The sequence below is a fragment of the Xiphophorus maculatus genome, chromosome 15 (genome assembly GCF_002775205.1).
Source record: "Xiphophorus maculatus strain JP 163 A chromosome 15, X_maculatus-5.0-male, whole genome shotgun sequence".
Lineage (NCBI taxonomy): Eukaryota > Metazoa > Chordata > Actinopteri > Cyprinodontiformes > Poeciliidae > Xiphophorus > Xiphophorus maculatus.
The window spans coordinates 20,931,034-21,075,028 of NC_036457.1; the positions used below are offsets into that span (position 1 = coordinate 20,931,034).

General features: G+C 37.5%; 9 protein-coding genes across 10 annotated transcripts; 5 read left to right on the forward strand and 4 right to left on the reverse strand.

Moving 5' to 3' along the window:
• Window positions 1-10,659: 10,659 nt before the first annotated feature.
• LOC111611399 (adhesion G protein-coupled receptor F5-like) lies at window positions 10,660-18,280 on the reverse strand. The gene is made up of 10 exons (XM_023348050.1): window positions 18,144-18,280; window positions 16,036-16,180; window positions 15,356-15,413; window positions 15,222-15,234; window positions 15,005-15,091; window positions 13,596-13,774; window positions 12,753-12,929; window positions 11,287-12,660; window positions 11,154-11,195; window positions 10,660-11,031 (listed from the first exon to the last, which is right to left on the reverse strand). Exons 2-10 carry the CDS (start codon window positions 16,074-16,076, stop codon window positions 10,975-10,977), a joined length of 2,028 nt encoding a protein of 675 aa, XP_023203818.1. The 5' UTR covers window positions 16,077-16,180; window positions 18,144-18,280; the 3' UTR covers window positions 10,660-10,974.
• A 3,503-nt stretch (window positions 18,281-21,783) lies between these two features.
• LOC111611448 (trace amine-associated receptor 1-like) lies at window positions 21,784-22,857 on the forward strand. The gene has a single exon (XM_023348254.1). The coding sequence runs from the start codon at window positions 21,901-21,903 to the stop codon at window positions 22,855-22,857; it is 957 nt and encodes a 318-aa protein (XP_023204022.1). The 5' UTR covers window positions 21,784-21,900.
• A 3,937-nt stretch (window positions 22,858-26,794) lies between these two features.
• On the forward strand, window positions 26,795-27,872 carry LOC111611441 (trace amine-associated receptor 1-like). The gene has a single exon (XM_023348242.1). The coding sequence runs from the start codon at window positions 26,795-26,797 to the stop codon at window positions 27,749-27,751; it is 957 nt and encodes a 318-aa protein (XP_023204010.1). The 3' UTR covers window positions 27,752-27,872.
• Window positions 27,873-30,150: 2,278 nt separating this feature from the next.
• Window positions 30,151-62,541, reverse strand: LOC102220130 (adhesion G protein-coupled receptor F5-like). Its single transcript, XM_023348243.1, has 31 exons — window positions 62,506-62,541; window positions 61,365-61,467; window positions 61,176-61,227; window positions 60,922-61,065; window positions 60,440-60,613; window positions 49,085-49,240; window positions 47,491-47,658; window positions 46,753-46,782; window positions 46,355-46,417; window positions 44,852-44,896; window positions 44,612-44,659; window positions 44,111-44,266; window positions 43,853-44,020; window positions 43,691-43,720; window positions 42,944-43,045; window positions 42,431-42,580; window positions 42,176-42,194; window positions 41,789-41,987; window positions 37,015-37,596; window positions 36,845-36,906; window positions 36,161-36,282; window positions 35,838-36,044; window positions 35,533-35,724; window positions 35,275-35,406; window positions 34,542-34,720; window positions 33,903-34,079; window positions 32,371-33,723; window positions 32,235-32,276; window positions 31,982-32,035; window positions 31,846-31,900; window positions 30,151-30,771 (listed from the first exon to the last, which is right to left on the reverse strand). The coding sequence occupies exons 2-31, from the start codon at window positions 61,464-61,466 to the stop codon at window positions 30,725-30,727; spliced, it is 5,010 nt and encodes a 1,669-aa protein (XP_023204011.1). The 5' UTR covers window position 61,467; window positions 62,506-62,541; the 3' UTR covers window positions 30,151-30,724.
• A 3,141-nt stretch (window positions 62,542-65,682) lies between these two features.
• Window positions 65,683-76,286, reverse strand: LOC102233292 (adhesion G protein-coupled receptor F5-like). The gene is given in 12 exon segments (XM_023348244.1): window positions 65,683-65,792; window positions 65,896-65,932; window positions 66,059-66,100; window positions 66,190-67,554; window positions 67,638-67,814; window positions 68,086-68,264; window positions 73,464-73,502; window positions 74,263-74,307; window positions 75,527-75,700; window positions 75,792-75,959; window positions 76,034-76,125; window positions 76,216-76,286. Coding segments are annotated over 12 exon segments (2,499 nt in total).
• A 2,573-nt stretch (window positions 76,287-78,859) lies between these two features.
• LOC102233031 (trace amine-associated receptor 1-like) lies at window positions 78,860-81,270 on the forward strand. Its single transcript, XM_005815214.2, has 3 exons — window positions 78,860-78,939; window positions 80,055-80,070; window positions 80,371-81,270. Exons 1-3 carry the CDS (start codon window positions 78,860-78,862, stop codon window positions 81,268-81,270), a joined length of 996 nt encoding a protein of 331 aa, XP_005815271.2.
• Window positions 81,271-83,006: 1,736 nt separating this feature from the next.
• LOC102232769 lies at window positions 83,007-120,745 on the reverse strand. Of its 2 annotated transcripts, none has more exons than XM_023348087.1 (56): window positions 120,676-120,745; window positions 113,054-113,160; window positions 112,870-112,918; window positions 112,619-112,771; window positions 112,324-112,497; window positions 110,395-110,433; window positions 109,440-109,595; window positions 109,160-109,327; window positions 108,946-108,981; window positions 107,134-107,169; window positions 106,837-106,983; window positions 106,561-106,719; window positions 106,394-106,423; window positions 106,251-106,280; window positions 105,250-105,393; window positions 105,004-105,162; window positions 104,838-104,867; window positions 104,695-104,724; window positions 103,694-103,837; window positions 103,448-103,606; window positions 103,282-103,311; window positions 103,139-103,168; window positions 102,138-102,281; window positions 101,892-102,050; window positions 101,743-101,766; window positions 101,007-101,156; window positions 100,734-100,892; window positions 100,515-100,553; window positions 99,368-99,517; window positions 99,093-99,251; window positions 98,875-98,913; window positions 97,729-97,878; window positions 97,455-97,613; window positions 97,237-97,275; window positions 96,090-96,239; window positions 95,815-95,973; window positions 95,597-95,635; window positions 94,450-94,599; window positions 94,176-94,334; window positions 93,958-93,996; window positions 92,812-92,961; window positions 92,538-92,696; window positions 92,320-92,358; window positions 91,351-91,661; window positions 91,184-91,242; window positions 90,064-90,194; window positions 89,771-89,962; window positions 88,357-88,545; window positions 88,129-88,257; window positions 87,841-88,022; window positions 87,280-87,456; window positions 85,080-86,459; window positions 84,927-84,968; window positions 84,778-84,828; window positions 84,613-84,679; window positions 83,007-84,222 (listed from the first exon to the last, which is right to left on the reverse strand). In XM_023348087.1, the coding sequence occupies exons 2-56, from the start codon at window positions 113,153-113,155 to the stop codon at window positions 84,155-84,157; spliced, it is 7,398 nt and encodes a 2,465-aa protein (XP_023203855.1). In that variant the 5' UTR covers window positions 113,156-113,160; window positions 120,676-120,745; the 3' UTR covers window positions 83,007-84,154. The 2 variants fall into 2 exon arrangements, with proteins under 2 accessions (XP_023203855.1, XP_023203854.1); XM_023348086.1 differs by having other exon boundaries at window positions 120,680-120,726.
• Window positions 120,746-126,951: 6,206 nt separating this feature from the next.
• Window positions 126,952-127,938, forward strand: LOC106700268 (trace amine-associated receptor 1-like). The gene has a single exon (XM_014475412.2). It carries the CDS (start codon window positions 126,952-126,954, stop codon window positions 127,936-127,938), a length of 987 nt encoding a protein of 328 aa, XP_014330898.2.
• A 7,994-nt stretch (window positions 127,939-135,932) lies between these two features.
• LOC106700453 (trace amine-associated receptor 1-like) lies at window positions 135,933-136,904 on the forward strand. Its single transcript, XM_014475889.2, has one exon. It carries the CDS (start codon window positions 135,933-135,935, stop codon window positions 136,902-136,904), a length of 972 nt encoding a protein of 323 aa, XP_014331375.2.
• Window positions 136,905-143,995: the final 7,091 nt, after the last annotated feature.

Sequence of the window (143,995 nt, forward strand, 5' to 3'; positions counted from 1 at the left end):
ATGATACTCCTTGCTTTTTGTGTGGCCATCATCAGGGCAGCACAATGACGAAGCTGCCCTGGAGGCAAAATATAGGAGGTTGTGTCTCCTATATTTTCTTAGGAGAATCAAGATCCTAAGAAAATATACCTGCGGGCTCGTCACATATGTAGACTATGATTTTGTGGGAGAATCCGCTGCCATTAAATATTTGGAAGTTTTTTCCGTTTTCAGAGAGGAGTATGTCTGGGCAAAGTGAGCATGAGAATCTGTAACTCTGAGAATGCTGACAAGTAATTTTTAAAACTGTAAACCTCATTCAGCTCAACCTTTTGGTTTGATATACAAAGTAGCCATAGACATTGGAGTTTCACAGTTAACACATTATTACAGAATGTGTAGAGATTATTTAAGAAATTGTCAACTAACCTGGGGTAACACTGGTGGTTATTTTCTGCGTGGGTTCAGATTCTGTCATTATGTATATAGAGGGCCTTTCTGTGAGGATGAAATTTCACAGATAACATATTGCAGATATGTAGAGCTAGATCAAGAAATTGTCAACTCACCTGTGGTCGTCATGGCAGCAGATTGGCGGTAATTTATTGTACTCTGCGTAGGATTAGATTCTGTCATGGGGTATGCATTATCTGCTCCTGTAAAAGTAAAAAACTGTTGTCCTGTATTCTCTAGTACAAACAAGCTGTATGTATCACAGTCACAATAAGCAGAGTTTGTAGAACTATTGGCTTATGGACAGTATGCATAAAACTCTTTTTGCCACTGGCAACTGCAGAGAGTATCAGCTATTAAGAATAAAATCTTAACAGCTGAAGAGTCTTATTAAATACTTTTCTTTATTTTAACTTGTGTCAAAGAATTGTTTCCAAGTAGAGATTTTGAATCTGCATCAATCTGTCAATGTTGATTTCGATTTGTTACCAACCAGTCTCATTTTAATATGCATAAAATCCTGGAAGTATGAAATAAACTAACGAACCAGAACCCTTCACCATAAATCTATGTGTTCAGACAAAAAGTGCTTGTTCAAAATGTATACCTGCAAACTGTACACATTTGTGGATTATGACAAATTGGAAAAACCTGCTGCCATTGGACTTTTCAAAGAACAGGGGTCTCCACATGATAGTCCTCGCTTTTTGTGTGGCCATCATCAGGGCAGCAAATTGGATGTTTCCCAGAAACACAGAGGATGCAGTCGAATTAGATGACAATACAGGAAATGACAGAGACACAACCTCTTAAGAAAATATACCTGCCAGCTCGTCACATGTGTAGACTATGATGTTGTGGGAGAATCCGCTGCCATTAAATATTTGGAAGTTTTTGTTTCCGTTTTTAGAGTGGAGTACGCCTGGACAAAGTGAGCATGAGAATCTGTAACTCTGAGAATGCTGATAAGTCATTTTTAAAACTGTAAACCTCATTCAGCTCAACCTTTTGATGTACAAACCTTTGACATTTAAACTAAAATATCCATAGACATTGGAGTTTAACTGTGAATCTCCAATGTCTATAGACATTGGAGTTTCACCATGAATGTCCATAGACATTCATTATCTTTTTAGGTTCAGATTTGTTGTTTTGTTTATAGAAGGTCTTTCTGTGGGGATGAAATTTCACAGATAACATATTACAGATGTGTAAAGCTACATCAAGAAATTGTAAACTCACCTGTGGTCATCATGGCAGCAGATTGGCGGTAATCTACTGCCATGCATGTGTCAATGTTGATTTCAATTTGTTACCAACCAGTCTCATTTTAATATGCATAACATCCTGGAAGTATGAAATAAACTAGGGAACCAGAACCCTTCATCACAAATCTATGTGTGTTTTGACTTTAGTGAAAAGTAGTTGTTCAAAAAGTATACCTGCAAACTGTACACATTTGTGGATTATGACAAATTGGAAAAAACTGCTGCCATTGGACTTTTCAAAGAACAGGGGTCTCCACATGATAGTCCTTGCTTTTTGTGTGGCCATCGTCAGGGCAGCAAATTGGATGTTTCCCAGAAACACAGAGGATGCAGTCAAATTAGTTGACAATACAGGAAATGACAGAGACACAATCTCTTAAGAAAGTATACCTGCCAGCTCGTCACATGTGTAGACTATGATTTTGTGGGAGAATCCGCTGCCATTAAATATTTGGAAGTTTTTTCCGTTTTCAGAGAGGAGTATGTCTGGGCAAAGTGAGCATGAGAATCTGTAACTCTGAGAATGCTGACAAGTAATTTTTAAAACTGTAAACCTCATTCAGCTCAACCTTTTGGTTTGATATACAAAGTAGCCATAGACATTGGAGTTTCACAGTTAACACATTATTACAGAATGTGTAGAGATTATTTAAGAGATTGTCAACTAACCTGGGGTAACACTGGTGGTTATTTTCTGCGTGGGTTCAGATTCTGTCATTATGTATATAGAGGGCCTTTCTGTGAGGATGAAATTTCACAGATAACATATTGCAGATGTGTAGAGCTAGATCAAAAAATTGTCAACTCACCTGTGGTCGTCATGGTAGCAGATTGGCGGTAATTTATTGTACTCTGCGTAGGATTAGATTCTGTCATGGGGTATGCATTATCTGCTCCTGTAAAAGTAAAAAACTGTTGTCCTGTGTTCTCTAGTACAAATGAGCTGTATGTATCACAGTCACAGTAAGCAGAGTTTGTAGAACTATTGGCTTATGGACAGTATGCATAAAAAGTCTACTTGTCTACAAACATATGTGCAACTGGCAACTGCAAAGAGTACCAGCTTTAAAGAATAAAATCCATTGAAGAGTCTTATTAAATAGTTTTCTTTATTTTAACTTGTGTCAAAGAATTGTTTCCAAGTAGAGATTTTGAATCTGTATCAATCTGTCAATGTTGATTTCAATTTGTTACCAACCAGTCTCATTTTAATATGCATAAGGTCCTGGAAGTATGAAATAAACTAAGAAACCAGAACCCTTCACCATAAATCTATGTGTGTTCAGATGAAAAGTGCTTGTTGAAAAGGTATAATTGCAAACTGTACATATTTGTGGATTATGACATATTGGAAGAAACTGCTGCCGTTGGACTTTTAGAAGAACAGGGGTCTCCACATGATACTCCTTGCTTTTTGTGTGGCCATCATCAGGGCAGCACAATGACGAAGCTGCCCTGGAGGCAAAATATAGGAGGTTGTGTCTCCTATATTTTCTTAGGAGAAACAACCTCCTAAGAAAATATACCTGCGGGCTCGTCACATGTGTAGACTATGATTTTGTGGGAGAATCCGCTGCCATTAAATATTTGGAAGTTTTTTCCGTTTTCAGAGAGGAGTTATTTAAATCACATTGTAGTCTTACCAGCAGTATTATCCTGCAAGAGTAAAGACAAGTAAATACCAGAATTATTAGTGATGTCAATGGAGTTAGTGTGTTTAATATACCACCATTTTGTCTTGTTCTTTGCAATATAAATAGTTTATTGTTGACTTTGAGAAAGAAGGGTACCTGATACATGCACAGGGCTCCAATAAGGAATAAAGCCACCACAGGCTGCATTTTTAACCTAGAGGGGAAACAATTTCAAATTAACACTAAGTAGGGCAAAAAAAACAAAAAAACATCATTTTTTATTTATGTGAAGAGTAAAAGCCATCCTGCATTCATTAGTGATAGTGATATTTAGAAAAAAAGAACAGTTATCTGAAAGTTTGACAAGTAGGAATATGGACTGCAGGTATGGAGCAGTATGAGAGGGAATATAATAGACAGAGAGCTGACCTAACCCAAAAGTTTGTTTTGCCTTTGAATTTGTTACAGTCATCCTACCAAGTTTATAAAGAAAGCCAACCTAAACTCTGTCAATCCCGCTCCATTCGAAGTCTATGACCAGAACCAGTTTTTACTTCAGCCAAAAAACAAAAGCCCAACTGTATGTGTCAATTATTGTTGCATTTCTCTCATCCATGATTTTCAACACCTAAAGGCAAATCAACAGAATTCAGGATCAGGATGTTGTTACTAAACCATCTGGATTCATCTGTTTCTATTAAAAGCAGACTCACAGATGGGGAGATATTGAGTGATTACATAAAATATTAAATTGAACACAATGTTTGGAGGGCTGCGCAGTAGTGTCGTTTCTAGCATTGCTGCCTTGCAGTAAAAGGTCCTGGCTTTGAATTCCTGATGTCATTCTGTAATTAGTCTGCATGCCTGGGTTCTCTCCAGGTACTTTGGCTTCCTCCAACAGTCCAACAACATGACAGTTAGGTTGAATGGTTGCTCTAAATTGTTCTACCTGTCAGTTGGATTGTGGTTGTTTGTCCTGTCTCTGAGTTGCTCTGTGATCTTTGTATTGCAGATCTTAAATTAATTGTTGTTGCATCAAGAACCCAATCATTTTTTGTTGTCTATACCGTAATACATTTTACGAGCCAGCCAGGAGTTCCAACTAAAAGTGATCAACCCAAAGAAGATGAACCTAGAAAAGCAAGAGGAGAGACTAACTATGTAGCAACTTCATGGTGAAATGAGCAAAATGCTGCAGAAAAGACAGCATTCAAAGTTGGTCAACCTTCAGAAAGGTTTACCAACCAAGCCTGAAGTTCCTTCATCAGACCAGCTGAGACAACACCAGATCATATTAAAAATTAAGAAGAACCTGAATTATTACAACAGTTTCTCCAGAGTTTACTTGCCTTTATGGGATCTTTGACTTTGTAAGATGCTGGACACCAGAACAGACACAAGCTGAGAAAGGTGAATTAAGCTCACTAAAGGCCAAGTACAAGAAATTGTGAGAGGAACATAGAAAAGCCTGACAGCATTTGGAGGGAAAAAATGGGATTTTAGAGGAAAAACTGAGCTTGAGGGCTCAAAGGGAGGAAACTGAACCACCCCCGTGCTTCTCCAGCTAAAATACTACAGGTGACTCTCAGGCGGGAGTTTTGGTTTTGTGGACAGATTGCAGAAGTTGATAAATCAATCAAATTTTATTTGTATAGCACATTTCAGCAGCAAGGCATTTCAAAGTGCTTTACATCATATCAAACACAGAAACACAAAGTCATCAAGCGAGGGTTTTTTGCTTTTGCATCCATAAAAGATTTACGGGTTACACTCCTACTGTGTTACATGGAACGAAATACCTATTGGTATTTTTATTTCCACTCACGCTCACGATCAGTGGTATAAACTATCCTATATGAGCCTGATCAAGCAGACTGAGTTCAGACATTCAGAGACTGAGATCCTGGAAGCAGTCATAGCAGTAAGCCCAGGTCTTCATCTCAGAGAGATCCTGGAAATGAAGAAGACTGACATCATCCACTCTGAAACCTGTCCTAAGAGGCTACTTTAAAAATGACTGTTCCTCTGACCTCCTCCACCAGCTTATGAACATTTCACAAGGTCCAAAAGAACACAGAACTAACTGTTTAGAGCCAAAGACCTATAAGAAAAATTGTGGAAATAAAAAAAGAGGTTGAAAATTTTCAAAAAATCAGTGAAGTCAGAGTTAAAAGACGCTCACATGAGTTTCAACCTCCTTCCAAAGAAGAAGCTGCAGCCAGAGGTGAGATTGTGGGATACAGCAATAACTAATAATGTACTGAGAAGGGAAACATATAACCTGCAAAGAAATGAAAACAAAGTCTAAACGTAGCCCCGAATTCTAATGTTGTTTCTCTGTCACCAAATTTTTAAGTGATCACCATTCAGGTTATTTTCCCAAAGATAGTGGGTCCCCACTTTCCTTCCAGTTTTTAATAATGCGTTGGACAGTTTTCAACTCAATTTTTGCAGTTTCTGGAATCTCCTTAAATGTATCCACTACTTCATGGCAAAGATTTGACCCTTCTTAAACAATCAGATTTTCTACTAGAATGTCTTTCCACATAGTTGTTTAAGAAATACTTAGTTAATGATTGTATCAGCTGTGATTATATAACTTGTCGCAGCTGGAGGAATGTTGTCCATGCATCTGACAGAAAGCTCATCCCCCTTTGCTCAAATAATTCAGATGGCAACCTTTTTGGCCACACAGTGTAATTGTTCGACTTTATTAGAGGAGGGAAATACTAGAAAAAGGAAACATGAAAGTGAGCACATATATGGAAAGTTTAGGGAAATTCCAAATCCACATCCTTGAATAATGAAGTTGAATTTCCAGTCTGATATCAAGTTATGTGGCACCAGGTTCCACAACTTGCTGCTTAGCTGATAAAAACAATGGGCCTCAGTTCTAAAAATACCAAAGCAGATTTGGGTACAGAATGTAACCTGTTCTGGCGAATCCCATCATATCCACAACTGGGTGTTTATGAGTCAACATACCGGTGTTCCCTTGGGAATCAGGTTGCTTTAGACCAGTTAATATAATAATCAGTCCACTGTTATGAAATGTGGTTGTGGTGCTACTTTAAAATACAAGGTAAAACTAATACACCATGGTTTAGGTGCATGGATATGAAGTGGAAGTAGACAGGGATGAAATGGTTAATATGCAAAGATCAAATGGGCAGTATTAAATGGAGGTGAGGCATACTGACCCATAAACTTCATATGTAGGTGTCAGGATTTGGAAGTATAAAGCAGGACCAAAATGCAGACAACAGCTAAAGCAGAAGGAAGTTTTAATGAAAGGGAAAGAACAGTTCATGGAGCACAGGAAAAGTAATGGAACCAGCAATGAACAACCAGAGGCTTAATATAGAGGGTATGTCACTGAAGGGAATTGTACCAGTCCAATCAAGGGAACATAAAACAGATGTAGGGGGGCTGAGGGTAGACGAAACAACACAGATCACACACATGGAAGACTAACTTGGACAGAGGAGGATCTATGAATGAAAGAGGGAGAAAAATCTTAAGCTAACATTAGACAAAAAAATCTAAATGCATAGATGAAATAACATAAAAATAAACATGGAACTCAAAACATTTGCAAGAAAATGTTTGAATCGGGTATTCTGGAACAGAGACACATTTGAAACATTCAGATACAGGGACTGACAAACAATGGTTTAGAAAATACGCCAACAATCACACATTGAAACACACACATGCCCCCCCCCCCCCCACACACACACACACACACAGCGTATGAGCATCCCAGCCTGCTTTAGAATGGTTTCCCATGTGGAGTCCAGGATTATGGGTCCCATGAAGACACAGGGCCCCTCTTTGTTGGGCTCCCTGAGTTCTGACCTTCCATGGTAACAAAAACAAGTACACACACACACACAAAGACTATATATTCATAGTTAAATTTCTAAATTAGTTTTAATATGAAGGATGACATGTGAGAGTGAGCATATACCTAAGGCAGTTAGTTTTATTTTATATTATTATTCACATATTAAACCTACTTAATTTCTTATGAGTCAGAATATTATGTATTATGGGGATTAATATATCGTTAAGTAATTATAAATCTTGTATTTTTGACTGTATTGTTTTATGTAGATTGCAGATAATTTACATAAATTTAAATTCAAGCAATGAATGTAACCATTATTTTTTTGAACAGATAACTATCCAACTGTTCATACAAATATAAATATAAATATAGTTTAGTTCAAAGTCTCTTGATGCACAAAGATCTTTTGGCCAGAATATTTGCCTGATGGGTCAGAATAAAACCTTCTGTTTAGTTTCTGATACATATCAGATCTGATCTGCATTTTTAACCTGAAAAGAAATTACTTTCATTAAACAAAATATGTTGAACAGTGCTTTAATGTTCAACTTTAAAGCAGTTGAACAATCGTCTCCTTCTTCTGAACTTCTATAGAAGTTCAGCACATTTACATTACATTTACTGTGACATTTACTTAGTCTCTGAGGCAAACTAAGTTGCTTTTGGCGCTTTTTGCTGACATTTTAATGTCAGACATTCTATTAACACTAGGAGTTAACACTAGGAGTGTTAAACAGTTCTGTGTACAACAACTCGTCATGACACAAAAAGGCAAATAACTACTTCTAATAAAAAAACCCAAACCTCCTACCTGTTTTTTCCTTTACTGTTCCAGCACAAGTAATGTTAGTTTACATGAAATCCCTTAATGTCAGCAATAAGACATTAAATTGTCCCATAACACAGATCATCAGCAACAGAATTTCAAATGCGAATAATGTTGTGAAACACGGAGTTATGTTGAGCGGGGTGTCACCGGGGGGGTGGAGAGTTTCACTGGGATCGTACGCTGTGGCTTCTGCTGCTACAATCAGTAGAAATAAAAATAAAACAAAAGTACTTCGGTTATCATTACCAAAACACCCAAATAGAGCATGTAAACATATCAATAAATATATATATCCATACAAAATTAAAATCATTCATCAAAAATATAAAATTTGTTACATTAATTAGTACTAAAGCCACTAAAGCTACTGAATATTACCACAATAGATCTATAAAAGTAACTGCTTTTTGCAGGATGATTTTACATCAAGGTATTATGAAAAAGTATATTTTCCATGTAAGGTGAGAACTTATGACTAATGAGAAAAACTGCATCATCATTTGGTGTTGCTAGGAAACATAGAGGACAATGCGCCTCTGTCTGTGGATGAAGTGTTTTACATACATTTAAGGAAATTATTTTATTTTCTACTTTAATTTCAATGGACACCCATGTCAAGAAGAGGTAACAGACAAAAATCAAAAACAAACCAAACTGTGGCTGTAATAACGTGTTGCTATGGCAACTTCTACACCGAGGCTGCTGCCAATGCCAGTGGCATGGAGGAGCTGCAACAACGTATCAGAAGCCATCACCAGATTCGCCACCACAACGTTTGAAAATGACAACGAAATGGAGAAAACCTGACTGTATACTAAAGAAGAAGAGCGAGCTCTCAACTTTGGATGCTTTCATGCAGATGCAAACTTTCTCCACAGTTCATGTGCAACATATTGATGGATTATTTTGCAGCAGAAAGATGACACCAGGACATGAGAGTACTCAACATCTACAGAAGCATCCAGTTCTTACAAAAGAAATATGATAGATTTTATAGGTCTTATTGTCCATCAGCCAAACTGGCTGCTGTATTCGGCCTTCATTGCGTTTGAAGTGGTGCTCTGGGTTCCAAATGTAAATGAAAGTTTCCATAATACACCACTAGCGACACCCAAACTGATTAAAAAATAAATCTCTTGCACAATGTAAGTTACAATTAATTTACTGTGTTAAAGATTTTTTTAACACAGTAATAATAATGAATAACGAGGTAAAAATGAAGCTGTTGGACTTTCAGTAGCACTGTGGCTTTTAATTTTCAGTGTAGCACATGTTAATATGACCACTTATTAATGTAATCTATAATCTGAAAGAAATATTTTTTATTATTTTCAGAATTTACAAAGCCACACTTTTGTCAAGAACTACACTGGAGACCAGCATCATGCTGCTGGGTCGACTCCTGGGCATCACACTATAAAGCCAGTTGAGGAGCGTTGTATGTGTAAAGATTTATTTTTTATAGAAATTATACAAATTATCAACAGTGTTGCAGATAGTAAGCACTCTCTATCATCAATGAAAGTATTTTATCCTGTTCTACTTATACATTACCTTGTGTATTAGTCCAATAACTTCTATATTGAAAAATACGTATGTTTGGAAAAAAGACCTTTTAATTTTTTTATTTATTTGAATATTTATTTGATTTCATTTCTTGATTTAAGTTTTTAAAATAATTTTATACTTCTTGCCTGTCTGCCATCATTTACATTTTTGCAATCTTTTTTGTTGCTGATGTTTTATTCCCAGTGTTATATTGATGCTTTTTACATTAACATTTTTCTAATGAAACTTTTACTGATGCCTTTTACTTACATGTCTAGCAAAATAAAATTATTTTTTTTCAACATTATTTTTGCCTTTGTCTTTAATGTCATTAATACAAGTGAACATCGTCATGACAGACAGAGGAGGTTTTCTGAATGTTCAATGCCACTGCAGACACGAGGATGATGGTATGACAGACATTCTGCTAAAGCGAATTAAAATGAAAATTGTGTTTAATTTTCAAAGAAAATAATACTTGTGGTGTCACCAAAATCACATTACAACCTCTGTTTCTCTCACGACCCCATGAGAAAAGTTCACAAGATTAAAGTTCACATGGACAACAGCTGACAACTTATAAAAAATATATTTTCCCAGTTAGATAAGCCAAACAAATGCTGGCTTATGAAAGCTTTTTTTCTGCGCAGCTTCCCAGGTATTGCCTACCTGTTTATGGTCAGAGCTGGGACTAATGCAAAGTCATGGAAATGAACAGCTAATTTTGAGACTCCCAGGTTGTTCAGCAAGTTTGTGGAAACCTTTGAAAGCCATTTTCTCTAAATGTTAGGATTCACAGTTCCAGTATTCAAATGGCCTTTTCTTCATTTTTTATTTCCACGTGTTTCTACTTTTGCTGTGGCCCATCACAAATGTAAAGAAAACATGTTTTTTAATAGAAGTTACAGAAGCTAACTTTAAAGGCACATGAAAAAACTTAACCATGCAAAAAAAGATATTGAGAAAATCCTTACAATGTTTTATTTTTTACAGCATGTACATAAAAATACATAATAAAAATTAGCACGCAGCCAAAAAAAAATCTGTTTCAGTTTATTGTACAAAAAACCATGAACCATTTTTTTCCAATATGGCTGCACCTCAACCGTGAAAACTTTTTTGCCTAATTTCCTTGTTGTTTTGAAGATGCTGGGGTTGTTTAGAGCTGGTGACGAGTTACAATAGTTGCATAAATCATCATTTGGGTTTTTCAATCAAGATAAAAAACAGAACTTTGTAAAAAAAGAGATTGAAAAGGCTTTATATTCATATGTAGGGCTTAGGTATTACTGTACATTCCCATAGCAACAATGATAAACAAAATGCAAGAAAATGAATGTAGGACAAAGAATAACAGGCTAAAACCAACGTTCTGCCCTCTTCATTATAGGAACTCTTCAGGCAGTTACTTCATCAACCAGCGGTGGACTTATCAGCTGAAGTCAGTGATTTTATAGTTTCTGACCGCACCTGAAAAAAAAGAGTGATTGATTTGTGCACAAAAAATATTTCAAATCAATAGATTTTAGATAAATGATAGCATTTTCAAAAATATTTAAAATGTAGTGTAAAGGGAGCAGAGACATGCACACCTTTTTGTCCAGCAGTGTTCCAAACACCCAAATGAAACAACCCTGCAAAAAAGACACAAGGTTTTCAGAAAAAGTTTTAAAAAGTAAGGAGTTTTAGAATACTACTACATAGTAAATGTGTGATTGTTGTTACCTGCAGTGAATTGCACAGGGTAAAAGCAAAATTTATCTCCCTGTTTTTGGGGGCAATTATGGTTCCGATTCCCAAACTCCAAGTCAGTCCGAAAAACGGTGTGAGCACAGCCAGACTCCTGGCAATCACCACCAAAACATGCTGCTCTTTGCCTTGGCCTGTATTCCTTACTTCTCTTCTCCTCAACATTTTATAAATCACTACTAGCAGGATGAGGAAGTTTATCGCCACAATCACAAGTGCAGGAGCCACAAAGGCCAACAGAGCTTTGGAGTCCTCCCAGTTCAACCAACAGCCATGGTTTTGTCTGATGTATTTATGTGACGGGACAGTCACTGCCATGGTTGTTACGGCGATGACCAGCGGAGCAGCATATCCCAGAACAAATCCAATAACCAGCATGGACGTCTTGGACAATCCGCCCTCGAAGACGAAGACGGTGCGGTAGAGCAGCAGCAGGCCTGAGGCCAACATCCAGAAGAACATGGCGAGGTAGAAGAGGTGGATGAAGAAGGTCACAACTGCACACAGCGCAGGGTGTTCCTTCTTACTATCGTCTCTAAAGTACGCTCCGATGATGAACCAGATGTCTGCGATCAGGAGAGAAACGGCTATGTTGATGATGGAAACGTGACGCAGGAAGGAGGTGGTGTTGGTACTTATTTTTTTCCAAGTGAGAGCTTCTGTGATAAGACATATGACCAAAGAAGCCATGGATATGCCAACTCCAATTATTGTTATGTCATTCATGTTTTCGTCCTCAATAATCTCAGGGGACATCAGCATGGAGAAGGAGGTGAGGTGGTTGCAGCTGCAGCTGATGGTTTCACTATTGTGGGACAGCAGAGAGCAGCCTGAGTCGCTCCATCCTCCAAGACCATCAAAGAGTGTGAAATTCCAAAAAACACACTTTGGGTTTCCCAGGGTGTCATTCAGAATTCCTGATGTTATTGATATATTTCTGATTTTGGCTGCTGTCGTAGCAAGAACAACCTTTCCGTTGATAACAATGGATGAGGAGTTGTCTTCATTTCTTGGAGGGAGAACGTTATCCATGGACGCAAATACAATTGTGGTAATGAATTGACTTCCTCCACTGGCCTCCGCTGGTATGTCTATTTCCACTGAGAAGTTAAAATCATGACGAAAATGGTTTTCGAACATCGCTTTATTCAGTTGAATGAAACTTGTCTCAATGGTGAAGGATTCATTGACAAGATTGTTGGATACTGACTCAAAAAGATTCAGCAAGGCAGAGCTGGTGCTTTGTATTGTGGAGCCGTTGTTTTGGTTTTCTTTGTCTTTGTTATTGAGCGTGTCCCATGACCCCTTTGATTCAATGGACGTGAGAACGCCAGCCGTTTCCAGGATATACTGTTTTTAAAAACACACAATATACGTATATTAGATTTGAACATGTATATTTTGAAATATGGAGAATTTACTTGACACACACCCTCACCTACCGTTGTTGATTTTTTAGTTAGCGGCAAAGTTAACAATGTTGATTTGCTAGCCACATTGTTAAGGATCGTAACAATCGAATTGATCGTGGCTGGAGAAACAGAAACAATCCCAGTGTTGTTGACAGTCACGTTTCTGAGTTCCTCCAAGAAATTTGGCAATGTTGAGTCATTTAGTGTCTGTTGCAGTTAAAGAAACAAATTTTTAGTTTCACAGTTAAAGTCATGGTTTGTATTTGGCTAACTTTAAATTGTTTCTGATGATAAAACCAAATGTAATGCAATACATTAAAAATACAGTCTTGTTTATTTGTGCTACATTCATGTTGTTTCAATTCAAGTATGAAAAGACTTTTGTAGGAATGTTTGAATTCTGAAATTAGATTTTTTTTAAACAATCTGATTTTCAGATCATAACCAAAACATCATATTTTTGGAGGGTTATGTGATCACCATGACCAAAAAGTAAAATTTCCATTGTATTTTTAAATTTGTAATCAGTTTTATGTAAAAATTGTACTGAACACATAAATGATGCTTTCAGATGAATTCGTCGAGAACATATAACATAAATATTTCAGTCATCCAAACTGACCTAGAACAGGAAAAGTTTAATATGATTTAATGTGAGGCAGCGAGAAAAATGGTTCCAAGTATTTTCTTCTAGAAAACTATTTGTAAAGAGGCACAGGCATCAGAAATGCTTATCAAAAACATGACAGGATGTAATATAATTGATTTTTCTTTACTAAAGTTAAAAATAAAAATACAAATGTTGCATTCTACTGATATCAGAGTCTTTTTTATTGTGCTTTGGTGTCATGATAGTAAACATGAGTGAGTTACCTTAGATTTATCGAGCATCTCCTGAATGGGTGCGAGGACACAGTTGTCCTCTTTTCGTTCATATTTTCCATTTTCCATACAAACTGCTGTCATATTTCCCACCATGCCCACGCCACAGGGTGCCCACACTTTGTAACCTACTAATCCGATTCCATATGGAGGCTCTGTACATGTAATATCTAAAGATGGAAGAATATGTTGAGTTGAACCCTCTACCCAAAATTCTGAGAAAATACAAAAGGCTTTTGACGATTTGATTGACGGGCTCCAATTTTTCAAAATGGGCACAAATCATCCTAATGAAGGCATAAGCCCATCACCACACAACGCTTACTAACCTAGAGGGGTGTCACAAGATCTGACGGTTTATTTTATTTGACATTTTGCACATTTCTGATCATAACATTTCCTAAAATAGAGCAAGAAACCATTTCCTTTTACATTTGCTAAATCAGCATTACAGCAAACATTACATGTCTAGCATACAGTTGGACAAAGAATGCTACAGGTGACAGCCACTCTCATCCAGATGCAGTATGGGTTTTAATGCCTGGTGTAAAGTGGCACAGCAGAAAATTAGAGCGGCAATCTAAAGCTCTCCACACCAAAGCAATACAAAACCTGACGGCAATAATAATACCATGGGTAGTTTTACTTAGCAGTACCAAAGGTTTTGGGTTTCTTGATCTACCCCAGCAATGCGAGGATACTGTGTCAATATGGCAACCCAAATAACTTTATAACAGCCTGCTTTTGGCAAGCTGTTTGTGCATTTATCTTATATTCTTAATAGTTTTCCCTACTTGATAGCAGACTTCCATTTTTTCCCAGTACCAACTAGACTTTATTTCTTTCCAATAGATACACCATCACACTGAGGCGTAATTCATTCTGCACTGACTCAGTCTGCTCCACTGTCTGGGTGATGCAAATTTTACTTTGACTTTTTTGGACATTCTAGTGCAGCCCAGACTGTGCTGACTGTCTAGGGACAATAATACTGGAAGTCAGCAGGTGGCGCCAAACGCACACTAAAGAAAGACAATGAAATAGCGAGCAGATTTGCTGTTTTTATCCTTTTAGATCAGGGGTCTCAAACTCCAGTCCTCGAGGGTCCCTGTCCTGCAGTTTTTAGATGTGCCACAGGTACAAAACACTGGAATGAAATGGCTTAATGACCTCCTCTTTGTGTAGATCAGTTCTCCCAGTCTTGCTAATGACCTAATTATTCTATTCAGGTGTGGTGCAGCAGAGGCACATCTAAAAGTTGCAGGACTGCGGCCCTCGAGGACTGGAGTTTGAGACCCCTGTTTTAGATAGTTTATTTCTCAGGAGCCCATTAAACACAAAACCCAGATAGAGTCTGAAAAAACATCATCAGAAACATAAAATTGTTAAAATCAGAATACCATCTGCTTCTTCACATGTATAGATGGACGTGTAGACAACGTTGCTGTCAAACATCTGGAGTAGTTGTCCAATATCGGTGCTTTCCACTACGTAGACAGGATTATTCCATTAAAACACATTAGACACAGATGTGTGAGTTTGGAAGTTAAACACACATTAAAACATTTTTCTAATGAATTAACTACAACAACAAAAAAATCTGTAAGCCATTGTCACCTTTTGAAATAATCTGTAAGAGAAACAAAATATCCAAATTAGTCTTCCTGTAAAAAGTTTTGCAATTTTTTTTCAATGGGTCTCATGCAGGTGCAATATTATAAAATAGAGATAATAAAGAAATGAATGAGTACCTGCCACAAGTAGACAGCTCCAATTAGAAACACAGACGCTCTGGTCCACATTGTCAATCTGATGCAAAAACACAAAACACAGTGGCATTAAGAAAGAACTTAATGCAATCATATTCAATAAATTAGAAAATACGATGAATACAGTGGTGTGGACGTGTTCACCCTCTTTCAGAATTCAGTTTTTGTTTTGTTTGTCACACTTCAGTATCAGAACATCAAACCAATATAACAACACAAATATTATCCGATTATAGCAAAAATAATACACATAAACAACATTTTCTGCTGATACCAACCAAACAATTTTTAATACACCCTTATTAATAAAACTGTAGAATTTAAAGAGGAGGTTCGTTTTACAAGCGCTGTAACTATAGATGTCATTTTCATTTAAAGAAATACATTCTTAAAAAAAGAGAAGGTAGTTGTTTTTTTAACCAAAAATATACAGGTAGATCTATAAAAAATGCGACTATTGCGTAAAAGTCCAATATCTCCTACCAGTCATGTCAGTCATTTTAGAGATCCAGTAGTAAAATGTTTAAAGCTTTTATTTTATGCAGTTTCAGTGATTATAGCTTACAGAAAACACAAAATTACTGTCTTAGAAAATTATAGTATCACATCAGACCAGTTAAAAAATAATGTTTTAACACCAAGCATTTCTGAAAAGTATTTACATTTCTCTGCACTCAGTACTCAGTCGGTTCTCCTGCTGCATGAATTACTGCATCAATGCTCCGTGGCTTGGAGGAGGTCAGCCTGTGGTTCGCTTTGACAGCTGCCTTCAGATCATCTTCATCGTTGGGTCGCTCATCTTCTTCTCTATAGGTTAAAGGTTAGGAGAGTCTGCTGGCCAATCAACAACAGGAAAACCATGGACACTGAAGCAGCTTGTGGTACCGTCAGCAGGATTGACTGTGGACTCCAGAAAAACCCAGTGGACCAGAACCAGCAGATGACATGGCAGCCCAAGACTATCACTGACTCTATAATATATGCGTCACTTTCTGAGATGACTGGCAGGAAATACTGCACGTTTATGTAATATTCTATTTTTTAGATGTACCTGTATGCAAAGTAATTTGCTTGGTTTAGTCAGTACTTTCTTTGTATAACTCAGCTACGTTGGCGGTTTTCTGGTTTGGTTTCACCGGTCAATCAGATATATTGCTGGCTTGGTGTGGGGGCGATGCGTCATTTGTTTCAATATTTTGGTTTTTGACCATGTTCAGGGTGGCAAAGGAACCTGCTGATATCTCTATTAAAAGCTCAAAAACATTCACATCTAGCCACTGTGATCGCTGTATTACTAGTGAAATTTTATTTTATTTTTGTGTTTTTCTAAACAAACTTATTTGCATCACTTTGCATCCAAGTAGGAGCTTTAAAATACGTTAGTTGTACAGTTCATCTCCAGGGAGCCGTGAACTCTTCCAACATGAATAGAAATGTTATAGTTATATATTTTTAAAATACTGTATATTATAAAATATTCTAGAATGGTCAGCTAGTATCCAGTGATCTGAAGATACAGAGGAGGAAAACACCAAACTAACAGATAATTGTAATAGTCTGAAGATGGAAGAATAAAAATCAGTCCCAAGCACAGAGCTGATCAAGTTCTGAGTTGGTTTCAGAAAAAGAAAATAAAAGTGCTAAAAGAAAAGAACTGAAGGCAGAGAGGAATCCTCCAAATTAACTTCAGACAGTCTACAAGAAAACAAATGGTCAGAGTAACAATGAAGTAAATTTTTCTAAACAGGACATCTTGAAGGTGTTATTAAAAAAAAAAAGATTCTTCAAACAGTGTTTGTGACGGTCAGACTTTTCAGTCATAACTCAGACTGTATATTTGCAAGTTATATACAGACAAAACGTCTGCCTACTTTTAGTTTTTCAGACATTTAATTTAAAATTGTGGAATTTTTGTTTTTTTTGACAATCTACATGACCATCATTTTTATTTTTTCAGTCATACATAGGAGATCTCCAATGATTGGCTCGCTGCCATGAAGCACTCTTTCAAGCATTTTGATTGGTTGAGGCACTGGAAGGCTTGTAGATGCTATTTGGCTTTTTCAAACACAAACTCTGCATAATTTTGTCTTGTTTTGTAATATTTTCTGATCTTTTACAATGTCTTATGATTTCACAAATCTCTGGTGGCTTTTGATTGTTTCTGGTAGAGAAAGAAAAACTTTTGATTTTGTTCATTTTGTTGACTTTTGTTCATATTTTTTGGACAAGTTGTGCAATTGTTTATACTTTTTGTCTTTCGAATGGCTGCTACGATATGCAACTATGGCAACAAGTTATTGTTTGTACAACTGGGAGCAGCTAATTAGTATTCGAAAGTTCAAGTAAACAACGTAGAAAGTCATGAGTCTCATACAGAAACCGTCTTCAGTCAAATTCATGGCCTGATCACCATCCACAACGACTCTTGGACAATATGAGACATAACAATATTTGCTTTTCTGCTAATTCAATTTAAGTTCAATATTTCAACTTCAATTTTTATTTCAGTTCAATTTATGCTTTAGATTCTCATCCCACACAGCTTGTTGGCTGTTATTCCACTGTCAGCTTAGAAAAACCTGCCAGCCTCATCAGCCACTTCCAAATACTTTCATTTAAAAACTCATAAATTGGAGAATAAAATACAACTTCCTGTGAAGCCTTCTGATAGTTTAGAACTTCTTGTGCTCAGATTCCTTTGAGCTATTCAGTTACACATCAGTGATCTTGATTAAAAAAAAAACCCAACACGACAGAAATATCCTACCTTTCCTGGGTATCACTGTTGCATTCAAGAAAAGAACATAAATCCTCCGACTTGCCGTAGCTGGACAACAAAATATTCCCAGTGTTAAACAGCAACTTTGTCTGTGTTATGGAGCCAATCAGGAAATGATGGTGGATTTCAAGGATTCTCTTTCATTAGAGCTTTTTATTGGCAGTGTATTTGCATTCCTGGCGTCCGTCAAATAGCCTCGTGCGAAATGTGAATTTGGGAACATTTGCTTAAGTGTTACTTTGTGAGAATTGAATAAAATGTCTCTGTTGGAGGAAATGTGGATGTAACAACACCATTATTTGGTTTACAAAATAATGTTCCACTGGTTGGTTTGGGAGTTTGGTTTTTGCATAAGTAAACATTCACTTCCTGTTTCTCATCCACTCAATTCAACTAGAGAAAGCCAAAGTAATGGAGAAATATCTAACAACCACAGGAAGAATAACTACTGAGAAAACAAGCACATCCGTCCAATAATAATAATAATAATAACAATAATCCGTAAGGTTAAAATATTAATGTTTTAAATAAATACATACTATCTAATATACTAATATGTCTATGTATACTAATATACTTGATACTTTAGGAATATAACTGTAATGTAGAAATGAAAGGAGTTTTATTCCATTTAATTTTTACTTTAAAAAGAAAACAATCTCAAAATTTTATTTCAATATTTCTAATGTGCTTTTTGGTTTTGGATAACTATGCAAAACACATTTGATCAGGCCAGGTTACCGTGGTGATGCAGCTGAATAAACAAGCTTATCCGTTTGCTCAACAGCCTGGTTTTGTTTTAGTTATTTGCATCAGATTTAATAGAACCAGCTGAATAAAAACCAACCTACATCGATTCTAACCTCACATTAACAAGATTCGATAAAAAACAGTCAAACATAAACTTTAAAGAAAAAATCGGGATTGATCAATATTTATCTGGAATTTCTCATATTTATTGTTTTCTTGTGACAACGATTAAACCAACAGATTTTTTTCTTTATTCATTTATCCATCTCATAAAGTAGGACATTGTGAAAAATATTGCAGAAAAAGCATTATTATAGACTTTGGTATTGTATTAAAATGGTTATCAATACTAATAGTTTATTTTTTGCTTTGTTTTGACCAATTGTGTCTTCTATATTACACTGTATGTTGTTTAACAGTTTAAATCAGGTCTGTTTAGAACAAAGACCTGAGGGTTGTCTGTATAAAAGGTTGAAACCAGGATTAGAAAATTGAAGTATTTGAAACTGTGGCATTTATCTTGCAAAAACTGTGGGTCAAGTTTGAGTTTACTCTAAAAAAGGGAAAAAAACAACTTACTAATTAAGTTTATTATTTTCACCCAATGATTGAGTCCTACTGACACAGATTGAGAGATAAGATAAGGTTTATCATTCCTGCAGGATATTATTAGACCCGATGGTTTGAGTTTATTTGTTGATTAGTATGTGACATCATGAGGTTCAAATTTTAAACTTTTTTCACAATTTTCTAAGGCAGTGACTTTAGGGGTTTTGTTCCCTGTAAGCCATAATTGTCAAAAATTACAGCAAAGAAAAGCTTGAAATATTTCACTGTGTGATGAATCAAGATAACATCCGGGTTTCACTTTATGTAATGTGTGTTTTAGAATATTCAGATTTTCTGGACTGTACTTGTAGGTGAAGGAACTGCATGATGAGAATCAGCAAATCAGAACCCAGTGATTCACATAAGCCTCAGTTTCTGCTTCATTTGTCATTCACATCCTGCCAGCCAATCACAGGGTTGTGGTTCTGGGTTAAAGGGTCATGGTGCATAATGTGCATAACATTCATGTTTAACATTCCCAGCTCTGGAAATCTTTTCTATATCTTAAATAAAAGACTCAGATTGTGCTATTTTCCTCATTAGACGCTGAAGGAACATAAAGTTACACAAGTTGCCCTGAGCTGCTGCTTTCCCCTTGGATTATTAAACTACACAACAGTATTAGGATACTGGTGCCTTATGTATACTAATACTGTAGGATACAGTAGTTAAACTTTTCAGATGTTTCGTAGATTATATTATAATTGAGCAGGAAGCAATCTTTGTAAAGGAAAAAAGAAAATGTATTAATTCTCTTGACTACATTGAAAACTTTAATGCTTCCATCTAATAAAGCTCTTTGGGTTTAACTTTGTCCTTGTTTACATCATCATGTGTCCTTGAAGGTTTTGTTGTTTCTTTAAAGCTGTAGGGAGCCAGGTGTGTGCAGGTGTGTGTGAGCAGACTGTGATGCTGCGTTCGTGTGGAGTGTGAGTGTTAGGAGACTCAGGGAGCTCGGGGACTTCGCACCTTTAATTGATCCACCATGAGGCTTCGTTAGGCTTCATTACTTTTATTTTTCATGAAAATGTCAATGTTCAATGAGTGATTGGTAGCTTAACAGTCAACATGCCAGTTTAAATGTTTATTGAGATTTGGACATGGCCACAGAAAGGCGATGGAAAAAAAATAATCATTTGAAAAGGGCCTGGATGAGGGAATGTGGAAGACGTTCCACAAAAAACACAACCCTGAACCTGGTGGGTGAAGTAGATCTACAAAGAAAGAAATGAAATATAAACAAAACCCCATTGCACATACATAACCACAAGGCCATCCTGAAGTGGCACAAAGTTTATGCTCTGGGGCTTTGAGTTGCCAAATCAATGACTCAGTCAATCAAAATACAGGCAGAATAAACTTTCCAGCTAAGCTAACAGCAGTCGATGTGATATTAGCTAAACATACATTATGTTCAGAAAAATTTAATGACTTGTAAACAATTAACAAATACCAAATTAAATTTTAATGATGCTTGGTATTGCGTCCAAAGTCAATCCTATGTAAATTTCCCTTTACATTGTGTAAATGTCCTTCTACTCTGGATTTAATACAAACAGACCTGAGAAAGTGAGTAAATGGTTCTAGTGAAAACAATTTATACACTTTTGACAAACAACTTCGTTGTAGTTCTGAACAACTCTGGTGGAATATCTCCCTACCCTTTCTGCTGCACTACACAACAAATGTTACCAAATATTTCACCTACACAAAGTAACTTCCTCAAATTGTTGCACTCTAAGCTGTTTTCAGTAACATTTATAGTTCCTGCAGTCATATTATGATAATACATTTCTGATATGCCTGCCTTACAGGCTAGGGAAAGGTCCATATCTTGAATATCTTACTGTGTAAATGAGTACAAGTTCCCACATGAGGTGGAATCTATGGGTCAAAAGCTTGGGCGCATTTCAAACAACATGCTAAAATCACAGCACCACATAGTGGCCTGGCATGAAAACTACAGGTCTGTGTGAAACCAAACATCTGAAAACCACATAACCATGTGTCAGCAGTTTGACGTCAGTCCAACCGCGCTGGGCCCTATACGCCCACACACACGTTGCCATGCTATAAGGCAACATGGAGTTTGCCCGTCCTTATTGGATGGAAATTGTAGCATCCAAAGATAGGTTGGCAAGTAAGACATAAAAGCTTGTGCACAGAGACCATCATGCTGCAGAGCAACCTGCACTGACATGTTGTCTCGTTGCACCAAGACTCACATTGCTGTAAGCAGCTAGCACAGCATGTAACGGTTGATCAGCAGTATCAGGTATCAGAAAAGCCACTCTTTGTTTACATGTATGTAATTTAACCTTTTATTAAATGCATTTTAAATGTTTGTCTTACTTTTAATGTAACCTGAATTCAGTTTTAGGTCTTCATGGAAAACAGGACAGGTGTTGTGACTGTCTTACAGCATCCATGCTATGAGATAAATCAGTTTAGCTACAAACTAACCACGACTCCTTCTGTTGTATGTATAATGGTGTATGTGTTTCTGACACTTCTGTCTCTTGTGACTGTATGTGGAAACCTTCTTGTAGTAACATCAATAATTTACTTCAAACAGCTTCACACACCCACCAACACTCTCATTCTGTCTCTGGCTGTGGCCGACCTGCTGGTTGGGATTTTAGTATTTCCTCTCAGCATGGCCTTCTCTCTCAGTTCATGTACCTATAATGAGAGTTTATTTTGTAAGGTACGTGACAGCTTTGATATATTGTTTAGTACATGCTCTATTATGCACCTGTGTTGTATTTCAGTTGACAGGTACTATGCTGTGTGTCAGCCTCTCACATATAGATCTAAAATCAGCCGTCATGTTGTTGCCATCATGATCACAGTGAGTTGGGGTGTTTCTGCTCTCGTTAGCATCGGAGTGATAATTCCCAGACTGTCTCCTTACGCATGTGCTGACATGTGTTTTCTGGATGTAATGACGGCAAACATTATTGGATCTATCATGTCATTTTACTTTCCAGTGGTCATAATGCTTTGCATCTACCTGAAGATTTTCCTTGTTGCACAGAGACAGGCACGAAGAATCCAAAGCATAAAGTTCGGAGCAACAGCCAGTAAGATGGAGAGAAAAGCCACCAAAACTCTGGCGATTGTTCTGGGAGTTTTTCTATTTTGTTGGTCTCCTTTCTTCCTTTGCATTTTATTTTCTCTCCCGGTTTCTGTGATTGAAACCGTTAGCTGGCTTGCTCTGTCAAACTCTACACTGAACCCGTTTATCTACGCTTTCTTTTATACCTGGTTCAGGTCAGCTTTTAAAATGGTTGTTAGTGGCAAAATATTCTTTGGTGACTATTGTAGCTTCAAATTACACTGAGCTGTTTTGTTGAGGTATATAATGATAAAAGGAACCAGCATGAAGACACGTAAATGCTGACACTATCAAATTACATACTACTTAATGTGTGTCACACATCACATGTGTCGTAGGCAGGATAGAACCCAGAAACACGACAGATCAGCGTGTTCTTCTATCCCAGCTCCACCTCATCCCTGCTGAAGATGATCAGGTTGGAGGGAGGATCTGTTTATAATAGAAGCAAATTAGTTGATACCCTTCCAGCTCATTCAAACAAAGCTCTCCTAAAACGAGATTCAGGTAAAAGTAACTGTCCAATAGGTATTCTGCATATCATAAAATTAAATAAATAAATAAATAAATACTTCTAAGGTTGGTTATCTGTTGTTTATGTTGCAAAGATATAGTTTGGATAGATTTCTTGAGATTTACAAAGAAACTTTAAATCTGCGCAATAAAGTTGTGTTTGGAACTAGGAGTTACCTTGGATAGAATCACAGACACTTTCAAGTTTTTCCTCAGTCATTCAGTCTAATTAAAAGAAACAGCTGGGTAACCTGGTGTCGTTATGCCCTCCACACTATGGAGTATGGATTTGAAAAAGCAAACACAGGAGTTGTCTACAGCTACTTATTGTCGACTTTAGGAGGTATAAACCAGACATTCATCCCATCGTTATAAAAGGGGGAAGGATTTGGCACCAGGGGATGGTGCCAAATCTATGGTACCAGGTCACCTACATCAGTGAAGACCTGACCTGGAACTCCAACTCCACTTCAGTCCTGAAGAAGACACAACAGAGACTGTTTTCCCGAGGATTCTCAGGAAGAACAACCTGAGAACTGAGCTTTTGCTGTCCTTCTGTCGCTGCCCTTTTTAGGCCTGTCATGATAAAAAAAATTTGCTGGACAATAAATTGTTCCAAATTACTGAGTTTGTTTTAATTTATCATGCGATTAATTGATTTACTGATTATTGTGACAGGCCTACGGACTCTCACTGGTATATCCCATAGCAGTAGTAACTGTGTCAGTTCTTGGTGACCAACTTTAAATTGCAATTATCTTTTTCTTTTTTTTTGGTCTGTTTGTAGTAGTTCTGACCTAAAAATAAAGAAAAAAACAAAAAACAGAAACAAATTTCAGAACATTTTTGATAACTAAATGAAGCTAATAATTAAAATTATCATTTGTGAATAAATCAAAACATATTTTTAGGGAGAGTTGAGAAACTACAATACAAAAGTACAATACTAGTTTCAATCTTATGCCGCTATCGAACCGGCTTTGATACATAATCAGAATCACAAGGCCTTTTTATTGCTACTGTACAGAAGCTCAATAAGACAAAAAGAATATATGTCAGAATGTGTGTACTAAGCATTAGACATCTGTCCCCACCATTGTCTCTGATTCGTGGTGGAAGCTTATCAGTGGCCTTGGGTAGAGTCCAGCACAGCTCTGCAGATGTCCAGACAAATAATGCTCAGTTGACAATTGCGGCTTTTTGTCACATGAAGATGTGTCACCCTATAGCTGTTAAATCTGATTCCCACAAAAATATGAAAGAAAAAGTTGGATCTCCATTTCACATCAACAGTTGAAATAAAAGCAAAGTTTTTCTTTTACTGTCGGCGTGCGTTTTCCATGTGAGGGTTACAGTGTAGAGAGGTGAGGGTTGGGTGGAGGGGGTGCAGAATTTGTTTTGGTGAAGGAGAGTGGGTTTGGGAGGTTTGGGACCACTGCATTAGAGGACACACTGAGGCCACTCAAGAAACCTATAAGGAAAAATACATCATTATCAGTCAACTCATAATTATTCAATAATTATATAATAAATATATATAATTATGTTCACAATGTACACAATAATAGAATGAACTGTCAGTATTTGCTGTCTTAAATAACAAAGCAAATTTAAACTACAAATACTTGCAATGTTTTAAAGTAATATTTATTTTTCTTCTAAAAAACAATAGCAAGCTGAAAAAAGGAACATTGCTCTCTGCCACTGTGTCTTACAACACTGAAAAAAGTTTCTGATTTGAATCCTCTAAATGTATACATTTCATACATGGTGGTATTTGCGCAGTTTCACTAATTTTAAAGAACATTAGCGATGGTGTCTGTACATCTCTGTTGTTGCACAGTTTTTACTGTCACTCACTGTAAATAATATGTTGTTATTTAATCTTTAAATCCATATTCACATTTTATGCATATCTATTTAAAATAACCTACTCAATTGAACATTCCTTTAGATTGGAGTTCACTGTATTGGTGTTGAATTTCTGCCCTTACATTTATTATGTTAGTTTTTTATATTCTTATCTTTATATGAATCTATATGCATTTGCTGCTGTTGCTCTGGAATTTCCCTACTGAAGGTGAAGGCTATTTCAATTCACACTCTTGAAGAGAATAGGAACTGATAGTGAACAGTTTACTTAATCTTAGGCCAATTTTTGGGTGTCAGTGGTCTAAAGATAACAGGAAAGACTTGCTGCTGTGCAGACCTGGTGGTAGAAGTGGTGGCTACGTCTTGAAATGACCTTTTGGGGATTGTCAAATCCAGGCTTTGAGGGCCAGCATTCTGCAGGTTTTAGAAGTTCTTCTGCTTCACTATACCCCAGTCAAATAGTCAGGTCATTGTAGGACTCTGGAGAACTTGACTGCTTTTTGAGGAATTCAGCTATTTGATTGTTGTGTGTTGAACCAGGGACACATCTAAAACCAGCAGGACACCGACCCTCGAAGACTGAATTTGAGGACCTCTGCTGTGGACGATGAATGATCAACAAGAATGTAAAGATTACAGAAAGAAAACGGGTCCAGACTGATGGATGAAGCTATATTTGATACTAAAGTAGCTGAAGTCTATATTCTTGTATTATGAGTTGGTATGGAACAGGAGGAGTTAGAGGGTGAAGTGAGAAAGTTGACATATTGTATCCAAAGGGAGCACTTGCCAAAACTGTTGCCCTGGAGCAAAACCTTCTTGGGTTCACAATGTGGCCTGAGGTTTCCCTTCTCAGACTTCACATGTGTCTTTGCATTGATGGACACTCACAGTACAAAGATATTAATGTTAAGAATCTTCAGAGGGTTCTGGCCCTGCAGTAAAAGGCCCAAGTTTTCCAGCTGGTTATTTACAAGTTTCTGGTGATCAGAGTCTGTGACACCAGCACGTTTTTAAACCAGGTTTCAAAATAGAAGTAGTCAGTAACACCCAGAAGTGTGAAGTACTCCACGATTTGTGACAGCGCACATGTGCAGAACGCATGACTGCAGGGTTTGTCTTGCTCATGGACGGGCAAATAACAAAAACAATGGCAGATCGTCTTGTGCAACTTAAACTGTTCAGTTTAAGTCAGTTTCTCATAAGAAATGTATATGTGCTACATAAACACTCGGTTCATCGTTGACGAGTACAAGTTCCCACATGAGGTGGAATATATGGGTCAAAAAATTTGGGCTATTTCAAACAACATGCTAAAATCACAGCACCACATAGTGGCCTGGCATGAAAACTACAGGTCTGTGTGAAACCAAACATCTGAAAACCACATAACCATGTGTCAGCAGTTTGACGTCAGTCCAACCGCGCTGGGCCCTATACGCCCACACACAGGTTGCCATGCTATAAGGCAACATGGAGTTTGCCCGTCCTTATTGGATGGAAATTGTAGCATCCAAAGATAGGTTGGCAAGTAAGACATAAAAGCTTGTGCACAGAGACCATCATGCTGCAGAGCAACCTGCACTGACATGTTGCCTTGTTGCACCGAGACTCACATTGCTGTAAGCAGCTAGCACAGCATGTAACGGTTGATCAGCAGTATCAGGTATCAGAAAAGCCACTCTTTGTTTACATGTATGTAATTTAACCTTTTATTAAATGCATTTTAAATGTTTGTCTTACTTTTAATGTAACCTGAATTCAGTTTTAGGTCTTCATGGAAAACAGGACAGGTGTTGTGATTGTCTTACAGCATCCATGCTATGAGATAAATCAGTTTAGCTACAAACTAACCGCGACTCCTTCTGTTGTATGTATAATGGTGTATGTGTTTCTGACACTTCTGTCTCTTGTGACTGTATGTGGAAACCTTCTTGTAGTAACATCAATAATTTACTTCAAGCAGCTTCACACACCCACCAACACTCTCATTCTGTCTCTGGCTGTGGCCGACCTGCTGGTTGGGATTTTAGTATTTCCTCTCAGCATGGCCTTCTCTCTCAGTTCATGTACCTATAATGAGAGTTTATTTTGTAAGGTACGTGACAGCTTTGATATATTGTTTAGTACATGCTCTATTATGCACCTGTGTTGTATTTCAGTTGACAGGTACTATGCTGTGTGTCAGCCTCTCACATATAGATCTAAAATCAGCCGTCATGTTGTTGCCATCATGATCACAGTGAGTTGGGGTGTTTCTGCTCTCGTTAGCATCGGAGTGACAATTCCCAGACTGTCCCCTTACGCATGTGCTGACATGTGTTTTCTGGATGTAATGACGGCAAACATTATTGGACCTATATTATCATTTTACCTTCCAGTGGTCATAATGCTTTGCATCTACCTGAAGATTTTCCTTGTTGCACAGAGACAGGCACGAAGAATCCAAAGCATAAAGTTCGGAGCAACAGCCAGTAAGATGGAGAGAAAAGCCACCAAAACTCTGGCGATTGTTCTGGGAGTTTTTCTATTTTGTTGGTCTCCTTTCTTCCTTTGCATTTTATTTTCTCTCCCGGTTTCTGTGATTGAAACCGTTAGCTGGCTTGCTCTGTCAAACTCTACACTGAACCCGTTTATCTACGCTTTCTTTTATACCTGGTTCAGGTCAGCTTTTAAAATGGTTGTTAGTGGCAAAATATTCTTTGGTGACTATTGTAGCTTCAAGTTACACTGAGCTGTTTTGTTGAGGTATATGATGATAAAACTTATAAAAATATGTTAATGGTGACGTCGCTATGGAAACTGAATCATGTTAAGCTCTTTTAACTTGCAACATCAAAGAAAACCAAAATAAAAGACTACTTTTTTGAACTTGACTAAAACTTTTCCATTTTCTCTTAATTTGGACAATTTCTTCTCCTGAGGTAAAACACTAAAGAAAAAATAAAAAAAAACAGAAGCTTGATAAAATACAATACACTTTAATACAGAAGTGAGTCAGTAAAAATGTCTTTTGTGAAAATGAAATATGTAACAAAGAAATGCAATTTAAAAAAAAACATGGCGTAATTCTAAGATTTGGGACATGCTGTATATGTATTGTGTACTATTTTTCCACAGCTGCAGACATCATATAACAATATGAAATCTGAATTGGGATTTGAAAATTAACATCAGATGAGGAGAATCTCCAACAGTACAGAGAAATGCAGAGAAATAATTTTTGTTAACAGTTCCATTAATGTGTTCAAAAATATATTTTCTTCTGTGTCTGGTACACTTCCGTAAAAAGTTCAGAAGTATGTTGTGTTAATTCTTCCAGCATGTTTCCTACATGATTCAGGAGAAAATAAGGCTCCGTTCTGCTGCATTTGTACAAGGAGTGTGATACTGAATACTTCAAATTGTACTCCAAATTAAGAATTTTGATGCTGATTCAAAGAGGAAAACACATATATCCAGATGGATGTAGACAAATGATGCTGGTAATTACTGCTTTTTGTCACACAAAAGCAAGTCTGTATAGCTGCTTAACTGTTAAATCTGATTCTCACAAGAAAATATGACATATGAAAAGGTTGTGTCATAACAACAATTAAAATAAAAGCAAACTTTCTTTTGCTGTTGTTGTGCGTTTGCATGTGAGGGTCTCAGTCATGAGGGGGTGCAGAATTTGTTCTGGTGAAGGAGGGACATTTGGGACCACTGCATTAGAGGACACACTGAAGCCACTTAAAGAACCTATAAGGGAAAATACATCATTATCAGTCAACTCATGACTATTCAGTATATTATTATGTTCATATTGTGCACACTAACACAATGAACGGTCATTATTTGCTGTATTAAATAAACAGGCAAACTTAAATCACATTTTTTAGAAATATTCCCTTTTCTTCCAAAATACAATAACAAGCTAGAAAAAAAGTAATATTGCTCTATGCCACTAGTTGTGTCTCCTTTGCAAATGTTTGTCTATATTCTGCTAATGTCAAGAAAACACAATGTTGCAATTGCTGTGGTTTCATTAAATAAGAAATAAGTTATTACAAATGATGGCAACGATGGATGTAAACAGTTAAATGAAATATATTCATATTTCAGCCATGATGCTCATCATCTATCAGCCAGTCAGAGGAGACGTCAGCTTCCAGGCATTGGAGCAACAAGCCCCTTATACATGAGAGTGGCTACATATGCAGCATTCCAGGGAAATTGCAGTTGGGGATTTTACAGAAGAGTTAGACGTAGATTCAACACTTGACACACAACGGTTTATGTGTGATGCTGTGATTGTTCTGGTGGAGCCAGCTACACATTGTCCAAAAAGCCCCCCAAATTCTCCCATCATTGAATTTCTTTGGACAATTTGCGCTTTCTACTGTTAGATGCATTGTAAAGTGTGGGTGTGTTATTTTCTTATTGCAATGGGAGAAACTTAAAGTTAAACATGCAAAAGTGCTGGGTCAACAGAGAGCTAAAAGTAAAACTGAAAACTACTCTGCTGTAAACTGATATGTCCAACAGAAATAAAACCTCGTTAATGTTCTGCTCCCACCGCCAATGTGCCTCAGTCTAAAACAAAACCCTTTAACTCATTTCTACAATCACTCTGTGAATAGGAAGCTTTTCTTGTGTTAGCATGAAGTAATAAAATCAGTTCAGACGACATTTTAAATTAACTTTAGGATTACTTTACCTCTTCTTGTCCTCTGATGAGTTACTGCGTTGGAGCTCACTTCCTTAAACATCGTCCATGACTTGCAGAACCTTGTCAGTCTGGTTTAGCAACTTCATTTCTGACAACTTCAACTCACTGCCAACATGAAGGATACCAGATACTGATGCACAACAGCGTTCAGCAGATGGGCTGGAACCATTTTCATTTCCTTCTTTGTCTCAGTTTGAACACCACAGGTATTTCAGTATTCAGCAGCACTGCATGTAACCAGTTGTACGAGTTTACTCTTCGAACTCTGAGTCAGGCCTTTAATATGGAGGAGTTTATTAAAACAAAAAACAAAATAAAAGCAGAATGGCTCAAAAAAACAACATTTCTGTACAAGTCTTTAAAATGACATTTTAGAATATTTAGGTTTGGGAAAACAATGAATAAAATATATAGTACTTTTATAAAAGTAGAACACACACACATACATGCACATTATACAAAACAGGGAAGCGTCAACAGCTACTACGAAATAAAATTCATTACTTCACATTAATAGTAGAAGTGTTATGTTACAGCAACATTAGAGTCATAATTGGATTAAAGTCATTTGGGTAACTTGCTTTGCAAAAATGCAACATCTCCGCATCTACTTTTTGAAATGAAACGTAGTATATTATGTATATTACTTTGTAAATTATGTGTTTATTCAAAATAATCTGATATAAGCTTCTCAAAATTTAACATAATTTGCCCTTTTCCACAAAATAAATCTGAGACCATAAGAAACAAAGGAAACATTTGGTCAAAAGTTGGGATGAAAAATGTTTACAGACATTACTGCTGATTATTATACATTTTAAAAAGACATGCGTACATTATGTGAAGAAAGATTTATTATTACAAGTAGCAGCTGCTGAAAGCAATGGATTCAGTTTCCTTCACTTGTTCACAATCCATTAAAAAGCAAATCAAACTTGATGAGAACAAATTCTGTACAAAAAAAAAAAATATTGATTTGCTTGACTTTGCATTGGATTAAGTGTTGGATCCACGAGAAGACATGTGGTAGCCACCTGTAGGACCTGCAACAAAAATATGTTTTATTTAGTTTGAGGTGTGAATTTTTAAAAACCGTTTTCTGGTGAAAACCTGAAGCCTTTGTATTCAGCTCATGTGTTAATACTTTTCCTGCTGGTGAGGCAGCATGTCTTTTAGGGTTCATCTTTACCAGATTTACACACAAAACATTTTATTTTAGGAGCACAAGACAAAGTACATGAGGTGAACATATTCTACAGCATATCGCCCAGAGTTATCGTGAGGGTTTTCATAATCTCTTTGTCTGGCTCTGAGAGATCTTGAAACAAACTAACCCTGGTCTTCATAAAACTGTTTTTTTCCCCTATAAAAAAACCTATGAAATTAAATACACAAAGATTTACAATGTTTGCTGGATAGGTGTCTTCAGAAGGCAGCTGGTTGGGATAGATTTAGTTTCTAACAATTTCAAAATTTTTATTTGTAAATTTATGTAACTTAAATATATATTTTGTGTGTTTGTATTATATATATATATATATATATATATATATATATATATATATATATATATATATATATATATATATATATATTACTTTTTCTAAATTCAATAAAATATACTGAAATGTGCTGTTATAACCTTGTGATGAATAGAAAAATGTTATAGTGAACATTTGTGAGTATGTTGCATATGTTTTTAAATGCTCGAAAGAAAAATATAGCAAACCACTGTATGTGAATAGACTCATACAGTGGCTTGCAATAATACAAGTAAATTTGAATTACTGTATTTATTCAGACAAATTTTAAATTAACTTAACAGTTTTCAAGTTATTCTCAATAAAACTCAATAAACCTGAAATAAAATGTTGTGAAATAATGATCTGGAATGTGTGAACATGTGACACCATATTTGAAATTGTGACAAAGAGAATAAGCTACAAAGACCTGGACAAAAAAACAACTAAGAAATGATTTTAATGTCTTTTTAACTCATTTACTGGAAGATAAGCTAAGTCTATATACGCCGTGGAACTTGTTGATTTTACAATGTAAGTACTATGACCAAAATAAAACTTTAAAGAAGTGCATCATGAAAAACAAAAATGACATACGTCTTGGTTTTTTCAGCTTGTTAAAGAAGCTGTAAAGAGTTCCAGCACTGGTGCTCTGAAACAAGAATAACAGTAAATGTCAGAAGCTTGAACCGTGGCTATTCAATGGGATGAATGAATTAAGAAAACCTCTTACTGTTGTCTTGCTACGCGAGGAAGATCCCTGAGATTTGGTCATCGCTGATCGCACCTAAAAAGTTATTTCCGTTGGTTAGTATGCTACTGAAAACCTGACAAATTATGTAGGAAAAAGAAATCTCTGTAATACAAACCCTTTGATTCCAAAGTTATAACATAAAAAATGAGATGTTTGCTATGCACTTTCTGTGCTTCAAATCCCCCTTTTTACTGTATTGTCAACAAAATCCTGACAGATCAGACAAACTCACCGTTTTGTCCAACAGTGTTCCAAACACCAGAATGAAGAAACCCTTCAGAGAAACATCAAATAAAATCCTTTTCATTTTTTTCACATTAAGAGGCAGGATAAAAGTATGAAAAGTTATTATGTACATGAAATGTTACCTGGACTGAGTTGAACAATGCAAACGCAATTTGCATCCCTCTGTTTTTTGGGCTGAGCATGACTCCGACTCCCAAACCCCAAGTCAGCCCGAACAACGGCGTGAGCACAGCCAAACTCCTGGCAATCACGTACAGAACATTCTTCCCTTCTGCTTGGGATGCATTTGCTCCACCTCTTCTGCTCAGTATTTTGTACAACACCACAACCAGGATGATTAAGTTTATCACCACTATCATGAGAGCAGGGACCACGAAGGCCAGCAGAGCTTTGGACTGGTTCCAGTTGAGCCAACAGACGACATTTTCCCGGATGTACTCATTCGAGGGAGCAGTTGAAGCAATAGTTATTGTTGCAATGATCAGCGGAGCTCCATATCCCAAAGAGAATCCGATGATCAGCATGGTTAGTTTAGACAGCCCTCCCTCAAAGACACTGAGGGTCCGGTAGAGCAGCAGCAGGGCCGAGGCTAACATCCAGAAGAACAGGGCCAGGTAGAAAAAATGGATGAAGAAGGTAGCGGCTGTGCAGGCCGGCGCACTTTTTGTGTTTGAAACGGCCGCTCCAATAATGAACCAAATGTCTGCAATCAGGAGAGACACTGCGATGTTGACGATGGAGACGTGACGCAAGTACGACGTTGAATGTCTTCTTATTTTTCTCCATGCGATGCCTTCAATGATGAGACATACAATCAGGGAGCCCATGGATATGCCAAGTCCAATGTAGGTTATAAAGTCCAACACAATATCCTGTGGGCTGTCAGGTGACATCAGAATGGAGAAGGAGGTGGTGTGGTTGCAGTTGCACCTGACTGTTCCGTTTTCGTTCAGTACAAAGGCGCAGCCTTCATCACTCCATCCTCCAAGACTGTCAAACAGATCGAAATCCCAGAAAACACACTTAGGCTTTCCCAGGGTCTCATTCAGAACATCAAATGCTATCGATATGTTGTTAATGTCTGATTCTGGATGAATAAGCACCACCCTTCCATTGATGACGCTGGATGACGTGTTCACGCTTTCCCTTGCAGGAAGCACGTTGTCCATGGAAGCAAATAACATTACTGCGATTGACTGCCTGCTTCCCTCAGCTTGTGGTATGTTTATTTCCACGGAGGAATTAAAGTCATCCTTGCAAATGTTTGTGAAATTAACTTTGGTGAAAAGAATATACTGTGTATTTATGCTCAAAGGTTCGTTGACGACGTGGGCTGCTATCCCTTCAAAGGCGCTCAAAAATGAAGAGCTGGCATTTTTGTTTTCTGAGCTTTCACTTTTGTTGTTATTGTTCAGTTCATCCCATGAGCCTTTTGCAGCGTCACTGGTAAGAATGCCTGCACTTTCCAGGAGATTCTGGATTAAAAAACAGGAAAAGAGCAAATATAATAAATAATTGTTTTAAAATCTAACATCTGGATAAGTTGTACTTTTTTTCTGCCGTCCCTGCATCTCCCTTTTCAATGCTGGCCTGGACAACTGCCTATACAGTCCTGCACAACAACCACCTCCGCACACAAATCCGCACTGCCTACCTTTGTAGACTGTTCAGATATTGTGATTTTTAAAGAATTGGCCCTCCTGCCAATATTTGCAAAGATTTTCACCATGGCGCTGATGGTGGCTGGAGAGTCAGTTATGGTCTTAGAGTTGTTCTTAGTTGCACCCTTGAGGTCTTCCAAGAATGCTGGCAGAGTAACAACATCCAATGCCTGCCAAGGTTCACAAACAAAGTTTATTACTTCAAGTTATAGAAATACTTAAATCCAAATCAGTTAGAGCATAAAATGCAGAAGTTGTATCACTACAGTATGTCTATCCAAATTATGGCCTCATGAATGCATCATGAAGTGTGTGTTTAGATTATCTTTTTCTAAATGTGGGCTTTTGATCAATTTGGTCTTGGATTTAAGAGTCTAATGTGATAGTTCAGGTTTTCTCAGCTTTAGAATCTATACAGTAAGGACGGGACACGGTATGATTGGAATAAATGTTATTAGAATTACATAAAATGGTAATTTTATTGTTAAAACATCTATTCTCATATTTCTTGTCAGTCATTGTCATGTATTATGCTTCCCATTTCCCAGATTTTTTTCGTTTTGAGGACCTAACATTTCAGTAAATAAAATGTGTTAGGAAGAAGAGTATAGACATAAGATGAACCAGATTACCTCCGACTCACTGAGCAGATTCTGTACGACTTCTAGAACACAGTTGTCTTGTTTATCTCCATACGTGCCATCCGCCTTACAAACTGCTGTTATGGTTCCCACCTTGCCTTTTTCACAGGATGCAACAGCCTGAAAACCTACCGATCCGGCACTGAATACACCGTCAGCTTTACAAACAACTAAACAAAAAGATAAAATGACTTAGCTGATTTTTAACATATTTTCTAATCACTATCCAGGTCACTGTACAGCCCCAAAATGTGCGCAACCCTGGCAGATTTACAAGTAAAACCTTTCGTTACTTTTACCAACCTCTTCCGATTGAAATAATATTATTGTTTTGGAGAGGCCCACTCAGAGTGCCAGCCAATTAAAACATGCAAAAAGTTGTTCGGAGATTTTGAGTATGATTTGACTGCTGGAATGCCAAAACAGGAATTTGTACAGACTATTAAGATTATATTTTGACAGACAATTTCCTAAATACAATGCATATAAAAACTGAAAAGGTACATATTGTAAAAAAAAATAAATAAATGTTACCCTTCTATATCATCCCAATATATTTTTGGAGAGACCTGTGTCACTTGTAATCACAAACAAACCTATTAGTTGAATAGTTTTAAATCTAAATCAACCAGGGTTTTGAATAATTTTGGGAGCAGTTGTAAACGTGACCTGATTGGTCTTTTATTTAGCTTTTCAGAGTTCTGTTGTCTGGATCAATGCCCACCAGCTTTGATTAATTCCAGAGTTATTATTTTATAATCCTGTGGGTTAGTTGTCACTTGGCAGGTTATCGTCTCTTTCCGTTCGGTACATCCATCAGGGGCTTTATACACATAGTTGATTTCCAAACCAGGAGCTAAACAACAGAATCATAACGCTTTGCTTAGAGTATAGTTCGTAATAAATACTTACAGACTGAAACTTTTACATGCCACAGGGTATTATTATAAAGCATTAAAATATATGCTTGCTGAATATTTACTTGGAAGATTCAGGTCTTTAAATTGAACCTGGTAGCCAGTGTTAACAGAACACGACACAGACACAGAATCACCACATTGCACCGTTCCTCTGACTGGGTTCACGGTAATCTGTGGTGCTGCTTTGGACGTTAAGGTGAGGCTCTGTGTGAAAGTGGCACCATCGTTCCGCTTCATTTTACACACATATGTTCCTGAAAGACAAAACCAAAACCATCATTATCGCTGTAATCTCCTAAAGACGGATGTTAAATTACACGTAACCATCCAAGCTGCTATGTTTCAACACTAAGAAGTGGATTCCTACCATCATGAATTTTCAAAAACCTTGGGATTGTGTATATTGATGTTCTGTCTTGGCTGGGTGTAACTGTGTCCAGGAGAGTTCCAGAACGTGTCCACTCCACCGTCAGGTCTGAACCCAGATTAGTCGGAGGAGGTCCACATGTCAGGGTGACTGAAACCCCAGCAATTATTGTCCCGGGATCAACTGATGTAGTTAATTGTTTAACACCTGTGTGACACAAAGATGGGGAAAAAGCACAAAAAAGCTAAACATTTTCCCCACCATACTATCTATAAATTTGAAGATGGCTGAAACATGGTCCAAATTTGTTGACAGTCACTTACTGACAAAGTCCACAGGATACTTTGCTGCCAGTTGATTTAACACTTTATCTTTTGCTAAATCAAATAGTTTTTCATCCCCAGAAGAACTAATGAGAGTGTAGTCAGCGATGGTACTTCCACTCCTGGAATACAAAATTATATCTGAATTCAAATTCAGCCACAAAGTGAAGTGAGGTTTCACACTCTTAGTAGTTCATTATTTCTAAACCTGATTCTAACAGACAATAACAGCTTACATGCTTATATAAGCAGCTACATATAGCTGTTTATATACTTACTGTATAACTGTATAGTGATTGTCTGGCCCTCTGACCACAAACCAGCAGGCAAGGTTGGTAAAATGCTTTGCCCAAGGAAACGACTAGACAGACGGCGCAGGGATTCAAACCAGCAACCCACTGATTATAAAATAAACTCCTACCAATGTTGACACTGTTGCCCCAAAATACCTTACTATAAACTTTCAATCCTAATGATCTATATGAACCAGCACATTAACTTTACATAGTAAATGGTCTATACTAACTATACTTACAGTATATAGTGCTTTATCAAGTCCAAAAGACCCCAAAGTTCTAAATATTACATTCAGCCATTCACACACACATTCACACTTTAATGCCATGTAGTTCTGAAAAATATATTTCTGAAGTAGCGTATGATAAACTATAAATTGTGACTCACCGAAAGGTTAGACTCTTCACAGTACAATCTTTTGACACAAGCTCCTGACATTTCGTTTTAGTCTGTTTGGGACATTAACATGTTCAAACAGGAAGCAAATATTACAGTTTGTATCATAAGTTCATCCATGTTGTTACAAAACTGAAACATAAAAATTAAATATGACTTACAGCATCATAAATATCTTTATAAACAGAACTGTTTTCATTATTATACAACGCTTTGAAATCCATGTTAAGAGTAAATGTCCCATTTATAACAGAAGCTACAGTTGTTGTGGCTACTGTTGGGATGATTTTTGTTGTCACTGTGGTCATCTTTGATGTTGTATTTGTTACTGTGGTCATTTCTGGTGTTGTTGCAAATATCACTGTTATATTTGTCAATGTTGCATCTGTCACTGTTGTTATTTTTGGGGGAGGTGTTGCATTTGTCACTGTTATTTCTGGTGTTGTTGCCTTAGCCACTGTAATTTCTGGTGTTGCGTTTGTCACTGTTGTTATTTCTAGTGTTGTTTCATTAGCCACTGTTATTTCTGGTGTTGTTGCATTAGTCACTGTTATATCTGCCGTTGTTGCATTTGTCACAGATGTCATTTCTAATGTTGTTGCATTTGTCACTGTTATCTCTGTTGTTGCATTTGTCACTGTTGCTATTTCTGGTATTGTCGCATTAGTAACTGTTATTTCTGGCGCTGTTGCGTTTGTCCCAGTTGTTATTTCTGGTGTTGTTGCGTTTGTCACTGTTGTTATTTCTGGTGTTGTTACATTTGTCACTGTTGTTATTTCTGGTGTTGTTGCGGTAGTCACTGTTATTTCTGGTGTTGTGTTTGTCATGGTTGTTATTTCTGGTGTTGTTGCGTTTTTCACTGTTATTTCTGGTGTTGTTGCATTAGTCATTGTTATTTCTGGTGTTGTTACGTTTGTCACTGTTGTTATTTTTGGTGTTGTCACATTAGTAACTGTTATTTCTGGCACTGTTACGTTTGTCCCAGTTGTTATTTCAGGTGTTGTTACATTTGTCACTGTTGTTATTTCTGTTGTTGTTGGATTTGTCACTGTTATTTCTGGTGTTGTTGCGTTGGTCACAGTTGTTATTTCTGGTGTTGTTGCATTTGTCACTGTTGTTATTTCTGGTGTTGCATTTGTCACTGTTGTTATTTCTGGTGTTGCGTTTGTCACGGTTGTCATTTCTGGTGTTGTTGCGTTTGTCACGGTTGTTATTTCTGGTGTTGTTGCGTTTGTCACTGTGGTTATTTCTGGTGTTGTTGCATTTGTCGCTGTGGTTATTTCTGGTGTTGTTGCATTAGTCACTGTTATTTCTGGTGTTGTTACGTTTGTCCCAGTTGTTATTTCTGGTGTTGTTGCATTTGTCACTGTTGTTATTTCTGGTGTTGTTGCATTTGTCACTGTTGTTATTTCTGGTGTTGTTGCATTTGTCACAGTTGTCATTTCTGGTGTTGTTGCATTTGTCACTGTTGTTATTTCTGGTGTTGCGTTTGTCACGGTTGTCATTTCTGGTGTTGTTGCGTTTGTCACTGTGGTTATTTCTGGTGTTGTTGCATTTGTCACTGTGGTTATTTCTGGTGTTGTTGCATTTGTGACGGTTGTCATTTCTGGTGTTGTTGCGTTTGTCACTGTTGTTTTTTCTGGTGTTGCGTTTGTCACGGTTGTTATTTCTGGTGTTGTTGCATTTGTCACTGTTGTTATTTCTGGTGTTGTTGCGTTTGTCACTGTTATTTCTGGTGTTGTTGCATTAGTCACTGTTATTTCTGGTGTTGTTACGTTTGTCCCAGTTGTTATTTCTGGTGTTGTTGTGTTCGTCACTGTTGTTATTTCTGGTGTTGTTGCATTTGTCACTGTTGTTATTTCTGGTGTTGTTGCATTTGTCACTGTTGTTATTTCTGGTGTTGTTGCATTTGTCACGGTTGTTATTTCTGGTGTTGTTGCATTTGTCACGGTTGTCATTTCTGGTGTTGTTGCATTTGTCACTGTGGTTATTTCTGGTGTTGTTGCATTTGTCACGGTTGTCATTTCTGGTGTTGTTGCGTTTGTCACTGTTGTTTCTTCTGGTGCTGCGTTTGTCACGGTTGTTATTTCTGGTGTTGTTGCATTTGTTACTGTTGTTATTTCTGGTGTTGTTGCGTTTGTCACTGTTATTTCTGGTGTTGTTACGTTTGTCACGGTTGTTTCTTCTGGTGTTCCGTTTGTCACGGTTGTTATTTCTGGTGTTGTTGCATTTGTCACGGTTGTCATTTCTGGTGTTGTTGCGTTTGACACTGTTGTTTCTTCTGGTGTTGCGTTTGTCACGGTTGTTATTTCTGGTGTTGTTGCATTTGTCACTGTTGTTATTTCTGGTGTTGTTGCGTTTGTCACTGTTATTTCTGGTGTTGTTACGTTTGTCACGGTTGTTTCTTCTGGTGTTGCGTTTGTCACGGTTGTTATTTCTGGTGTTGTTGCATTTGTCACTGTTGTTATTTCTGGTGTTGTTGCGTTTGTCACTGTTATTTCTGTTGTTGTTGCATTAGTCACTGTTATTTCTGGTGTTGTTACATTTGTCCCAGTTGTTATTTCTGGTGTTGTTGGATTTGTCACAGTTGTCATTTCTAACGTTGTTGCATTTGTCACTGTTATTTCTGGTGTTGTTGCGTTTGTCATGGTTATTATTTCTGGTGTTGTTGCGTTTGTCACTGTTGTTATTTCTGGTGTTGTTACATTTGTCACTGTTGTTATTTCTGGTGTTGTTGCATTTGTCACTGTTGTTATTTCTGGTGTTGTTGCGTTTGTCACTGTTATTTCTGTTGTTGTTAAGTTTGTCCCAGTTGTTATTTCTGGTGTTGTTGGATTTGTCACTGTTATTTCTGGTGTTGTTGCGTTTGTCATGGTTATTATTTCTGGTGTTGTTGCATTTGTCACTGTGGTTATTTCTGGTGTTGCGTTTGTCACGGTTGTCATTTCTGGTGTTGTTGCATTTGTCACTGTTGTTATTTCTGGTGTTGTTGCATTTGTCACTGTTGTTATTTCTGGTGTTGTTGCATTTGTCACTGTTTTTATTTCTGGTGTTGCATTTGTCACTGTTGTTATTTCTGGTGTTGCGTTTGTCACGGTTGTTATTTCTGGTGTTGTTGCATTTGTCACGGTTGTCATTTCTGGTGTTGTTGCATTTGTCACTGTTGTTATTTCTGGTGTTGCGTTTGTCACGGTTGTCATTTCTGGTGTTGTTGCATTTGTCACTGTTGTTATTTCTGGTGTTGTTGCATTTGTCACTGTTGTTATTTCTGGTGTTGTTGCATTTGTCACTGTTTTTATTTCTGGTGTTGCATTTGTCACTGTTGTTATTTCTGGTGTTGCGTTTGTCACGGTTGTTATTTCTGGTGTTGTTGCATTTGTCACGGTTGTCATTTCTGGTGTTGTTGCGTTTGTCACTGTTGTTATTTCTGGTGTTGCGTTTGACACGGTTGTTATTTCTGGTGTTGTTGCATTTGTCACGGTTGTTATTTCTGGTATTGTTGCATTTGTCACTGTTGTAATTTTTGGTGTTGCATTTGTCACTGTTGTCATTTCTGGCATTGTTACCTTTGTCACTGTTGTTATTTCTGGTATTGTTGCGTTTGTCACGGTTGTTATTTCTGGTATTGTTGCGTTTGTCACGGTTGTTATTTCTGGTGTTGTTGCATTTGTCACTGTGGTTATTTCTGATGTTGTTGCATTTGCCACTGTTGTTATTTCTGGTGTTGCGTTTGTCACTGTTGTTATTTCTGGTGTTGCGTTTGTCACGGTTGTCATTTCTGGTGTTGTTGCACTTGTCACTGTTGTTATATCTGATATTGTTGCATTTGTCACTGTTGTTATTTCTGGCGCTGTTGCGTATGTCACTGTTATTTCTGGTGTTGATGCGTTGGTCACAGTTGTTATTTCTGGCGTTGTGTTTGTCACGGTTGTTATTTCTGGTATTGTTGCATTTGTCACTGTGGTTATTTCTGGTGTTGTTGCATTTGTCACTGTGGTTATTTCTGGTGTTGTTGCATTTGTCACTGTGGTTATTTCTGGTGTTGTTGCATTTGCCACTGTTGTTATTTCTGGTGTTGCGTTTGTCACTGTTGTTATTTCTGGTGTTGCGTTTGTCACGGTTGTCATTTCTGGTGTTGTTGCACTTGTCACTGTTGTTATTTCTGATATTGTTGCATTTGTCACTGTTGTTATTTCTGGCGCTGTTGCGTATGTCACTGTTATTTCTGGTGTTGATGCGTTGGTCACAGTTGTTATTTCTGGCGTTGTGTTTGTCACGGTTGTTATTTCTGGTATTGTTGCATTTGTCACGGGTGTTATTTCTGGTGTTGTTGCGTATGTCACTGTTATTTCTGGTGTTGATGCGTTGGTCACAGTTGTTATTTCTGGCGTTGTGTTTGTCACGGTTGTTATTTCTGGTATTGTTGCATTTGTCACTGTTGTTATTTCTGGTGTTGTGTTCGTCACTGTTGTTATTTCTGGTGTTGCATTTGTCACTGTTGTTATTTCTGGTATTGTTGCATTTGTCACGGTTGTTATTTCTGGTGTTGTTGCATTTGTCACTGTGGTTATTTCTGGTGTTGTTGTGTTTGTCACTGTTGTCATTTCTGGTGTTGTTGCGTTTGTCACGGTTGTTGTTTCTGGTGTTGTTGCATTTGTCACGGTTGTCATTTCTGGTGTTGTTGCATTTGTCACGGTTGTTATTTCTGGTGTTGTTGCATTTGTCACGGTTGTCATTTCTGGTGTTGTTGCATTTGTCACGGTTGTTATTTCTGGTGTTGTTGCATTAGTCACTGTTATTTCTGGTGTTGTTGCATTTGTCACGGTTGTCATTTCTGGTGTTGTTGCATTTGTCACGGTTGTCATTTCTGGTGTTGTTGCATTAGTCACTGTTATTTCTGGTGTTGTTGCATTTGTCACTGTTGTCATTTCTAACGTTGTTGCTTTTGTCACTGTTATCTCTGGCATTGTTGCATTTGTCATTGCTGGTATTGTCGTGTTTGTCACTGTTGGTAATTCTGGCGTTGTTGCGTTTTTCACTGTTGTTATTTCTGGTGTTGCGTTTGTCACTGTTATCTCTGGCATTGTTGCATTTGTCACTGTTGTCATTTCTGGTATTGTTGTTGTGTTTGGCACTGTCAAAAAAGAAAATGAAATGGTGACTTGAAATGTTAATGAAAATAGAGATAATTGAAAATTTTGGTCAATAACATAATCTTCATACCAGGACACTGAGTGATTTCTGTGGAGCAATGAGAGGAATCCAAAATTATTTTTTGAGTAGTTTATGCACATCCCAGAAAGCAATGTTTTAAAACCTTACCTGTAATTGGCTGACAGTACTGGTGTACAAATGACTGTTCATAAATGCATGTACAGGTTTGACTGATGTCACTACTGCATGAATTGTAGCTGTTGCACATTTCACATGGCCAACCAAAGCCATCCTCACATTTGCATTCCAGGCCATAAGTGGAGTTTGGATGACAGACTGTTAAAGATATTTCGCCCAATTTTATCGTACAGTACGTTTATTTATTGGCATAAAATCTTGTTAAATATGTAATGTGTAACTTACCTGTTGTTATATTTAGTTCTATAACTTTTAAAGAAGATGTGAGGGTTACAGGGAAGCTTTCATTTTTGAGTGCTGCTCTGAATAAATCAACTATGTTTGGTGGCACACTGGCGACTGGGATGAACAATTCATGGAGCACATAAAGTTCCACTAGAATGCGAGAGAACGACATGCATTTCAGTGTTGATGCTAAAACATAGAAATGTTTTACAGATTGAATTTATTTATGACTCATTAATACTGAACAGAACATTTCCATCCCAAATATTTTCCAACCTTTCTTAAAAAATACTTTTTAGGACATGCATTAAGGTGTACGGTATGAGACATTTCCCTTACAATCAACGGCCAACGCGTTTAAAAACGAGCTAATGGTGTTAATATTTATCCTTATACCCTTGCTGAGTCATCAGAACTGATGGATATAAGACAAATTCATGAATATCAAACATGTGAGTGATCTTAGTAATAAAGACTTAGTAGCAGTAAATTGAATTGAATTGAATGCTATACCATCAGTTGCTGAAGGAGTTGATGTATTCAGATAGCCTGTTTCCATGGCAGTCATAGTGGTAGGCATGACAGACGTTGTGGTTGGGGTGGCTGTTGTTGTGGCTGCCATTGCAGTTGTAGTGGTTGGAATCGTTGTTGTTATGGTTGATGTAGTGGTTGGCATGACAATTAAAGTGGTTAGAATTAGTGTTGTAGTTGTTGACATCCTTGTCATTACTGGTAAATATTACAGCGGTACAACTAATCCCATTTGTCTTTAAATTTTTGATTTCTTCTTTAAATGATCAAAACAATACCAATTAAAATTATTCTGTCTCACTTTGTCCTCTTATAACTTTCAGAATGCTATCCAAGACAGAGAAAAATGATCATGAATTTTGCATGTGGATATTAATGACACGTCGATTTGATCTACCAAGGTAAGTTTTCCCTAACCAACCAAGCTTTTTAGACCTCATACATTTATATGTACAGTTAGACAAGATGGAAGCAGAAAAAACGGAAAGACGTAAACGTCTGAACATTACTGATAAAATAGAACACTGTCACTTTTACTGTACATGTGACACTTATAAAATGCTTTTATGTTACTTGTGCTAAAGTATTTAAGAAACACATATTTCACTTTGGTGGTTAAATCATTTAAGTCAACTGTAATCTTTTTGTCCTCCCAAAACAAAAAGGTTAAAGTTCAATACTTTCATAAGCAGATCATAAGCTACAACCCAGAGCAATGTGTTTCCATACCTGGAGAAGTCGTGGGACACAAATCAATGTCTGCAAACCAAAACATAAATGCTCCAGTTAAAAATGATATAATTGCATCTATTTTTTTTAAAAAAACGAAGCAGAATCCTCTTATTTTAGTAATGCCTTAAACTTAGCAAGTTAGCAAATTAGCAAGCTTACTTGTGATTGGTTGACAGAACTCTTCATTGGAAAGAAGTCCATATTTGCATGTACAAGTTTGACTGCTGACATCTTTGCATGAATTGTTTCCATTGCACATGTCACACGGCCAAGAATAGCCATCCTCACATTCACACCTCAGTCCATCAGTGGCGTTTGGAGAGCAGGCTGGTGACATTTTAAAGGATAAAATCATCATTGTCATCAGCAGTAATGCTAACTTTACAAATTAGGCTTTGTTTGAACAGACTCTCTTACCTGTGGTCAAGTTTAAGTCTATCACTTCTACAAACTGTGAGAGTGTCACAGGAAATGTTTCATTTTCCAAAGCTGCTCTTATCAAATCAAGGATATCGGGTGGAACGTTGGAGAACGGGATGTGCAAATCAAGAACGATGCCAATGTCCTCTGATTCTGTTGAGGTGAACACAAGACAATTCATCGTAGTTTTCTTGTAATCATGCAAATTGTCATCCAGAGAAACCTTTTAGCACTTGCATAAGAGATACTTGACCATTATTTACATACATTACTAAAAACCTGCTACAGCTCCCGGTCTGTGTCAAAATCAACAGTCTTTTTATCATAGCACATCTTACTCAATGGTGGGACAAAAGCGAGTTCCTAATGGTGCAATGCATAGCGTCTTACGTGGGTAATTATATTAGTGTACACATTGTCAGATTATGTGAGCAAAATGTAAACACTCGTCATTTCTTCTTACTTGACCTGGAAAAAACCTTGTAATCTGTTTCATACCATAAGGTGTTGGAGGAGACGATGTAGTTGACATGACGATTGATGTTTCTGTAATTAAAAAAAAGCAATCATCTCAAATCGGTTTCAAAGGTCTATCTATTATTTAAACAATTGGTTAAATTGCTTGCTTATTCTGAGTTCTCACTTTCCCATGGCTACACATTTGGTCTTTTTGGTGTTTTTTCCTGATATATTCAAAAATGGGAATTTCAGATCCAAGTCAGAGAAATTAATTGTTACCATAAGGTGGAGGAGACGATGTGGTTGTCAGGATGGTTGATGTTTCTGTAAAATAAAAAAAAAAAACATGTTTCATGTGACAAAATGTAAACGTTTTCATATATGTAATTCTAAAATCCAGTTTTGTCAACCTTTTGATTAAATCACTTTGCCGTCAGAATGAAAGATTCCATTTTGTCTGACCATGCAACCTTAACTTTTCTGGTTCCTGGCTTTCTTTTCTTCCAGATTTTTCTTTTGAATCATTGCTTCAAAATATTAAAGTCGGTGTTCAAATCACTTTGTTGGCCACAGGTGTATTAAACTCAACACCTAGGCATGCAGACTTACCTGGTGAACTCCAACATGGTTTTAGTGGCTTTATATCAAAGAGAGAAATTAACGTATCTCCATCACAAAGTGACAGGCTGTGTATAATCACAGACTTGGGTCAGAAGAGGGTGGCATTGTGCACTTAAGTCGCCAGTGTCCTGCATTGTCACTTGATGTAAACCTGGCTTTCAGATTAGATCCAGAAACGTGCATACTGAACTTCATGGACGTCAATGATCAAACCTTCATTGCAATGCCAGGCATTGGGTGCAGTCAGCCACTGAACTCTGGAGCTGAGAGACATGCTTTCTGGTGTGAATCATGTTTTCCGGGTTTCCAATGAAACAAGCTGGGTTTGACAGCTGTAGGGAGAATCACACTTGCCTGACTGCATTGTGTCAAGTGTACACTTTGGTGCAAACGGGATTATGCTACAGGTCTGTTTTATATCCGTAGGGCTTCCTCTTCTCACAATAAAAGGGCAATTAAGGATGTTTATTTTATTTTTTTTTTTTAGGAAAATGGTTTTAAAAAATCTAATGAACATACTGTATATCCTTAGTCCTTGTAAACAGCCGCCCAACAAGAGTTGGACCTGTTTTAGATGCAACATGGGGCTACAGGCCCAAAGTGTTTGGAACAAATATGGGAGGTTATTTAAGTTCTCATGTGTGTAAATACAAATGAGCCAATACTTTTGGCAACATAGTGTAATTTTATATCTACTTTTTGAAGTACAGTGCTTAAGACATAAATAGGAATCTGCACTAAAAAGCCAACCCATCGAATTAAAGTAGGAGAGTGAAACTTTAGACTTGGAATTTAAAAAAAAAGGAATAGAGAAACCTTCACATCTGGAATTAGTTCAGATCAATTAAAATGTCTTGGTTCATGTTTTTAACTCTGGTAGTTTAAGAAAAAACATAACTTATTTCTTCAGTTTTTCCACATCAGTCACTGACATTTAAACACTTTGTTGTGCTTCACTGTTCTGTACACGTCTATGCTTCTTTTTGAACTTACACAAACAATATGATCACATAAAACCACATTCAGAAATGTAAACATAGAACTTTGATCCTTTTCTCTAATTGTTTCTTCATAATGTCCTCCGCTTCGTTCAAAAGCAACAGAGCGCAAGCTCTCAAGCTCACACCCAGAACTTCATTTGTAGCATATTTAGGGTCATACCGTAATTTGTGGGAGGAGACGGTGTTGTTGTACTTGGCATGGCTGTTGTCATCATTGTCAATACTGTAATAAAAGAAAAAAAGAAGAAAAAAATCAAAGCACATTATCGACTTTACATTCTTTCCTACGTGAAAATATAAACAGTGAGACAAAGCAAACTTCAGTCTGAAGTCAGATTGTTTAAAATTACATATAGTCGCTAAAATGCTAATCATTTCAGACCTTTTTCTACTGTTTATGTGACATAATAATAATAATAATAATAATGTATTCCATAACATGTATATATCCTGGTAGCTTAAAAACAAACAAGTCAGTTTCACGTTGATTCAGAGTTTGTTAAAACTGTTTTCAGGAGCAGACTGCAAACTTTGTCGACGTCTTTATTCTTTACATACCTGGAGGTGGAGTTGGGCAGAAGGAGTTATCTGTGGAACAACAGCAGATTAAATGTTTGTGTTTATGTCCCAAAAAATACAAAACCTTAATCAATCAATCAATCAATCAAATTTTATTTGTATAGCACATTTCAGCAGCAAAGCATTTCAAAGTGCTTTACATCATATCAAACACAATGAAAGGTAGAATCAACAATCAAAACATGACATTAAGTCAAGTTCCATCAATAAATTTGTAATTGATTACGTTTCAAATATAATCCTAAACAGGTGGGTTTTTAGTCTAGATTCAAAGGAAGTCAGTGTTTCAGCTGTTTTACAGTTTTCTGGAAGTTTGTTCCAGATTTGTGGTGCATAGATGCTGAAAGCTGCTTCTCCTTGTTTGGTTCTGGTTCTGGGGATGCAGAGCAGAACCAGAACCTGAAGACCTGAGAGGTCTGGAAGGTTGATACAATAACAGCATATCTTTAATGTATTGTGGTGCTAAGCCGTTCAGTGATTTGTAAACTAACAACAATATTTTAAAGTCTATTCTTTGAGCTACAGGGAGCCAGTGGAGGGACTTTAAAACTGGTGTTATGTGCTCTATCTTCCTGGTTTTAGTGAGAACGCCAGCAGCAGCGTTCTGGATCAGCATTCAGCTGATCCAGATGTCATAATTCAAATTATATCACCTAGACACAGTTACACCATTCAAATCAAACTGCATAAATATCAACTCAATAAGATTTCGCTTACTTGTGATTGGCTGGCAGTACTCGTTGTCAGAAGGAAGTCCATATATGCAAGTACAGGTTTGACTGCTGACGTTGCTGCATGAGTTGCTGCCGTTGCACTTGTCACATGGCCAAGCAAAACCATCCTCACAATCACACAGCAGCCTGTCAGTGGAGTTTGGAGAGCAGGCTGTGTGTTTTAGACAATAAGAATTGTTCACTATTAGCATCATAGATTTAAGTGAACCACAACATAGGAGCATAGGAAATACTATCCTGCAATCCCTAATACCTGTCCTACAATCGCTGTTTTAACATAGCATGTTTAACATTTCTAAACCATTTAGAACCTAAATGTGTTGTTAAATCTGTGAATGTAGAACAACTAATAAATCAGTATTGGAAACGACGGACTGCAGGCGGGCCAGTGGCCCAGGAGATGAGGGTTACTGGTTCAAAACCCCACTTGGACAAGATCTTTGCCTGCTATCAGGTAGCTTGTCACCATCGTTGTGCTGGTGAGTGTCTGGTGAAGTGCTTCGGAGACATCAGGGCTTGTAAATAGTACTTGAAAAAGTAACTTGATTTCTGATTATGCTTTGAAAAAGTAACCTAGTTACTTTACTGATTACCTGATTTTAAAAGTAACTAAGTTAAGTCACAAATAACTTTATTAGTTATTTTCACCGGCTGCCAAAGGCAGCCCCTGCTACATCAACATGGTGTCTTCTCCAGGAAAGAAAATAAACCATGTTCTGAGAGGAACAGACAGAAGCTTACTATGACATAAAACTATGGAACGCGTACTGTGTGTAAAGGCAGAATTTCATCTACAACAACCAACTTCTTCAACTCTCCTCCACTTCCTGGTTTTGTATCGAAGTCCTGCTTTTGTCTTTTGTACGGTGGGAGACCTCAGGACTCTAACACCTAGTGGTGTTTGACTGTACCGCGCTGCGACTCCAAATGTTTTGTCAAATTTCATGCTTTTCTTAAGGTAGGTAAAAGTTAATGCGCCGGCACAGTGGAATCTTGATATTGTCTTCTTTAGCTGACACAAACTCAAAACGTTGCCTGTACTTCCAGCTAGAAAACCTTCACTTCTCTCCTCCCTCCACTGTTTATGTTTGAGTCCGGCTGCAGGGTATTACGTGCGAGTTTCCCTCACACTGATAACGTCAGAGAATAGTTCAGACGTCTTTCCATGAGACGCATGAGGAAGGAAACTGAATATCTTTGCACTAGGGAAAATAGATAAAAATAGAAAGGCTTCAATAAGTATCTTTAATCTGATTAATGGATAGCAAATAGTGACTGACATCAATGGATTCCGGTGCATTTATCATTTTACCCACTTCAACCACTGATTTGTGCAACATCTGGTTAAGAAAAAGGTTCAAACGGGTCGCCAGTTTCCTACTACTTTTAGATTTTTCTCTGATCCGAGTGAACAAAATGCTGGATTATTTTTTAAGCATGTAGTCGGGTTCTAGTCCTGGGAATTATCTGACTATTCAGTCATGGTGTGGTGAACCAGACACGGAAAAAAGAATATCAAGAAATTAGCAAGGACGTCGCTCACTCACTCGTAAGACAAAATGTTGAAAAAGTGTTACCGGTGGTTAGTAGCATCTCTGTCACTTCCAAAGACTGTGAGATGGTTGCAGGGAAGGTTTCATTCCCCAGAACGCTTCGGATGAACTCAAGTATGTCGTCTGGAACGCCTGAGAGCGGAATGCGGAGGTCAAGGATCACATCGAAGTCCACCAGCTCTGTGAAGGAAGAAGACACAATTATACAGAACAAAACAGGTTTACAGCACCACACACATCACTGTGTGAGCCACGGTAAGGACAGTGAAGCCCAGGATTATTCATAAAGCTGGTAAATATGAAAAAAAAAGTATTTAAATTCAACTGGAACATTTGTCTTTGAATGAAAATGATAGCGTCCGTCAAAATACAACAAAACATTTAAATTTCCAATCTAAAAAAGAAAAAACGTTATGTCAAAAACAATGTTTACTCTTCTATGGGTATATGGTTAATAATTAATTATTTTTGATTAATCTGTATCTATCTCCATATCTATGTTCTCTGTCATATTCAAGTTGGATGACTTGAAAATGTTGTTTTTACTTCCAGTCAGAAACATGTTGGTAAAAATTTTAAATATATATGGTTTTAAATTTAAATCTACCAGGAATATGAATGATTCAATCTTACCAAAGATATCGCATCACTGGTGTAACTCAGAGGAAATAGCTGATGAGAATTATTTGCAAATAAAAGCAAACGTATAAAAGTAAAGTACTGCACTGGAGTAAACCAGGAAAAAGCATTGAGAGCTACTAATGTGTTCCAGTTCAAATGGAAACCAGTTAGAATTGATATTTCCATAGACCGTGCAAAGGATTTAATGTTTAGAGGGAAACATTAAATCTCTCTAATTTCTAAACAGTGAACCAGCATATTCACTGAAAAAAGCATTATGAAGATTTGATCCCAAAGCCAATCTCAGAAATGCAAATTAAACATTAATCCACGCTCTTTTACTTCAGTAGAACACATTTATTGAGCAGGAGTTCACAACACAAGAGGAATAATTCACCTTGTTTGATTTTCCTTAAAATAGTGTAGTTCACGTTGAAAAAGCTTCTTTTTTTTTCCGTTCAGCCACAAGAGAATACCGTTCTCCAATACTTTTACCGACTATAAAGAAAGCCAAGAAACAAGGCTGGCTCTAGTTCCCCTGTTGCACAACCGTATAAATCCAGCTCAGTTTATGTTTGTCTATTGAGATTAACAGAATACAAAGCAGCACTGCTGTTGGTTTTCCACCTCAAGCTACAGTGGGAAGCTTTACATTGAGGTCCTTCTAATATTTACACCAGAAAAAGACAGCTGGTAGTTGTAAAAATTAACGGTTTGTAAATCTGGACAAATATTTTCAATCAAAACAGCTATATGTGCAATAATCAATATATACGTTAGGGCCGTAGTGATATATTCAACTTAAAACAATGAGATGGCATGAGATTTTTTTTTTTTATCCATTTCAGGATTGAAGTATTTCACATCCTGAGCTACAGAGGACTAGTGTCGATACTAAAATTTAGTTTCTTGCTATTAGGAAGCTACGGAGCAACGTTAACGATTCTCCAGCCAAGTATTGGTTTTTTTCAACAAGGTAGCCCCCAAAATGCATCCACACACACACACACACACACTACTGAATTTAAAATGCTTCCTTGTACATATATATATAATATTGTTTTAAATTTTGTTTTCTCTAATATTCTTAATGGTGTGGCAGGATGAGCATTAGCCAACGCTAATGAACTTTCATGATCAAAGCCGACAGCTAATCATATTCATGATCCACTGTGGCACAGGACCATGGAAAAAAATATCTGAGTCATGATATGTTTAGTCTATGTTTAATTCATTTCAATGATATATGCATTTCTTCCCAGTCTGAATTATGTAGTGAGACATAAGTGAAAATATTTGATGGTATATTTTATTTACAATTTTGCATTTTTGTTTCTCCCGGATGCAGACATTGTATAATAGTTCTCCATCTTTCTGTCAGTAGCAGAACTTTGACTCAGATTTCTCTACCTTGTTTTCTGCTGTCGTGCATTTTGTCACCTGCACTAAATAGGAATAAGAATATTCCTGCACTAAACAGTGAATGAATATTATGTTTAGAAATGCACTGCATGCAGTGCATTTCTAAACTTAGAAATGGTAATGTTTTTGTTCTAGAAGATTTCTAGGACTAATATAAAAAAATATGCATTTTCTCCTAGCATTTCTTTGCTAGGAGAAATGCTAGCAAATCTCCTATATATGGGAGACAACATATCTCCTATCTTTGCTAGGAGATATGCTAGGAAAATATCTCCTAGCAAAGAGATATTCTGAGAAAGTTCAGAACTTTCTACTCTTTTTCTAAAACATTTCTGAGATTAATCTAAAAAGTGTGAAGGTTTTTGGCAGAAATTCACTCCTTTGTCAAAGTAGGATAGAATCCAGACTTCATATCTTTTTTACAAGTTCATCTTCCCTCTTGAGCTTTCATTCGTCTAGTTTTGTCAGAGTCAACCTTTTCTCGTGACATAAATGAAACATAAAACAGAGTTCTTTGTACTTTCTACCCTATCTAGAGATGTATGATTGTGTTCCGTTTCCAGGTCTTTCATGGAGCCAAGCATGTCCTTGTGCCAGAACCGCATCACTCCAGCAAAAGATTACGGGTGAGCGTGTGCGACGCAGTTGAGAACAAAAGAAATTATTTATTGATGGGATGCTCTCAAACCCACTGGCGTCACAGGTATCCATTGTTACCTCAGATGTTGTTTGGAGCTTTTTTGGAGCGAACGGCGACCAGGACTGTGAACCCAGCCTCTTTCCTGCCTCCCATGAAGTGCATCCTGCCAAAACTAATTTTCTCTTCTGTAATCTTCCTCTGCTGAACGGTTCTCTCATCTACCACCAAGTTTTCCACCAAACACAGCGTAGATTAAAAAAAAAAAAAGGGATTACGGAGCAGCTGCTCGGACGAAGTGTGTTGCCCAAACATCATAACTCAAAAGGGTTCTTTCAACCATTTATTCTCGAATGTCTGCACTCGCAGGCGGAACGTGGCAGCTGGGTTGAAACCTGAGGAGGCGGCCGACGGGGGGGAGGGAGGCGGGTATTTTGTTGCGACTACGTTTTTGATCCGGTCGGCTCTAGTGTGCTGATCTGGAAAGAAGAACGGCCAGCTAGGCCCTAACGCCTTCCCTCCCCTGAGGAGGGGTTTCACGGCCAGGGGTGCGAGGGTGCAAGGTTGCTTTGGCCATGCGTGAACTGATGCTGATGACATTCACATGTAGCTGGGATGCCTGAGTGACTCGAGATGTCCTGCAGGTCTTTGCAGAAAGGTTTTAGGATACAGGAAGGACAGAAACACTTGTGCTCCAATATTTTAGGAGTCTTTTCTCATTTTCTTTGTGAGTTATGAGGAGATATTTCACTAAAATATGCAAGTAGGGCCTGAGTCGGATGAAATGTTGATGCAGTACCTTACTAATGAACGCTCAACAAACTCGGTGTACTTTTACTTGTGATAGAGGGATAGATGGTTATAAAAGATTTCTGTCAGTAATCTAGTCAGTAATTTGTAGAATCCCCCCTTTTGTTCCACTTAGAGTTGCAAGTCTTTTGGACTCTACCTGCTTCGTACATCTGAAAAATGTGCACCCATTTTAATTAGCTCCGGCTCAGTCAAGACTGGATGAGTGCCACAGATCGTTAATTGAAGTAAGGTCCAGGTTTTGACTGGGCCGTTTATTCAGAGCAGGAGGCTGTATAGCTGCTCTTGTCCTGTTGGAAGTTGAACCCCTTGTGGGAAAATGGAAATTGTGCTTTTTTTTCTGGCTTTCTTTAACTAATGAGTTTCTGTTTGTCAACCTTCCATTAAGGCCTGATTTATGAAGTGAACAGCCAATAGTTGTTCACTCAATAGACTCCCCTCATCTAAGGCTGTGTATATCGGCTGCTTGTCCAGAGTTACCATGTTTCTTGGCTCCTTCTCTGGTTAGTCCCAAAAATTAGGCAGACGGACACATCTGTGTGTGCAGTAGTGCCATACTCTTCAGTTTTACATGTTGGACTGAGCAGTCTTACATAAAATTTTCAAACCAGGTCATGTTGTTTAGTAACCTAACCCTGATTTTGTCGTCTCCACAATTTTCTGTTACCTTTAGTGACAGGTAGCAGATTTCCTACTCTTTCTTTGGACTATCTCTTTAAATCCGTAAGTCATAGTGACGTCCACTGGCATAAGTGTACATGGACTAATAAAAGTCTAGATATTTTAATAAAGGTGGCAACAAAACAGCTGGATGGGTAAAGTTGCAGGTCATGGTTATAGGAAAACAGTAGTTTTAATATTAAGTACAGAAACAGCTGTTTAGCAAATTAAGGCACACTGCAAGCATTTCTTGGTTTTGATATTTTGTGTCTGCAGTTTTACTTTGGTTTAAAACAAGGTACAATCTTGTTTTTAAGCTACTGCTCTAATCAAATATGGTGAGATGCTTCAGTATGTTGCTTCTAATATATATAATTAGGGATTATAGTTGTTGTTTTCACTGGATGCAAAACATACCGATTTATTTAGAACACGTGTCAACTCAAGGCCCGTGGACCAAATCCGGCCCATCATAACTTTTAATGTGGCCCTCTAGATTCTAGACCAAACACCAAGTGTGCTTAAATATTATGTTGTCAATCAAATCAATGCAGTTTTTATCTGCTTACTGCCAAGTTATATCAATCAAATTAACGCAAAATCAACAAATTGCGCTAAAAAGTTGAGTGTTGTTTACCGTTGGGCATTGCCTTAATTGCTATGTTTCATGGTGCAAACAGTGGTGATAGGGAGGTGTCGGGATCTGTCCCTTATCTGTGTTTATTTTGAGTTTCTGTCTCTCTGAGTCTCCGTGTTGTCCTGTCTCCCCTTGATTGTTCCCAGGTGTTTCTTGTCTCCTTGATTACCCTCTGTGCATTTAACCCCACCAGTGTTCTTTGTTCCTTGTCGGGTCCTCGTCGTGTTTGTCCTGTTGTCACTGTCTGCGAGCTTCTGCATCCGCTCCTTTGTGCTGCCTGGACTTTGTATGTTTTTGGATTTTTGGACTACCTTCATTATTAAACCATCTTATTCATCTTACCCTGGGTCTGCTGCCTCTGCCTCACCACCCAAATCATGACAGGAGGTCTTCTTTGTCTTCTTCATCTTCTTAATTCTCTGGATCTTCTCGGCCCAGACTTCCCTCTCCCCAGCCACTTGTTCCAGCTCCTCCAGGGGAATCCCAAGGCCTTCCCAAGCCAGCTGAGAAACATAGTCTCTCCAGCCTGTCCTGGGTCTTCCCTGGGGCCCCCTCCCAGTGGGACGTGCCCGGAACACCTCACCAGGGAGGCGACCAGGAGGCATCCTGACCAGATGCCCCCGAGCCACCTCAACTGGCTCCTCTCGATGTGAAGGAGCAGCGGCTCTACTCTGAGTCCCTCCCGGATGACTGAGCTTCTCACCCTATGTCTAAGGGAGAGCCCAGACACCCTGCGGAGAAAACCCATTTCAGCCGCTTGTATCCGTGATCTAGTTCTTTTGGTCATGACCCAAAGCCCATGACCATGAGGGTGGGAGCGTAGATCAACCGGTAAATCGAGAGCTTTGCTTTTTGACCATGACAGACAGGTACAGCGCCCGCTTTACTGCAGACGCTGTGCCAATCCATCTGTCGATCTCCTGCTCCCTTCTTCCCTCATTTGTGAACAAGATCCCGAGATACTTAAACTCCTCCACTTGTTGCAGGACACCCCCTCCCACTCCCTCCAACCCAGAGAAGCTTTCCGGCTCAAGACCATGGCCTCGGATTTGGAGGCACTGATACTCATCCCGGCCGCTTCACACTCGGCTGCGAACTGCTCCCATGAGAGCTGTAGATCACGGCCTGATGAAGCCAATAGGACCACATCATCCGCAAAAAGCAGAGATGAGATCCTAAGGCCACCAAAACGGATCCCCTCAACACCTTGGCTGCGCCTAGAAATTTTGTCCATGAAAGTAATGAACAGAATCAAAGGGCAGCCCTGGTGGAGTCCAACTCTCACTGGAAACAAGCCCAACTTACTGCCGGCAATGCGGACCAGACTCCGACACCGGTCATACAGGGACCTGACAGCCCGTATCAAAGGGCCTGGTACCCCATACTCCCGGAGAACAGCCCACAGGGCTCGCTGAGGGACACGGTCGAACGCCTTCTCCAAGTCCACAAAATACATGTAGACTGGTTGGGCAAACTCCCATGCACCCTCCAGGACCCGCTGAGGGGGTAGAGCTGGTCCAGTGTTCCACGACCAGGACGAAAATCACACTGCTCTTCCTGAATCCGAGGTTCGACTATCCGACGGACCCTCCTCTCCAGGACCCCTGAATAGACCTTGCCAGGGAGGCTTAAGAGTGTGACCCCTCTATAATTGGAGCACACACTTCGGTCCCCCTTTTTGAACAGGGGGACCACCACCCCAGTCTGCCAATCCAGGGGAACTGCCCCCGATATCCATGCGATATTGCAGAGTCGCGTCAGCCAACACAACCCTACAACATCCAGAGCCTTAAGGAACTCCGGGCGGATCTCATCCAACCCCGGGGCCTTGCCACCGAGGAGCTTTTTAACCACCTCGGCGACCTCGTCCCCAGAGATTGGAGAACCCAACCCAGAGTCCCCAGGCTCAGCTTCCTCAATGGAAGGCATGTCGGTGGGATTGAGGAGGTCTTCGAAGTGTTCTGCCCACCGGCCCACAACGTCCCGAGTCGAGGTCAGCAGCACACCATCCCCACTATAAACGGTGTTGGTGCTGTACTGCTTTCCCCTCCTGAGACACCAGATGGTGGACCAGAATCGCCTCGAAGCCGTGCGGAAGTCTTTTTCCATGGCCTCTCCATACTCCTCCCATGCCTGAGCCACATGCCACTTGGACTGCTGGTACCCATCAGCTGCTTCAGGGGTCCCACAGGCCAATAAGGCCCAATAGGATTCCTTCAGCCTGACAACATCCCTCACCGAAGGTGTCCACCAATGGGTTTGAGGGTTTCCGCCGCAACAGGCACCAACAACTTTGTGGCCACAGCTTGGATAAACCGCCTCGATAATGGAGGCATGGAACATGGACTCAATGTCCCCTCACCTCCCCCGGACTAGTTAACCAAACATTCATGACTTTAGACCTTGACAGAAAGCCAGAGTGCCTGCAAACAGGATATTAAGTTTTGATATTTTCCTCACAAAATTTAATGTTTCTTGCTCCTTTCCAAAACCTGCTTTGTTGATTTCGAGTAGTGGCAGGAGAAACCGTTGGGTGGGATTTTATGCGGACTGTTGTTTCTTCCCATGCGTTTGCTTCTCATAATGAATCCCAGGATTAGCCATTTATCAATGAAAATGCAACTGTTGAAATCAGTGAAATGAAAAGCTGAGCTGTGCTGTCCTTGTCCGGATCTGAATCATCCAAGTCATTGTCCATATTGGCAAAACAATCTTTCCTAGCCGGCTCACCTTGTTCCAAGTCAGCACGCTGTTTCAAGACAGCAGGCTTGACTGCAGTTCTGTCTAGTGAAGTTCCACAGACAACTGTCTTCTGTTGTTTGCCACAACCTCTGCAAAGAATCTCCCCAGCCGGGTTAGCTTGTCCTTTGGGAACGGGCGAAACTTCGTCCCAAAACAAATCTCTCTCATGAGAGTCTGTATCGTTTCCTGGGAGAAAATGATCAAATATTTTCTGCATCCCTGTCGACACCATGTATCCAAGACCAAAACCTATTGGCATAAAGATGGGGACTAGCGCTGTTGAAATAGTAGACATTCTTAAGAGACACAAAGTCAAACCTGAAAGAACTGTTTCGATACTAACTGATGTATTGAGATTCAAGCATTCAAGCATTAAAAGGCTTAGAACTTCTTTGATCTGTTGTGATGTCATAAATGGCATCATGTACATCAGTGACCTCTCTGTTCTGAGGCATGGCCTTGCTTCTGATCGTTGCTATGGAAACAATCAGATCAATTCTGCATGACTCAAACTGAAATAATGTCTAAATATTTGAATAATAAGTTTTTTATTTATTTAGCATGAAGAGATTAACAATAGATTTCTGTATGACTGAATTGTTGCATTTGTGGTCTTCCGTACCTGCTGCAGTATAAATGTAGGTACCGGCAGTCAATTTTTTTCCTTCGATTTTTAATACTCTAAATGAATTTTTCTACTAAGTGTATTACCAGAAAAGAGCAGAAAAAACTGTTATGTCTAACAGTTTTTGAGATTTTGGTGGGTGGGTGTACCTTGCCACAAACCCACCTTTGAATAGAAAAAGATGGGGTTTTTGAAAGCCAATTACTCAAAAAATAAATCAGTTTGACACTTATTTGTAATGACATTCTTTAAATATGTATAAATCATACTACAAAGCAAGAAAATGCACAGTATAAATAGCTTACTTTTAATGAAGATTCTTTTAAAAATTTCATTTTGAAAAACAAAAAATATGTCAATATTGACCCTAACAGGAGACATGGCATTTTGGGAATTCCATATTAAAAGAGACCCTTAGGAAGCCTTAGAAATTCCCACTTAAAATTAAATTTTTATCCATTTTTTTTGTGGTTATTTTTGCATTTTCACGTTTGGAAAATGTGATTTTGGAATAAAATTGCAATTCATAAATAACACTACATAATCAACTAATAAAGGTGTGTAGATGGTTAAAGTTATTAATTCTGATCAACTATATTACATAATGCTTGTCTTCAGTCGATGCTGACTCAACTTAGAAAACGAAATATTTATCACGGTTAGAAAAAGTTTAAAATCTATCAAATGTAAAAGGAGTGTAAAAAAACCAAAACACATAATCCATTATATTCATACCTGGAGCTGCTGTAGAGGATGGTGTTTGGGTAGTGACTGTGAAAGTTTTACACATTATTATTAGCAGAGACAGACACACTTATCAAAATCTGAAGTAAGACAATTTTCTGTTGCAGCTCAAAGAAAAACATTGTGCATAAATGTTTCTGCTTCATTCATTGTCAGGCTTGAGGAAGTGAGAGCATTTGACATAATAACTTCCTCTAAACCCTGTATAAACTCTGCTACTTCTTACTGCAGTCAAATTAGAAACGTTGTGGTTTCAAGAAAACAAGTCCAACGTGTTTGACACATTATTCTTCTTTTGCCCACACAGGCATGGAAGCGTTTTCCTTTCTGTTTCCTGCTTGTCTAAGTCAAAGCAGAGCGTGTTGAATGCCTCAGGCAACTTCTTTTTGCAAAGAACTACTGAACTGACCAGGGAAACAGCTACAGCTCTCGCCTTGGCACAGCTGATATAACTACATTCCTCGTTAACGAGCATCTGAAGAACGGGATCAAAATCGTTTGGAGGTCCAAAAGAAATTTTAAAAAGTAATTTGAATCAATTGTAACTGGAACAAGAACAGTTGTCCCCATTGAGTGTAAAAAAAAAAAAAGCTTGCTTAAGGACTAACATGAAACGTTCAACTAAAACCATTCACTTCCAGACACTGTATGAAAGGTACCATGACATTTTTTTGCTCACTGAAGTTAATCAATCAGTCAAGTTTATTTGTATAGCACATTTCAGCAACAAGGCAGTTCAATGTGCTTCTCATCATAAAATACAAAAACACAAAGTCATCAATGATAAATGACCCGTTGTCTATGAGCTTATCCTCCCACAATCAGCTGGGTGAGTGCAAACCTTTTCCTATTTTAAGCTACTTGAAATTACAAATTGCTAAATGCCAGAATGAATGATATTTTATAGAGTAGTCAAAAGTCTACATACACTCTCTTAATATTTGTTAGAACAGTAGTTAGAACTACTAACTACCATTGTTAGTAGTTAGGTCATTGAGGTCATTGTTTAACTGCAGTTAAACAATGACTGAGGTTATACATTTTAAGAGTCCTTCCAAATCTACCTACATTAGAACAGAGCTGGTGTAAGAGTCAGGTGGAGCTGCCTCACGCACTTTTTCAGCTCTGCACATACAGTATATGTTTCCTGGGATGGAAATCAGGACTTTGTGATAACCAGCCACACCAAAAATATCTGCTGCGTTATCCTCTAACCATCTTGTAACTAATTTGGTGGAATGCTCATTTGGAGCCAAGAGTCATTCGTGGGAAAGCTTTAACTTCCTGGATGGATGTCCTGAAATGTTGCTGTCGACTATCCACTTCATCTCTCAGAAGCTTACAAAGCAGTAAGATCGCCATCTGGGTTTTCCCAAATTGTTAGAAAGTAAAGTCATCCTGGGTGTGCCGTGGTGGCGTAGGGTTTAGCACGACCCACATTTGGAGGCCTCAAGTCCTCGACGCGGCTGTCGCAGGTTCGACTCCCGGACCCGGCGACGTTTACCGCAAGTCTTCCCCCCTCTCCTCCCCCCTTTCCTGTCAGCCTACTTCATGAAAAGGGACTCTAGAGCCCACAAAAGACCCCCTGGAGGGGTTAAAAAAAGAAAAGAAAGTAAAGTCATCCTAATGTATGTAAAGACTTCATGCAAGTAAGAGAAAAATGTCTCAGTTTATATTTATTAATCGGACATTTAGCAAATATAATGAACTACAAAAACAGAATTTGGTCACATTTAAAGAGACAGGACTGTGTATCTTCCAGGCACATAAACCCATTTTATAACACCCATTTCTAGGCAACTATGAAGTTACCTTCATAGTTAACAACTGAAGATAACCATGTTACCTTCAGTTGTTATAAAAAATACTGTCTATATCAAATATGACTTAAAAGAATTTTGACTTCTTAATTTAGCATCTTGAAATTAGGTCTCTGTCTCTTTAAAATCTCCTCTTTCTGAAAGTCTGTCTTCAGGAAGTCATCACTACATGGCTCCTCTATTAACCCTTTAACAACGTTTTTACCAGCGTTATTCTGAGAAGGAGCTCGTGTGATGAGCTCACCAGCTGTTTGCTAATTGCTGCAGGCTAGTCTGAAGGAGCTGAGAGAGCGGAGGGCCGCTCTGTGAGGCGGAAGCTCGACTCGGAAACGGCAGCTCCAAGGAGGAGCTTCGTCCTCAAAGGCGGAGCTATGTCCACCCAGGTGTTTTGCACAGCTGAATGGTTGCCATGGAGATTAAGGGATTTGTCAAACATGCATGAAAGAATCAAAGCAACACTCCAGGTATGTTTCTGATGAGCAAATAGCATCATAATGTAAAGCTCAAAAAAGTTGATTTTCCATAATACTGCCTCTTTAATGGCAAAATTAAAATTAGTTATATGTCTTTTAAATAGTGAACATAAAATGTTATTTCTATTATATTTTGGATTAAGGACATTTTTGTCCTGACATTCCTGAATATATGAAAGAGCTCCTACCTGTTTGGCTGCTGTTCACCTGGCAGAACTGACCGTCAGCTGGAAGCTCGTTAATGCAGCCACATGTGTCACCAACGATGGCATCACACACTCCATAGGTAATACAGCTGTTATAAGACCAGGCAAAGTTCTCCTCGCACACACACTGGTACCCACTTATATTTCGTGAACACACTGTGGAGGGGAGGGAAAAAAACATCAGCACACAGTGGAAATTGTAAATGTTATATTTGAGACAGGAATAGATATACATAAATATGAAATGACTCATTTGGCCCCCATTTCTTTCACTCAATTAAAATGTTTACCAAGACTGACGTACTTTAACCTACAAATATCAAATCTTTTGTTTTCTACCTGGCCTTGTTGCTCTTGAGACGCTTTACATAGGAGAAGTGAGGGGAACAATTGGAACAGGTGAGGGGAAAAACCTTTCATCGCTTTAGAAAGGTTGGCGACCTCGGTGCAAAACTATACTGTACCTGTCGTGGCGTCAATGTTGGAAATCTCACTGGTGCTGTCGATGAGTATGGGAAAACTGAGGTTGTTGAGAATCGTCTGAAGAATCTCCAGCTCAGAAAGACTTAAAACAACTTGGAACTCGTAATCAGTGAAATTCGTAAAAGCTAAAGTGTACACAGACAAAGAAAAGACCATAACATATCTGAGCCGATCATTCTTCACAAAACTTACACCGATACGTAGACAATAGCCATTGTGCATCAGGGTGACTCACTTTCTCTTTTCTCTCTAACATGAAGGGTTGGTGATTTACCAGCCGTCAGTTCCTGTAAAAACACACTGATCAGCCCAAAACTTATCAACATCTAACTATTTACGGTATCAAAATCATTGGTTTGCACCAAGTTTTAACTTTTCCAGGTGTGTTACCACAACTTGTTACATAACTATTTTTCATGCTGACCTCTAAGAAGACGGACACAGAGTGTCTGAATCCGGACTTGTCCAGGGCGCAACATATAACCAAAAGAACAACGGCCAACCGGATCACCTTTGGTAAAGCCATCCTAGCTGTGGAAAAGTTAAACATCACCATTACTGAAAAAACATATTATACCACTACATCTAATACGTGGAGCACTGTTCATATTTGAAAATAAAGCTGATTCTAGAAAAAGCTACAAGGAAATCATCACCAGATACTGGTGATGATTTCCTTGTTTCCTTCATGTGGTTATTTATCCCGTTTGAGGACATTCCTCTCAGAAGCTTTATCTCAAGCCATATCTGACTGCAGAGACAGCTTTCATCTACAGATTGACGACAAGGTAAAAAGAAAAGAAAAAACAACAATAATGATGAATGCTTGTTTGCTGAACAAGAATTTGTAATTACAGTGCAGGACATTTTACTTGTGAACCAAACTAAGCAGAAGGTTACCACCAAGCACTGATGGAATATACCTTTATACAAAAGAGAAACCTTTTGAAAACTAAGCTTAAATATATCACAATATTAGCATTTCACAATATTAGCCATCTAGCAGTTTAATTCACAAGTAAAATGTCCTGCACTGTAATTACAAATTCTTGTTGAGCAAACAAGCATTCATCATCATTATTGTTGTTTTCTTTTCTTTTTACCTTGTCGTCAATCTGTAGATGAAAGCTGTCTCTGCCATCAGATATGGTTTGAGATAAAGCTTCTAACAATTTGACCACAAACAGTAAGACAGTAAATTAAGAGTTTTCTAAACTCTTAATTTACTGGTGATCTAAGCAGCATTTCACATCATCAGAAACGTTGCATTTTAAACATTTTCCTTTTCGATCTTAGAAAAATGAATAAGTGCTTGACATTTTGTGCATCCCTGTCTGCCAATTGAGAGTGAACATTTTAAAAACACAGATACGGTAGAGTGATTTTAGTTTGCGTTCAGTTAGTGCATAAATGCTTGTGTTTGTACTACAAGCAGGAAATTTATATTAGAAGTTGAGAAGCTGAAAGAAATCAGTCTTTGAATAAAGAGTCCTGCTAAGCCAGGCATTAAGAGATAAAAGTAGAATAGAGTTCTGTAGGATAGGAGTGGAATTGAATTACTTTACCTCTCCAGGCAGCCTGGCTTCCAAAGAGGCTGGTGTCTTGAGTTCATGTTTATTTTGCTGCTCTTCTTTAAAGACAAAGACGAAAAGTCTCCCAAACAGGGAAAACACCTTTTGTGAACTTCCTGGAGCACTTTTCATGAATGCACAATCTCTGCCAAATGCACACTAGATACCTTTTTATTTTTTTGTCCGAAAATAACATTTAGGTACATCTTATTTGCATCAATATTTACACCATTTTCTAGTCAATTTATATTCTTGTAATATACAAACACAAAAAACCTAAACACAAATTTAGGCAAAACAAAGAAAAAAAATCTTCACCCACATGCACAATCACAATGCTCAAAGAATGCTGCACAGTATCTGTCCACCATAGTTACAATACATCAGAACAACCAGAACAAGAAAAAGGTCTGGGGTAATTCTATACCTGAAGAGCAACATTGTGTAAACTGGTTCCATCTAGTAAACATGAACTTCCTGAAGGCGATTTCAGAGAGATCTATGTTTATATGTCTCTCTCTAATGCTTGTTTGAACCAGATTTTATCATTCTGACTTTTAGGGGAGCGATTTTAAAAGAGACACATGAATATATAAAGTTAATAGCTGCATAAACTGTAGCTATATTTTCTTTTAGGTAATTTCTGTAGAGGTTTGGTTGCTAAGACTTTGGTGCAAATATAACTAGTGTCTCTTGTAAGTGGACTCTTGGGACTGGACGAGGAGAGATGGCTCACTTCTGGAGAAACTGGCAGAGCTTTAAGGGAGGGTTGAAGGTGAGGAGTAAGGCATCATGTATAATGGAGGGTTCTGAGTCTTCTATCAGGTTGTGATGTTATTCCCTCATCAAAACCATACCCGGAGTACGTTTTGATTCTTTCTTGCCTGTTTGAGGAATTCTAGAATCTCCCGTGGCAACCATTCAGGGTGCCTAAACGCCTGTTCATTACGTAAGGCGCCGCCTAGTTACCCAAAATGACTGGGCTGGAAGTGACAGCAGAAATTAGCAAACACCTGATGGAACTGCACTGGTGTCTGCTGGTCTCATTATACAAACTATTTCTCACTGCAAAGCTCCTAAGAAATGGAACATTAACCAACATATCTGACGTGTACTGATGATGGTACTTGACAAAATATGTCTATTTTTTGGTTTTCTACACTTCTGACTATACAATGTTTATAATGTTTGTTCTTATGTGTTCACAGTGTAAAGTATTTTGAACTGCTGTGTTGCTGAAATGTGCTATGCAAATAAACTTGACTGGTGGTGGTCAGAGAGCACCAACAGGTATCCAGTAGCTTGCCACCAGTAATGTAATGCGTGGGTGGGGGTGGGCGTGTGTGTGCATGGGGGAATGACTGTGAAGCGCTTTGGGGTCCTCTGGACTTGATAAGGCACTATACAAGTACAAGCCAAGCCATTTTATTGACTGATTGACAAGAACAGTTGTAAACAGCATAATGGAGGAACGTTGTGATGACAAGGGACTGTAGGAAAGAGGAGGAGCTTAAAGAAACAAGCACAATTTCAAGGTGTCACATTTCTTTTTAGTCATATTTGTTATTTTTATAACTACAGCTAACAGTTACTTGATTGTGCTATAACATGGCAACATATTCCTGGGACGTACATAATAAACCTCCCTTTGAAAAATCCTGAACAGGATTATGTAAGTAGAGAGAATAAAAAGATGTACTTTATGGAAACAGATCTTACAGATTAAAACTCCAAAATAGGTTACAAGGTTATTTCAAGAAAGACATTATTGCTCTTGCAGAAATTAGCAGTACTAAAGTAGGATCAGTAGTTTTGGGTGAAACATTTTTATGAGTAAAATGAAATGGTTATAATTTGTAAAAATGAAAACAATGATCAGTTAGAAATTAATGGGTCGAAGCTCCCATGTTCCTAAGTAACACCAGACTACTTCACCAAACGATATCATCAAAAACTCAAGCAGCATTTGCCAAAAAAGAAAAAAAGAAAAAAACAAACTAACAAACAAACAAAAAAAAAACAATAAAAAGCACATAAATATTAAGTACCCGACTTTCAGTTCAGGTTTCCATAATGTTGAGGTAAGAGAATGCAAACGTAGAAATAGTAAAAACAGCAGCATTCACTTCTCAACCCACTTTGTAAAAGCTGAGGGACCCTGACATTTATCAAACATGTATTCATTTACCTGAAACAACTGATTCTGACAGACTGTAACAAACAAGCAAATATAACACTGCTCTGCCATCTTTGGTGTCACCTTCAACATAAACAGCAAGATAAATACATCAGGCTTAACGCTTTAAGAACATATCAAAGATCAAACTGGTACTTCCATCACTGGGACTTTAAAGCCGTTTTGCTCAGTTGGTCAACTTTCCAAATTGGGAGGCATCATCAGCAAATACCAGTTGTTGGAGGATCAATCACAGAATCCTTCAGAAGTCCAATGATAGCCTTTTTGGGAAACTCTAACAACAAAATGTTTGTTTTTTAAAAACAGTTTGCAAAATCAATATGGTGAAGTGACAGAGGAGAAAAATAAACAATAACTGACAGAAACCTGTAACATCATATAAACAGAGATATCTGAATGCTGATTAAAGTCAGCACATAAAATGTTACTTCAAGTACAGTGCAAACAAACAGACATAAGTGCCTTTTAAAGTTACAAAGTATGAATTAAGATGTTTGATGTTCTTGCACCATTTTTAAATGTTCTAATATTCCACAAAAACAAGCTGGTAAGTCTGTTTGCTTTGTTTTTTGTTTTGTTCCTGTAGTGCCACCTAGAGGGCTAAACGGAAAACAGTTTATGTCCTAAATGTTACTCAGTATACATTCAGTATACAAATACAAACCTGTGTGTTTATGTAATATCTACAAGAACACAGAGAGAACCATTGTAACATTTTTCACCAACAAAGGGAGGCCATTGTGGAAAGAGAGGACATTTCCTTGTTCTTCACTTTTTTCAATTGGAATGTACTCTACAAGTTAGGTGTAGAGGTATAGTTAATGTTGTAGTGCAGATGTTGACATGCCTGTCTTGAGATTATCAAGGAAGAATGGATGGGCCTAAAAGTTGTTTCCTATAGACATTTCACTAAAAGCTCAGTTGACCAGAGCTGCTAATATGTGTCACTGGATCTGGTGTCTTTGTAAAAAGGTCTACATGTGAGTAGCAGCAGTCAAGAGGCTTTGCAAACTGATGTACCTGTGGATCTTCTTAACTTCCAGAACAACTTTCCCAGAGTGAACACGGATGCTGGACTGGTGGTCTGAAACCAGAACAAGAAAAAAAAATTAGAGGACACCAGATGAAGTACAAACAATAACAGAAATAAAAGTTGATTGACCAAACTATTCTTACCCTTGTCCTACTCTGGCAGGAGAATTTCTTTGCTAGCTCTGATATTACCTAAAAAGTTAGTCATAAGTTAGTTCAGTGCATGAAATGTTTAATGGAAACATTACATCTTATTCGAGTGCAATAACTTATGCATAATATTTTTGGCTACAAATCTGACAGCCAAGGGACACTAACCTTTTTGTCCGACAGTGTTCCAAACATCAGAATGCAGAAACCCTTTGGAAACACATAGACGAGGCAGTTTCAACACATCAGAATGGTATTACTGACAAATCGCAATTTAAAAATGTTGTAATTATTGTTACCTGAAGTGAATTTAATAATGCAAATGCAACATCGAGTCCAACGTTCTCTGAAACCATAGTTCCGATTCCCAAAACCCAAGTTACACCAAAAATTGGTGTTAGTACAGCCGTACACCTGACAATAGCCAACAGAGCATGCCTCTCTTTTGCTTGGGTTCCAATCATTCCGACTCTTCTCCTCAATATTTTGGATATCACCAGAGTCAGGATTATGATGTTTATAGCCACTATTATAAGGGCAGGGATCACAAACGCCAGTGACGTTTTATGCATATCCCAGGAGAGCCAGAAGACATTTGTTTCTCCAATGTAGTGATTTGAGGGAGCAGTAACAGCTATGGTTATTGTTGCAATGATCAGCGGAGCTCCATATCCCAAAGAGAATCCAATGATCAGCATGGCTTTTTTAGACAGACCTACAGCAAAGACATTGAAAGTCCGGTAGAGCAGCAGCAGGGCCGAGGCTAACATCCAGAAGAACAGGGCCAGGTAGAAAGAGTGGATGAAGAAGGTAGCGGCTGTGCAGGCCGGCACACTTTTTGTGTTTGAAATGGCTGCTCCAATAATGAACCAAATGTCTGCAATCAGTAGGGACAGAGCGATGTTGACGATGGAGACGTGACGAAAGTACAATGTCATGTTGTCCCCAATTGTTTTCCAAATTATGCCTTCAGTGATGAGACATATAATCAAGGAAACAATGGAAATTGCAAGTCCAATGTATGTTATGTAGGTAGATATAAACTGATCAGAACTGTTGGGTGACATGAGAATAGAAAACGAGGTTGTGTGGTTGCAGTGGCAGCTGGTCATTCCGTTTTCATTGAATACTAGCGAGCAGCCATCGTCATTCCATCCTCCAAGACCGCCAAAGAGGTTGAAATCCCAGAAAACACATTCAGGATTTCTCAACCTATCATCTAGAACATGAAATGCTAAAGAAATATTTGTAATTTTGTCTTCGGGCCAAAGAAGTGCAACCTTTCCATTGATTACTTTGGATGATGAATTGCTTTTATCTCTTGGAGGAAGCACATTATCCATGAAAGCAAATATTATGGTAGTTATCGAGTGATTGTGTCCACAAGTGTTGGGTGTGTCTATTTTCACCGAGGAGTTTAAGTCAACACTGCAGTTCACGAATGTGAACTTGTTCAAACAAATATGGGGTGTTTCAATGCTGAAGGATTTGTTAACAAGACGGGATGTGATTCTTTCAATAGAGTACAGTAGTGAAGAGCTGGCATTGTTCACTTTGACGCCCTCTTTTGTTTCATCAGTGTTTCTTGTGTTGTTGTTGTTGAGGGTTTCCCACGACGTCTTTGCCTTGCCAATAGTGAGTGTGCCTACAGTTTCCAGGATGTTCTGGAATGACAGAAAATCAATATATAAAAGCTGAAAAGTACATTTCTCTTCAAAACAAAACAACAAAAAACTCAATTACATACCTTCATGGAATCTTTTTCTATTTTAATTTCTAAAGATGATGCTGAATTTGCTACATTAAAAAGGATCCTCACAATGGCTTCAATGTTGGCTGAAGAGTTAGTTATTTTTTCAGTGAAGTTGACAGTCACATTGCTGAGTTGCTCTAAGAACAGTGGAAGAGTGAGTTCATCCAAAACCTGTAACATATATATAAAAAAATCTGTCTTTTTAAAAAGATATATTTCTAATATGATCTGAAAAGATATTGAAATTTTGGTGTATTATTTTGTACTACATACAAACTGAATAAATCCAAGCTAAAATAAAGTAAAAACGAATTCTCAGCAGCATTTCGGAAAATGATCAGATTATGGTTCATTTAATGAAATGCAGTGTAGCAGAGGTACAATTTTTTTTCAATACAATGACTGAGAGTGAGAAAAGTCCAGAGAACAAGATGAAGATCACCTCAGATTGATCTAGCAGGTTCTTCACAACTTCTAAAACACAGTTGTCTTGGATCTGTCCGTATTTACCGTCCGACTGACAAACTGCTGTTATTTCTCCCACCTTCCCCTTTTCGCAGCCCGACGCAGCCAAAAAACCTATCGGTCCGTTACCAAACATGTCATTTTGACACGTAATATCTTTGGAGAAAGAAAAATGTTTAATTGTGGTTAAAGTTGTCATTTGAAACATGGTTACATGTATTTTTTTTTTATGTATTTGAATGTTATTCGGCATCGATTAAGACTCACTTTTTGATGGACTGAACATCAGTGTGATATTCTTTGAAAATTTTGATGAGTTTTGTGATTCACAGGTGAAGATTTTCTCTTTTACTGAACAATTTTCCACTGTATATTTATGGGTGACATAAGAAGCTCCCCTGACATCTGCAATACAAAGTTATCAACATTACATTAGATACTTCTGAAGGGCGAAAGGGCATATTCATTAAAGAAACGTTTACAGAGTGGGCCTTGAAAAAGTATCGATGCCAATCTAAGTTTCTCATTGTGTCACACAATAAACCACAAACTCCAATGTTTAGTGGGATTTTGTGGCAGACCAAGAGAAAGTAGATCAACATGTAAGGCTGAATGAAAGTCACCCAAGGTTTTATGTTTTGTTAGAAAATACAACAATTTATTGTATTTAACATGTGTACACGTTGCTGTAGTTTCATTTTTAGAGGATGGTTTCTTTGTGTAAATCATCACATCATTGTGACGGCCAGGCAGGTTTTTTCCTTGTTAGATTTTACCTGTGTTTAGAAATGTAACCGTGTAGCCATTGTTGACAGAGCAGTTCAGTAACACAGAGCGCTGTGTGTCACAATCCACTGACATCTTAACTGGATTCACGTAGATTTGAGGGATCGGAATGGCTTTGGCATTTATGCTCTGTTTGAAAGTTGAATTGTCTCCCCGTTTTAATTTACAGACGTAAATCCCTGGTGGAAAAAAACAACAACAACAAAACAGTTCACTGTTAACATAACAAACATTAAATAACTTCATACAGAAAACAGCACGGCAATATGTGAATCCACTTATCCCTTCATTCAAACACAGACTGCATGTACTCGTGGAAGTCGGTACCGTAAAGAGAGACGTAAACTTTAGTTGATGCACTGGACTGCAGGCAACACTAAACAGTTTGTGTTTGAGAGTGTTATCATTGGGACAGCCCAGACTCTGTCTGAAAGTAAGGGTGCATTCACACCAGCCCTGCTTAGTCCACTTCAATCAAACTCTAGTTTGGTTAACAAAGTCGGGTTCGTTTGGGGAGAGGCGAATGTGTTATGAACCCAAAAAAGCAAACTCTGGTCTGCTTACAAACCCAGGGGTCAGTTCAGCTGAGGTGATCTCAAGTGATTGTATGTTGTCTGATATTCTTCATCAGAACAAAGTTCTATCTTCCAGTTTCTAGGTTCTACATGCAACAATTTCCCACCTGATCGTTCTCATTGCTCAATCAAGTTTAAATCGGTTCCAAGCTCCTCTGTTGGTTCTCTGTCTCTTTATATTAACTCCACATGTGCACTTTGCAATGTGCAGAGTCTTAATGTGTGTGACTAGGAAACATTAAATGTGTATAGCTTCTAATATATGAACAGATTATTCAACAAATGTATTTCTATAATCCTGTAACCTATAAAAAAAAATCTTGCAAAACAGACATCAGCAATTTTTGCAGTGTTAAAATTGTATATTTTGCGATGACATCATTAAATCAGTGAATATTTTATGTTAAAAATAAGAAAATATCTTAAGGAACTGGGAATATCATTATTGTCAACACTGGACAAAAAAAAACATTCTTACCATCTTTCAGTGGAAAAAAAGAAGACAGCGTTAGGACCGACTGTCCATTCTTCAAGGAAATCCCTTTCTCAATGACTGTACCCATGTGTGTCCACTCTACGCTTTTGACCACAGTAAAGTTGAGGTCTTCAGGAGGAGGGCCACAGGTTAATGTCATTTCTTCCCCAGCAAATACAGTCGTGTTATTAACTTCTTCGACTATTTGAAGCAGAATATTAGAAAATAATTAGACCTCATTACATACAGGTAATTTATTAGAAGACTACAGAAGAGCACATTCTCCAGTTTACTTACCAGCAAACTCCACCGGGTATGTTTCTGCCAGGCGTTTTAACATTTCATCTTTTGCTAATTTAACTTGTGAAACATCACCAGAGGGTGTAATGAGGGTGTAGTAAGCGATGGTACTTCCACTCCTGCAAACGACAGAGATGTAAAAAGTGGTAGAAACAATTGGGATAAATATTCAATACTAATATTTATATCCTCCAAAAATGAATGGGGGCTATTGTTTTTTAATAAAGACTACAATGTTAATTTTGTATAATCCCTAAAAAATGCTCTTGTATACTAGAAGGAATGGAAAGCTAACTACTTGAATTCTTGCTGAATTCTTTTTACGTTTTACTTGAAGAAATTTCTAATTTGAGTCAAAGATAGTTTATATCAACATTTTTGGTTACAAATTGACCAACGATTACACGTGACGCGAGTACACATGTGAAAAGCTATGGAGGTGCACCATTCCAGTCAGTCCTGTCTGCTCCTACGTTTGACAAACCGTTTTACAAGCCTGTGAACTTGTCCTACTAATTCTTTATATGTAAATTGTGAAGTGCTGTGACTGACAATATTTAGATTACATGTGTTTGGTATGAAACTAATGGCATATCTGGAAATGTTGATCTATATCTTATATATAAACTTATATAGTACCTTACATATTTGAAATATTCTGTTTCCACAGATGACCACTGTGAATGGCTTTATTTGGAAAGTTTTGACAAATTTCAAAACTACTAAGTTTGTGCAATAATACGTGCATGCGTGTGTGTACACCTGTGTCCAAACATGCATATTTCAAATGTATATAAAAACAGACTAACCTGAAGAACAAACTCTGGACTTTACATGTTTTTGACACAAACTTCTGACAGTTGCTTTCAGCCTGTTTAAGACAAAAAAAAGAGTCAAGCCACAAAAAATAATGTCTCTCTTTATCTAGAAATTCTTCAATGGTGTTATAATAAAGATGGATATAAATTAATACTTACCGCACCATAGACATCTTCATAAATGTTACTGGATGGATCATTGTATGAGTTTTCAAAATCCATGTTAATTGTGAGGGTTCCCTTAAACTCTTTTAGGGTTTTGTTTACCATTCCAGATGAGGTTGCATCTACTAATGTTGTATTTGACATGGTTCCTGATGAAAATGCACGTATTGTTGTCGTTTTTTCTAGTATAGCTGCATTTGAAGTTGTCTCAACTGCTGTTTGTTTTGGGGTTACATTTGCCACTGTGGTGTCAAGTATTGTTTCTGGTGAAGTTGCATTTGACATAGTTGTTTTTAGAGTTATCTTCTGTGTGGTTGCATGTGTTACTGTTGCGTTTAGTGTTATTTCTGATGTAACTACATCTACCACTGTTTTATTAACTGCTACTTGTGTTGTGGTTACATCGGTCAGTAGTGTGTTAAGCTTTTCTTGTGAAGTTGCATTTGACATTATTGTGTTTTGACTTTGGTCTGTTGTGGTTTTATTTGTCACTCTTGTGCTCAGGTCCATTCCTGATGACGTTGCATCTAATAATCGACTATTCAGGATTGTTTCTGATGAATATGTACGTGCGTCTGTCGTGCTTGGAGCGGTTTCTGGTGAAGTTGTATGTGTTACTGTTGTGTTTACCATCGTCTGTGGAATATCTGCATTTGAAGGTGTCTTAGCTTCTATTTGTGCTGTGGTTAGATTGGTTGTATCAAATATTATTTCTGGTGAAGTTGCATTTGACATTGTGTTTAGAGTTCCTGGTGCAGTTGCATGTGTTTCTGCTGAACTTGGCATTATTTCTGGTGTAACTGCATATGTGACTGTTTTCTCACTACTTGTATTTCTTGTGGATTCATTTGTCACTCTTGTGCTCAGACCCATTCCTGATGAGGTTGCGTCTATTGATCTTGTTTTCAATGCTGTTTCTGTTGAATATGTGTGTGTGTCTGTTGTGCCTGGGGTTGTTTCTGGTGAGGTTGCATGTGTTAGTGTTGTGTTTACCATTGTCTCTGGTCTCTGTTTACCATGTACAGCTGCATTTGACATCGTCTCCACTGCTATTTGTGTTGTGGTTACATTTGTCACTGTTGTGTCGAGTATTATTTCTGGTGAAGTTGCATTTGCCATTGTTGTGTTTTGTCTTCTGTCTGGTGTGGCTGCATTTGAAACTGATGTGTTTAGGGTTATGCCCAGGATAGTTGCAGCTCCCTCATCTACTATTCCTGCTGTGGTTACTTTTTTCACTGTTGTGTTCAGAGCCAACCTTGGTGAGGTTGCATCTTCTAATCCTGTAGTTTTGGTTGTGATTACTGAATAATCATGTTTTTCTTGTGTGCTTAGAGGCATTTCCGGTATAACAGCACTTGAAGTTGTCTCTACTGCTTCTTTTGCTGTGGTTTCGTTTGTCATTGTTGTGTGAGGATCTGTTTTACTAAACAAGGAAACAATTGTGTTTTGACTTGGTCCTAGTGTGGTTACATTTAATGTTGTGTTTGGTACTAATAATAGTTTGTTAACATCTCCAACTGTTGTGTCTCTTTCTGATGTGGTTGCATTCATCACTGGTGTATCTGGTGTTGAGCTTTTTAGAGTTTTATCTTGCTTTATTTGTGTTATTACTGTTTCCGTGGCTGCAGTAGCTTGCAATTCTTTTAACAATGTTGTGTTTGTAACTTTATTGTCTGGAGTTGAATAATTTATTGGTGGTGTTGATGTCACTGTAAAAAAAAAATCAAAGAACATTAAGTTAAAAAAACAATACATTTAAAAAGCTAACAGAAGCAATTAATTGTTTTTAAGGATTAGAGAGCAAAAATAATTTAATGATAAATCAACAAAATACAATATCTTTCACACACATTCAGAACATTTTGTGAAACTGAAGAGGTGAATTATTTTTTCTGCTGTGCAACTTAAGACACCAAGTTGTCCAAATTATCACCTGTTCACAATTATGTACTTTTTTAATTTCACTTTACATCAACATACACATTTATGTAGGTTTATCACATTATCACATAAAATACTAAGAAAATACACTAACCTTGGTGATTTAATGTGACAAAATAAAAGTTTGCTTTGTAAAAATATGTTTTTATGACATAATCTACACATGAAACATCTGAATTTGTGAAAATGTGAAGGTTTTGACTGATGCAACTAGAAGTTGAACCTGTTTGCTGAAACAAACTCTAAGCTCTGTTCATCTGTTGAACTACAAGTCAGATCTTCATGTTTTTCATACCTGTGGGAGGTGTAGGAGTTAAATCACACTTAGTAGCATCTGAGGAGTAAGAGAAGAAACAAAATTAAATAAAAGCAACATATCTAGGATCATTAGGACTAGAGTCTGAAATACATATTACAAACAAACAAGGTCTCTCCAGCTGCGATTCCATTACGAATGTTTGCAAAACTTTGTTGATATTCTACTAATGTCACCCTCCTACCACTTCCTGTTGTCTTCTTTGTCTTTTCCACCAGTAGAAACATTCAGCTGTTGATCAGTGACTCGTGGGTTGTGAAAAAGTGTTTCCATTGCAGTTTTACAAAATACACAAATTTCAACATGACCGAAAAACTCACTCATCCTAATGCAAACTTTTTATTAAAAAAACATGTTTTTTCCTTTTGCTTTTTTCCCCCAAAATTGCTGTGTTTTCATTAAGCTAATTTATTTTCATAATTCCAATTTGTGTGGATATGGTCAATCGAATGCAACTTTTGATCTTGGACAGATGTCTTTTTGATTGACATTAACATTTATTAAAAAACCCCACAAAAAAACCCCAAACAGAATGCTTACTTGAGACAGGCTGACAGAACTCATCATTGGGAGGAAGTCCATATAAACATGTACAGGTTTGATTGTTGCATGAGTTGCTGCTGTTACACGTGTCACATGGCCAAGCAAAGCCGCTCTCACATTGACACTGGAGCCCATTAGCAGAGTTTGGATCACAGGCTGTTTCAAAAAAAGTTTTTTTTAATTCTCATTTAATCTGATTCACGAGGTAAACCATTTAACTTAAACTGTTACTTACCTGTGGTGAAGGACATCTCTTTCACTCCCACAGACTGAGAGAGGGCTAATGGGAAGGAAATGTTTTGCAGATAACTTCTGAAGGAGCTGAATATGCTTGACGAAACACTAGAGGTTGGGATGAACAAGACAATGCCCACATTGATGTCCGCAGCGTCTGTGTGTGAGAGGTAAGAGAAGAGTTCATGAAGCTTGTTGATGAGAAACACTTTTCACGTTAACAGTTTAACTTCAGGCGAGTCAAACTGCATAAACTTTAAGAGGCTCAGTTACTTTTAGAAACAAGACAAAACTGTGCATGAGTTCAGTATAGAGCTGAACAGATTTATTTCACACCAAATCATCAATTCTTTTGTTCTTAGGACACTTAGTAACCACGCCACCTGTGTGCTTAAGGTCATCATCCATTTGCCACCAAGGGTCATCCAGGTGGAGTCTAGATGTTGCTTCAATTATGTCATGGGAAACTTCTGACATGTTACCTGACCTAACTGAGTTAATTGGAGACACAGCTGTGGATGTATTTTAAGGCCACAGCACCAGTAAACTGCTCTCTGGTTTGACACCATGGGAAAATCAAAAGAAATCAGCCAAAATATCAAAAGCAGAATTGATTGTGGAGCTGAATGATCCTTGGGAACAATTTTCAGATGCTTGAAGGTGCAGCATCAATCTGTTCAAACAATTGCACCCAAATACTGTATATACATGATGGGAATGTCCAATCATCATGCCACTCAAGAAGAAGACTGTGTCCCAGAACCTGTCTCCTGGGAGATTGTGTTTTGGTCTGAAATGTGGAAATTGGCCCAGAACAAAAACCAAAAACCTTGTGAAGCTGGTAAGACCGAGTCAATATTATCGATAGTGAACCTTATCCTGTACCCGCATCAACTGAAAGGCTGCTGAGCAAGAAGGAAGCCATTACTCTAAGAAAACATAAAAAGGATTACAGTTTTCAAATACAGACAGAGAAATGACATGTTTCATTTTTGGAAACATGCCCTGTGGACTGATGAAACTAGAGAGGAACTGTTTGGCCACAAAGACCGTTGCCACAATTGGAGGAAAAAAGGGGAAGCCTTGTAACACCATCCCAACTGTGAGTGGCTGCAGCATCATGTTGTGGGGCTGTTTTGGTGCAGGAGGAACCGGTACGCTGCTTCCCAGCTTCTACTTAACATCTCCACCAGAGGGCATATTTTCTAGAAGTCGTACATATTGAAATGTCAGCATATGCATTGTTAAACCCTCTCTAAACATACCTATTTGTCTGCTGTTTGGCTGGCAGAACTGACCATCAGCTGGCAGGTCATTAATGCAGCCACATGTGTCACCAAGCATGACGTCACACACTCCGTATGCAATGCAGTTGTTGTTAGACCAGGCAAAGTTCTCCTCACACACACACTGGTACCCAGTTACGTTAGGTGAGCACACTGTGGGGATAAACCATCAGCACATAGTGGAAATGTTTCATAGCACACTTGCTGAAAGACTTCAAATGTGGATCTATAAACTGAAAAATACCTGTTGTGGTGACCATACTGGAAATGTGACTTGTGCTGTTGATCAGTATGGGGAAGCTGAGGTTCTTCAGAAACAGTTCAAGAACCTCCAGCTCAGAAAGGCCTAGAACAACTTGGAACTCATAATCATTGGTATTTGTTGGAACTAGAGTGGAAACAGATACAAACATTAAAACCTTTATGTTGATTCTATAGGCATATTTTACAAATAAATAATGAACATTGTGCTCTGCAGTGACTCACCTTCTCTTTTCTCTCTTTCATGAAGACTGGGTGAGTTGATTTCCATCAAGTCCTGTAAAAATCATCAGATTAATCCAACTGTGAAACCAACACTGATCAATAACTGTTTTTGGTATATACCGAATGGGCCATGATGCCTGGTAGTTTAGTTTTCAGTGCTTACCTCATAGAGGGGTGTGAACCCCGGCGGGCTCACAGTGTAGCATAAAACCAGAGGAATAAAACCAAACCACACTGCTTTGGGGAAAACCATTCTGACTAAAGAGAGAATAAAAACCATCATCATAAAAAAAAAAAAAAAAACATTTATCGCCTGCAGCACACTGTTTCATACTTTTTTTAAAGCTACAAGGAAGTAATCAATAAACATGTGCGGAAAGAGAAAAGGGAGAAAAGCAAATGCAAAGTATTCTGCTAATAGAACATTTTCAACTGTTTTTCTTTTAGAGTACAAACTTTGAATAAAGGTGTGAAGAGTAACGGCGGTACTCTTCACACCTTTATGGTCCTGAATCTGTTGCACACCCTGATGCCCCCCATGGATTCCATGGATTTTCAGAAACAGCAAAGAATTTTTCTTTGGCATTGGAGAACATTGAAGAGGAAGTCCCTCGCTGGAAACACTGCGTACTGGAGACCGAAAGAGGATTTGATTCAGTTCTCACACATCTTCTCGGTGAGACGACTGCATGTCGAAAGACAGAAGAAATGACTGAAAACGTCCTTTTTGCCTTCATTTCCAAAATAATGGATCTCAGGTGGAAAGATCAAAAGTCTTTTCAGCGTTTCATTGACGAGGTTTACTCCTCACCTCCGAGACTTTTGTCCTCAAAGGAGATTTCTAATGTTAAGGATCAGATTTAACTTGTCCTTCTGAACGGTTCACTCAAGAAGCCTTTTATATGTCTTTACCTTTCGCTCCTCGATTATTAAAGATGTTATTTCCTGTACACCTTTAACACTGTTTGATTCACAGAAACAAAAATGTGATTTTTAAACAAAGGAGAGAAAAATAAAGCAATCTACAGTCAATTTAGTGGTTCCAACAATGTTTTCATTAACTTGTCCAAACCTCTTGTTGGGGATTTCATATTAGCGACAAAATAACAGAAGATTGGGAAGATTGAATTAAACTAATTCAAATGACTGAAGGGTCAAGACTAAACCATTAACAAGGTTACTCTCAAGAATGAACATCAGCTCCTGGTATAACCTGCATAAGGTCATAGTTGTATGGGGCAGAGAAATAATAATCAGAAAGTTCCCTAAAAGTGATGGCATAGCTGGTTTTGAAAGTCCTATTGGCGAGTAGGTGGTAAGAGGTATCAATTGTAGTGGGGAGTTAAAATGAACAGAACTACTGTCATTCACTGGTTCAACATGTCTGAACAGATTTGTATAAAAACTCCCATAAAAGAGCCGAGCTCTAGTGGGTGACACATGTGTTCATGGAAAATACTCCAGGAAGCTCACAAACGGTTCAACGTCTCGATATTGGAACATGAGCAGGAAATGGAATATTCAATCCTGACACAACTTGTGTGAATGTGTGTGTGAAGGGGTAAATGATTGGATGTAGTGTGAAGCGCTTTGGAGTCCTGTGGCTAGGAAAAGGCTCCATTCAAGTTCAGGTCTTTTGAAGAAAGTCCACCAATCCCCAGGTTACCCAACATTACACACATATCTTGCCTATAAATTCTAGGGCTTAGTAGGTAAATTTGGGTGGACAAAGACTTATTAGGTAGGAGTTCTGTCCATCTAAGGTGGTGATGCTTACAGCGAAAACAAGTTACTCAACGGGATAAGCTAAAGTAAACTTCTGTCTTCACTTCTTACAGATGTCTTCATTTTCATTGGGTTTTTTATTTGTTTTTGTCAATCTGGACAGATAAATTCACTTCATTTTGTTAGACCTGTCTCACTGAACTATTTGGCTGGAGAACAGGAACCGGTGCTGCTTGCTGGAACAACATATTCCCTTTTAGAAGTGCTTCATTCGACCTCGTGTCAGGGCCACCAGCCATCCACCTGCTTGCCTGTACTAGCAACACTCCGCTGCTCATAAATAAAGGATGTTATGTTCATAGGCGTGGAAACCTGGTACACCTGGAGAGTGCTGTTCGCGTGAGAGTTTTGAGGTGAATTTGTTTGAATAATTTGCATCTCATAATTCAATAGGCCACTATACTTAGGGAAATGCAGATTTGTTGTACATGTACATGTGAGTACAATGTCGGTTGAAATCAAAATTGAATTATTAGGAAAAAATGTAACAAGTTAGAACAGTGATCAAAACAAATTTTTCTGTCATCCTTTTGTTATTTTTCAGTAAAGTTTTGCCAGCAGAATGTTTAAATCCCGTTTCTGTGACCATGAAAGCCAGAATTTATATTTATCATATAACTGCTCTCCTCTAACTGCCTTGAAAATGCCCTCACTGAACTCTTACAGTTAGCAAACTCCCCCACACTGACAACATCTTTAATTATTATCAAAACTAAAATATGAAATTAAAGAACTAGTGCTCATTTTAATGCCTGCAAACACTCTGTGAAGTATCTCTCGTATCAACAATCTTATTCTGTGTATTTAGAACTTTTTTCCAGTTCTCTTTTTCAAAGATTTTGATCATTTCTAATTAACTTTTAATCATGATTGATATGTCATACTCTGAAATGTTTTGTAACTGAATGGTCAACTGTCTGATATTCTGTCATGTCTGATAGAATGGGAATGCAATGAGAGAATGGTTTCCACAAGGATTTTCAGATATTTGTGGTAGGAATAAAATTATACATTTTGTTTTCCCATCAGCTGTGTACAGTGATGTATGTCGAACTCACCTGGAGTCCTTTACTAATTGGTAAAGTGGTTGCGACGTCGTCCTCTCCACCAGATGTTGCCGAGTAACCATAGATCTCTGTTTGCTTTCTCAGAAAAAAGAGAAACCAACGATTTATTGAAAGTCATCTCAGAAAGAATACATTTCTGGAATTTTTCCAACCAAAACTGAAAATAAGTCTACATTTTTACCTTCACTGAGTACCAACTGACGTTTTGTCTGCTCTGTAAACAAGAAAAAATTATAGCTGGAGTTCAAATATGTAACCATTTCTTAAACACCAAGCTCCACTAAACATCATAAGGTGCTCGTGTAGATTGTAGTTACATGGTATAAGAAAGCAGTGTGAAATAAGATGATTACCTCTCGCTGGATCCTGGCATCCAAAGAAGCTATGTTAGAACTGAACATCACTTTTCCTGCTCACGTTCAGACACAGACATGAACCGTCTGTGAACTTCCTGGAGTATTTTCCAGCAGTCACATGGGTTATCTAACTCCAGTCAAATGCTCGTTCCGTGCTGAACTATTTCAGTGTCCAGTTTCACTGTCCTGCTTGTTCTTCTGTCTCTATTTCAAGAGTTGAATCATTTCAAATCGAAATTATCATATAAATATATGTTGAAATGTCAACTGCACTGTAAAATACATAATTTTACCATATAAATATGAATCTTACCATATTTCTACGATAAAATTTTGGCAACCGCAGCTATTGTGCCGTGAATTAAAAACTTTTTTTCTTTTTTTTTTTTACAGTGTGGGCCAAGTTTGCAAGGAAGTTTTCAAAGTTTATACAATTAGTTGTGAAATTTTTAAGAATGCTGTAAGTCTTTGGAGGCTTACTTTTTATTTTACTTGCATACATTATTTTTATTGTACAATAATAGACTGAAAATCAGTTGTAAGTAGACTGAAATAAATAAACTTTTCATTTTCATTAGCAGTACCCAAACGGCTCTTGAATCATTATGGGTGGATTTGATTGTTCAAATTCATTCATTTTGCTTTTGTTAAACCTTCTAATATTCAATCTGTCTTCTGCTTTACTTTATGTAAGAATCTGCTTACCAAAACCTGATTCATATCACGAAATAACGGGTATGTTACAACACTAGAAACCGGAAAGAGTAGTCAGGGATGAAAGTCAATGTTTAACATGTTTTGCTCGTTGCCTAGATACAAGGAGGAGGTGGTAAGTGATGCCTAATTATGGTAATGAGATGGAGTCTGACAAGTATGAGATTAAAAGTTCTTGTCCAGACTTCAGAGACACGATGAGAGCTGCAGTAATGCTGTGATGCTAGTCAAAATGATTTTCTGAAGATATATGTAAAAAAAAAAAAAAAAAAACAGCAGTTGAGATTAGACATTTTTATTTGAATAACATTTTCTATTGCTTCTGCTGAGTAATATGGAAACTTTGAACAGAACTGGAGCTGTAGATTATCTTCATCCTTGCAATGAAGTTGGCCGTTTTTCTTCTTCCCTCCAGAATGTCTCCTCCAAGTTGTGTGTTTTACTATATATTTTTCTTGCTGTTGCAGCTGTCGTCACAGTGTGTGGAAACCTCCTGATAATAGTCTCCGTGGGTTACTTCACACAGCTCCACACTCCGACCAACTCTCTCATCGTCTCCCTGGCTGCGACGGACCTTCTGGTCGGAGTGCTGGTCTTTCCTTTCAGCATGGCGTTCTCCCTGAGCTCCTGTCTGCTTCATGAAGGCCTTATATGTCAAGTGCGGGACACCTTCGACATTTCCCTGAGCACCTGTTCTATTCTGAACCTGTGTTGCATTGCTGTTGACAGATATTACGCAGTGTGTCAGCCTCTCGCCTACAGAACCAAGATGACCAACAGTATTGCAGTGGCGATGATTCTGGCGAGTTGGAGTATTTCCGGGTTAATTGGAATCGGTATAACTATTGCTGGATTAAATCATGAACCGTGTGAAGAAAACTGTTCTATGGAGGTTCTGTTATCCAGCACTCTAGGTCCGACGTTTTCCTTTTATCTTCCGGCTCTCATTATGCTTTGCATCTACCTAAAGATTTTCTTAGTTGCACAAAGACAGGCGCGCGTCATCCACATCAATAAAAACTCTGGAGGAACAGCAAGCAAGAGGGAGAGGAAGGCCACAAAAACTCTGGCTATCGTTATGGGCGTTTTTCTCATCTGTTGGACTCCTCTGTTTGTTTGCATAACCCTGGTTCCATTTAGCGCTGACCCGGTGCCAGTTTCTGTGATTGAGACGCTTAACTGGGTTACTCTGACCAATTCCATGCTTAATCCTTTTATCTATGCATTTTTTTACAGCTGGTACAGGACAGCTTTTAGAATGATAGTTTCCGGGAAAATATTTCAGGGGGATTTTGCTAATTCAAAACTGTCTTGATGTCTGTGATGATGAAGAGCCTTTGTCTGGTTGGGGTATGTGTTTGTGATCAAGTATAATTTTTAACCTTTGTGGATACAAGAAAATCTCGTATGTATTTAGCCCTCCTGCAATCTTCAGAGACGGGGTCATTTGTGTGAATTTGCGTGCCTCCATTACTGCTGTCACACCCAAATTTCCCCTCCGTGAAACAATAAAAACTATTCTATTTTTAATTATTTTTTTGAAGAGCTATTTTGAAAACAATATTCTTAACCAAACGTTGAGAATTATCATGTCGATTTGAGCACAGCGAGGATACAGAAGGCTTAGCTTGGAAAACAAAGACTCAATTTTCTTGGAGTCTGACCACAACCTACAGGACTTCTTAAGAAATCAAATTTAGGAGTAAATGTACCGGACTGAGAGAGCAGTTCAGGCAGTTAGCCTTTTATTGTTGAAGGCTAAGGTCGAAATGCAACGCTGCTGCCTACTACTGTGACCACCAAACTGCAGTAGAGATTTCCAAAATGTTAAGATGCCAAAGTATTTACTGCCACCTAGTGGCAACAGAAAAATGGCCAGAACATATGCCTGGCAGGGAATAAGCATCTATTGCATATAATGATTACTCTGTGTGTAATTATATTACACACACTGCAATATAATTACAAAGACCAGATGGACTCAGACCTGAACCTTCAGAGCCACATAAAGACAGTTACTGTAAGATTTGGTTTTTCCCTGTGTTGTTAAGTTTTTGTGTGTTGTTTTCAGTGTTGTCCTGGCTACCCCTTGATTGTTCCCAGCTGTGTCTCGTTCCCTGATTACCCTCTGTGTATTTAATGCCACCTGTGTTCCATGTTCTTTGTCGGGTCCTTGTATCTGTCTTGTCAAGCTGTCTAGTTAAGTTTGTTGCTACCAGGTTTTGAGCCCTAGCCTTCTGCTCTTTATCTGTGCTGGTTGGACTTTGGATTGTTATTTTTTCTGAATTCATCATTAAATCATCGTTTCTTCATTTTCTACCTGGGTCCTCAGCATCTGCCTCTCCACCTCACACTGCGCATCATGACAGTTACAAAGTCGGCCTTCTATCACCTGAAGAACATTTCTAGGAATAAAAGACTAATGTCTCAGCAAGATCTAGAGAAACTAATCAATGCGTTTATCTTTAGTTGCATTGCTGCAACAGTGTCTTTACAGGTCTGCCTAAATAAATATCACAGTGCAGCTGATCCAGAACACTTCTGCTGGCGTCCTGACTAAAACCAGGAAAACAGAGCACATCACCTAGTTCTAAAGTCCTTTCCCTGGCTCCCTGCAGTTCAGAGAACAGACTTTAAATTACTGATGTTAGTTTATGAATCAGTGAACGGCTTAGCACCACATTACATTAAAGACCTGATGTTGTATCAACCTTCCAGACCTCTCGGGTCTTCTGGTTCTGCTTTGCATCCCCAGAACCAAACATGGAGAAGCAGCATTCAGCTTCTATGCACCAAAAATCTGGAACAAACTTCTAGAAAACTGTAAAACAGCTGAAACATTGACTTCTTTTAAAATTAGACTAAAAACCCACTTGTTTAGAGTTTAATAAAATGTTTGTTAATGGTTTCTCGGTAACTGTATGACGCTTTTAATGCTTTTTTAATTTTCAGTTTTAACGATGGAAAGCACTTTGAACTGCCTTGTTGATAAAATGTTCTACACAAATAAACTTGATTGATTTAATAATGACCAACTGCAGACAGTCGAAAGAAGAGGCTCTGTCACAAGACTTTATTTTAATATTCAATAACGTGCAATAATTGTCAAATTACTTTTCAAAATAATGTGATATATTCAAGAAAGCGATTGCACACAAAAATAATAATTTCCAAACAAAATCTTAATCATAAGCTTGTGGACGTTTCATTGAGATATAAAGGAAACACTCCTGCCTTACTTTACAATCCAAACAGATCGTAAAGCAAGATAAACATGCTTTTCACGTCTACAAATACCACGGGCTCTCTTTAGCTCAGCGGTCTAAGGTTTAAAGAGGACTTCTTTGAGGGGTGAGATTTAGCTTTGACAGTGTTTGTGTCTAAAGCTGAGTTTTGTGTTGTGTCCTTTAAGGGCACAACACAATCCCCGAATCCTCCCTGAATTAAAGTCTTTGCAGATCTAATGCAAATGTAGGAACAGTAAATGTTACACGTTTTTAGTATCCTGTTGTGACCTGGAAAGACTCAATACAATGTTTTACATGTAAATAATATTAACCATAACTATAATAAGACTATTCTGCTTTTTCAACAAAAAACCCCCCACACCAAATCAGTATAAAATGCTTCTATAAATGGCTGTCATTGCATAACACACAGATTACAGAGAAGTTATGCAAACAAAAGGAAGTAGCTGTTCAATACAATGATTACCATCGATCAATAACTCAATTCCACTTGGGGGATTTGACCTTTTCTGCTGCAAGTCACATAGTTTAATAAAAAATAAAGATATTTTCCAAAGATTTTGTGGATATAAAACATGATATATAAACTAAAAACACACAACTTTTTCTTTAAACTTACTTCAAATGCCATTCCATCTAAGGAAAATAAAATATATTATTTTTAACTTTTTTTTTAATTATGTAGTATTACATTATTGTGCATGTCCCATAAATAAAGGCTGTGTAACATTAAAATATTTAGCTTTTCTGCATTACACACCTATGAAAAGCTTTCTAAAATACTGCTTTTACAAGATGGCAGAATTAATGCTTCCTTTATTTTTCAAAAAGAGAATCGAGCGGGACTCTCTCAGATTATAATATCATAACTTAAAGAGGCTGTATTAATGAGATAAAAAAAATTATTTGTATTTGTTGTTTTTCTCATATGGGCATGGTTTCCTGCCCATGTTAAGTGTTGAATGAGTCATTGGATGCACTTTGTCCAGTAGAAGACATATGGTACCCACTTCTGGAGCCTGTAACACACATATTGAAATATGTAATATCTTAAGCATTATCTCGTTATTTTTAATACGCTCCACTGCAGAAAATAACATCATATGAAAACAGAAAAACATTAATAACAGAGAAGGTGATGATTTTTTTTAGCCATTTGGTGCTTTAATTATCCTTAGAAGTAAAATAACCCAAAACATTCAGATTATTCTAGGGAAACCCAAATTTGTTAGAGCAACAAGATAAAAATACAAAGTTTCCTAAGCCATGCATATTAAAACAGTTTGATCTTATTATACTTGCTGCACAAAAAGTGACAAAAAAGATCAAAATCTCTTGCTAATCGGTCAAGAGGTGGATTGTTTCTCTAAAGTTCTCTTAAAAGAGATACTTTTAATGACGTAACATACCTCTGTTTCTTCTTATTTTCTGGAACAAGTTGCTCAGTCCACTAGATGAAGTTCCAGCACTGGTGCTCTGAAAGCAGAATCAAATTCTCAGTAAGAATTTGTAAAAGAGAATGAACGGAACAATACAAATGAGAACAAAACCTTTAACAGAGAAACTTTTCTTACCTGTGTTCTACCCTGTGACGTCAGTGATGGTATGTTCATTGCCGACCACACCTGAAAGGTTAATTCTCAGAGGTTAGCACACTGCTGCTAGTACATCATGACATGTGAGAGCTCTCCATTATTAGCTTCTTTTTAAGTGACAAACTCACCTTTTTGTCCAACAGTGTTCCGAACACCAGAATAAAGAAACCCTTGAGAAACACAAAGGGATAACTTTAGTTTCATTTTTTCAGTCCATCATTTTGTAGCGATCAGTCGAACACAGAGCTACAGAGTAATGGGCATAAAAGTAAAATTCCTACCTGCAGTGAATTGAAGAAAGCAAAGGCAACATTGATTCCAAAGTTTTGGGGGCTAACCATGACTCCGACTCCCAAACCCCAAGTCAGCCCGAAAAACGGTGTGAGCACAGCCAAACTCCTGGCAATCACATACAGAACGTGCTTCTCTCCTGTTTGGGCTGCATTTCCTCCGACTCTTCTCCTCAGTATCTTGTACAACACCACAATCAGGATGACAAAGTTTATCACCACTATTAGAAGTGCAGGGATCACGAAGGCCAGCAGAGCTTTGGACTCGTACCAGTTGAGCCAACAGATAACATTTTCCCGGATGTACTGATTCGAGGGAGCAGTTGCAGCAATAGTTATTGTTGCAATGATCAGCGGAGCTCCATATCCCAAAGAGAATCCGATGATCAGCATGGTTAGTTTAGACAGCCCTCCGTCAAAGACACTGAGGGTCCGGTAGAGCAGCAGCAGGGCCGAGGCTAACATCCAGAAGAACAGGGCCAGGTAGAAAAAATGGATGAAGAAGGTAGCGGCTGTGCAGGCCGGAGGGTTCTTCTGGTCTGCGTCTGAAATGGCCGCTCCAATAATGAACCAAATGTTTGCAATCAGTAGGGACAGAGCGATGTTGACGATGGAGACGTGACGCAAGTACGACGTTGCGTTCTTGTTGATTTTTCTCCATATGATTGCTTCAATGATGAGACAAATGACCAGGCAGGCCATAGAAATTCCAACTCCAATGTAGGTGATGTAGTCCAGAATAAGGCTTTTGGGGCTGTCGGGTGACATCAGAATGGAGAAGGAGGTGGTGTGGTTGCAGTTGCACCTGACCGTGTCATTTGCAAAGGAAACTAACGAGCAGCCGTTGTCACTCCATCCTCCAAGACCATCATAGAGACTGAAATCCCAAAAGACACATTTAGGGTTTCCTATGGTGTCATTTGTGTAATGTATGACATCAAATGTCAATGAAATATTTGAGATTTCAACTTCAGGACGAACAAGGGCAACCCTTCCATGGACACGGTTGGTGGAGGTGTTGAGCTGATCTCTTCCAGGAAGCACATTGTACATTGAAGCAAAAATGATTATGGTGATGAATTTTTCTTCTCCACCAGCCTGTGGTATTTCTATGTCCACCGAGGAGTTATATACACTGTTGAAAGGGTCGGTGAGCCTTGTTTTGTTCAGGAGAATGAAATCTGTGTTGATGTCCAGTGAATCATTGCCAATAAAACTTGGTAAGTTTTCAAAAACATTCAAGAACGCAGAGCTGGAGCTGCTTCTCGATAATTTATCTTCCGTTGTATTTTTGGTGTCGTTGTAATTTAGAAAAGTCCAAGACCCCCTGGCATTGTCAATCGTGAGAAGGCCGGCACTTTCTAGGAAGTTCTACAGAAAAAAATTAAAAAGCAACACAAACAGCATGTTTTAATATTTTAACAAAGAACAATACATGTAGCTTGTGATTGTGAGTATGCATGTTATGTGCTTTGGGCACATTCCAATTATTTTTGGCCTATTTTTCTAGATTGTTTTTTTTACAGACTTTAGTTAAATGATATTCCCTGCACTTTTAATATTTTTTGAGGTTTGGGTAATTCTATATGTTTTGTAATTAATATCTGATTTTTTAAAGCTGTGGCGTTGCTGTCGTCCCCCTGTAAATGGGCTGACCTTAGGGAGTGTGTAGACACCCGCCTTTCATCTCTCTCTTCCACTGGCTAGACCACTGCCAGGATAAGTCCTACCTGACATGCAGCCTGACATGCAATAGCTTCTGTTAGGCTTTGTTTGTTTGTTTTTTCATTGTGATTTCGGTCTAGTGGGGCTGGTTGTCCTGGTTTCAATGGCAAATGTTTGAACCCTTATTTGTGAGTCTGCGTCCTCAAATACATTGTGTCCTTGTTTAACGTAGCATATTTATGGGGGCTCGTTAAAACAAAGTCCGCCTTTCACAACAAGTCGTATGTTGGTTTTGTTGCGGTAATGATGTTGTTTTTTTCTGAGCCCTTTGGCACAGTCTGAGTGAGTTTGGAAGTTTAATTAGGACATTTGAACGTTGTGTTCTTGTAGCTTTGCTTGTGTGTTGGCTTTGTTAATAAAGTGCACCTTGACTCTATGCTGCGCTGTGTTGCGGGCGTATGAACTCATACCTGAAGCACATAGCCTTTTTGGATGTAATGATGCTTAAATGTACCCATGTACCTACCCTTGTGGAATTTCTCTCTAGAATGATGTTTAACGATGAGGTTGTGTTGGCGACATTTTCAAAGATCTTAATCATGGCAATGACTGTCGCCGGAGACTTAATGATCTGATCATTATTCCGTACAGTTGCATTTTTGAGATCCTCCAAGAATACTGGAATAGTCAAGGTATTCAAGTTCTGCCACAAGAAAGAAAAGAGATTTTCTTGTTAATTACGATCACATTACTCTAAGCAGTTGTTTATGCAAAATGTCTCTGTAATGAATGTGCTATTCCTGTTATTATTTGACAAAACTGAAAACAGAATCATCATTCTTTTAGCACTTGTTTATGTTTTTAATAAGTGATTATTCATTATAGCATGGCTCAGCTTCAGACCCTCTTAACGTCTCCTTGACTAGGTATCAAGTAATGTGTTGTGACCGACTACAACACATTGACATGCTTCCTATGTGACTTTTTTTTTAAAATAACTTGCATTTAAAAACAATCTAATAGGTTCAAAACAAAGCAACACAAGTGTCTGTATTGAAAAGCTCAGAAAAAGCTAAAAAAAAATCACCTTTGATCGATCAAGCAGGTCCACAATCACTTGTAGGACACAGTTGTTTTGTTCATCTCCGTAGTTACCACCTGCCATACAAACTGCTGTCTTTTCTCCCACATAGTTAGTGTCACATTTTCCAATACCGGTATCCCCAATCATTGCATTTCCATATATGTCACTTGTGCAGTCAAAGTTCACTGGAGAAAAAGAAAACATGTTTAAGGTCATAATTTATGAGTGCTAGTAAACATAACTAGATTTTAAAAAACTGCAGGGAAATACTCTTGTTCATTTAATACTCACGGCTTGTGGTTAGTACCAGTGTGATTTCTTTTGCACTGTCCCTTCCTGTCAATCTACATTTGTACGTCCGCACATCACCATCAGCACATGGCGTAGGGGGTGTGAAGGTGTAGGATGTTACACCTAAATCTATCAGTAAAGAAAAAATGATAAATTCCCAAATTATTATTTTTTTGTATCGCAAAGAGTGTCAGAAATATTTAACTTATGTCTTTGTGTTACACTTACCTATACCATTTGGATCGAACAATGTAACTTTCAATTCATCTACTTGGCAGGTCAGTACTCTTGTCCCAGAACACTTCACTCTGTCTTTGATTGGACTCACAGTGATCAGAGGGAGTGCTCTGGAAGTCAGCTGCCTCGTCTGTATGAAAGTTGAACCGGCTCCAAAGGTTATCTTACAGCCGTACATCCCTGGGGAAAAAGATAAAAAGGTAGTGAAGAAATGGCTTGATAATACATGCCATACCAAGAGCTTTGACGGTGCAAAAAACTTTCAGGGTTTAGTTGTTGTGTTAACAATTCATCATAACTGATTGAATGTATATATTCTGATATGCTGTATAAGGGTAGAAATTCACTTTACAAATAAAAAGTAAGTTTTTTCCCTATAAAAAAATCAATTAGAAAACGTTTTTCTTTTTTTGCAATACAGTGAATTTCATTTTAATTAAATCCTCAGGAACAGCCTGATTAATATCACATGTATTCCTGGGTTTCAGTGCCAGGATGTGGCAACGTTAAAGTCAGTCAAACAAAACTCCCAAACAGTGATGACAAGAAACAGAAAAGGTGAAATATTCACAGGAAGGTTGGGATGTGTTTCACTCTGAAGTAGAAAGGATTTAATTTATTCATTTGGCTAAGTTAGGCAAAATAGAAAAGCCAGAAAAAAACAATTAAGGTTTACAAATGTAGTTTGGCTCCAACACTCTTCAACCATGTTCCACCATAGGGAAGTAAAGAAATGCTAGATTTTACCAAATTCACAGCAAGTCAGCAATCTGCTACCCTGCAGCACAGCTGTAGGAGAGCCAATCCAATTGAGTTTAGATATGTAACACCAATTTATAACGGATATTCTCACATGGCACTGCACAGACAAAATGTTGATGAGTACAAGCTGAATTTTCCGAAATATTAAAAACGAAATGGAAATCTTTCTTTAAAAAAAGACTGAATATGGCAGTAAAAGAATAGCTGATGGTAAAGTAGCAGCTGTTACTTTAAAAACATTCCATTAAATCTATTGGCTTATTATTATTCATTTTTTACATATATTTCATGTTTTTGTGTTTAATAAAGTTTTCCCTTATTTTCAGACCTCTCTTAAATCAACTCATACCACACACCAACCAGGATCCATTGTTATCTATGCTTATTGAATAGTACAATATAAACAATATTTGCTGTCTCTTGCTGTGTAAGATAAACTTTTGTCCCATTTCTCCTTGAGTCCTTGCATTTATAGGTAAAGTGTAGAAGGAGATGGGGGGGGAAATATGCAGTTTAACAAATATCTTCAATTAAACCATATTCTTTTTGAATACAGTGCATGAGGATACTAACAAAATGTCTTGACATTATTTCCAGTTTTTGAGTTTTCTGTTTGCTACCAACTGCTAGATTTCTTTCTTACCATCATCATACTTTGAAAATCCAGGGATTAGGATTGAATATTTATCAAAAGTAGATTGTTTGGGAAGTTCTCCTCCTTCTCGTGTCCACAATATTTCATAGTTTCCAATGGTGAGGCCAGATGTGTCACATGTCACGTTTATAGTGTCCCCGGCGTAGAGAGGGTCTTTATCAACAGACAATGGGCTCGAACCTTCATAGAGATAAGAGAACATCATTAATCAGTTATCCTCAAACATTTTAGTATTAAATAGACATTTTAAATATTCCTCAGCCTTGTTAAGGTCTACTTACTGACAATGCTGACGGGGTATTTTGACGCCACTTCTGATAATATTTCATTTTTTGTTATCTGAACTTTGATTTCTGTTGGTGTTTCAGACGAAAAAACATTGAGCTCATAATTAGCGATTGTACTCCCAGCCCTGCAATGAAAAAGAAAAATCTTAATTTAAATCACAAAGAGAAATATTTAATTCTACTCAGAATACATTATTTATTATCTGCAAAATTGTTGCAAATAAATAGTTACATAAATGGTACAAGATGACCCAAGGGTCTTTTTATTACTTGGGATTGCAGCTTCTGATGGAGAAATGCAGACCCATATAATCACACTAACACCATGTTTGAGTGGCTGCATGATTAGTTTTTCTGAGAAGCTATTTTGTTGTTTTTTTTCCACATATACTAGGATTCACACCTTGCAAAATGTTGTTTTCATGTTTCATGGCTCTTATTGGTGTTTTCTGGATTCTCTCCAGACAGCTAGATGTCTGTGACTTCGCTTCTTTTATTATTGACTATTTTAAATTGGTGAATGACATGTTGCTTTCCATTTGCCAACTTCATGCTGTCAGAAATGTTCTATTGAAGTTATTTCTTGATATTTCTATAGATTTGGTTGTAAAATAAAGAAAATGCATTTATAGTTTAATTATTATTTCCCGAGTAAAAGAAACTACCTTTTTGTAAAACTATGTTATATTTCTTTGATATTACAATTTGTTTGAAACACAGTAGCAAATAAGACAAAAAAAAAGGAAACCGTCACAAATTATTGCCATAATTTATGTCCATATGCTCTTGAATTTCATCTCCCCACATATGTACTCCTCCATCTGTCACTCTTCTTTTAATATTGTAGTCTGACTTGAAGTAAAAATCCATGAAATGCATATTTGTCTATAGCTGAGTCTGTTGGGTACGGATGGCACAAACCAGCTAACAGCACTTGTGGTGCCATGAAAATGAAACTGAACTAAAGGACCCATTTGTGTAAGTACAAAGTAAAAAATAAATTAATGTTTCAGTAAACTTTTAGTTAATGTAAATGCAAAATTATACATCTGTTTGATTTTGATAGACAATTTAACACAATTCACGGCAAAAATGAGAATAAAATTTCACTTACTTGAAATTCAGATTTTTAACTGCACACTTTGCTAAAACAATTGTACACTTGTTTAAAGTCTGTTTGAGAGAATGACAAAGACAAGAAATAAATCAAAGTACATGCTGTAATTTCAGCGCTATGTTATGAGAGCAGAAAGACAGGCACATTAAGTAATGATGACTTACAGCGTTATAAACGGTTTGATAAACTACATTGTTCTTCTCATTGAATGACTCGCTGAACGGCATGTCCATGGTAAAGGTGCCCAATACATTTTTAGGCGATGGTGTGGCTACCGGCGTTGCTGTGATTGGCGATGGTGTAGCTACTGGCGTTGCTGTGATTGGCGATGGTGTAGCTACCGGCGTTGTCATGGTTGGCGATAATGTAGCTACTGGCGTTGTCATGGTTGGCGATAATGTAGCTACTGGCGTTGTCATGGTTGGCAATGGTGTAGCTACCGGCGTTGAGGTTATGAATGGCAGAGATGTTGTGGCTGAAATCGCAAGAAACAAATCAAAAGACTGGGACCCGGAAGACAAGGATCACTTCAGTGTCTGGTTTTGCAGAAATAAGCAGAGGAGACTTTGTTAGGAGGAATATAAAAAATGCCATTGTTTCCAGTAATCACTAGTCAACTTTACTGTTCAAATTGTGATACAAAAGTAATAAAAACGGTGATTGGAGGCGCTTCACATAAAGGTTGACTGTAGTCTGTGTGAGCACTTTGCATTACCAAAGCGCGGAAGAAGAACATTGACGTGACACAGCATGGGACTGTTTAAAGAAGTAATAACAGAGCTGTCTGTGGATCTATTTTAAAGTTACTCATAAATGGCAGGATGGGACAGCGGCACTCCAAGATCACAACAAGACCAAGGAAGATAATAAAAAGAAAGCACAACTTATTCCAAGAAACTACACAAATGTTGGTTTGTAAACACATTTTATGACATATATTATAGTAGTGTAGTGTCAACATCTGATTACGATTGGAACCATCCATCTTTTCATGGCCTGATTTTACTTAAGCTCTGAGTGAAAATGTGCAGATTTTGCCAAATGCAACTTAAACTTGAAACGTTCTGCTGAAGCAAATTCTAAGGTAAGTTCAACTGTTGAACTACAACTCAGTTGTTCATGTTTTTATATACCTGTGGGAGGTGCAGGAGTTGGCTTGCATGTAGTGGCATCTGTGGAGAAGAAGAGAAGAAATAAGGCTAAAAAAATCAGCCAATGTTGCATCATCAGGACTAGAATCTAAGACACACATTGGCAGCGAAACAAGCAACGTCTCTATGATCCTGAACAGACGTTTAATCAAATAGTAGCAACAATATTCATTTAAAAAGCAACAAAACAGTATTCTTACATGAGACAGGCTGACAGAACTCATTATTGGGAGGAAGTCCATATAAACATGTACAGGTTTGATTGTTGCATGAGTTGCTGCTGTTACACGTGTCACATGGCCAAGCAAAGCCGCTCTCACATTGACACTGGAGCCCATTAGCAGAGTTTGGATCACAGGCTGTTCAAAAAAAAAAGATATACAGATATATTTTTATTTGAATTTACTCTTATATTATTTGTATTAAATCTGACTCAGGAGGTAAACCACTTAACCTGCAGACTCTCTTACATACCTGTGGTGAAGTGGAGCTCTTTCACTCCCAGAGACTGAGAGATGGGTATTGGGAAGGTAATACTGTGCAGATAACTTCTGAAGTAGCTGATTATATTTGATGAAACATGAGAGGTTGGGATGAACACGACGATGTCCACATCGATGTCCACTAGATGTGCAGTGGTTAGGTGGAGGGAGGAGATAGAGGAGAGTTAATTTTTTTCATGCTCAGCACTTTATGTGAACTGTAAATATTTTTTCACAGAATTTTACCTTGTCAGATTTATAAAAATAATTATTTTTAAAATGAAGCTTTGGTAATGTTTACAACAACATGCGCTGTTAGAAAGTAAATTAATAATTTCAATTAATAATGTGCTGATATTTTAGGAGTTTATTCAAAGTTGAACAAAATCATAGTATTGCTAAAGAAAAAAACGCTGTCGATGTTAACACTTTTCAGGTTGGAAGATGGAAGAACCAAAACACAAGAGAAAGTTGACTAATACTAAAAAAAGTTGAGAGGTTTGATGACCAAGACTTTCAGAACAACAGAAGGAAGTATTATCGTTTATCTGACATCAGTGTCTCTTTCGAGTTGTGCAATACGGTAACTGATCTGTCATGTAATGACGGGTAATTTAAAGTATTTGTAATAAAAGTTGCATGAGGTCAGATCTGTGTCTTCATTGTGTTTCTAAAATGTTAAATTCTTACAAGTCATGTTTAAAGTATTCAAATGGATGAGGGAGCTACAGTACCCACTATAAATAATACAGTTTTGTAGAACGTGACTTCATTGTCCGACATGTTTCAGAAATGTCCTATATGATGCACTTCCACTCCGCCTCGCTTGACCATTTAACTTGCTTAACTCTTTCCAGGTGTTGTTTGTTGTAGGAATGTGTGACACATAAAATTATAAGAAATTACACAAATGTTGGTTTGTAAACACATTTTATGACATATATTATAGTAGTGTAGTGTCAACATCTGATTACGATTGGAACCATCCATCTTTTCATGGCCTGATTTTACTTAAGCTCTGAGTGAAAATGTGCAGATTTTGCCAAATGCAACTTAAACTTGAAACGTTCTGCTGAAGCAAATTCTAAGGTAAGTTCAACTGTTGAACTACAACTCAGTTGTTCATGTTTTTATATACCTGTGGGAGGTGCAGGAGTTGGCTTGCATGTAGTGGCATCTGTGGAGAAGAAGAGAAGAAATAAGGCTAAAAAAATCAGCCAATGTTGCATCATCAGGACTAGAATCTAAGACACACATTGGCAGCGAAACAAGCAACGTCTCTATGATCCTGAACAGACGTTTAATCAAATAGTAGCAACAATATTCATTTAAAAAGCAACAAAACAGTATTCTTACATGAGACAGGCTGACAGAACTCATTATTGGGAGGAAGTCCATATAAACATGTACAGGTTTGATTGTTGCATGAGTTGCTGCTGTTACACGTGTCACATGGCCAAGCAAAGCCGCTCTCACATTGACACTGGAGCCCATTAGCAGAGTTTGGATCACAGGCTGTTCAAAAAAAAAAGATATACAGATATATTTTTATTTGAATTTACTCTTATATTATTTGTATTAAATCTGACTCAGGAGGTAAACCACTTAACCTGCAGACTCTCTTACATACCTGTGGTGAAGTGGAGCTCTTTCACTCCCAGAGACTGAGAGATGGGTATTGGGAAGGTAATACTGTGCAGATAACTTCTGAAGTAGCTGATTATATTTGATGAAACATGAGAGGTTGGGATGAACACGACGATGTCCACATCGATGTCCACTAGATGTGCGGTGGTTAGGTGGAGGGAGGAGATAGAGGAGAGTTAATTTTTTTCATGCTCAGCACTTTATGTGAACTGTAAATATTTTTTCACAGAATTTTACCTTGTCAGATTTATAAAAATAATTATTTTTAAAATGAAGCTTTGGTAATGTTTACAACAACATGCGCTGTTAGAAAGTAAATTATTAATTTCAATTAATAATTTGCTGATATTTTAGGAGTTAATTCAAAGTTGAACAAAATCATAGTATTGCTAAAGAAAAAAACGCTGTCGATGTTAACACTTTTCAGGTTGGAAGATGGAAGAACCAAAACACAAGAGAAAGTTGAGTAATACTAAAAAAAGTTGAGAGGTTTGATGACCAAGACTTTCAGAACAACAGAAGGAAGTATTATCGTTTATCTGACATCAGTGTCTCTTTCGAGTTGTGCAATACGGTAACTGATCTGTCATGTAATGATGGGTAATTTAAAGTATTTGTAATAAAAGTTGCATGAGGTCAGATCTGTGTCTTCATTGTGTTTCTAAAATGTTAAATTCTTACAAGTCATGTTTAAAGTATTCAAATGGATGAGGGAGCTACAGTACCCACTATTAATAATAATGTCTTGTAGAACGTGACTTCATTGTCCGACATGTTTCAGAAATGTCCTATATGATGCACTTCCACTCCGCCTCGCTTGACCATTTAACTTGCTTAACTCTTTCCAGGTGTTGTTTGTTGTATGAATGTGTGACACATAAAATTATAAGAAATTACACAAATGTTGGTTTGTAAACACAGTTTTATGACATATATTATAGTAGTGTAGTGTCAACATCTGATTACGATTGGAACCATCCATCTTTTCATGGCCTGATTTTACTTAAGCTCTGAGTGAAAATGTGCAGATTTTGCCAAATGCAACTTAAACTTGAAACGTTCTGCTGAAGCAAATTCTAAGGTAAGTTCAACTGTTGAACTACAACTCAGTTGTTCATGTTTTTATATACCTGTGGGAGGTGCAGGAGTTGGCTTGCATGTAGTGGCATCTGTGGAGAAGAAGAGAAGAAATGAGGCTAAAAAAATCAACCAATGTTGCATCATCAGGACTAGAATCTAAGACACACATTGGCAGCGAAACAAGCAACATCTCTATGATCCTGAACAGACGTCTAATCAAATAGTAGCAACAATATTCATTTAAAAAGCAACAAAACAGTATTCTTACATGAGACAGGCTGACAGAACTCATTATTGGGAGGAAGTCCATATAAACATGTACAGGTTTGATCGTTGCATGAGTTGCTGCTGTTACACGTGTCACATGGCCAAGCAAAGCCGCTCTCACATTGACACTGGAGCCCATTAGCAGAGTTTGGATCACAGGCTGTTCAAAAAAAAAAAGATATACAGATATATTTTTATTTGAATTTACTCTTATATTATTTGTATTAAATCTGACTCAGGAGGTAAACCACTTAACCTGCAGACTCTCTTACATACCTGTGGTGAAGTGGAGCTCTTTCACTCCCAGAGACTGAGAGATGGGTATTGGGAAGGTAATACTGTGCAGATAACTTCTGAAGTAGCTGATTATATTTGATGAAACATGAGAGGTTGGGATGAACACGACGATGTCCACATCGATGTCCACTAGATGTGCGGTGGTTAGGTGGAGGGAGGAGATAGAGGAGAGTTAATTTTTTTCATGCTCAGCACTTTATGTGAACTGTAAATATTTTTTCACAGAATTTTACCTTGTCAGATTTATAAAAATAATTATTTTTAAAATGAAGCTTTGGTAATGTTTACAACAACATACGCTGTTAGAAAGTAAATTATTAATTTCAATTAATAATTTGCTGATATTTTAGGAGTTAATTCAAAGTTGAACAAAATCATAGTATTGCTAAAGAAAAAAACGCTGTCGATGTTAACACTTTTCAGGTTGGAAGATGGAAGAACCAAAACACAAGAGAAAGTTGACTAATACTAAAAAAAGTTGAGAGGTTTGATGACCAAGACTTTCAGAACAACAGAAGGAAGTATTATCGTTTATCTGACATCAGTGTCTCTTTCGAGTTGTGCAATACGGTAACTGATCTGTCATGTAATGATGGGTAATTTAAAGTATTTGTAATAAAAGTTGCATGAGGTCAGATCTGTGTCTTCATTGTGTTTCTAAAATGTTAAATTCTTACAAGTCATGTTTAAAGTATTCAAATGGATGAGGGAGCTACAGTACCCACTATTAATAATAATGTCTTGTAGAACGTGACTTCATTGTCCGACATGTTTCAGAAATGTCCTATATGATGCACTTCCACTCCGCCTCGCTTGACCATTTAACTTGCTTAACTCTTTCCAGGTGTTGTTTGTTGTATGAATGTGTGACACATAAAATTATAAGAAATTACACAAATGTTGGTTTGTAAACACAGTTTTATGACATATATTATAGTAGTGTAGTGTCAACATCTGATTACGATTGGAACCATCCATCTTTTCATGGCCTGATTTTACTTAAGCTCTGAGTGAAAATGTGCAGATTTTGCCAAATGCAACTTAAACTTGAAACGTTCTGCTGAAGCAAATTCTAAGGTAAGTTCAACTGTTGAACTACAACTCAGTTGTTCATGTTTTTATATACCTGTGGGAGGTGCAGGAGTTGGCTTGCATGTAGTGGCATCTGTGGAGAAGAAGAGAAGAAATGAGGCTAAAAAAATCAACCAATGTTGCATCATCAGGACTAGAATCTAAGACACACATTGGCAGCGAAACAAGCAACGTCTCTATGATCCTGAACAGACGTCTAATCAAATAGTAGCAACAATATTCATTTAAAAAGCAACAAAACAGTATTCTTACATGAGACAGGCTGACAGAACTCATTATTGGGAGGAAGTCCATATAAACATGTACAGGTTTGATCGTTGCATGAGTTGCTGCTGTTACACGTGTCACATGGCCAAGCAAAGCCGCTCTCACATTGACACTGGAGCCCATTAGCAGAGTTTGGATCACAGGCTGTTCAAAAAAAAAAGATATACAGATATATTTTTATTTGAATTTACTCTTATATTATTTGTATTAAATCTGACTCAGGAGGTAAACCACTTAACCTGCAGACTCTCTTACATACCTGTGGTGAAGTGGAGCTCTTTCACTCCCAGAGACTGAGAGATGGGTATTGGGAAGGTAATACTGTGCAGATAACTTCTGAAGTAGCTGATTATATTTGATGAAACATGAGAGGTTGGGATGAACACGACGATGTCCACATCGATGTCCACTAGATGTGCGGTGGTTAGGTGGAGGGAGGAGATAGAGGAGAGTTAATTTTTTTCATGCTCAGCACTTTATGTGAACTGTAAATATTTTTTCACAGAATTTTACCTTGTCAGATTTATAAAAATAATTATTTTTAAAATGAAGCTTTGGTAATGTTTACAACAACATACGCTGTTAGAAAGTAAATTATTAATTTCAATTAATAATTTGCTGATATTTTAGGAGTTAATTCAAAGTTGAACAAAATCATAGTATTGCTAAAGAAAAAAACGCTGTCGATGTTAACACTTTTCAGGTTGGAAGATGGAAGAACCAAAACACAAGAGAAAGTTGACTAATACTAAAAAAAGTTGAGAGGTTTGATGACCAAGACTTTCAGAACAACAGAAGGAAGTATTATCGTTTATCTGACATCAGTGTCTCTTTCGAGTTGTGCAATACGGTAACTGATCTGTCATGTAATGACGGGTAATTTAAAGTATTTGTAATAAAAGTTGCATGAGGTCAGATCTGTGTCTTCATTGTGTTTCTAAAATGTTAAATTCTTACAAGTCATGTTTAAAGTATTCAAATGGATGAGGGAGCTACAGTACCCACTATTAATAATAATGTCTTGTAGAACGTGACTTCATTGTCCGACATGTTTCAGAAATGTCCTATATGATGCACTTCCACTCCGCCTCGCTTGACCATTTAACTTGCTTAACTCTTTCCAGGTGTTGTTTGTTGTATGAATGTGTGACACATAAAATTATAAGAAATTACACAAATGTTGGTTTGTAAACACATTTTATGACATATATTATAGTAGTGTAGTGTCAACATCTGATTACGATTGGAACCATCCATCTTTTCATGGCCTGATTTTACTTAAGCTCTGAGTGAAAATGTGCAGATTTTGCCAAATGCAACTTAAACTTGAAACGTTCTGCTGAAGCAAATTCTAAGGTAAGTTCAACTGTTGAACTACAACTCAGTTGTTCATGTTTTTATATACCTGTGGGAGGTGCAGGAGTTGGCTTGCATGTAGTGGCATCTGTGGAGAAGAAGAGAAGAAATGAGGCTAAAAAAATCAACCAATGTTGCATCATCAGGACTAGAATCTAAGACACACATTGGCAGCGAAACAAGCAACGTCTCTATGATCCTGAACAGACGTCTAATCAAATAGTAGCAACAATATTCATTTAAAAAGCAACAAAACAGTATTCTTACATGAGACAGGCTGACAGAACTCATTATTGGGAGGAAGTCCATATAAACATGTACAGGTTTGATCGTTGCATGAGTTGCTGCTGTTACACGTGTCACATGGCCAAGCAAAGCCGCTCTCACATTGACACTGGAGCCCATTAGCAGAGTTTGGATCACAGGCTGTTCAAAAAAAAAAAGATATACAGATATATTTTTATTTGAATTTACTCTTATATTATTTGTATTAAATCTGACTCAGGAGGTAAACCACTTAACCTGCAGACTCTCTTACATACCTGTTGTGAAGTGGAGCTCTTTCACTCCCAGAGACTGAGAGATGGGTATTGGGAAGGTAATACTGTGCAGATAACTTCTGAAGTAGCTGATTATATTTGATGAAACATGAGAGGTTGGGATGAACACGACGATGTCCACATCGATGTCCACTAGATGTGCAGTGGTTAGGTGGAGGGAGGAGTTAGAGGAGAGTTAATTTTTTTCATGCTCAGCACTTTATGTGAACTGTAAATATTTTTTCACAGAATTTTACCTTGTCAGATTTATAAAAATAATTATTTTTAAAATGAAGCTTTGGTAATGTTTACAACAACATGCGCTGTTAGAAAGTAAATTAATAATTTCAATTAATAATGTGCTGATATTTTAGGAGTTTATTCAAAGTTGAACAAAATCATAGTATTGCTAAAGAAAAAAACGCTGTCGATGTTAACACTTTTCAGGTTGGAAGATGGAAGAACCAAAACACAAGAGAAAGTTGACTAATACTAAAAAAAGTTGAGAGGTTTGATGACCAAGACTTTCAGAACAACAGAAGGAAGTATTATCGTTTATCTGACATCAGTGTCTCTTTCGAGTTGTGCAATACGGTAACTGATCTGTCATGTAATGACGGGTAATTTAAAGTATTTGTAATAAAAGTTGCATGAGGTCAGATCTGTGTCTTCATTGTGTTTCTAAAATGTTAAATTCTTACAAGTCATGTTTAAAGTATTCAAATGGATGAGGGAGCTACAGTACCCACTATTAATAATAATGTCTTGTAGAACGTGACTTCATTGTCCGACATGTTTCAGAAATGTCCTATATGATGCACTTCCACTCCGCCTCGCTTGACCATTTAACTTGCTTAACTCTTTCCAGGTGTTGTTTGTTGTATGAATGTGTGACACATAAAATTATAAGAAATTACACAAATGTTGGTTTGTAAACACAGTTTTATGACATATATTATAGTAGTGTAGTGTCAACATCTGATTACGATTGGAACCATCCATCTTTTCATGGCCTGATTTTACTTAAGCTCTGAGTGAAAATGTGCAGATTTTGCCAAATGCAACTTAAACTTGAAACGTTCTGCTGAAGCAAATTCTAAGGTAAGTTCAACTGTTGAACTACAACTCAGTTGTTCATGTTTTTATATACCTGTGGGAGGTGCAGGAGTTGGCTTGCATGTAGTGGCATCTGTGGAGAAGAAGAGAAGAAATAAGGCTAAAAAAAATCAGCCAATGTTGCATCATCAGGACTAGAATCTAAGACACACATTGGCAGCGAAACAAGCAACGTCTCTATGATCCTGAACAGACGTCTAATCAAATAGTAGCAACAATATTCATTTAAAAAGCAACAAAACAGTATTCTTACATGAGACAGGCTGACAGAACTCATTATTGGGAGGAAGTCCATATAAACATGTACAGGTTTGATCGTTGCATGAGTTGCTGCTGTTACACGTGTCACATGGCCAAGCAAAGCCGCTCTCACATTGACACTGGAGCCCATTAGCAGAGTTTGGATCACAGGCTGTTAAAAAAAAAAAGATTTACATATATTTTAAATTTTAATCTATTCTTATCTTATTTGTATCAAATCTGACTCAGGAGGTAAACCACTTAACCTGCAGACTCTCTTACATACCTGTGGTGAAGTGGAGCTCTTTCACTCCCAGAGACTGAGAGATGGGTATTGGGAAGGTAATACTGTGCAGATAACTTCTGAAGTAGCTGATTATATTTGATGAAACAATAGAGGTTGGGATGAACACGACGATGTCCACATCGATGTCCACTAGATCGTCAGTGGTTAGGTGGAGGGAGGAGTTAGAGGAGAATTCATTTTTTTCATGCACAGCACTTTATGTGAACTGTAAATATTTTTTCACAGAGTATGCAAATGGATGAGGGAGCTACAGTACCCACTATAAATAATGCAGTTTTGTAGAATGTGACTTCATTGTCCGACATTTTTCAAAAATGTCCTAAATGATGCACTTCCACTCCGCCTAGCTTGACCATTTAACTTGCTTAGCTTTTTCCAGTATGAATGCGTGACCTCATCAACAACTATTGGACCTCTGACTTATTGTTAGGTGCTGAGACTTTTCACCCAGCATTATGTGACCACCTTTATCATTCCAGAGGATTACTTGTCAGTAATTAAATACTCCTCAGCTTTTTTATTTACTTTAGTAAGATTATTTTCTGTCTTATACATCATCCCATCCTACATTCGATGCTTCACTGCTTTGCATCTCCTTGCAATGGAGCAAAATTCTTTGCTGCCCATCTATGCAGCAATGAATTCTGGGAGATTTAGGTTTTGCTGTACCTGCTTTCTGAAACAGTCAACATACAAATCTACATGTTTTACATACCTGGTGTCAGGCATATGGAATTATCTGTGGACAAATCAGAAATTAAATTCTAAATGTGTCACTATAATCAATATCATAATAAAACCTGATCAGTTTAAACAGAATCTTATTGACTCTGTGCAGGTTACTCCTTCAGCTGTCTTTCTTACCTGTGATTGGCTCACAGAACTCGTTGCTGGAAGGAAGTCCATATATGCACGTACAGATTTGACTGCTGCATGAACTGTTACTGCTGCACATGTCACATGGCCAAGCAAAGCCGCTCTCACACACACACTGATATCCATAAGTGGAGTTTGGATCACAGACTGTTGAGGATATTTTAAAAAAGATAAAAATTACACATTTTCCTATAAACAGCATCATATTTGAATTAATTTAGCTAAATGTTTTACCTGTGGTCAGTGTTATTTCTAACACTGTGAAAGCCTGTTGTACATCAGGGATGGTTTTATTTAGCAGATTTCTTCTGAATGTATCGAGTGTGTTTTCTTGTAAACTGTTCACTGGGATGTGCACATCAAGAACCAGATCGATTTCTAGAAAAGTGAACAGAACATTTATATTTGTGCTCTTTAAAGATCATTTATCGCAATAAGTAAAATGTCACAGCTAGTCCATATTCTGGGATGCAAACGGAAAAATTTCTTCCACAATATCTTTAGCTAAAGCAGATTTTGATTATGCAAAATGAATAATATGAAACAATCGACTAAATAAAACAAACCTCCTTGAAATGACTAAATAAAACAAATCAAAGAAATTAAGATTTTTTTGTTAAAGTTTGCTTTCAAGTTTAACTGAGATGCTGGGTGTGACCTTAAACAGGTTGTTTATGCTATAAACTCTAAAATGCGGCTGAATTTGAGCAATACTACGAAGACAAGTGCACAAAACTTCCTACACCAATAATCTGGTGACTCATTACCAGATTATTGAAATTGATTGAGGGGAGTTCTTATTGTCAATTAATTATTAAGTTCTGATAATAATTAATTGTCCCTACATTTAGTTAATTGTCCCTAACTTAATTTATTGCCAATTAAGTTCTCACACAGAGCCAGGTTTATTTGCATAGCAGTCATCTGTGAAAAACTGAAATCATTTTTATAAAAATGTAAAATACTCTTGTACCTACTCAGGTTATGTTTGTCAGTTATTGACATTTTTTGATGGTCTAAATCATTCAAACACAAAAACAGGGAAGTAATTTCTAAGGAGCAAATATTTTTCAAGGACACTGCATTTATAATGACTACATCCTTAATGTATTTATGACATTCAGATTTATAATAATCCTTTATCAGTACTTGTTCTCTGCAATCCTTGCAGTCTTTCCAGACTGAACTCTTTGCATGCTTACACCCTTCATTCTACAGTTTGTCTTGTATCTTACCATAAGTTGGTAGAGGAGGAGGAGCTGTGACTGTGAACAAAAGAAACTTTTGATTAATTCTTGTGTGTTCCACACAGTAGGCTAATCACCAATGATTTAAACATAACTTAAAAAGCAGCAAGAAATTTACTTTTACAACATACCTGGAGGAGGAGTTGGGCATGTAGCATTACCTGTGGAGCAACAGTACAAAATTACTATCCAAAAAAACTATGTATAGACGACACAGTACAGATCAGAAACAAATTATGAACACACAACAAATATTTTTTTTATTTCCTACAAGAAAACCAACAAAAGTTATCTTACCTGTGATTGGCTCACAGAACTCGTTGCTGGAAGGAAGTCCATATATGCACGTACAGATTTGACTGCTGCATGAAATGCTACTGCTGCACATGTCACATGGCCAAGCAAAGCCGCTTTCACACACACACTGATATCCATAAGTGGAGTTTGGATCACAGACTGTTGAGGATATTTTAAAAAAGATAAAAATTACACATTTTCCTATAAACAGCATCATATTTGAATTAATTTAGCTAAATGTTTTACCTGTGGTCAGTGTTATTTCTAACACTGTGAAAGCCTGTTGTACATCAGGGATGGTTTTATTTAGCAGATTTCTTCTGAATGTATCGAGTGTGTTTTCTTGTAAACTGTTCACTGGGATGTGCACATCAAGAACCAGATCGATTTCTAGAAAAGTGAACAGAACATTTATATTTGTGCTCTTTAAAGATCATTTATCGCAATAAGTAAAATGTCACAGCTAGTCCATATTCCGGGATGCAAACGGAAAAATTTCTTCCACAATATCTTTAGCTAAAGCAGATTTTGATTATGCAAAATGAATAATATGAAACAATCGACTACATAAAACAAGCCTCCTTGAAATGACAAAATAAAACAAATCAAAGAAATTAAGATTTTTTTGTTAAAGTTTGCTTTCAAGTTTAACTGAGATGCTGGGTGTGACCTTAAACAGGTTGTTTATGCTATAAACTCTAAAATGCGGCTGAATTTGAGCAATACTACGAAGACAAGTGCACAAAACTTCCTACACCAATAATCTGGTGACTCATTACCAGATTATTGAAATTGATTGAAGGGAGTTCTTATTGTCAATTAATTATTAAGTTCTGATAATAATTAATTGTCCCTACATTTAGTTAATTGTCCCTAACTTAATTTATTGCCAATTAAGTTCTCACACAGAGCCAGGTTTATTTGCATAGCAGTCATCCGTGAAAAACTGAAATCATTTTTATAAAAATGTAAAATACTCTTGTACCTACTCAGGTTATGTTTGTCAGTTATTGACATTTTTTGATGGTCTAAATCATTCAAACACAAAAACAGGGAAGTAATTTCTAAGGAGCAAATATTTTTCAAGGACACTGCATTTATAATGACTACATCCTTAATGTATTTATGACATTCAGATTTATAATAATCCTTTATCAGTACTTGTTCTCTGCAATCCTTGCAGTCTTTCCAGACTGAACTCTTTGCATGCTTACACCCTTCATTCTACAGTTTGTCTTGTATCTTACCATAAGTTGGTAGAGGAGGAGGAGCTGTGACTGTGAACAAAAGAAACTTTTGATTAATTCTTGTGTGTTCCACACAGTAGGCTAATCACCAATGATTTAAACATAACTTAAAAAGCAGCAAGAAATTTACTTTTACAACATACCTGGAGGAGGAGTTGGGCATGTAGCATTACCTGTGGAGCAACAGTACAAAATTACTATCCAAAAAAACTATGTATAGACGACACAGTACAGATCAGAAACAAATTATGAACACACAACAAATATTTTTTTTATTTCCTACAAGAAAACCAACAAAAGTTATCTTACCTGTGATTGGCTCACAGAACTCGTTGCTGGAAGGAAGTCCATATATGCACGTACAGATTTGACTGCTGCATGAACTGTTACTGCTGCACATGTCACATGGCCAAGCAAAGCCGCTCTCACACACACACTGATATCCATAAGTGGAGTTTGGATCACAGACTGTTGAGGATATTTTAAAAAAGATAAAAATTACACATTTTCCTATAAACAGCATCATATTTGAATTAATTTAGCTAAATGTTTTACCTGTGGTCAGTGTTATTTCTAACACTGTGAAAGCCTGTTGTACATCAGGGATGGTTTTATTTAGCAGATTTCTTCTGAATGTATCGAGTGTGTTTTCTTGTAAACTGTTCACTGGGATGTGCACATCAAGAACCAGATCGATTTCTAGAAAAGTGAACAGAACATTTATATTTGTGCTCTTTAAAGATCATTTATCGCAATAAGTAAAATGTCACAGCTAGTCCATATTCCGGGATGCAAACGGAAAAATTTCTTCCACAATATCTTTAGCTAAAGCAGATTTTGATTATGCAAAATGAATAATATGAAACAATCGACTACATAAAACAAGCCTCCTTGAAATGACAAAATAAAACAAATCAAAGAAATTAAGATTTTTTTGTTAAAGTTTGCTTTCAAGTTTAACTGAGATGCTGGGTGTGACCTTAAACAGGTTGTTTATGCTATAAACTCTAAAATGCGGCTGAATTTGAGCAATACTACGAAGACAAGTGCACAAAACTTCCTACACCAATAATCTGGTGACTCATTACCAGATTATTGAAATTGATTGAGGGGAGTTCTTATTGTCAATTAATTATTAAGTTCTGATAATAATTAATTGTCCCTACATTTAGTTAATTGTCCCTAACTTAATTTATTGCCAATTAAGTTCTCACACAGAGCCAGGTTTATTTGCATAGCAGTCATCTGTGAAAAACTGAAATCATTTTTATAAAAATGTAAAATACTCTTGTACCTACTCAGGTTATGTTTGTCAGTTATTGACATTTTTTGATGGTCTAAATCATTCAAACACAAAAACAGGGAAGTAATTTCTAAGGAGCAAATATTTTTCAAGGACACTGCATTTATAATGACTACATCCTTAATGTATTTATGACATTCAGATTTATAATAATCCTTTATCAGTACTTGTTCTCTGCAATCCTTGCAGTCTTTCTAGACTGAACTCTTTGCATGCTTACACCCTTCATTCTACAGTTTGTCTTGTATCTTACCATAAGTTGGTAGAGGAGGAGGAGCTGTGACTGTGAACAAAATAAACTTTTGATTAATTCTTGTGTGTTCCACACAGTAGGCTAATCACCAATGATTTAAACATAACTTAAAAAGCAGCAAGAAATTTACTTTTACAACATACCTGGAGGAGGAGTTGGGCATGTAGCATTACCTGTGGAGCAACAGTACAAAATTACTATCCAAAAAAACTATGTATAGACGACACAGTACAGATCAGAAACAAATTATAAACACACAACAAATATATTTTTTAATTTGCTACAAGAAAACCAACAAACGTTATCTTACCTGTGATTGGCTCACAGAACTCGTTGCTGGAAGGAAGTCCATATATGCACGTACAGATTTGACTGCTGCATGAAATGCTACTGCTGCACATGTCACATGGCCAAGCAAAGCCGCTTTCACACACACACTGATATCCATAAGTGGAGTTTGGATCACAGACTGTTGAGGATATTTTAAAAAGATAAAAGAAATCATGCACCATTTTATTCTCAGGATCAAACCAAAAACAGGAAAACAAATAAGGAGTAAGTTCAGCAAGTAAGCACACACTCTTACCTGTGGTCAAGAATAACTCTGTAATGTTTAAAGACTTTGAGAAAGGTGTGAGGAAGGTCTTGTTGTTCAGAGACTCTCTAAACCCATTCAGCGTATCAGACTGGTAGCTTGAGAACGGGATGTGTACTTCCAGGACTAAATCAATCTCTGTCGAGGCAAATAGATGAAAATTCCAACAGAATTAAGACTACTGAGAAGTTGGGATATAATCTCTGACCACTGACCAAAAGAGGGACAATGGGAGAGACAGTACAGATACTTGTTTATTATCATTATATTTGTTTTATGTTGTCGTACCATAAATTGGTGGAGGAGTTGTTGAGACCGTTGTCACTGGAAATGAAAAACAAAATAATTTAATAAACACTGGCATTCACAGAAGTTGCCTTATATTTAAATTTCAATAATTCTTACAGATGTATACCAGAGAGGAGGGAACCTCTAAATATATTCTCTTTTGTTCAAATAATCCACTAGTAGTCTATAGAAATGTGACGTCTTCAGGCCCTAATGCCCACTTATGCAAGCTGTTGGATTTCCATTTACCCACACATTTCTCTCTAATTCGTTCAAGATTGTAAACAGTTAATCTCTGGGAATCTACCTGGATTGAACTCACGCATGCATGAAGGATGACAGCAGACGTCATCAAGTGAAATGAGAACTAATCAGTGACACCAATCAGTGGAATGCAGATCAGCTGGGTGAGAAGCTTTGAGTAGCTGAGGGAAAGGTGACTAATGAGCATAGGAATGCTCACACATAAATCTAAAACAGATGTAAAACTCCCGTACTCGGGGGGGGGCGTGCGCCTTTAGATGTGTCAGTGTCAGCACTACTGAATCACAAAACTCGGTCACTAGTAGGGCTCTGTAGGACTTGAGTTTATTTCCTGTGTTGGACTTGGGACACACCAGAAGTTGAAGAACATCTCCCCTCAAGGACTGGAGTATGGTGAAAGGAATCTCACCCAACAAAACCATCAAGATAAGTATTAAAATGAGAATCTGAAGCGATACACGTTGAACAGAACTCAACACTGAGCTAAGAAAAACACAACAAAAGGTAACCCATAAAAAGAGATGACACCAAAACACATCAAGCCAAAAAGATTCAGGTACAAAGTTCAGTTAAAGAAAATGCAAAGCCATAGCAATCATGGTCAAGATGTTTTAGAAGAAGGAAGCATCTTGTGTAGCAATATGTGTTATACTGGCTCCGTAGAAATGTCTGGCATAAGAGACTCTTGTTGAGTAGCTGTATTGTGAAGGGGTTGATCCAGATACAAATTTCTTTCTAGTCAGAAAATGCAATGCTTTCCAAGAACCCAGGTGTAGAACTCTTAGTATCTGCAGTTGTGTTGATAAGCTGTCTAGACGTCACCCATTATCTGCCATCACAAGATGGCAGATAATGTGTTAAGAACACATTCCAGGAACAACACAACCACAGTAGCAAGACCAGAATGATGTGTTGCTCTTACAGCTCTGGGAGAGGAGACCAAATGCCTCTGTTGTTTCAGTGAATGTACATACGGGCCTTAAGTCTTGCAACTCAACTGATATTCACATATCTACCACTTTTATGGAACCAACACAAAAGCTATAAAAAATATATCACAGCGTTGACCCAATAATGGCGTTACTAAATCTTGGGTTCTGTTTGCACTGTGCAATCAGTACCTAGAGAGGCTGCAACTGACTACAATCCAACCTGTTTTCTAATTATTTCAGCTAACGTCTATTTTGCTGCAAGGGGGCACTAAAACACTGTAGTGCTGAACTTTCATGTTTAGATGGTCAGGTATTTATTAAGGTAAATAAATTACTTACTTTATCTGTGTACAAAAGATTTGTTGGTAAATGGAAATAAATTGCATTCTCGTCTGGCCAGAATGATGGCCGACCATAAACAATTTACTCATTAGGTTTGAGTTCAAATATATAATCAACCTGGTGATGTTGCATTATATACAACACAGCATGTTTGAATCAAAGCCCCCCTGCTTTCTCCTAAGTTTGTCGAGATATAATTCAGGTGGATTTTTCTTTTTTTAATTTCTGGAACAGATCACAAATGTGTAAATTACAGCTGAAATGTTTTACATACCTGGAGTAGGACTAGGAGTTGGGCACACAGAAGAATCTGTGGATCAACGAAGAAGACCGTTTTTTTATTTCAGTCCAAAAAGCCAGAACTGAATTTGCAAGTTCTTAAAGATGCAAGTATAAAATATGATTTATATTTCTGACACTGTACAGACCCCTACTTGATAAATATAAAAAAAACATATAAAATAAAGTACAAAAATGAGTTTCCTTACTTGTGATTAGCTGGCAGTAGTCGTTGTTGGAAGGAAGTCCATTTAAACACGTACAGAACGGATTGCTGGGGTCATTACACGAATTGCTGCTGTTACACGTGTCACATGGCCAAGCAAAGCCGCTCTCACATTGACACTGGAGCCCATTAGCAGAGTTTGGATCGCAGGCTGTTTAAAAAAAGATATATATATATTTTTTTATTTTAATCTATTCTTATATTATTTGTATTAAATCTGACTCAGGAGGTAAACCACTTAACCTGCAGACTCTCTTACATACCTGTGGTGAAGTGGAGCTCTTTCACTCCCAGAGACTGAGAGATGGGTATTGGGAAGGTAATACTGTGCAGATAACTTCTGATGTAGCTGATTATACTTGATGAAACACGAGAGGTTGGGATGAACACGACAATGTCCACATCGATGTCCACTAGATCTGTTGGCATCGTTGGGGGGCGGGGTAAGAGAAGATGCATTAAGATGACCGTGTGGTTTTTATGTTGATGCAAAACTGCTTTCAAATTGACAAAATCGCTTGAGTTAAGTCAAACTGCATGCACTTTGAAGCTGCATTAGGTTTTTTTTTTTCTTACATATTAGTTAAAACTTTTACATGGAAAAATAACTAGGCCTTCCTGTTGTTCTAGTGCTATTTGCAGAAACAACCAATCAGAGCCAGCAGGAAAGGCTTCGAATTGTCAGTCACACTTTGCCTCCTGCACACGGCGCTTATAAGACTGCCAAGATTGCTGGTTTGGTGCAGCTGTGCCAATTGTGGAGAACAACCTAACATTACAGAAAAACTGTTTATCTGCCATCATCAGTGGTCATGCTAACTAGCCTTAGCATTCACATTAGGCTCTGTTGTGGTATCTAGCAAATAGTAAGAGGGAGGATGCAAGCAGCGCGTACATGAGAATGACTGCAACCTTTTTCCTGGCTCTGATTGGCTGTTTCTGACCAAGTGGTGTATTTCTTCAGATGGCAGTAGGGCCACTGGGAGGAGCTTGATTATTTCACACATCATCTCTTATTATACTGTCAGGTCATAGTGACAGTTTTAACAAATATGTAAAGAAAACATTGTTATAAAAGTTGCATACTGCAGCCTTAAGAGGCCACGTTGCATTTAGAAACAAGACTAAGATTTGTATGAGCACAATGTTAGAGATTTGTTCTTTTCTCTGCCAAACTAATTTGACTACAAACACAAGAAAAAATAAACCATATCATACCAATAGCTTGTGTAGAAGATGGTGTTGCGGTCGTTGTCACTGTGGAAATGAAACACAAAATGAGTTTGGGTGGGAGTCCATCAGCTCAACGCTGTCATAGCACACCAAGCAAATTTCCCTGATGTAGCAGATGCATGATGTTTTTTTTTTAATTAGCAGGCATGGTGGTAAATGCAGAAATGGGAACTCTTCCAAACAGCTATGAGGGTTTTGAGAAAACTGGTCGTTGTACTTTCTTCGTTCTTGCAGGCATAATGGAATACACTTCCTTGTTTAAATGTTTTTGTCAGGTAAATTGAAACAGAATGGTAAGTTAAGCACATCTGGGTTCTCGTTTAAACAAAAGAAACGCCACAATTAAAAGGATGATTATCTCCAAATGTGTGCTAGTCACAAATTAAACGCCAAGGTTGAGTAAAGGATATTAGTTTAATACCTACTCCTTGTAGTAACTGCATCTTTATGAGTTTTCAAAAAGTTGACAATGTTTTATCGTTTTGGGAATTGACATAACATTGTCAACATTTTGGAAAATGCCACTGGTTAAAATTTTCCAGAAGGGGTAAAAACATGTGGCAAAAAAAAGATGCTAAAACTTTCAGTCAAAGTTTGAGATTCATATTGATGTTTTGGTTATCGACTTAAGAATTCTTCAAGTCGTTAGACGTTTATATTTATGCTCTTATTTTGAAGTGGGTGAAGACTGTTTATGCAGCAGTGAGATTTCTTATTCCTCCATTCTCTCCCCCCCAACAACTTTACCAAATAAAACACAGACAGTGGAGAACATTATATAAACACAGATACATTATCTGAGGGCATTTTAGAACATGTAAATTATTATATCAAAACTAAATTGGTGTTTGAGAGTTGTAGTCTTTCATGCACATTTTTTGAATTGGACTAAGGCTTTTGCATTAGCGTCCACTAAATACCATGTTAGTGTGGTATTTGCTTTAGCATTAGTAGAATTACATTTTATGATTAGTGCTTTAGGATTAGCACAACTAACCTTTTAGTTCATGGGGCCCGCCACAGCAAATGAGGGATAAATTAAAAATATTTTCAAAATATCTTTATTTTGCACATTTGTTCCAGTAAAAAAGTTCTGTTGTTGGTTGTGGTTCACACCTTCAAATAACCTTAACCTTTGATAAGCTGCCCTCCATAAGTTTGTAAAATTATGAGTCCACAACACAGGAATGACATAACATTTTCAAGAAAAAATAAAAAAAAAATAAACCAACAATATAAACAAAAAATTATATAAAAACAGGACAAATAAAGGGAAAAACAACCCTTTAACTATACAAAAATAGATTACCACCTTTGATATAACAATGCAATATTCGTTCTGATAAATATGATTTATGAAAACAGCCTATGCATTTCTGAAATTCATTCATGTATTTGACCTTGTACTTTCATAGCCACCAGATGTCCTCGGTCACCTCTGCTCTTTGTTCCCTTCTCACCATCTGTTTCTCACATCTCCTTATCACCCCCATCCCCAGGTTTACAGTACATACTGAGTCTATCAGTATTGACTGTATTATCAGTATTATCAGTATGGTGGTTTCTATCTTGCATCTGTCTGCAACATACCTACATAAATACCTGTTCTCTCTTCGCCTTATCTCTTAGACTTGAATGGTTAAGGAAGTAAATATATCGACACTATTTTAACCAAAAATACACACAGTCTTTCTTTATGCTCTCCATACGGCCTAACTGTGCTCGGTAAGTGTTTATAATAAAATTCACAACTGCATTAGTTCTTATTATTTTTGCAGTAATATGTTGCTGTATTGTGATTTGACTTCTTGTTAGTGGCATATATTTAAATTTTTTACAGGTTTTTAGTTCAATATAAAGCTTGAACAAAACTATTGCTCTACTAACTGATGAATGCTGTTTTTTCAGGCCTACCTGTTTGACTGCTGTTTGACTGGCAGAACTGATCACCAGCTGGCAGGTCATTAATGCAGCCACACGTGTCACCAATAATGGCGTCACAGACCCCGTACGTAATACAGTTGTTGTAAGACCAGGCAAAGTTCTCCTCACATACGCACTGGTACCCAGTTATGTTTGGTGAACACACTGTGGGAAGAAAAAAAAACATCAGCACAATACAAAGGCTTAATTTTGTTCCCAGAATAGGAGGAAATGTAAAGTAATAATGTTTGTCAAAAGATGAGAACAACACTAAGCCGTGTTATACCTGTTGTGGTCTCAATGCTGTTGATTTCCACAGTGTTGTTGATCGCAATGGGGAAGCTGATGTTGCCAAGAATCCTTTGAAGACTCTCGAGGTCAGAGAAGGTTATGACAAATTGCAGGTCGTGTTCAGTAAAGTTTGAGAGAGCAGAAGAGGCTGTAACAAAAACTTCCTTTAATGACTGTCCCAACAGTGGCATTAATGAGACATTTACTGTATCCAGAAAGGAGCCATTGTTTTCTACAGTGACTCACCTCTTTTCTCTCTGGCATGAAGGATGGATGATGTGGCATCCCTCAGATCCTGTAAAGCATTGGCACATCTGCTTATCTTTGCAATTTTGAGCAATAAAAGTAACTATTTAGGTGTTTTACACTGTGAAAGGACAATCTCACATGGCGTGACTCTACAATAAGTTTGGTAACATGTCAGGCTCACCTGAAAGAAGACAGACACAGACTGTCTGAATCCTGGCTGGTCGAGAGTGAAGCATATAACCAACATCAAAACACCAAACCGCAGGGCCTTTAGTAAAGCCATCCTCACTAAAGAGAGAATAAAGATAAATACCTTCCAAGCTTTGAAGTGTTCCTAAAAAAAATCTACAAGACCAGCAATTACGTATATACAATGTTACTGGTTTAATGGTGTAAATACTTGTAGTTGTTGGACCTGTATGATGCCATGCCATGTACTTAATTGTGTAAGCTAAGCTTTTAAATGTTCCCTTCCCAGAAATGCACATAAATGCTACACCCATTTCAGAAGAGACCAACCAGTCATACCTATTTGGGTTCAACCATCAGAGTTTATTTAAAAAGGGTTGACAGAATAATTTAGGAATGGTGATGGGTTATTACATTTTGGTTTATATTTCCAGTAGTTTGTTAGAAGATCAAACTTAAACAAACAAAAGAAAAACTTGTCTTGGCAGAAGATAATGTTTGTGCAGCAGAAGAGAAAGTGAAACCACATTTTTTGCTTTGTTTATGCCTTTGTTTGGCTAAAGCAAAACTGTACTACAAACTATTTTCTTCCCCGAGAATCTTTACTGTCTTCCTCATTCATTGTTTTAAGTGAAGATTAGATTCTGGTCAACAGAATTCTCTAACGTCAGCAGACATTATCTTAAACGGGAAACATGGCCCTGACACTTATCGCTGTCACCAAGTGATGGCTGCTCAGAATCAGAATGAAAAACAAACTTCACAGATTTCTTTAGGTGTAGAAAGACAAAACCCTTACAGTTAACACCATAACACTACATCCACGTTGCTTTTCACTTGATGCAAAGACCCTCTGTACCAGCCCATTATGGTCCTCTAGGACTTTCTCAGTGCAACTCATTTTTGCGCTTATTTACAAAAACAATTCAATCATGGAGTCAAACACCCATCAGGCAGAAAAATGCATTAGATTATGAGCAAAAGAAGAAAGAAAATACATAACATTTTTAAGAGATTCATTGTTGAGAGATCTGTTGCTCTCCAGTTTATTGGAGTTTAATTTATTGCTTAAGAACAGTGAGGGAGGAAAAGGCTGCTTTGACTTCTTGTTGAGAATTTACCTTGTTTTTTATAATTTCTGCTTCTCTTACTTCTTCTGACACAAAAGTGAACGAGTGCTGTTTTACCCCTACAAAGAGTTTTGATATCTTTTGAGATCTTTGAGCTCAAGGTTACTTCTATGAGTTTAACCTGAGTCTTAAACCATTCACAGAACAAGACCCTAAAAACAGGCACGGTTGTAATTTATCGTCTCCTCATGATATAAACAGTTTTTTGCTGTCATATCCATTTTTGTAAATCGATGAACAATGTATTTAACATTTTGACTTTATAAGATTCAAAAAGTACAAGATGCAATGCATAATTTCAAGCATGATTTCAAAGTGTAAGGATTAATACAAAACCTATGCCATATCTTTTAAATTGACCAGGTAAGTAAACTTTGTGCTAACTTGGCCAAATGATTGAGCATAAACATCTATTTATCTTCAAATATTTGTAAGGAAAACTTTACAAAACCCCTGCAAACATGCATGCAACGCTGCAGCTAATATAAGAAAATTACAAAGGCATTAATGCCTAATGACAGCAATAATTGTCAGTTTACATTAAATAAACACAGCTGTTTACGTAACAAGAAATATTTTAATTGGTTATAATTAATACTAAAACAACCAAATAAAGGACTAAATGCCTTTGGAGTTAATTCCAACCATGATTAAAAGTTATTTTTCCAAAACTGTTTTGGAGGCCATGATTTGATAAAAGTATTAAAATCTTAGCAGGGAATAAAATGCTTTAAGAACTCTTCCAGCTGATGCAGAATTGAAGACGAGAGGACCAGTTATAGTATAAATGACATGACAACATTAGGATACAAAATGCTTTGGAGTTTGTGTGTCTGCACACACCCAGTGTGTGCAGATTTATGCACATACTGCACATTTATGTAAGGATGTTCAACTATGTTCATGTAGCAACATGAACAAAGTTGACCTATGCAGGATGGTGCAACTGTCAGCATTTTTTGCTTTAGATTTTCCTAGTTTTCTTATCTGCCCTGTTAGATGAGTAAATGTAAGTCAACCAAAGGATAATGTATGTGAACAAAACTAACAATGTCTTAACTGTTTCGATGTTTGCCCATGTTAGTAAAGAAAACCACAGATACAAATGTTTGACGTTTCACTCCAATAGGCTGTTTTGTATGTAACCTAGTGCGTAACCTGCACATACTTTAATTCCTTACAGCTAATGAAGTTTAACCGCCTATCTTTTTATGATAATACCGAAAGTATGGCTCTGCTCCAGAATGCTCATGCTTGTTTTGTTCTGGAACAAACAGGCCCCAAAGCATTCCAAAATGGTTCTGAGTAGCTACACCCAGTTTTGAGTCTCATCTGTACTTTTTTATATAGCTGTACAACAGTGTAATGTAGATATATATTCCATTATTTAATTAATAAAAACATTCTGATGTGGAATCCACCAATTATGGTGTTTTCTGCTTAGTTAGCGAAGCTACAGTCTTTGAGGACCGACTAAATAAGACAACTAGTTGCTGCAATATCAAACTGTAGAACAGTGACACTTGTCCAGGGCTTAGCTACCCTGTTCTATCTGCTAACTCCCCGGACACAATTGTTACTTTACATAAAAATGCTCAGTTTCAGACCTTCAATCTTAATGGAGTCATTGTTATTAACTACACTGATTTTATCCATTAAAATGGCCCTATTTCATGTCATTGACCAACATATAAATTACAGTATTTTCCGCACTATAAGGCGCATCTAAGAACCTTCAATTTTCTCAAAAGCCGAGAGTGCACCTTATAATCCGGTGAGCCTTATATATGGACCAACATTGAACCACAACAGGTCTCGCAACTACGATAAGCAGCTGCCGACTCATTTCCCCCGTAGAAGAAGAAGCGGGGGGAAAGCAGCCGCCGACTTCATTTTCTCCCGTAGAAGAAGAAGCGGGGGGGGGGAAAGCAGCCGCCGACTTCATTTTCCCCCATAGAAGAAGAAGCACGCGGTGCATGCTGGGATATATGACTGCGCGAAGCGTGCCGTTTCATTTCCATTTGTGTGTTTGTGTAAAGACCCCAAAATGGTTCCTATTAAGAGACACGCTTACGACGCAAAGTTTAAACTCAAGCCGATCAGTCGTGCAATAGAACATGGGAATAGAGCAGCAGCGAGAGAATTTAACATGAACGGATCAATGGTGCGGAAGTGGAGGAAGCAACAGCCGTTTATTCATTTTGGGAGTGAACGGAGTTTTCAGAACGCTGGTTTGTAATCTATTAATAAAGTTTAACTGACCTATCTGACTATTTTGTTGACATTCCCTTTATTGCAGCTCCATCTAATGAATGAATAATGTAACCCCAGACTCTACCGTAGCATCTATTCTATGTGCTTTATAATGCGGTGCGCCTTATATATGAAAAAAGTTTTAAAATAGGCCATTCATTGAAGGTGCACCTCATAATATGGTGTGCCTTATAGTGCGGAAAATACGGTATGCGTTTCTAAAGTGAAACAAACTTACTACTTGTGTAACTCTTCACAAGTTGTAATACTGGTTTCTCTATAAATACACTAAAGAAAATACAGCTGACTGTATGAGTTCCGTTGTCTAGGCAATTATTCACATGGGTGAGGCTGTGCACAAGTTTATTTGAACGGCATGTTAAAGTATAAAAGCACACATGAGGTAGGTTAACTTAATTGACCGCAGACTTGTTTCGTTCGCAAACAAGCAGAAAGTGACACAGGACGTTTTTTCTTGATGACTTTTTATGGACGCAACATCCTTAACAACCCACAAAAATATCTGTGACAATTGTCTTTTCAACAATTTCCACTTGGCCGAAAAAACAAAACAAACAATGAAATATGAAGAATAAAAAGTTTTTCCCTTATTTTAAAACACTGGAATATGGGACAATTTTTCTGCTACTTGTCATTTTGTGTAGTAGCTAGCTATAGTCCAGATCTAATGCTAACTTCTATGTAAACAAGTAAAGACTTCGGTTTCAGATCTGTGTTCCATATTATAGACACATTTTTTTGCTGGAAGTTTTATTTTACTTTGGTTTTAAAGGAGACTTCTACAATTAATCTGCTATCTAAAAAGGTTTGGTTACGAAATTGTAGAAACAATAGTGAACAGATTTCTAACGTCCCAATTGCTCGTCTACCTGTTTTTCGTCATTTCACGCATATAAAGATAATACTTCACTGATATCCTTATGGCAGAAAACACAATTTATTTCTATTTTATATTTTTGAAATGTTTGAAATGACAATAACTTACATGTTAATTGTCATCCATTAAGGCAGTGGTTCCCAAATATTTTCTTCTGCCCCCCCCCCATGGATTACAATAAAATCCCCCCCCCAAAAAGGGAAAAAAATCAACTGGGCACCCGCATCGTTCAACCAGCATAAACCTATACACATATTTTGTTTTCAAACTCCACTGAAATTTATTTCACACTTCAGGTTGCAACAAAACGCACTGCAAACCATCTTTACAGTAAAACACTTTTGTGTAACTGTTTTTTTCATTCATGTTCATTCATAAATGTTCATATAAATATTTACATAACTATCTGACAGATAATTCAATCTAGGACAGAATTGGCCACTCAACTGGCTCCGCTCAACGTGAAGGAGCAGCGGCTCTACTCTGAGTCCCTCCAGGATGACTGAGCTTCTCACCCTATCTCTAAGGGAGAGCCCAGACACCCTACGGAGAAAACCCATTACGGCTGCTTGTATCTGTGATCTTGTTCTTTCGGTCATGACCAAAAGCTCATCACCATAGATGAGGTTAGGAACGTAGATCGACCGGTACATCGAGAGCTTTGCTTTTTGACTCAGCTCTCTCTTCACCACAACAGACCGGTACAGCGTTCGCTTCACTGCAGAAGCTACGCCAATCCACCTGTCAATCTCCTGCTCCCTTCTTCCTTCATTCTTGAACAAGATCCAAAGATACTTAAACTCTTCCACTTCGGGCAGGACCCCCAGCCCCCACCCCCACCCCCACCACTCAAGACCATTTGGAGGCACTGATCCTCATTCCGGCTGCTTCATACTCGGCTGCGAACCGCTCCAGCGAGAGCTGCATTTCAGGACCTGATGAAGCCAACAGGACCACATCATCCACAAAAAGCAGAGATGTGATCCCAAGGCCACCAAAACGGATCCCCTTAACACCTTGACTGTGCCTAGAAATTCTGTCCATGAAAGTAATGAACAGAATCGGTGACAAAGGGCAGCCCTGGCGGAGTCCAACTCTCACTTGAAATGAACCCGACTTACTGCCGGCATTTCACAGTCATGATACATATCTCATGATCTCACAGATGTGGGTTCAGGTAAACAGGTAAATCCAGAGCCTTTTTATCTTAGTTTCGACTTCATGATGTACTCCAGCAGCACCTGCATTGCTGCAGACAAGGGCTAAATCTCTTCAGTCCATTTCCTACTTCACCTTACAATTAATTGTGAATAAGACACAACAATATTTAAACTTCTCCACTTAAGAATGTTTTTTCTGTTAAGACCTATGCCTTCCGACTTAGAGAAGATGACTCTCATGCCAGCTGCTATGCACACTGCTACTAACTGCTGTGAATGCCAAACCTTGCACTAAGAGTGACATATTTTGTTCCTACTCATGACTTGTTCAAAACCAGTCTCACTATTCAGTGATAGAATAAAAACACTTGAACTCAAACTAAATCTTATGGCTGATGAAGAAATTAAAAATATTCACATTTTTTGCATTGCAATCCTACTTTGCAAACTTCAAAGCGCAAGAGGAAAAATGGAGAAGGCAAATTAATAAAAAACACACACATGCTCTCAATCAGACTGTACATCAGCTGATCAAGATTAAGACCATGGTTCTAAAAAGTCCAAATCTGCATGCAAGTCCCTTTGTCATGGGATCCAGGTATTTATACAGTCATCATCATCCTGATGGGAAAGGCAATTATGCTTTTTGCATTTGACCATGTCAGGATAGTTGAAATGCACTAGCATTACAAACCACAGAGTTTGGACACAGTAACCCAGTCATTTGAATTTTTTTAAAAGATTACCCATGGCACCATGCTGTTAACTTTTTACTTTCATGAACATTGAAAATAATGTCATCATTACATCAGCTCATATGTGTCTTTTTGTTTATCTGCTTTTCTGTTGTTACTACATGCCCGTCCAGGAGGAGTGAATGCTCCAAGTCAATGACTCAATGCAATCTGCTGGGTTTCCTTACATAGAAACAATCAAACTACTTTGAATATTAAACTAGACTTGCTGTACAGTTTGATAATTAGAATCAACTGGAATGCATGTCTGATTTGTTATGAACTCGTGCTACATAAATAAACTGAATTGATTTTCATTTAAAACTCACAGAAAGCCCGTATGGTATGATGGAAAAAATAATTTAAAAAAATTGATGTAATTTCCAAAATGTGGATAACCTTCGTCTTGGACACACAAAGGTTTCCATTAGTCTTCTAAATAAATGTATCACCCTATAGCATTGTTGTACACCTCATTCTGTATGGAATATTCCAAGTCTTTCCCAAAAATCAATGTAAGTCTTTGTTCTCCCCCAACATTGCATTAAATGTCACTAGGATAAACTGTGGCCTGTTCACCTTGTAAAATGCAACACCATTCAAGACATGTTTCTCAAAATTGTGTGCGCCATTCACGAGCCCAACAGTGACTTACAAACTTAGCTAAAAAGATTTGGTCGAAGCAACAGTGCAACAGAAATTCACTTTGAATTTTAAAAACTCACAACACTAAGGATATTTTATAAAGCACCATCCAGCTGTACATCAAAACAGATTTGTGTCATTACTGTCATTTTTTTTTTAATGCACAAGCTAAAACAGTGATTCCATTTTAGGTATTGTAGCTCCAGTGAAGGTTGAAGACGTTTTGATTTGAGCTGGAGAAAATTTTTGAAAAACTTTTCTCCTTGCTTTCTCACCCATAGAACTAACTATAGGGAGTAGTTTGTTTGTTTGTTTACTTAAAACTCAGAAGAAGGCATGAGCGAGAGTTGTCTCTTAGTAAAAATATTTGAAGGATAGGACGCTTGAAAAAGTTTTAGCATTTCACAATTAAAAAGCATTATTAGGTTTTAAAGATTCCTTCAGATTTTTGATTGTTTTTTTTTTTTTTTGCATTATTGCGGCTTCCCAAAATTTAAACCAAGCTAAGATATTTACGGTCGCAGGGAGTTTCAAAAAGTCAGTTTACAATGTAATTAAATCTGTGCCTAAATACATTTCTTTCTCAATCTTGAAAAAGAAACTAAACACCAAGTGGTCTCATGAAATCATGTGGTATACATAGATGTATTAATTACAAAGTTTAACTGGATGGTCAAGAAAAGCATTCTGTGAACAGGATGCTTAGAACTTAAAAGTGTGACAAGTATCACTTGGATCACATTGGTCATTAATATTATGCGCGAAGATATAAAAACACCTTTTAATTAACTCACCTACTCTTGTACTGAGGCTTCCTAACAGGCTCTTGTCAAGACGGTACTTTCATTTTACTGCTCTTCATTTGACACACACTGATTTATGCTCCCAGTCAAGTAAAAGTCTTTGATTCAACTTCCTCAAAACAAACTCGTCAGGCTTGTTGAGCAAGATAGGTTTGTAACAAATAGGCAATTGTCTATTCACGTTGACTGTGGGGATTGTCCTGTCAAAACAAATGTCTGCGTCATGCCTTTTCAGAGTACCACTGCGTACTTGGAGGACATGCCTATTTCCTTTAGGACTGCTTCTGTGTTCATGCTATGCTGATCATCTTTGTCTTTTTATCAACACACACAAAGCAGGCTCACAGATTTCCTAAATCTTTCAGAAACTTGCAAACATTCTTAAATCCTATAGTATTTCTATGAGTTGTGTAAAGTACAATCTGATCTCTGACCTGATACAAGGTATTTGATTTTAGATGGTAGCAATTCCTGGGTTACAATTGACAAGAGGTCATATTTTCACACATGGCTTAGGTTCTTTCGGTTATTTGATCTTTTGCTCAGTTAAAGAGGCAAACCATTTAGACAGCAGCCAGTTTATTCTGATAACCACATTGATTTTATGTCAGCAAAAAATCAAATGTTTGTTTCAAATGTTTTCATGATGGCTGCTGGTTATTTATTTGATTCAACTATTGGCTCTATGAAGCCATGTAAATTCACCTTTCGCATAAAAGTTAAATCTGTTCATTATGCACAGAAAAATGCTGCTGAATGTGGTAGATGTTTTTGGTCAATTCAATGATCAGAGCAGCCAATAAAACGTCTTCCACAGGATGAAAGACATAGTGAGATTATGAAATTTAGCTTTTTACCTGCATGGTAGTTAGCAAGTTGTGTAGCTAGAGCTAGTTATAAGCTCAAGATTTTCAACCAAAGAACTTTTGAGAGCAGGAGAATAAGCATTAGATTAAAAGTTGTTAATTGAGAATTTTAAAAGATGTTTTACTATAAGGGTCTTATGAGGATTTACTGGAGAGAGGTTAAGCGTTGACCTGAAGTAAATGGTTTTTCAAGCAAGGGTGTCTGTTAATAGGCAGGTGAGAATAATTACGGCATCAGACAGTGGCTCAAGGAGGACATGTTCACAAAAGAAGATTGGCGATTTAGAAGAGCATTGCAGGTTCCATCAAATAGAGGCCAAAGCTAAAACTCTGGTTGGTGTCGGGAACACAAAGAGACTTGAGCTATGAAACACATTGGAAATGAAAATAGCATAAAGACTTAGCTCTTTGATGAGCTTCAGGTACTATGAGTACAAGTGCCATATAAGCTGCTCTTCATAAGATAATGGCATGCAGGTATGGTAGGAGCAAAGTCAAACAACCAGGTAAACACCAGAGAACTGAAAAGGAATAAGAGGAAACAGACAAAACCCATCCAGCTTAGGGTAATAACGTGCAGTGAGGTTCATAGCTGGTGAGGCACTGACTTGATCATAATCAGATTTACAAATATAGACGCCCTGCATGTCATTGTTTGCATAAGGAAAATTTTGCGCATGTGGAAAATGCTGGAGGGCATAAAGACTATTCTTCTACATGTCATGCATAGCTGCGCTACCAATGTAGAATAATTCCGTTAACTCAATGAAACTTGGACATGTAGCTATTATTAATTTTGTGATGTGCTCCACAGCACAGGGAAAAACCATTAACTGAAATATTTTTCACACAAAGAGCAGAACATTCATTCTGTTGCAGTAGGATGGATTTAGGCTTAATGTTTATTTTGCGATTATTAATAAGTGATTGCTGTGGTAAGAGAAGAAAACTATAAATATATCGCTGCACCTGAATTTTTTAAAAAGAATTCCTTAGAAAGACTGGATAAGAGTAGTCAGGCAGGAAAAATAGACTAAAAAAGTGGGGGAGCGGAGTCATAGAAGGGGATTGAACAACAGAACAATTGGAAGGTTTTTTTGTTGTCTTACATTACAGAAATATAAGCACTAGAAAGTGGGTGTCTGAGTTTAACAACTGGAAGTGCATAATAGTTAAACAGATGAAAAGGATCAACAAACAAAGAAGCCTGAAGTAGAGCAAAGAAACTTTAACCCCCAGGAACAGGTGTTGGAAATGATCCAAGGCATCAAGGCCATCTACATGAGACTGACAGAGAGAGGCCACACTAGGAGCAAGACCACGGCAAAAACATCAAGACCACAAAGCACCAAGCAAGGACGTCACAAGTTTCTATGAGAACTCTTAAATCAGGCAGGGGTGACCCATCTCCTCTCGACAGTCCAATGGATGTAAGGACTAAGCTCTAAAAGATTTAATGGTTGACAGATTATTAAAATTTCAGATGTGTTGCTTCAGGACTACAATAGGCTCTGGTGTGGAACACTTTGATTGTTTTATTTGTCAGAAAATAAAGTACAGCACATTGCTTAAACATACTATGTTAAAAAGCCACGTTTTTACCTGAAGGAAAGTGAGGCCTTTTTATTCATTTTAAAAATCCAAATAAGCAGGTCAACTGCCCTCATCTGTTTAACAAGGAAGACAGAAGAATTTGCAGTCTTTGTTTAAATTTATGGTAAAGGTCTGTGCACTTTAAGCAACAGATTGTCATCTTTTTGCAAGACTATACAATCAATCTGTTTAACAAGTCTTTTAAAAAACTAATTAAATATGGTAAAGGTCTGTGCACTTTAAGCAACAGATTGTCATCTTTTTGCAAGACTATACAATCAATCTGTTTAACAAGTTTTTTAAAAAACTAATTAAAATAGGCCAAATCTAAACCAGAGAGTAAAATTCAAACAAGTATCCTACTTTAAAATTAGCTTCTTCTCATGAGATATTTAGCAATGCACAGGTTCATGACAATTGGCAGTGAAAAATCGTCAAGAGGTGAAATGTGTGTTTTAAATGTCAGGACGTAAGGAGTACCCTGAGAGAATGGAAAAATTCACAGAGATGTAAAATCTGCGACAGAAAAGAACTTGACACCTCTAAGATTGCTTTGCCCTCTGTTTCTTCTATCAAGAATGTTGGTTTTGAAGAGATAAATTGTTCATGAGTCCCCATGAAAATTTATAGCGTAATGTCAAAGGTGATTTCATTTAACAATATTCATATATAGTGGCTTGATGAAAACTAGTGGTTGTGAATGAATAAGATTGAGTTTGACAGTGAAACTGAATCCACACAGTCTTGGTCCTACTTGGAATTTAAGGCATGCTGTTCATCCAGTAATCCACATATGGTTCTTTCACTATTACTGGAGTGAAAGTTTTTACAAAGTGCTTCACCCTTTGTAAAAACTTGCCATACTATCTGATTGAATTGTTAAAGTTTAGTCTAGTTAGAGCATTGTAAGTAAGATTGAATAATATTTGTGAGCACGTTTGTTGTAGATACTACCCAAAAATTCGTCAAAGAAGAATTAAGTCTGTTTTTGTTATATTACTTCATGGTTTGAAAAAAATCTAAACCAACAAATTAATCAGTCACCACCAACTTCACTACTTTGAAAATAAACAGGATGCAGTTCTTTCATCATACAAGTCCCTTGTTGGCTGGTGTCAGTTCTGTATCATTATCACCCTAAACTCTGCGGGTCCACTTTCCCCACTTCTATCCTTCAGTGGCCATAACTTTGTTTTCCTTTAGCTCTTGTTTGCTTCACAAGCCCCTGTGGAAAAGATTAGTTTACAGTGTGCATGAGTATTCTGAGGCAACAGTAGCTAAGGGACTGTCAACAGACCACACACATTCACACCTCTAATTGAAGACTGTCGATCCAGAGACATCATCAAACATGCATTGTTTTTAGTTTGTGTTTATTTTAAAAAGTGTAACATGATATAATTTTTGCAAATATGATATTACCTTAATTTAAAAAAATCATATTAAAAAGAAAAAGTGCAAACTAAATTACAACTTTTCACCTTTTGATATTGATGGAACCGTAATACAGTTGTTCTGTTAATTTTAATAGTAGTTTGTCTTGCCTTTGCTTTTAGATGCAATGTTCTGCCTGGATCCCATATAAGGTTGAATTGATGCACCTGATTGAACCATGCTGTGTCAAGATGCCTGGATTTTCCCCAGTTCCATTTTTTCACCAATTAATCATAAAAGTCTATTTTTTAAATATTTTTTTCTGAAAGCCAGATGTACAGAAATGACAAGGTTACCAAGATTTCCACAACACTCCACTGATTAGAGAGCTAAGATATTGTTCTTGGAATTTACTGAAGTCAATCCCTTTGTTCAGTCCGTTCACATTTCTACCAAAAAACTTTCTAGAGTTTTTACATTCCTTTTTCAGTCAGCAGACTGTTGGATAAATCCAAAGCAACAGCAACTTCTGTATTCATCTACAGTTTAACCCAAATATACACATCTGCTAAAGGTTGGAGTATGCAATAATTACTAAGTTTACATTCTGATTAAATTCAAACAATCTAGTAACTTTAAAGTTCTGTGTGTGTTCTAACATAAGAATGTCCTGAGGATGGCGTTCATTAACCAGCCTTCCCATTCCTCCAATTTCTTGATTTAGATTTTTCTACTTCTGATAACTGTATGGTATTTCTATTTTGTAATCTAGTACAGTATAGAGGGATTGTCAGTCTACACTGCGCAGCATCTGCACCCTGAGTACTGTAGTCTGCAGAAAGAAAGCATTTGACCTGCTTATTATATATATATATGCTATTTACAATTAGACTAATGCAAGTATTTACAACTGGCAGCCAGCATAGAACACCTCGCTTCGCTCCTGAACGCAGCTTTACAGTTTTATACCTGCGCCCTTCCTCACCATGGATACGTTTGTCTTATTTTTAGAAGGACTTACACACAAAAGTGTTAAGAATATTTTAAAAAACAAGATTAGCCATAATAATGAAAACACAAAGGGACCACCAATGTCTTACTGTTTTTACCAGTATTAAAGATAAATAGTCATTATACATACATGGATCTATTTATTACCATTGGGTGATTTGGACGGAACAGATCCAGCTCCAACCCTTCATTGTCGGACCCTTCCTCCCCTTCTTCCTCCCCAGAAACGTTGGAGGCATCATTGTTGAACTATATGGATCAAAAATAGCGTTGCAGTTATTCAGTAAAACCAGATCCCTCTTCTTCATCACTCAATCTAGCTTCTTCCTCCAATTGCTAAATCCTTCACTGAAATCGCTCACAACTTCCTCTACGTCTGTGTACCCAGCCTTAGTTATTTACATTTTGACTTAGCCTCATTACGTCACAAGATGGGTCCGACGTTTGACCCAATTATTACAAATGAAAACAGTGACAACAGGTTGCTACAATCGATAGTAGCCATACAAGCACACCCACTAGAAGGAAACAAACGCACCCAGTACAACTCTTTTATTGACTGAGAGGTTGCCAGGCGACAGTGCATTTTTGTTCCAGAAGCAAGCAGAAAATGTTTTGTAAGAGAGCAGAGAATCCAAGCAGAGACTATATCTGAGCGCGAGGAAAAGTTTTGAGTACAAGCATTACAAGTTTTGAGAAGAAAGACATGAAGTCCTGCTTTCAAAATAAAAATGCAAGCAAAAGTATTAAAAGTTTTGAGAACAAAAGACATGAAATCCTGCTTTCAGACTGAAAATGTGTGCTGTTAGATTATGGCAGAAAAATTTCCCCATAATGTGAAAGATTGTTTCATGCTGAAAATCGGATCAGCGATTAGGGGTGCACTGATTTATTGGTGCCGATTTCCTTACTTCTGGGAGATGTGGAGTTAATCTTATCCAACAATCTTATCTAGCTTGGCAAAGGTCTAAGAATCAACCCCTGTCCTCTTTTGCTCTCTGGTGAGAAAGGTTTGACTGACTGGTGCTCCAAGTTCTGTCTGCACATTTACAATTAACAATAGTTACCCCATTGTTGCTAACACAAACTTTCTTGCAATGTTGAGTAACAGGTAGGATTTACAGACACACATACTCTTAGACTCACTTGTCATAACTCCTGTCTGATAGAAGAAAGTTACAAAAATCTCATTGGACAGTAATTATGATGGTGTAAATGAGGTTGGCAAGGAGTTCCTATAAAAGATTTTGCACAAAGACTCATGGCTCAAAGCAAATACTGCTAGTGAACTGACTGCCTGTAAGTGTTGACTGAAAGTTTCAAATAAGTAAGAATTTGATGTATTTCTGATGTGCTATCAGATGTATTGTGTGTTATGTTGTCTATGTTTCAGAAATGCTTTTTTTGTTGTTTTTTTTAGGCCATGGACCCAGATGTGACTGTGAACAGTACAGTTATTGTGACTGACTTACACCCATGCTATGAAATAATTGACTTCGGTTACAAACTAACCACCACGCCTTCTGTTATATGTGTAATGTTATATGGATTTCTTATGCTATTATCTACTGTGACTGTATGTGGAAACCTCCTTGTAGTAATATCAATAATTTACTTCAAACAGCTTCACACACCCACCAACACTCTCATTCTGTCTCTGGCTGTGGCCGACCTGCTGGTTGGGATTTTAGTATTTCCTCTCAGCATGGCCTTCTCTCTCAGTTCATGTACCTATAATGAGAGTTTATTTTGTAAGGTACGTGACAGCTTTGATATATTGTTTAGTACATGCTCTATTATGCACCTATGTTGTATTTCAGTTGACAGGTACTATGCTGTGTGTCAGCCTCTCACATATAGATCTAAAATCAGCCGTCATGTTGTTGCCATCATGATCACAGTGAGCTGGGGTGTTTCTGCTCTCATTGGCATCGGAGTGATAATTCCTAAATTAAAAAACGAACAATGTTTGGAAAACTGTTTTATTGATGTTCTGATGGCGAACACTATTGGACCTATATTATCATTTTACCTTCCAGTGGTCATAATGCTTTGCATCTACCTGAAGATTTTCCTTGTTGCACAGAGACAGGCACGAAGCATCCAAAGCATAAAGTTCGGAGCAACAGCCAGTAAGATGGAGAGAAAAGCCACCAAAACTCTGGCGATTGTTCTGGGAGTTTTTCTGTGTTGCTGGTCTCCTTTCTTCCTTTGCATCACTTTTCTGCCTTTTACCAGTAATTCAGTACCAATTCCAGTGATTGAAACACTTAACTGGTTAACATTATCCAATTCAATGCTTAATCCATTTATCTACGGTTTTTTTTACACCTGGTTCAGGTCAGCAATTAAAATTATTGCTTCTGGGAAAGTATTACGAGGCAATTTTGCTAACTTGAGATTGTACTGAACAATATCAATATGCAAGCAGTAGAGATTTTTTAAGTGAACATGAACTCATTCCAATATATTAAATTTTAAGAATTTAAGTTATGCTACATTTAAAAATCTTGTTAGATGAACCAAAGCACAAATTTGTTGTGTTTGCTGACACATTCTTAAACAGTGACCAGTCAAATTGTGAAATGGTCTACTGTTAAAGCAAAGGAAGAAATATTTCCAGTTTTTGGGGCGTGTGGGGATTACATTTTTTGTAACATTAGTGGCCTTTCTTCATCAGTAGATGGACAGAGAGCGAAGGGGAAACCATGCAGAAATTGTCCATTACTCAAAATAGAACTGAGGACAACCGCATAGACGACTGTAGTCTCTCAATATGGTGCGTCCCTTTCCAGCATTTGTTTGAGAAATGTTATTTTAATGGTTAACCTTGATAAAAGGAATATATCTCAAACAAAAAAGTAGATGGATTTATTAAAATATTGAAACAGAAATACAATTTTGACAATGATGCTGTGTTATACATAAAAATAAAATTGTGGCCCTGTCTATTACAAACTTAATCATATTGTGTTTTCTAAAATGGTTTTTATCAGTAAAAATTAAGTGTTACCACTCCCAGACCAAAAAAGACACATCCAATTTTGCACTGGACCCTCTCCTGGATCTGCATGAAATGGTTTGTTCCTGCTTAGCGCGCTTGATGGCGACGGTGTTCAGCAGCAGTCAGTAGAAAACAAGAACGACTGAGGCGGTTATTTTGCTACTAAAAAATGTTTTGAAAATCAAGTTTTCAAAAAAATTGAGAGATAAGACAGAAAAAGACAAGTGTGTCAATTTGTAACCCAGTTTTTCTCTGAGGGGTGGGTAGACTGTGAGATTATCAACCATTCAGTATAGTTAGCTTAACTACACTGTTTGCCTCCATTTCACTAGCATTTGATGAATTAAGGAAATAAATTACCAACATATTCATATATTGAATTGAACTTGTCCCTGTACCTTTTAGTACACTTAACAGATGAGTCAGTCAGCAGCAGCTCTAACTCAAGTCCCTCCTGACCTGCCCTCTCCTAAGTAAAATTAAAGCTGCAGTATGTAACTTTTATAAAAAAATATTTTTTTACATATTTGTTAAAACTGCCATTATGTTGTGACAGTATGGCATGAGAGATAATCTGTGAAAAATGTATTTCCTCTGCCTTCTTCCAGGACTATTGAGAAACAACCAATCAGTGGCAGGAGAGTTTTAGTGCTGTCAATCACAATCTCATGTGGCTGCTCATCCTCCCTCCCCTTGCTCTGTGCTATGCTGTAGCTAGCGCAGCCTGTTGTGATGCTCTGTCTGGTTAGCTTAGCTCCCAATGATGGCAGATAAACGGTTTTCCTGTAACAATAAGTTGTTTCTCCCCCCATAAGCATATTTAGCATATTTAGTGAATGAGGTTGAATGACAGCGCTACTGTTTCAAATTGGTCGTTTAGGCCGGAATGTTGCTTTACTTTAGCTAGCAATAATAGTTCAGGGAAGAGGTAGAGGAGATTGATTGTTTTCACAGATTGTCTGTCTCATGACAAACTGGCACGACATGGTGACAGCTTTAACAAAAGTGGAGAAAACCTACTTTTTTATATGGCTATATACTGCAGTTTGAATAAAATGCAACATAGCATTTTTTGAGAAGTCTGGATTGCTTCATGTTTATTTTACACGTTGCCTATGACTGTTGCTTGTGAGGAGAGACATTTCAGTAATAGAGAAAATGTAAGCAACCTACTTGCATAATGTATGTGAACTGTTGTATGTAAATTCATAAGCAGTAAATATTGTCCTAGTATCAGTATAGGACCAAAGAAAGCAAGGCAGTTGCAAGCCTTCAAAATTGTGACGCTTTTCTTGGGTCAAATAGACAAAAAAAAATTTTACAGCACCTGCTTGAGGGGGCCCAATCTAATTTTTTGTCATGGGGCCCAAGATTCCTGGTGGCACACTTTTTATCTCTCTCTCTATATATCTCTCTCTCTCTCTCTCTCTCTCTCTATATATATATATATATATATATAGAGAGAGAGAGAGAGAGATAAATGATAGATCTAAACATACAGTATATGTCTATTTATAGAGCGATATCTGTATATCTATCTATATATAGATGAGAGAGCGATACCTCTAGAGAGAGCTATATAGATAGATCTATATATATATATATATATATATATATATATATATATATATATATATATATATATATATGTTGATATATAGATATCAATATATGTTGATATATAGATATCAATATATAGATTTATATACAGTACAGACCAAAAGTTTGGACACACTTTCTCATTGAATTCAATGAGAAGGTGTGTCCAAACTTTTGGTCTGTACTGTATACGTATAGAGAGAGACGGATAGATATATAGATTGATATGTAGATATACATAGAGGAATCTATATATAAAGATACCTACACATATAGATAGATTTATATATATAGATATACTGTATCTATATATATATAGATAGATGTATCTATATCTAGATATTTATATATCTATCTGTCTATATATATATATCTATATACTATATACTATATAAATAGATATAGATAGAGAGAGAGAGAAATTTAGATATAGATATATCTTGCCCAGAAAGAATAATGGCTTTCAAAAATTTCCCCAATTTGTATAGGTTTAAACTTCTAAAAGCCTCTTTTTGGTCCACGTTGTTTACATTTTCTTTTTCTAAATCTCCCTCTAATTAATAAATGTGGATTTCTTATTTTCTCTTTAGAATTAGAAATAAAAATCTTACAATGGATGAACATGAGTACTGATGTCCCTCTTTTTAATATTATCTAAAATGTCCAATTAACAACAGTAGCTCTTTTTCCAATTCCCGCCAATCACTCAACCCACCCGTGGCCCCACCCCGTCGACTTCCTGTCTTGTCTTTGCTCAGACAGTACTTTCCTCAACAGATCGTTCTGGTATTTGAGTTTAGCACTTAGTTTACGATTTATGTCAAACATCTCATCAAGTTGTCTCATTAAGTATTTCTGTAGTTCGATATTTCCCAATTCAGGTTCCTTAGATTTGGCCTGACACGTACACTTTGCTTGACTTGTGGGAAACACAGTGTCCTTGGAATAACACTGCTTTTCCAAGGAAACTACCTGTTCACCGTCTTTTGCTGGAACTGAAACAGCTTGCCCTTCGATATCTTCAGCGAAGAAATTTATGTCAATGCGAGGTTCTGATTCAGGGAACACTTTCCAAAATGTCTTCTTTCCGCTGCTTGGCAAAGCTGCCTGATAACTTGGTTTCTTTGGCAGAGGACCGTTGTTGATGTCACTATTTTCTGTCAAAAACGTTAGATCTATGAAAGCGTCTGAATCGGGGAAAGATTTCCATAATAGTGGCGTCTTCTTGATGCGCTTCGTCTTTGATGTCTGTTTCTCCCCTTTTTGATCATTCTTCTGTGATTTGGAGATGGATTTCTTTTTGGTGACCAGCTGTGTTTTAGAAGGTTCTTCTGTGAAAGACTCCTTTTTCAAGGAATCTTTCTGATCACCTTCTTCTTCAGGCCGAGAAGTGTCCTGCTTATTTTCAGTGCAAGACTTAAAGGACTGTTCCTTCTCTGGTGTCTCCTGCAGTACGGAGATCGATTCCTCTTTGGTAACAATTGAAATGTCTTGCAGTCCAGTACTTTCAGCTGGAATTCTTAGATCAGCAGGGGCATGTTTCTCCAACCAGATTTGAAATGGTATCTTTTTCTTCTTCTTGTGCCTGGTCTTTGTCGGCTGTTCCTCCTTTTGCTGATCCAGTGTCTCCTGTGTTTTGGAGATAAAATCCTGATCAGTGACCAGTGGTGTTTCCTCGGTGCAAATCTCCTTTTTGAAGGAATCAGCCTGATCACCTTCTTCATCAGGCAGAAAAGTGTCTTGCTCATTAACATTTTCAGCACAAGACTTAAAGGAATCTTCCTTCTCTGCTAGATCGATTGTCTCCTGCAGTACGGAGATCAATGCTGTTTCGGTAACTGGTGAAACGTCTTCTGTTCCAGTACTTTCAGCTGAAATCCTTAGATCAGCAGGGGCATGTTTCTCCAACCAGATATGAAATGGTATCTTTTTCTTCTTGTTGCGCCTGGTCGTTGGTGGCTGTTCCTTCTCTGCTATATCGACTGTCTCCTGCACTCCAGCGATGGACTCTTCTTCACTGACCTGTGAATTGTTCTGCTTATCAATATTTCCTGCAGAAACTTGGTCAACGGGGACGTGTTCCTCCGACCAGGTTTTGAATGGTACCTGGTTCTTCTCATTGGACTCACTCTCAGGTGTCGGTCTGTCCCCTTTTTGATCCACTGTCTCCTGTGCTTTGGCAATCGATTTATCTTCAATCACCAGAGAAGCGTCCTGCTGTTCAATATTTTGAGCAGGAATCTTTAGCTCCTCAGGTGCGTGCAGCTCCCACCAGACTGCAAATGACACCTTCTTCTTCTTGTGCTTGGGTGGCTTGGGTGGCTGTAATTCCCTTTCAACAATGCTGTCGGAATAAACCTCTTCGACTCTAGGCTGGTTGGACTGCATTGTAACCTTTGCTTGTCTCAGGTTCTAAGATAAATCAGTTCTCTAGAAACTCAGTAAAGATTTCAAGTTAAGTTTGATGTCAATCTCCAAAAGAAATGTTCACCAAACAAAGTTGAAAATGTTACTGTAAACTGCTAAATAAATTCTCAAGAGACAGTATCAACAACGGCTGCTAAAGGGTTGTGATGAAAGTAGATGATGTGAAGAGCTTATATAATCGCTGGTGATGTCAGAATTCTGCTTTTGGAGTTATATTGTGATGCCACATTGTGATGTCAGTTTTCTTTAACATTCAGAGCGGGTTTGTCTGATGGATTTTTTTTATTAACACGGCAGATGCGCGCGCAACCTGACTGCAGAAAACGTTAGTGGGCTTTTAAACTGTCACTGGTTGCCATAGTTACCTACCATTAACTTATTGTTTTGACGTTGGTTAGCATGTTGTCAGCGTAGCTAGCCTAGGCTACTACAACTGTTCAAAACTGAGTGATAAAATAAGTTATGCTACCCCAGGACGCCTGGAGTAGGGGGGGAAGTTATGACAATTCCAAGGGCCACTGACCAACAGGGGGCCCTCCACAATTTTTTTTTCATAGAAATTTAATAAAATGTGGCCCTGTCAATTACAAAATTAGTGATATTGTGTTTTCTAAAATTCTTTTTATCAGTAAAAATTAAATGTCATCACTCCCAGACCAAAAAGCACACATCCATATTTGCACTGAACCCGCCCCTGGATATGCATGAAATGGTTCGTTTCTGCTTGACGGTGAAGGTGACTCAAGAAATTGTAACAGCAGCTGCGTGAGGGGGCCTAAACAAATCTTATTTGTATAGCACATTTCAGCAGCAAGGCATTTCAAAGTGCTTAACATCATATTAAACACAAAAACACAATGCAACATAGAATCAACAATCAAAACACGACATTAAGAGCATTCCATCAATAAATTTGTAATTGATTACATTTCAAATACAATCCTAAACAGGTGGGTTTTTAGTCAAGTTTGAATCCATAAAAGGTTTACCTGTTACACTCCTACTGTGTTATATGGAACAAAATACCTATTGCTATCTTTATTCCCACTCACGCTCACAATCACACAGTTTAAAACGATGTAGAGAGCATTTTAATGGGCTTCTGGCACAAGGCTCCGTACACCTCTTTCACGGAATTTCGAGCAGGGACTCCGCCGTTCCTCACGGATTTTTGTGCAATTCTATGGTACCTGTTAGTGTCTAGAATTTACAGGGTTCCCGTTACGCGCAATGACCCTCAGTCACTCGCTGTTTTTCTTCTGGCACGGGGCTCCGTACACCTCTTTCTAATCTAATTTTTTGTCATGGGGCCCAAGATTCCTGGTGGCACCCCTGATAACAATGCTTCATTCACATAAGTCATCTATTCCTCTTCAAATGTGTCACATTTGAAGAGAGAATGCATTTGTGAGTTGTGCCTGAGAAAACAATTCCAAATCCCATCTGAAATGCCAAACACATTATTCTGCTGTTGACTCTACTTTGGTACAGTTTTTTGGGATTGGATAATTAGAGAAACAAGACCTATTTATAATTTAACAATTAATTAATTTAACAAAGTGGGGTCTCAGTAGTGTGTGGGAGAGCCATACACAACCAACACAGCTAGGCACCTCCTCCTCAGGTAGATGACTAGCTGGGTCACAAACTGCTAGTCAGTCAGCCATTATGGTTGTGTTGGTCACTCTGGTATAGACAGGACAGCCCAAACTGATTTATCTCAAGGGTGTTGAGTTGAGTACTACAGAAAGGCCATTCCATCTTTGTATCAAATGCAAAGCAAAGTAAGTTCTTCTCTCCTTCCCTCTTGCTAAAGTGTTGAGCTTGAACTATTGCCAACTATAAAAATACTGTCTATCCTCTAGATGTCCATAAGATGTGAGGGACAACAAATCCATTAGTCACTATGAGATATGTATCTTAGACAATGACTGGGGTATACATAGAATAGAATAGTATAGAATAAAATAGAACATATTTTATTGATCCCCAAAGGGAAATTGCTTAATTGTTGAAAGCTACTCCATCTTAGGTAATAAATACAAAGTTTGTAAAAAAAAAATATATATATATATATATATACCTAAGAGTGATAAGTTCAAAATGACTAGATATTAAACAAATAAATAAGTAAATAACAGGCAATCACATGCAATATATTGATCAATAAATAACCTATAAATGAGCGCAGAAAAAATTTGAATCAATTAGCACAGACTTGAGCATTGTAAAGCCTGATGGCAACAGGCAGAAATGACTTTCTGTGGCGCTCTGTGGTCACTTTGGCGAAATGATCATCACCTGCTGTTATGAGACAGGAGACACATTTTTCACCCATGACTACAGCAAAATCCTTGCTTTTCCCCCTTCAAAACCACAGCAAACATGAATATCATAATGGCAATAATATATTATATGAGTAATTTAAAATCAATGAAGTCAGAATCACACCAAGGAACATAACATGAATACAATGTCATAAATTAAAGCTTGAACTTGTCCAACAACTAAGACAAAATAATATTTTACCATTTGAAGACACACCAGAATGTGTGCAAAACAGCTTAAAGATCCAGCAGACCGCTATGGGCCCAACCGATACCCCAGCCATCCATATGATGCCCAAAGCCTAAAAACATACCTTCCTTCAGCTCCAAAAGGGCTGAAGGAACGTAACCCAACAAGTTTTTTTTAACCGTATGTAAATACAACCTTTAATAATGTTTTTATTGTATGCAACTAAAACGCTAGATTTTTAAAGGGATGACTAATAGTTATTCTGTGCTGGAGTCTTTCTCCTGAGCTGTCAATCTCTGCAGTGACTCCACAATTTACCATTGGATTCGTCTAACAGGCCTTTGTACAGCCTTTCAGTTTAGGTGGATGTTGATGTCTAGGTAGGTTTGAACATGTGACAGTCTTTTCATAATTTCAGATAATGAATGCAAGACTGCTATAGCATATTTGGCGCTCGTTTCTAGCCATGCTTAATTGAAGCCCATTTTACTTTAATTTCCAGCTTATTAATACAATATAAGAAACATTGTCACAAAAAGAAGCATGGTGCTTCCTAATGTTATGTGTTGCAAATAAAAAAAGACCCAGCTCATTGGTCTTCAGTTTCATCCCTTTTCATTGGACATGCTATTGATTACGTAATGAGAAAGCATATGTTTAAAGGGAAGGGTAATTGAACTACATGGGGGCAGGACAGGTGTAGGTAATCTAATGTGGAAAGAACCTGCTTGTACACATTTCTTTAAACTGTTATTATATCTAAATTAACAAATTTACTTTGCATTACTTAAAAAAAACATTTTGCAGCCCATTAGATATACAAATGTTATTGATATTTGTAGTAAATATTAAAAGCAATGGAAGAAGAAACTGGTTTTTATGTTGGTTATGATTTCCACCCTTGTTATGAAATTAACAACGTCTCTAAGATAATGAGAAGGACTTCTTCTACTATATGTACTTTGCTCTACATTTTCCTTGGCTTACTGTCTGCTATTACAGTGTGTGGAAACCTTCTTGTAATAATCTCCATCATTTACTTTAAGCAGCTCCACACCCCGTCTAACTACCTGATCGTCTCTCTGGCTGTGACTGATCTACTTGTTGGGATCGCAGTCTTTCCTCTGAGCATGTCTTTCTCTCTCAGCTACTGTCTGTATTACAGAGACTTATTCTGCAAAATACGAGACAGTGTCGATGTCATACTGAGCTCAACCTCCATTTCAAATTTGTGCTGTATTTCTGTGGACCGGTACTATGCAGTGTGTCAGCCTCTGACATACAAATCTAAGATAAACACTGGTATTGTTCTGGTTATGATCCTCATGAGCTGGGGAATTTCCATACTTGTTGCGATCGGTTTTATTATTGTAGAGATAAATCAGGGAAAATGTCAAGAAAATTGCTTTTCTGATGTTGTGCTTGAAAAGGTTTTTGCACCCATCATCTCATTTTATCTCCCAGTGACCATAATGCTGTATATATACCTGAGGATATTTCTTGTCGCACAAAGACAGGCTCGCAGCATCCAGAATGCAGCAGAGTCTGGCGCAACTGTGAGCAACATGGAAAGAAAGGCAACCAAAACTCTGGCCATTGTTCTAGGAGTTTTTCTGATGTGCTGGCTGCCTTTCTTTCTCTGTTTTTCCTTCCAGTTGTTGGGTGGCGTATCAATGATGGTGTATGAAACCCTTAACTGGCTTGCACTGTCCAACTCAATGCTCAATCCATTCATCTATGCGTTCTTTTACAGCTGGTTCAGGTCGGCATTCAGAATGATCATTTCTGGAAAAATCTTTCAGGGAAATACAAACACTAAGCTATTTTGATACATTTTAATTCAAAGAAGCAAATAACCATCCAGTCTGGAGCATATTGTGAAAAATCTTATCATATTAAATTTAAATGTTTTAATGGAGTCTTTTTTTAGATGACTCTTATTGACTTTGTTTATGGCATGCTGATAATGTAACATCATATAATTAGATCAGGATCTTGCGATGCTTTAAGAACAGCAAAATGTATTAAAGTCCTGAATGTAACGTAAGACTTTGTTCACTTATTATTAATGTTGTGAATGAAAATATTTCTATCATGAAACCTTATTTGTCATCTGTTAATTTAAACAATAAACATATTTAAACTATTTTACCGCAAATTGTCTTTCTCCTAATAAATGACTCAATTTAAATTTTATTAAGCTTTGTGTGACGCTCATTACCATGCAGGCGTCAGCCAAAGTTTCTCCACAGCGATGTAAAGTGCTTCATGAAAGCTGCTGCCTGAATTGGCACTGCAGTTGTTGAGCTTTTGGCCTTTATTTACATGGGTAGGAGGGTAGTCGAATCCAGAGCTGCATGAGAGGAATGAAAAGGAAAGAGTGAAGTAGTGGTAATGTAAAAGAAACTTCCTGCTACATAACAGGGAAGTTGGCAGAGCAAAAATATCAGCAAATTAAATGTCAATCATTGAGGCTTCCTAGCTGTGACTTTACTGACAAAAGTAATCTTTAATCTCTCTTAAGTGTGCCACTTTAATAAATAAAACTACCATAAAGCATAATAAAAGGGAAAGCTTGATACTAAATCCATTAGGATAAACAGACCTCGATAGTCAATTAATGATCTAAACTTGGCTTTTTATGTAAGAGACACAACAACATAATGTAAATATTTCAGTCTTGGAGAAACAGAGAAGCTTCAAAGTGGCATTTAGGACTTTTAAGGAAAAAGAAAAAAACATGTTAAATGATAATTTATAAATAATATGTTTATGCTCAAGCAAACTTCCATATAATGGTGTGCATGTGAACGCATTAATAAATCGGCAAGTGCGCCACATACCTGAGATGTCATCAAGTGTGCACAGCAGGTCCGTTCAGGATAAACTCCCCATGTGTTTCTGGTCCAGTCATCACGTCGTTTATGGTTAAAATCCTGCAGAATTGGACAACAACTGACGTATTTTTGCTGTTAAATAGAATTTTTACTACTAGACCATACTGTTGCCAGCCTGTTGCTTTTCCTGGCTCACGTTTGTTCACTGGAAGTACATCATCACAAATAAATGTAGAAAATTACTTCAACCCCTGGTAAAAACCATAAACTAGGCTAGCATAAAACAGTGAGAGCAGCCCTGAACCAGGTAAAAACTTAGAAGAAAATGTAGTTGCAACGCCCAATGAACAACAAAGAAATAAGTAGCAAATTCCTAACCAATGTTGGAACTAGGAAGGCTATGTATTGATTAGCCGTGTAGCCAAACACAAGGCTAAGTTAGCACAGCGGCAGCGGATTTAGGTTTGTTTTTTGTTTTTTTTAAATCTAATTTAACGTTTTGAATGTGCAGTTGTGGCATTTCCCTCAAAACAATGTATAATTTTCAATACATAATTATTCTAAATTCTTTAAAAAAAAATTTTAAATCATGCAACAGGATTTGGCCTTTGCGATGAGTATTATCACTTCCATGAAGCAATTGAGAGGAACCCATATTGCCAATATGGATCGGTTTTTGGATCGCTTTTAACATCTAACCCATCTAATGCCAAGTACGTTCACCACGACAGACAAAACAAAGTATTTTGTCCAACAATGGGCACAGAATAATGACCACAAGACAGTTAACTACATTTGAAACAATGTATTAATCAATGCTTTACTACAATCTACCTGCAATGCATGTGGCTAGTGTCAATCCTGACTGAATGAAAATCATTAGAACCTATTTATGTCACATTAACAAAGAACAGCTATATCATCTCCAATGTCAGCTGGACTTCAGGTTGCGCTGTGTCAGCTGTTTGGGATTCCCCTCTGTAGTTTCCCCTCAGAAAGCACGAAGAATCCACGCTTTCTGATTGGCTACCGGTCACAATCAACTGGTTGCATTTACCCTACCAGTCCGGGAAAACCCCTGATTTAGATCGGATTGGCAACGACGATCTACAGTAACACACCACACACTACAGGATGATCGGTTACGTAAGTGACAATCTTAGAATGGCCAAAGTTCTAAGATTGTTGTAAGGGAAAAAATAAGGGCAAAAAATCATGTAGTGTGAATAATTGCAACAGGTAGTCAATGTGCCCATCTTCTCTATTTACATCTAATTATTACTGAAGGGCAACATAATATACAGACTTCATAATCTGCACTCTTTTGGTTGAATGCAGTATTTATTTCCACTTTGGCTTTATGTTGTTTAGGTTTTATTCAAGGACATTTTTTTATTAATGGAGAATGAGAATCCATTTTATTTTTGTTTTTGGTTGTTTTCTTTATTTTGTTTATCAGTTCCAGTGTTTAGTGTTCTTTTGAAAATAAAATGTATCTATCTTTGGCAGGAAATCGCATGCATTATTAGTCATTTACATTAAATCAGTGTAAAAAGGTCTTCAAACAATATTATTGTTTATCGCAATAATTTTTGAGACAATTAATCGCTCAGCAAAATTTGTTATCGTGACAGGCCTATGGATGGCATGTAAAAGAATAGTCTTTTTTTCCTCCAGCGGTGTCTGCATGCGCAAAATTTCTTTACGTAAACAATAACGTGCAGGGGTCTATACTTGTAAATATGATTATGATTAAGTCAGTTCCTCACCAGCTATGAACCTCACTGCACGTCACTGCAAGCAGTTGTACATTCACTGCCATGCTCACAGGCTGAATCTTGTGTTAGTCGACTGTGTACATAATGTTGATGCTGCAGCCGATTTTTTTTTTTTTTGAAATATTGCAAATGCTTTACAAGGTTTTTTCTGGATCGGTTCTTCATTACCTTTTTCTTAAGAAGCAGGAGAAACTTGTATCGGCAGGAAAACGCCTAGAACTTAAGAGACTCAGTGACACTCGCTGGGTGTATAAGTATGAGTCCCTTCAAAATAACTCTCCCAGCTGTTGTTCACCAAAAAAGTGCTAAACGGAGGACAGAGGAGGACAGAGGCTCTCAGTGCACTTATAGATGAGAAGTTTGTTCTGCATCTTGTAATTTTTGAGATTATTTTTAGAACAACAAAATTTATGTCTGAACAGCTACACAGAACCCCGTCCTGTGACGGGGTTCTATTATGACTTGGACAAACAAAAATGACTGGCCAAGGCTGGAGATCACTATAGTGAGATTTATTAAGCTTTTCTTCAGGTGATCAAAGAGGAGAAGTGCAGAACATATACAAAGGGAATCCCAGTAGGGTTAAAATCAGACTTACGGCAGTACCTTCAATGCAAGAGTCCATCACCTTCAGTGTGACTTGTCAGGAGTCTGGCTACAGACTGACTCCCTGTGGCGCAAAGCAGGACTGTTGTAAACAAATATTTCAGTAATCGAGTAATCTATTGATTATTCTTACATTTAATCGAGTAATCAGATAAAAAGATTTATAAAATAAAATGTTGGTAAATCTGGCATAACACAGCTGTTACTATTGGATATCAATATCAGTCCAATTTTTCATATTTGAGCATCCTTAACAGTTACTTTGTTGTAGTTTAGAAAACTAACCTGTAACAATAATAGCTCACTTTCTAAGTTAACCTGAAGAAAGTTAACTGTCAAGATCTGAAATTATATCCAATTTAATAATAAAGAGGCAGGCTCACAAATACGCTTATAAAAAATGTTTATACTCCAGCTTTTAGTTTATGTATTCATCTTCAGCCAGTTTAATAGAAGAATTCTCACCTTGCCCCATACCTGTCAAGCTTTGGGTTTGAAAATACAGGAAATGTCGCCTGGATTTGGGGGGGCTTGGGGTGGTGGTGGGGAGCAATACGGGATATTTACGGCACCTTCGTTCGTCACACTCAGAAACTCATCTACTGCCACGATGCGCTCCGCCACCCGTTTGTTGAGACCGGGATGATGTGAAAATGTCTGTCACATTTTCCATACCCTTGTTTTCATCTTTGTGTCAGACCGTAAAAAACGTCATAACCGCCTATATGCCAGGAGTATTGGTGAGTACTCCAGTTTAAATTTCCGCCACAGACCAATGAACATGTTGGGTCGCTTTTTCTTAAGCTCAACGAATGAGGATTTTGGCTCCTCCTCATGGACCTGAAGCAGTCCGCTCTAACTGTCACGTCTCCTGCCTCCTTGTTTGAGACTGAGATTAACATTGGGGCAAATACGACAGTACAAACACTTAATATTTACAAAGCACTTATGTAAGACTGGTTATGTTAGCTGTGTTAAACACATACGAGGCATTTCGGAGAACTTAGAAACATTCACTTACCTTCAAAGTCCTTTATAAAACTGGACACATACAACTTAAATCCCTTGTCCTTTTTGGAAGTTGGAACTGTTGAAGTCGTTTGTATAATCCTATAAACATCGTTATTGTGGGCAAGTCCTGCAGGGACCAAGTGAAAAACGCCATTGCTAATTCACTATTGCCCACAACTATCAACAACACGCGCGCGACCCGGAGCAGTGAGGGGGAGGGAAGGAGGGGCACGCGGGGGGTGAAGGAACAAACCAGCTAATGAAGAAGAAGCTAAGCAAAGTATTGTACTAAGAAGGTATTTAATATTATTTGCTATGCATCTAAATTAGTGCAGAACCTTTCATATTAGGAAATTATATTACTATATAAATTAAGGTGACCAGATTTCCAAGACTAAATCTGGGGACATTCCTCACTCGGCAATAAAGAAGAAGCAAATTTATCAAACAAAAATGAAGAAACTGGGACAGATAAGTTTACATATTTTTAACATTTAAACATTAAAAATCAAATATAAAAGCAGGAATTTGTCTTTCCACACAGTGGTAATATTGCTATTAATAATAATAAAACTAATAGCAGCAATAGAAAATTAAAACTAGAAATATGGGAGAAATTGTGTACATAGTTTGTAAGTGACCATGAATATACATGAATAACATAGTTGGTGTCTGTTAATGAACAAAAAGCCCATAATGGTAACAGAAGTAACTTGAAAGTGACAAAAGTAGTAAACAATTGTTTACTGACAAACTGATGAAAGTCAGACACTGTTTTTAAATTGTGGCTCAATTAAAATGATGGTAGCTAAAACTTATTAGCATTTTTGTGTCTGTGACCAAAGAGCTGATGCACCTTTTGTCTCATCTCTCCCAGAACCTGTGTGGTAAATTCAGCCTCACTTTTTTATGATTTGCTTTCCTCCTTGGTCATTTCACATCAAGTCCACCTTGACCTCGGAGTTCACCTTTACTTTCTGGACTTGGTTGTTCTGGACTTTTAGTAACCATTCATATCATAATTTTCTTGAATTTGTCAATTTTCTTCCGGCAGCCGCAGCCAGGGAGATCGGCTCCAGTCCTGTGGACCTTAAGTTTCAGAATAATCTGTGCAACTGTAGTCACCTTGGTCTGTCATTTTCTTATTCTGTTGAACCTCAATTAAAAACAATGTCTGATTTTTATTAGTTAATTTTTAGTATATTTTCATTTATTACTTTTGTTTGTGTCAAGTTGTTTTAGTGCCACTGTGGGGTTTTTCAGTCATTAACAGAAGATATCAACAACTTTGTCCACCTGTGAATGTTGTGTGTGAATGGACACATAACTGTCCATAAATACAGGAGGTGTGTGTGTAAAGTTATGTAGCTGATATGTAAGGACACTGTGTGTGTTTGAGATGAGTGAACTCTGGTCAGGAAGTCCACCAACATGAGCTCATCTCTGGATGAGCAAACCCTCCTGGGTCTGAAGAGCCATCAGCCACATGATCATAGAGGTCTGGATAGAATAAGAGCAGAAAAGATTATGTGAAAAACTGAAAACACTACAGGTGATAGCAAAGAGAAACACTTAAAATACAACATATAAGACACAATTAAATAATAATATGTTTATATTTCATATTTCTCTCCAGCTTTGTCAGTTTTCCTGTTTTCTTCATTCATTCAGTTTATCAGGATATTTTCCTCCTGTCTCATCTTTTATCAGTCTGCCACTATTCTAAAACAGAGACATAATATCATCTCAAACTTCCCCCAAAAACATTAGAATGTACATTTGACATACTGAAATTTTACAATTTAAGAAATAAAATTTGATTTGTTTTCTTTTAGAATTTGGTTATTTTGAGATGAGGAGCTGGATTCTTCCTGGTAAAATCTTGGTATAAATATTAACCTTTTTCATCAGCTGATGAAATGTCAAAAATGCCATATTTAGCAAAATAAATAAATAGTTTGGAGCTAAACGAACAGAAGAGATTATCTCTCCATCCTCATCAGTTTCAGTTCATGTTCTTCTTCATTCAGTTTTCCTGTCACTGAGTGACTCCATTTTTTGTGAGAAACTTTAATATGCCCAAACTCATATCTAGTTTTGAAAATACAACCCACTGATCACCAGTTAATTCCAAAACACTAATTCTGTAGTTGTTCATTGTGCTCTCGTCTTGTGTTTGTTAAGAAAAGCTTAGTTTTATTTTACCACGAACCAAATCTTCATGAAGGCAAGGATTAGCCAAGTTCAAACAAAACACTTTGATTCACACATACCGTATCAGGTCAGCTCCCTTCGAAGCTGGTCAAAACTCCAGCTCTCCTCTTCCAGCTTGTTGTCCTTTCTGGCAGCGCGCTCTGCTCTTCTTGATTTTTATTGGCGGTTGGCTATGATGCTCTTCTTCTCTGTAACGTTAACAGTAGCGCGAGCAGCTACCGTAACTGCTGTTGTTGCGCGCAACATGCTCACTCGCGCTTTCTACTCCATGTCATTTGGAGTCTCCGGCTATTGTAATAACAATCTATAGGAAACTTTTTTTTCTTCATTCATAAAATGCTAAAATCGGGGATTTTTCCGGGAACGGCTTCAGCCGGGGACAGGCCATCTAAAACGGGGACTGTCCCCGGAAATCGGGTACACCCTAATATAAATGGTTTAACAAGAACAGCAAATGTTACTTTTTTTATTACA

Bases quoted from the DNA above. Each gene is read 5' to 3' on its own strand.
- LOC111611399 (XM_023348050.1), bottom strand. From the start codon at position 16,076: ATGCAGCAGGAGAACCGACTGAGTACTGAGTGCAGAGAAAT. The intron at 12,930-13,595 runs GTAACTCACTCA...TAACTGCAACAG, and splicing joins AGATGCTCGATAAATCTAAG to ACACTAAATGACTCAACATT. The intron at 12,661-12,752 runs GTAGGTGAGGGT...TTTTAAAAACAG, and splicing joins TAACTAAAAAATCAACAACG to TATATCCTGGAAACGGCTGG.
- LOC106700268 (XM_014475412.2), top strand. From the start codon at position 126,952: ATGGACCCAGATGTGACTGTGAACAGTACAGTTATTGTGACTGACTTA.
- LOC102220130 (XM_023348243.1), bottom strand. From the start codon at position 61,466: ATGGCTTTACCAAAGGTGATCCGGTTGGCCGTTGTTCTTTTGGTTATA. The intron at 44,267-44,611 runs GTATGAAACAGA...TCACCTCAACAG, and splicing joins GTCTCCTCCAACACCTTATG to AATCAGAGGACATTGGCATC. The intron at 33,724-33,902 runs GTAGGCAGTGCG...TTTTTAATCCAG, and splicing joins TATCTGAACAGTCTACAAAG to AATCTCCTGGAAAGTGCAGG.
- LOC111611441 (XM_023348242.1), top strand. From the start codon at position 26,795: ATGGAAAACAGGACAGGTGTTGTGATTGTCTTACAGCATCCATGCTAT.
- LOC111611448 (XM_023348254.1), top strand. From the start codon at position 21,901: ATGGAAAACAGGACAGGTGTTGTGACTGTCTTACAGCATCCATGCTAT.
- LOC102232769 (XM_023348086.1), bottom strand. The intron at 96,240-97,236 runs GTATATAAAAAC...CCGCACATCTAG, and splicing joins AACTCCTGCACCTCCCACAG to TGGACATCGATGTGGACATC. The intron at 94,335-94,449 runs GTATGTAAGAGA...TTTTTTGAACAG, and splicing joins AGAGCTCCACTTCACCACAG to CCTGTGATCCAAACTCTGCT.
- LOC102233031 (XM_005815214.2), top strand. From the start codon at position 78,860: ATGTATGTCGAACTCACCTGGAGTCCTTTACTAATTGGTAAAGTGGTT.
- LOC106700453 (XM_014475889.2), top strand. From the start codon at position 135,933: ATGGAAGAAGAAACTGGTTTTTATGTTGGTTATGATTTCCACCCTTGT.